The sequence below is a fragment of the Gobio gobio genome (genome assembly GCF_949357685.1).
Source record: "Gobio gobio genome assembly, chromosome: 4".
NCBI lineage: Eukaryota > Metazoa > Chordata > Actinopteri > Cypriniformes > Gobionidae > Gobio > Gobio gobio.
The window spans coordinates 49,644,913-49,772,704 of NC_137100.1; the positions used below are offsets into that span (position 1 = coordinate 49,644,913).

The 127,792-nt window shown below is 38.3% G+C and overlaps 3 protein-coding genes across 5 annotated transcripts; all 3 read right to left on the reverse strand.

Annotated features, from left to right (window-relative positions):
• Window positions 1-970: 970 nt before the first annotated feature.
• npas2 (neuronal PAS domain protein 2) lies at window positions 971-74,929 on the reverse strand. Of its 3 annotated transcripts, none has more exons than XM_079813747.1 (22): window positions 74,698-74,929; window positions 29,861-30,275; window positions 29,672-29,728; window positions 26,010-26,164; window positions 23,359-23,450; window positions 22,223-22,312; window positions 19,993-20,116; window positions 19,295-19,408; window positions 18,181-18,299; window positions 17,971-18,053; window positions 15,338-15,444; window positions 14,998-15,145; window positions 13,570-13,651; window positions 13,368-13,494; window positions 13,163-13,269; window positions 11,390-11,473; window positions 10,627-10,785; window positions 9,004-9,168; window positions 8,726-8,916; window positions 6,513-6,605; window positions 6,138-6,348; window positions 971-6,016 (listed from the first exon to the last, which is right to left on the reverse strand). In XM_079813747.1, exons 2-22 carry the CDS (start codon window positions 29,932-29,934, stop codon window positions 5,831-5,833), a joined length of 2,568 nt encoding a protein of 855 aa, XP_079669873.1. In that variant the 5' UTR covers window positions 29,935-30,275; window positions 74,698-74,929; the 3' UTR covers window positions 971-5,830. The 3 variants fall into 3 exon arrangements, with proteins under 3 accessions (XP_079669873.1, XP_079669874.1, XP_079669872.1); XM_079813748.1 differs by having other exon boundaries at window positions 30,055-30,275; window positions 74,698-74,838; XM_079813746.1 differs by lacking the exon at window positions 74,698-74,929 and adding an exon at window positions 51,050-51,322.
• An 8,884-nt stretch (window positions 74,930-83,813) lies between these two features.
• vma21 (vacuolar ATPase assembly factor VMA21) lies at window positions 83,814-85,526 on the reverse strand. Its single transcript, XM_079813775.1, has 3 exons — window positions 85,347-85,526; window positions 85,011-85,120; window positions 83,814-84,788 (listed from the first exon to the last, which is right to left on the reverse strand). Exons 1-3 carry the CDS (start codon window positions 85,406-85,408, stop codon window positions 84,646-84,648), a joined length of 315 nt encoding a protein of 104 aa, XP_079669901.1. The 5' UTR covers window positions 85,409-85,526; the 3' UTR covers window positions 83,814-84,645.
• Window positions 85,527-90,857: 5,331 nt separating this feature from the next.
• On the reverse strand, window positions 90,858-127,491 carry mtnr1c (melatonin receptor 1C; the record flags this gene model as incomplete). Its single annotated transcript, XM_079813768.1, has 2 exons — window positions 90,858-91,747; window positions 127,296-127,491. The coding sequence occupies 2 exons, from the start codon at window positions 127,489-127,491 to the stop codon at window positions 90,858-90,860; spliced, it is 1,086 nt and encodes a 361-aa protein (XP_079669894.1).
• Between the last annotated feature and the right edge of the window lie 301 nt (window positions 127,492-127,792).

Here is a 127,792-nt window from a genome sequence, read left to right on the forward strand (position 1 = left end):
AGATTTTGATTAAAGATTACAAAGCCAAATAATTTTTTGATGCGGATTGACTTGCACGGATGGATTGTTCACCACAAAACTAGCAATTTGCGCTAACAAAGTAAATATGATCAATTTTGATTTCACGAGGACTTTAAAGTGTTAGTTCACACAAAAATGAAAATTCTGTCATTAATTACTAACCCTCATGTCGTTCCAAACCTGTGACCTTCGTTCGTCTTCAGAACACAAATGAAGATATTTTTGATGAAATCCGAGAGTTCTCTGACCCCTCCATAGACAGCAATTTAATGACCACTTCCAAGGTCCAGAAAGGTAGTAAAAACATTGTTAAAATGGTTCATGTGACAACAGTGGTTCAACCTGAATTTTATGAAGCGACGAAAATACTTTTGTGTCTCCTACGCTGTTGACGTAGTAAATACAGTGCAGCGCTTTCAAAGTGCTACGTCAGAACACCGGCTTACCATTGGCCGATGCTGTTGACGTGAGCACCACGACACATGCGTGTGATGCTGATGCAGGAGCTAGCCAATGGTGAGCCGCAGAACTCGGAAGCCCTGCACTGTTTACACTATGTCAACAGCGTAGGAGACTGGCACAGACGAGAAGAAATAGTTGAATAAAGTTGTTATTTTTGTTTGGTTTTTGCGCACAAAAAGTATTCTCGTCGCTTCATAAAATTGAACCACTGTAGTCACATGGACTATTTTAACAATGTATTTACTACCTTTCTGGACCTTATAAGTGGTCATTAAATTGCTGTCTATGGAGGGGTCAGAGAGCTCTTGGATTTAAATTCAAAAATTAAGATAAAAAAAATATTAGGTCTTACAGGTTTGGAACGACACCAGTAATGACAGAATTTAAATTTTTGGGTGAACTAACCCTTTAAGCAAGTGGTTCTGTTTATAATTATACATTTTGTTTCAAAATAATGCAGGGTCACTATAACATATCCAAGCTGTTTCAGAATGTAAACTTTTTTTTATTAATAATTTCTTTTAAAACAATATTAACAATATGTTAAAGCTTGTTGTGATGGTATATGTACACAGAAGAATAAAAGGGGGAAAAACAAGCCATACATCATTGACTGTGCAACATCAACTCGCTGAACTGACAAACAGAAAGCTTTACGTCCCCCAAAGTAAGACACTTCAATAATTAATCTGTTACAAAATACCTCTGTTTTTTTACTTTCAAATCATACAATGTATATAAATTTATTTCAATCTATTTGACATATTATAAAATAAACAACTATATTTTTCTAAACCTTTTTGTATGTCTTATATTACAATATCTTCCATGTATTATCTGCAGAGTATCAGCAGAGATGGCTGTTTATACCAGGTTTTCCGTTTCTTCCCCACACCTGGTAGAATATAAATGCATTGACGCTCTCATACCCACAGCGAGAGTTATGTCACCTGGCTAACACACATAACACATACGCTCACAGCACACACTCGCACAAATCCATGAGGCCTAAAACCTCATCAGAACAGACACTTTTGGGGAGAAATCCAGGCCAGAGAGTAAAAAGCTAAGAAGGGTGAAAGAATAAAGTGCAATCTCCACAACCATAGTTTCACAGGATGAAAAGAGAAAGAAGAAGACAGTCAGAACAGGTATCATCCACCACTCACAACCCAGTCAATGAACATAAAGAGCATACACAAAAAACATCTGCATGTGCAAACGACACCGCAAAATACACAAACATCTGCAAAACAATCAAACAACATTCGAGACTAAATGTTTGAGCCTGGCTGACAAAAAATTTCATGAAAACACCACAAGTGGGCATTAAGTGAAGGACGAAGCAGCTGGTTTTGTTCGGGGATGATGCGCAATCTAAAATGGCGGCACACATGAAGACTGAATCAGAACGCAAACTTTGGATTTATTCGTCCGGCTCATTTTGAAATCAGTGTTCCAAGATGGATCCTTAAGTTGGGTTACGAAAACATGTAAAAGGAAAATCTGACTCAAAGTGTAGTTTCTCTCTTGTCTACAGACACAAAGAGCATTTGTGAGACCCAAAGATAATCTCAGAGCAGCAGAAGATGATAAACGGGAGGCACTGATGCTGAACACCCTAAAACGTTGTGCTAGACACCATCTGAAACACAAACACGGCAAACATCTTCCTCGTCTTTTCTAGTGCCACTCCAGGAAGGCAGAACGAAACACAGAGATGAACCAGTTACACAATTCAGACTCTACACAAACTTTTGAAAAACATTTGCGAAATGGTTCAGATGGGCAGGTTGGGGACACTTTGGGGCCGTAAATGGAAATGGGGCTCTTGGAAATGTAAAAATCTCTGGAGTGCTTCCATTGAGTGTAAGAATCTGTAAGAAACATCTGATTTGAAGCTAAAGTTTAACAAGCTACAGAAGATGTCACACCGGAGAGTGTGACATCAAGGACTTTCACACTTCTGTACATGACTGAAGGAATGTCGAGGATCCTTGCATACAAAAATACTTGCCGCTTCCATTCAAACGGCACTAATATGAAGTGTTTCTTGCTAATGCAAGAAAAGATACCTGACTAAAAACTCAAATCTAAGTATAAATTACACACATTCTTGTTTTTCGATTCACATCTCACAACAGGCAGAAGGGCACATGATCATCTTAGGCTTTCTTGAACAGAATATTCTCAAGTTTGAAAAAAATAAAAGAATCAGCACCAGTCTTTAATGAGCAACGGGTGACAGGACAGAAGAAAGCGCAGCTTGAAGACCCCGCAAAGAAGAAATGAATTGAGATTTTTACAATTGTCTGATCCCCCCCTCCCCTGTTTGTGTGTCTGTGAGTGTTCACAACATTCCAGAACGTCTGAAATAATTTTGCCCTTTGCCCGACACGTATGTGTCTATACCAGAGATGCCCAAACCAAAGCCGGCCCGTGATGACCTTTGACTTGCCATGAGGGGAAAAATGTAGCCTAGGAAAAAAAAACATGGCTTTGAAGTAGACGTGTGCCAGTACTCGGTAATACTGTTCATCGCGGCAATTATAATGCACAATGTCAAAATACTGGGAATAATTCTAGATAGCATATTAGCATAACGGATTCCTTTTCTCTGAATTTACAGCGGCTTAATTTCCATCAATGAGTCAAGATTCCGAAGGCTCTAACGCAGCCCTTATGGGCTGTTTGGCACAACCATTCTGTGCCCCATCTGTCTACAATGAGAGGACCGCTTACGACTATAGGGGTGAAAAAAATGATCGACCTGATAATGAAAGTGCATTACGGAATTGAATAATCGTTTGTGTGAATTATTATTACAGAAGCCGTCTCGGATTATAATCACGTGTGCTGCCACAACAAACGCAGAACATGCGAGATTGAGGAAATTCTGCATTATTATTCATAAATGTGTGCGTCAATTTAAAAAAAAAAAATAATTCCGTCCCTATGCAGTTGCGATATACTTTGCATATGTGGTAATATTTGGAGAATATACTCCGTGCTGTATCTTGCCTTTCCTTTATTATGTGTTATGCAATAGATAATGTGCAATCGGCAACAAAAACTCAACAGTCATATTAATACTGAACTGTAGTTCTCTGATATCTTTTTTCAATGCAATCAATAAATGAAGAGGCGCAAGATTGCGGCAGTTGATACAGCGTTGCCATGGACAGCATTGAATATGTCTGACTACTAAATGCCATTGACCAATCAGAATCACATATTATTGGGGGACATGACAAGGTTTTCAACTAAAAACAGAAAACTTTGTATGCCTTTTGGGTGTTCATTTACACGACAACGGCATTTTGGGGCCCTGAAAATGCAAACTTTCAAAGTGGTTTCAAAGTGCAAGTTTTTGTTTTTTGTTAATTAAATAGTTTCATTCAATCATAAAATACCTTGAAATAAATACAATTTCCAGGAGTCATTTTCTTATATACAGTAACAAAAAGAACAAAAAAAACAAAACAACCCCCCCAAAGTGCAAGTTTTTGAATATGATGATATCGTTACCGTCTCTGTATAAACTACAAAAACGTAGAATCTGTGAAAACTGTGACGCCATGCATATGCATCTTACGTGTTCAGTCTATAGATGTGTAGTGTCTCTTTACAAAGTGACATCGCCAACTACTGGCCTGGCAGCATAATACAACGGGTTTAGTCGTTTTCACGGATCCGTGTGAACGGGGATTGTCGCCTGTACATGAAAAACGCAAAGGAAAATCTTTTCCGTGTTTAGTACATCGTTGATGGTTAGGCTAGTATTCCCTTATAAATAATAGACTTCATTTATATTTTAATAGTCATCAATGTTCTGTCATCTGAAATACACATCTGCTTTGCATATTATTTCTCATTTATTTGTAGATTAATTCAAATGTCATAAATGAGGGGAACCAAGGTTAAACACGTAACAGTTTGATATAATGCAACTTTTACTTTCGGCCCTCAATCAAATTGGATTTTTGGCCCTTCGTTGTAAAAAGTTTGGGCACCTCTGGTCTACACCATCTCCCAGAAAAAAAAGAAGAAAATAAGTGCATGGGTTTTTTTTGTTTTACAAATATTGCAGCCGTATTTGTGAAACACCGAGCACAAGTGACACACAGGCAGATGAGAACATTTCCAGTTTTGCAGGCCTGACAATTATGATTGTCTTCAATCATTCAGTCTGCAGTATTGTCTTATTTTATCTTCATTTGTTCATCACAGTTAAACTGCTGCTGCACTTCCGCCCACCACCGTAAAACAATCACAAAGTCCCTCTTCTACGAAGCATAAATTAGACAGAGCTTCATCCCTGTGTAATACTGAAACAAAATATTAGCTCATCTGTTTATATTGACATCAAATCAGTGGAATTTTACTGTGTGGACAAAAAAATAATAATCAAAGAACCGTTCGATCAGGGAAGCGAACATGCTTCTCTTGAGGAGTTGTCTAGATGTTAGCCTAAATATGAAAACCGAAATAAACGTACCGAAATATGACCATCCAGAACACATTATGTGGAGGAACTATATGTACAATAAAGTGGATCCAGAAAAAAAAAAAGTAAACGAAAATAGTAGTGCGAAAATTGTTCTTAAATATTTGAAATAAACAATGTGATTCAAGTTTCTACATAAGGGGACCGAACCTGCTCTGCACATGATAACAGGAAACCAAATGTATGCATTTTTGAAACATTAGGTTTTCACTGAACAGTGTCCAGCTCCTCTCATCAGCATACACATATGAAATATGATGTGTGAAAAGCAGTTCATGACCATGTATTCTTCTTCTTTTTGGTGGGGCGTTTTCTCTTTTAGTTAGTACTTTAGTATGCGTTTGAGAACGGAACATGTGACAACACACTCAGCGGACTCTGCATTGAGTTTAAGCTCTGTCAAGGCATCACTTGATTAGTTGATTTTGTCTTGTTTGTGTGTTTTTGTTTGTTAAAAAGTCCAGATAATGTCAACTGCTGTAACATTACAGTGCCAAAACCCTTTCGGCTTTCTGTCCTTTTTCTATCAACGGAGCATCTGCTAGACTGCTCTGTGACCCCTGGCTCCATGAATAACAGATGGGTCACACCCCTATGGGCTCCTCCTACATCTCCCAGCATCCTCTGCGTGCAGTCCGGGCCAGGCAGAGCCTTTGGGCCTCGTGACATTATCACCATCATTTGCTGTCATGGGAAGTTTAAGGGACTTTGGCTTTCTCGATTTGGTTTGGCTCGGGACCGAGCCTTCCTCTAAGCCGAGAGAGTCCCTTCCCATCATGCCTTTCAGAGCTAAATGCTCAACGCGCTGGCAACCTCTTGTCTTCTCCCGGGGGGGCGGGGCTACCGTGGGAGCATGTTTCTGTAGTCCGACAAGTTGCCGGAATGATGATGCTGCTGTTGCTGCTGCTGCTGTTGTTGTTGTTGCTGTTGTGGCTGTACGTATCCCACAATGCTTTGCTGTGGAACGCTAGGGGTGTGGAATAAGGCCTGAGTGGGAGTGCTGTGAATCAGACCCTGAGGCTGCATCTTCAAGAAAGACAGAATTTTACCAGAATGTTTATGAATCACAAAACATGATTCAAGATGATATGATTCAGTTGATGACTGAAAGAACTGTAAATCAGAATCACAAATTGTGTTTGTTTACCTGAAAGAACTGCTGAGGGTGCTGTAGTGGTATGCTGTGCGGGGCAGCCGACGGGTGAGGTGTGTAGGTGGGTGTGGTCTGATGGGTGATGAAACTATTATGGGGGATCATGATTGGTGAGGTGAAGACGGGGGACGGGACAAGCACAGCGTTACAGTTCACCTGCTGCACAGGGAAGGAAGGAGCCATCATCTGCTGGTCCAGCGGATATCTGTAACACAAACAGACAAACAATATTGGTGAATTCACAATAGTATATTATTGTACTATGTTATGGCAGAAATAGTAAAGTAGTATGCTAGCATGTTCTTCTGAATTCAGCTCAACAAGTCTTTACATTGGCTTTACATTCATTTGGATCTCACACACACTTACTTGGTTTGTTGAATAGTTGAGCTGCACTGGGAAGACTGAGCCCCCCCATTGCTGTCTGGTACAAGCGTCTGCATTGGCTGGTTTAGCAGCATCCTACCAATCCAAAAACACCCTGTATTATATTACTATTCAGATCAGGGAACATATCGTGTTACAATCTGTGATATAACTCAAATCAGCCAATCAGGAAGCTCCCTCACTCTACCAATCAGAAATCACCTCTCATTCTGTTGTACCCTGGGGCACGTTCAAGTTCAAACCGGTGCGCAACGTTTTGCTACGGTTTCCGGGTAGAACGACATGTTTGCTGGAAACGGTGTGCAACGGGGTTTGAGATATGTTTTCTCTTGTTTGGTGTCAAATATGTCAGCCCAATCAGCAGCAACATGTATATAAACCACGCGGTATTAAAGAGACAGTTCGCACAATGGGTCCAAGTAAAGTTGTTTACAAATGTGTCCGCTGCAGCTCGGTATACCCAACAATTGAAGATATTAGAAGACATGATTGTCGTAAGAGTTTTATAGTAAAAATATAGCATATAAACATGATGATGTATATTTTTAGCTTCATTGCAAGGCAAGTTTATTTATATACCAAATTTCATACGCAATAGTAATTCATTGCTTTACATGAAAATGAGAAAGAAAATACAAGCTTTTAAAAAAGTAAGAACTACAAATAAAAATGATTTAAATTAGAATTGATTACCAGGAGATAAAAAAGTTAATTAAATGGGATGGGGATGTTCTCTTTTATTCTGGACGGCAAGGGCAGTGACTGTAACATCGAGTGTATTTTGCAGTATTAAACACGTACTTATATCAATTTCATCAGGCTCCGAAAATTCCTCAAAAAGAACACAAAGATGGCCTTCTCAGCTGCCATAGTTGCAACTCTTGCGTCATCAGCAGGGTGTTCAACGCAGCACCGTTTCCATATAAAAAACTTTTTGCAACGTTTTGTCGGGGCTGAACGCAACCCTGTTGTACAGACATCACTAAATTAGATTTTTCTACTATATTATTTATTAAGAAACGGCTTATTAATGGTTGTTAAACTGGTCATAAAATATCATTAAAGGGGCCGTGACATGAGAAATCAAGTTTGCCTTGGTCTCTTGACATATGTGATAGAACCCATTATAAATTACTGATGCCCTCTACAGTGGATAGAGTAAAGGGAAGCATAAAGGAATATTCGCTTTGACCCATCCTGTTTAAACAGCTCATTTGCTCATTTCTGTAGCGACTTCAGCAGGATACCAGCATTGGGAACAAGTGGATGGTTTTTTTTTAATGGCGTCCCGAATCACGCTGGAGGATTGTATGTTTATTCGGAGCATTTTGTTTTGTAATTGAGGCAGAGTGTAATGGAGAGTTCGCAAAGAAACTTTTGTTGAAAGATGAGGCAGCCAACTGTATTGGATCAAAAACCGCAAGTGAATTATTTCATAATGCTTTGTCTGTAAATTACGGTTTTATATAGATAATGTTTTCAACACACATCAACCATATCAACGCAAGTAGGCGTTGATACAGTTTCTTATGCATGGAATGGTGTTAGCCAATCATAACAGTGGCTGTTTACTGACCTTAAAGGAGCTGCCCCTTAGAAACAGATCATTACAGACAGAGGGTCAGAATGAAGGTGAAAAATTGTTTCCGCATATATTTTTGTTTTTTGTGCAACTTTATAAGTGATCTCAAGAAACATCCATGACATGACTCCTTTAAAACTGCTATTCCAAGCAGAGATACTGTTTTAGCCCCAAAGTTTTTCTTCTGATCTCTAAAACATAATTTCCAGAATATAAATGTCTACCTAATTTGATAATATTGAATAGAGAGGTTTTACAGCTGGAATATTATAAAAGGCGAAGCACATGTTCACACACAAATTTGGTCCGATTTTCATACGAGATTTGTCCGTTTAGACCAATGCATCAAAAAATGGCAGATGGTTTAAATCGAAGTTTAAGAGTTCCAGATTCTTCCTCTGCTATTCACTGTCCCTTAAATGTGAAAAACTTTAGTTTTATGTAACAGCAGCCACTACGGGCAAGAGACCAAAAGCACAGTTTTATTTGCGGTGCAATGGAAAAGAGATTATTTAGAACAAATCTCTGTAAAAACAACTGTTGCATTGACAACATGCAAATGTTTGTGTCAGTCTGAATATTCAAATTTATGTGTGTTAAGGTGTGTTGTTACCGTAGTTGTCCATCCTGGCTGTAGTCGGTGTGTGTATGTCTTTGGCAGTGTGTGTCGAGTTGGGGTCTGTGTCCGTGGTTGGGTGAGAACATCATTGGGTTGCTGTAAAAGGGTGTGGTGAGACTGGTATGTGTCTGCATTGGAACACTGACGGCCTGAATGTGTCCAGTCTGAACCAGTCTCTGCTGCCCCTAAACACACATAAACACAAGACAACCATCAGTGTGTAAGTCCATGGGTGAGTAATGTGTGTGTGTTGTGTGATATGTGTTGCGTACCTGAGCAGATGAGCTACTGGGCTGTTCTCTGATCAGTGTGTGTGATGAATGTGAAACACAGTGTTGAGGTTTAGGGTGTGTGCTGTGCTGGGCCGGCCTGCCTGGACCCTGCTGTTGCGAAACAGAACCGGCAAACTCTCCCTGTATCGGCTGCTGGAGAAACATCTGCAAAACAGCGATCCAAACATACTGTTCAGAATCAAACCACTTTAGTCCTAAAAATAAATTAAGTAAGACTTCCAATAAAATAACTTCCTCTGTAAATACAGTAGCATTTTTTCTAAAGAGAAGGGAAATTGTATATCTACACTACTTTTCAAAAGTTGTGTAGATCAGCAAGTAGTGTTTTTTTTTTTTTTAAAGAAATGAATTAATACATTTCAGCAAGGATGCATTAAAATGATCAAAAGTGACAGTGAAGAAACGTATAAAGTTACAAAGATATACATTTCAAAATAAATTGTTCTTTTGAACTGTCTATTCATTAAAGAATCCTAGGAAAAAAAATTCCCCCACAGTTTCCACAAAAATATTAAGCAGCACACTGTTTTCAACATGATAATAACAACAAGGAATGTTTCTTGAGCACAAAATCAACATATTAAAATGATTTCTGAAGGATCATGTGACTGAAAACATAAAAGTTATAAAACACTGAAAAGTTATGATGCTGAAAATTCAGCTTTGCTATCTCAGGAATAAATTACATTTTAAAATATATTAAAATAGAGAAGAGTTATCATAATAAATAATAATAATACATTTATCATAATGATAAAAAAAAATGAAAATTAGCCCATAATTTACTCACCCTCAAGTCATCCTAGGTGTATATGACATTCTTCTTTCAGACGAATAAAATCTGAGTTATATTGCAAAAGTCCAGGCCAATCCAAGCATTAGAATTGGATTCATAGTTGCTCTATTTTTGAAGTCCATAAAAAGTGCATCTGTCCGTGAAATAACGTGCTCCACGCGGCTCTGGGGTGTTAATAAAGGCCTTCTGAAGCGAATCGATGCGTTTGTGTAAGAAAAATATCCATATTTTAAAACTTTATCAAGTAAACTTCCGCCTTCCCTGTTCAATTTATGGAGAAATTGTTGAAAGTTCCCCTGCCGATCGAAAGACTAACGCGACCAGGTACGCTCGTCATGACGTCGCGTACGCATCTTGAGTTTCACTTTCAACATTCAACACTTTTCCACGGAAAGCGATCGGCTGGAACTGATAAAGTTTTAAATATGAATATTTTTCTCACACAAACGCGTCGATTTGCTTCAGAAGGCCTTTATTAACACCCCGGAGCTGCGTGGAGCACGTTATTTGACGGACAGATGCACTTTTTATGGACTTCAAAAACAGAGCAACTATCCATTTCTAATGTTTGGATTAGCCTGGACTTTTGTAATATAACAAGAAATGTCATATTGATGGTGAGTAAATTATGGGCTAATTTTCATTTCTGGGTGAACTATCCCTTTAACAAAGATAAATAAATACAGTAACAAATGAACTATTTCTTCCTCTTTTTACGTCAAATTGTCCATTTATGATGTATTTTATCTGACCCAAATTTTCACAAATAAAAAGAATACTGCAAGTTTATGATTAAATGTGCGTACCTGTAGGTTAGCGAGCTGTAGTTTCTCTTTAATGTCGTGCAGCTCTTGCTGTTGTGTTTTGATGTCGGCCTGTAGGATGCGTGTCCGCTCCTCTAGCTGCTCTTTCAGCTGATGCATGACGCCTAACTGAGGCTGCTGGAATCCATACAGAGATTGTGTCTGTAGCCCGCATGCACACAGAACATTGAGAACACACACTTAAATATACAAAAAAGAGTCAAGAGCAGCCACACATACCCCTTTTCCACCTTTTAGAAACTTTGAACTTCTTTCAAAACCACCTGTGGTTTCCACTAAGCTGAATGAAGACATAACTGACTACAACATTCCATAACATTTTGAAAAGCTAGTTATTTTTATGCCACTGTGAGCTGCAACGGGCAAATAAAATGTATAGCGGTACATTCACAAAACTTTATTTCACATCATTTTATTTAAGATGTACAAGGAAAGTAAAGTTGCAGAATTTTTTAAGTTTACATATTGAGGACACCATCCCAGCATGGCCTCCGATATTAGGGTCCCTGGTTTGAGACCAGGAAGGTTTATGGGCCAGTGCAAAACAATTTTTACGGCCCCAAACTGCCATTTCTGTTAGGAAACAAGGTTCTAAATTGGGCACCGTTACCCTGTCGGTGGTAAAATATTGACAATATTTCTATTCTAAGATTACAACAAACACTAAACTGTAGCTATAGTTAGACATGTGGGGAAAGACAGACAGAGAGGATGGAATAGAGGGGAAGAGAGAGGGAGTACTGACCATGGTGGAATGCTGACTGCAGGACGTGGAGAGGGACGTGGAGAGGGACGTGGCCTCAGAAGAGCTCTGCCTCTGAATCAGGGTCTAAAACAAACAGAGACACAAAGCATTCAGATACGCACCGACTGATAATACCAACACATAAAATACTGTAGAAAAAAGATTTAAAAAAAAAAAAATAAATAAATAGTTTAATTTTAAAAAACAATTTAAATTGTAACAACATTTAACAACATTACAGTTTTACTGTATTTTAGATTCAATGAATGATGAGCATTAGAGACTTTTTTCAAAAAAAATTACCAACCCTAAACTTTTAATAAGTAGTGTACAGAGCCATAAAAGTATTCAAAGTGGTTTTAGGGAGACACTAGTGGTGGATTTAGGAAGAATGATGCAAAATTGTACTGTTGACTATTAGAAATGTGACCACGTTGAATGACACTATCATGATAGGAAATTAAAACTATAAATATGTTACTGCCAGAAGTAGTGTTATGATACATTTCAGAGTATGAGCTGCAGTTATATGCATTGGTTATAACTTATTGGTTATATAATATTGGTTTTTACCAATATTTAGTAATGTGTAATTATTAATTAAGTATTAAGTTATTAATTAATTATTAACGTGTAAGTATTATTTAATCGTTACATTTTTGCTACAGTTGGTCACTTTTCTCATGTCTGAGTCCTTCATAACTCACCTGGATATTGGTGGGGACTTTTATGTTTTATTAAACATCTGATGAGACAAACTAATGACCTACAGATCTGAGGTCATCATCCATCTGCCTGTCTAATCTACACACCCTCACCTGTTGAATTCTATCTGCAAACACCTGTCTGTTGAGTTAATTAAAAAATAAAACACAAAAAAACTAAAATAAATGTTTTATCAAATCACAACATTATAATGTACAGTAAGAAATACTTAACATTTATTTTGAGAACTGCTTAAGATTGCATTTAACTGTCTTATTAAATTACTAAATTAGTGTTTTTATAGACTTTGGGCCCTATTTTAACAATCTGAGCACACGGTCTGAAGCGCATGGCGCAGGTACAGTTTTGCTAGTTTAACAAAAGGGAAAAAAAAATTGCCGTGCCAGGCGAATGGTCCAAAAGGGTTGTAGCTAGTCTCTTAATGAGTCAAGGGTGTGTTTTGCGCATAACGTGCTATAAACCCTTTAGCGGATTCGCTATTTGCATGGCGGGATTTGCGAGTGGAAAGACAGAACGCTTCTCAAGAGAGGAATACTTTTATTTTTAATATTTAAAAATGTTTGTGTGCGTCCCTGTGTGTGTAATAAGCAGAGTGTATGCGCGTTGTGCACGCCACTAAGCGCATATTATTAACGTGCCCTTTAAATAACAGAAAAATTACGCAGTCGTTTTCAGCTGCCTCAAAATAGCAATGCACCAACAGTGAGCTGTTGAGACCAGCATGGCCATGAGCGAACAGATGGGCGCGACTGCATTTGCTATTTAAACAACGTGGCGCTGGACGTGAAAATGATAACCACGTCAGGATGAAACTAGCAAAAAACACTTGCGTCGGGGCCTGGCGTCGTATTGCGCCGGGTGTATGATAGGGCCCAATAAATGAAAGTAAGTCTGTAAGTCATACCCTATTGATTTATGAAATTGTAAACTGTAGCTGAGACTCTTCGAAGAAGTCAAGAAGATTTATATAAATCCAAAAATTAATCAACGGAGCAGTGACTACGACTATGAAGATGATGATGATGATGATGAGGTGCATGTTCGTACCTTCGTTCCACTATGTGGCATCCTGCTGGAACTCTTCTCAGGACCAATGGAAGCAGACTGCCGTGACGACGTGCATGCTTCTGTGTACCTCACCGAGTTCGCTGTGGCTAAAGAAACAAACAGGCTTACATTCACATTACCCTCTTATGCACATTGACACCTCATAAGTGGAGAAGAGTTAGCAGAGGTGCGTGTTTGTACTTACATGCAGAGTCGGACAGTGCTGTGTGTGATGACTTTATCGAGCTTTGTGATGACACTGATCGAGCGCTGTTGATTCTGTCCCGTTTTTTTTCCAAAGGAGGACACATGTCCAAAAACACCTCCTGCCCCTACACACACAAAACTCATTAGTATAACTATTCACAAAACTCAGAAAGCCGAACTATATCATGTGTGTGTAGCACCTTGACTGAGGATGTGGCCATATCAGATGAGCTTTCCTCCAATCCAAACTCTCTCCTTCTCTCCGCTCGGACTTCAGCATAACTTTAGAGAGAGACAAAGTGTTTTGTTTTTACTTTTCATTCTCTTTCATCTTGTACATCCACCGTGAAAAGCTGTAGACCAGTGGTTCTCAACCTTTTTGGACTCCAACACTGTCTATATCTGCGCCACAACAGCTTGAGGCGGTCTACGATGGACACGGACAAATCTACCGTTGCAAATCCATTTGTTCTTCGTGTCAGATGTAGCGTGAGCACTTGAAGTATGTCAGAAATAGAACAGGGCTTAAGTTTACTGTCTGGAATTTGTTGTGTCACATCGAGCTGCATCCAGTATATACAATACTGATTATAATTGGTTCTATCTGCTTTTTTTCTGTTGCGCCGCTTGCGTTTCTTGTGAACTTTTTCAGTTGTTTGTGGTTTAATGGATAAAGATTTTTTTTTAAATACACAAAATATATTTACAATTACCACCCAATAAAATATTCTAGAACGTGTCATTACTAGATAAAGGTTTATTCTATAGAAAAATGCCCATAGAGTGGTACGTTTACATTTGAGTTAGTTTAATAATCAATTTACAGGACTTTTCCAGGTGTAGAAATCACACTTTTAAAATGACTCTTCCTCATGTATCCAGGGATTTCCAAGACTGTAGGAATACTGGTTCTTTCTTGACAACCTCTGGAAGTTTGCTGATGCCCCCTAGTGGGCCCCAGCTCCCTGGTTGAGAACCACTGCTGTAGACTTATTCTGTCATGTGGTGCATTTCTGAGAATATGGGCTGAATCCGAAATCGCCCCCATAAACCCTCATTCACTATTCCCTACGTTAGTCCACTAATATATATCACTTGAAGGAGTGAATGAAAACGAGTGTGTGAAGTCAGACAGCCGTGGTGTGTACATCGTCTGTACACTCGTTATTGCGGTGGATTGTGAGATTGAATGAGTGCACTCAATAACGTCCACTATGGTTTCGGACACCACTACAAATGGCTGTGCCCTCAAATAATGCCCTATTTAAGGGTATAGGGGGCGATTTCGGATTCAGCCATGGTCTATTTTGAAGGCCAAATCTGTAGTAACACAAACTAACCACTAGATGGAAACAGAGGCTAAAAAATAATAGACATTGTAAAACAGACTCAATTAATTGAGCTGACAAGCATATTGACTACTTTGAAGTTATGAACAGGCATTTGAACATATCTATGAGTTACAAATACTGTTAATCATAAAATATTTTAAACTTGTTTAATGTTCTTGTGTGAGCAAAGTGTTTTTGTTTAAAAGCATATCAAATTGAGTGTGTATACTTTCCAGTGTGTGTGTGGCATGCTTTCCAGTATAGTACATGTATGAATTATGGTTGTGTGTGTTTTACCTGACCACGTTGTGTGTACAGACTATAAATTCTGGTTTGGAATTCCACTGGTGGTATGTGATGTAATAGTGTGTCTGTAGCCAGATCCACTGCTGCCCTTTGGTCAGGAACCGATAGTAACAGGATTTTCCTTTCCCAAATTGCATCACTGCAATACACACATGTATGCACACAAACACTCAAGATCAGTAGTCTCTATAAAAGATTTGAGAGCTTCTTACAAGGTCTTTCATCTTTCCTGGCTCCTCTGTGATTTGCACAAACAGCACAAAATTTCCAAGCCAGTACACTGACCTAGTTTTAAAAGAGAGCGAGCGCGAGACTTTGAGATAACACTCACATTGTTTATGACACTGAGCAATCAGCTCCAGGTCGTCCACATGGTAGTAGTCGTAACCTGAGGTCCCCAAAACCTCAAACGGAAGGTATCCAATGATAGGAGAGGCCCTGTGAACACACACACACGTTCAGTACATAATATCTGCTACCAGCACATGCACAATTCCAAGCATTGGCCCAATTTACAAAACAAGAACTCAAATTTTGTCTTTTCAGACCCCTTAAAAACGGCTGTGCATTTTCTCTTTAGACTAAAGAAACATGGGGGCTCAGATTAACCTGCAAACACTCATCACCATGGAAACCACTGAAATAAGCAAGAGCGTGGTGTCCATAGCCTGCCTGAGTCATGTATATGTTTGTAAATAGAGAGGCATGTAAGCTTATTAAAAATAGTACAATTGAATATAAAAGGTTTCTATTTTTATATGGGCTATTGACAAATAGAATAAAATATTTTTTTAAAATCTTTTCACAACTGAAAGTCATGATCAGTGTTTAAACAAGTTTCAGTTGTTAAATAACATTTCAAAGTGTTTAAATTCCTTTTTTGACGATTGTATGTCAGGCGGTACAACCCAATAGTTGTATGTATATATACTGTAGTAGTTGTACCGATTGACAGAAAGTTTACCAACCTACTCGTACTTGAAATTAGCAATTTTTACCAGTATTTGAGAGAGGAGAGATCTATAAACATTTTCACTCTGCCACAAGGATGAGTCGGGCTCCTCTGGATGATGCATTATCATGTATCCTGTTATTACCTTGTCAATTCATAATAAAACAGCCATGTTTGCAGTTGTGCCACCCTGACATTTGAGAACATACAAATTGCTTGACAAAAGTTTTTCAGTTATCTCAACAGCTTTAAAACTACTGAAATTTATAAAATGTATTCAGTTTTACATTTTTTTATTATTAACAGACCATTTTAAATAGTTTTATTAGTCTGCTCATTTGTTCGGACAGTTGCACCACCTGACATTTTGGGGGTTTAAGATAACAAAGCATAAAATAATAGGCATTACTTAAATGTACTAAAAATGAATTCAAACTAAGTCATACGTTTATCAAATAATTTGAAAAGGAAATAATGCACCTAGACACAATAATATGCAAAGTCATGTCACTGACCCATATCTTAAAAATGTAATTTATTCCTGTGATAAAGCGGAAGTTTCGTCTTTTCATCTTGTCTTCAGGGTCAAATTTTCCTTCAGAAATCATTCTAATCTGCTGGTTTCATATCGGTTTATATCGATAATTATTGATATTTTTATGACCTATTTAAAATAAGGACCAGGAGAAAAACATATTACATTTAAAAACACATTTTTAAACTTAACTTCCTCTGATTATAATCCCCCTCAGTTATAAAGGCAGAAATGTCAACACAACCATGACTATGGAAAATTAAAATGTAAACATAAGTCTAAAATCACAATGAACACTTAACAATTAAACAAATAATATCTCTTAACATTAGGTGCAGTGCCTCCGTTATTTCTTTGTACCGTTTAGATGCTTTGTCATGAGGCACTGATGCAGAGTACCTCTCCATGTCGTTTCAAAGAATAGCACAGCGGCGAGCGCGTCGAGTATAAACACGTCCCCAAACGGACGAGGAGTGCACGCAGTCAGCAGAGGCTCGCGCTGCAGAGCCAGACGAAAGTATAAACAAGGCTTAAACAAGCTCTGACTACGGTCAGACTTATAAAATCCTAAAAACTGCCATACTGGCGAGCTGACTTGTTTTCCTGTTTTATCAACAATTTCCTCGCTCACTGCGGCACTCATTTTCCACTTATCACTCCACCCCGGTTCTGTTACTGAAGAATCCAACACGAGACAACGATATGGCGCAACCAAAATGATACTGTTACATGATTGGCTGATAGCGTGTCAGTCCCTACGTTGCTAGGTTACCAGAGAGTGAGTGCCTTTGTTCATGCAACCAAACTTGCTTCGCAACCTCTGGTTTCTTCCGATGAAGAAAAAAACAAAAATGATCGAACATTTTATCGAACGCATTTTTTATTGATATCGATTACGTGTCTATCGCGATACATATCGTTATCGTTTTATCGCCCAGCCCTGACCAATGGAAAATGCAGGAAGTGTTTAGGAAACCTGTTTGAAAACCACATTATTTTTGTTGATGCTGAAATTACACACTTCCCCTTTAAAGAGAGAGTTTGACGAGACAGCTCGAATGTCCAATTATAGCTCTGTGGGGAACAGGACATCCAGTACTCACACACACACACACACACACGGTTATGTAACTCTCTGGGGGTCAGAAAAGCCTCCTGAGTAAATAATCTCTATCCTGAATTTTATGAATGGCCACAGCAGAATAAAAACATCACAATATGGGAGTGTGAGAATTGATTCAAGCACACGCACATCTGATGACATCCCTGGGCCTCGCAGCCATGCGTGGGACAGCGGAAAGTCTGCATTAGCAGATGTAAGTGGGTCAGTGACTGATGAATGAATTAAGCAAATTACATAATCAGAAGAGTCACAAATGAACCTACTAAATGGACCTAGCGGAGTGTAGTACAACAGACCATGCAGAGCCACAACATCAGAGGAGTCGTTTGCATAATGGAGCGGCATTTGACTCACCTGTGATCTAAGAAGAGAAATTTCCATTCCAGACTGTGTCTTGATGTGAATTCATCACACACATCCTCCAGGTTGCACATGTCCTTTAACACACACACACACACACACACACACACACAATAAGTTCGTTCTTCCTTTGACGCAAGGATGAATGCACGTAGTATGTGTGTAATATTGATTTTGTGCATATGTGCTTCTGTGCATTGTTACCTTCAGGAACTGAGGGGTCACAAGTCTCACTGTAGCTATAAGACAGATCTGCTCCTCTAGTGAGGACTGCAGCGTGCGCGGGAACGCCAGCTCATAACCGTTACATGAAGACAGAGGCACTAAGAAAACAGAAAAACATCTTGTTCTGTTTAAAAAAACACCCTCAATGACCCCATTTCAGAGATTAGGTATTAAACTTAGCACAAGGTATATTTCATGCATGTTCCACAAACTTTTAGTGAATGGCACAAATGAATTTAAAATGTATTTTTTACTTCTATTTTTATACTTATTTTATTATACAATTTTGTATTATTATTATTATTTCATTATTCATTTGTATTATGTATATCTTAGTTTTATCTGCCTATTTATATACTATTTATAGACCGTTGCATAAACAGTCACTATGTGTATGTGTATATACACGTTATAATTTTATATCCTATATATATATATATATATATATATATATATATATATATATATATATATATATATATATATATATATATATATATATATATATATATATATATATATATATATATATATATATATATATATATATATATATATATATATATATATATATATATATATATATATATATATATATAAGATGATTTTAAGATGAAAAAAACGATAAAAACAAAAAACAAAAGTAAATAACTTTATTATTCTTAAAAGTTATGTTTCAACTAGTAGTTATAATATTGTACTTAAACTTTATACTTATTAAATAAGAAAGTTGAAAGTTGAAAGTGTTTATAGAGAGAACTAGCATTGTTCTGGTGGTGGCTTGAATGTTTCCTTTCCATTTCAATTCCAAAAAAAAAAAGAAAAAGTGACCTCACAATGACATTCTACATGCAAATGAGGAGATGGACCAATAATTCCAACATAAGCAAATCATCCTCCTCATTAAATCTCTTCCTCAACCAAATGCACAGGAAGAAACAAATGCATGATCACTCCAAATGCTTGCTATCACAGCAAAAGTCTACTTCACGAATCAAGTCATAAACAGAAATATAACTATATCCATAATTTATTAGTGTCTCTGTTTGTGTTGCATGTGGCTCTGGGTGATGTAAAAAAGAATAAAACTCACCATTATTATGAAACTTGAAATCTCCAACAAATTTGACATATTCGTATGTGGGCGGTTCTTTCGGGTCAATGTTCCCCCTCGCTAAATGACAGCAGAACTCGACATGTGTCTCACCTGAAAGAAAGAAAAAAAGAAAGGTACAGGGAGAGGAAATAGATTGTTAGCAGCTAATGTAACAGCAATTCAGTTTGTCAGACGAATCCATGAGGTTGAGGTTAATGTTCTATTATGGCTATGGCCCCAGTGTGACTTTGATGATTATCCTAAAATAGAGTACAATGACCTGACCGATCATTCAACAGTGTGTGAGTGTTTGTTCATTTGTTCACAAGCGAGTGTGACCAGTGAAACAGAGGAGGTTCTGGTGATTGAATGAGATCAATAAGTCAACAGTGACTTTTTTCTTCCAGTATCTCTCAGTGTGTGTGTGTGTCTCTCTCAGGGATTGGGGTCAGGGTAAGAGCTGTATGTGGGATTATCAGGGTGTTGTAACAGATAATCTGTGTTACACAGCACACACAGAGCCTCTATAATTAGCCTTGAGTGTAATCATAGCACACACTACATCCAGGCAATAAGGCGGCACACTCTCACAGCATATTGCATCTGTGTTTTCAGGTGTGTGATGGTCTGTGTTTGTGTGTGTGTGTGTGTGTGTGTGTGTGTGTGTGTGTGTGTGTGAATATATATACACTCACTGCTGTTGAGTAGGTCCACAGAAGAAGGCTCCGTCAAGAGCATGTGTGATGACAGAAGTTTATACACCTCTCCGTGCTCTCGCTCCGGCAGGAAGTTCAAAATGTTCTGATCCACCATATCTGACTGAGACAGCAGTATCCATAGGAACGTCACTCCCTGCTCGCTTTCATCATTGCTACACAATGCACTACATTTCCCACAATACTAAGCACTTATGTATAACATGATTTCACAAGAAATTTAATCTTTAATTATTTATTAATTATTATTATTATTATTATTAATAAAATATCAAAATAATATAATAATAATCTGCTATCCATAAAAAAAAAAAATCAAAAGATAGGTCCTACAGCATCATCAACTTGTGGCAGCGTTGTTATTGAAAAAGTTATACAAATAAATAATAATAATGATAATAATAATAATAATAATAATAATAATTTGCAGATGGCGATGGGAGACAAAGGTTCAGCGCGTGATCGACTGAAAATGCGCAAATTAAGGAACATAGATGCAGCCGGATAATTTCCATAACGACCAACGCAATCTACCAAGAGCAGTGCAAATTAGCGCCTGGTTTAAGAAATGCCTTTTTTTGCACAAACACCATTAAATTGACAAGCGCAAACCTAAGTAAATCTCCTTGCATGATTCATTTTCGTGTTTCCCATAAATTTTGCATCTGAAAAGGAAACTCCTACAAATGCATATGCAATAAGGTCAGCCGCATGTCCATGCCTTTTCAGTGCTAATTTTTCACTGCTTGTCTTTAGTCAAATTCTGACAGTAGTTTTTCAACGCCAAACGAGGGTTTGCGCTGGCGCATGCTGTTAGTAAATCAGGCCCTAAACCTATTAATAAACATTTATGGTAATAAAGTTGCAATAAAACAAATATTGGATGCAAAACTTACATTTTTAAAAAACTTTAAAGAAAATTTGAAAATGTTGACTTGGCAACTAATTGAAATAAATAAGTTTAAGTGTAAGTAAAATTACTGAAATAAAAAAAAGTAAAGCTATATAGAAATATAAAAAGAAAAGCCAACAAAAGCACATCAAATTATGGAAAACTACATTCAAAATAATAATAATAAATACTACAATAATATATAAATAATACTAAAGCTGCCTTGTGGCTTGAACCAGCATTCTGCTGTTACAGGAACTGGGTTGGCATCCAAGCACCATCTCAACAAATTATTAGCACAATCTGTGTAGGTCCATGAGTTCAGCTCGTTCGGTTCCTCAATAACAAGAGTCTGCTAAGCCCTCCTTTCTTCTTAACCCTTAAAGACCTAGAACATTTTTGGGGTTTTTCACTTCCAGATGAAATTGTGTCTACATGTAACAATCCCTCAGCAAGTTATAGGCATTTATTATAATATTATAATTATTATAATATTATTCTGGGGCTGGAGGATGGGAGGGGGGAATAATGATCAACAATCGTTTCTGTTTGTCTCAGGGGAACAACCCACAAGCGTTTCCTTGACGAATCAATGCTGAAGATTTTGATGACGCATCCACGCTCACCACGGAGCCTTTAAATGATCAATAAATGTGATACTTCTGAAAAGCTGAGATTCTCCTCTTTACGGTGCATTTTACAGCATACAGATTGGATTAGCGGTTTAAAAGTTATTAAACATTTTAGAACGATAGTTATTTTAAGCCGTGGGTGGCTGTCTCTGTCTTTAAGGGTTCATAAGGCCAAAGGTTATGGCTTTGACAGTGATGGAAATAACCATCACTATTATCAAACCGCATTCGTGACCCACACACAGCAGGAACCGAACTAACAGTAAAGTTTGGAAGCAAATCTCATTAGACTGGCAGCATGTGATCACATGTTGAATGGATTTTGACGCATTTGCAGCGTTAAGAAGAGAGGTGCATTGATTCAGGTTTATGAATTGTTTTTTTTTCTTCTATAAGTTAAACCACTTAACTGGCAATAAGCCAAAGCACTTGACATTTCATGATTTTCAGATACTATACAAATACATTTCAGAACCTCTAATAAAAATCTGCAGCGTTTCCTGAGGACTGTTGTCAACAGCCTACAGAAAACCTGCTGTGTGTGGGCTGTCTTAACTATGTTTAGAAAAACATATTACTAATAGCATGAGTTTGCCAAACTAGTCATAATAAAATAAGGTAATGAGTTCATCCAAATCTAGTTCTCTTTAAAATCGCATTGGACCACCCCACCCCCCTCACTTACCGGCAGATGGCCAATGAGAGACGAGACACTGTCAGATACATATATGATGTTCCCATCTGTGGTAAGAGCTACTAGGAAACCATCCAAAGCCTGCCATCACACACACACACACACACAAAAAAATGACATTATGAATCAGCAGAAATTCTCATAATATAATGATGACAGTTTTCCCCGTTATTTAAGAAATAGTTCATCCAAAAATGAAAATTCTGTCATTATAGAGTCATCATTCAGTCATTATTCAGTGAATGACTGAACTGAACTTTGAATATTGGTCTTGTCCCCACATGAAAATCGAATTAATGTGGAATATAATTTATTAATCTAGAAATTCTTTCCTCTGAGAACGCTGGTTATGAAAAACCTTGGTAGCTGCAGAATTTTGACTATAAGGCTCTTGAGGTAGCACAATATTTTTTCATTGTTTTCTTTATTTAATGAAAAAAAAATGAAGGATTCCCCAACTCATAACGTCTTCCCGTGTCACTGCTGTTATAGGCCTGATTCACTGTACTTGTACCTTGGAAAGTCTGAGACTGAGAAGAGCCCGAGATTGTTTTTAAAGGGAAGTGTTCATGTGTGAATGTTTCCTTAATGCTGGAAACTCTGGGGATAAGTCAAAAATGCCCCATACAAAAGCGCAACATCCGGTTTTCAGGCTATAGGAATGCTGTGCGCAGCTCAGGCTGACTCTGTATATTCACTACATGTATTTCTGCTACATGATTAAAGTTAAAGCTTTCCTGTAGCTCAAACAGTAGAGCATGGCGCTAGCAATGCCAAGGTCATGGGTTCGATTCCCAGGGAAAGCAAGAATTGACAAAATGTAAAATGTGTACCTTGAATGCAATGTAAGCCGCTTTGGATAAAAGCGTCTGCCAAATGCATAAATGTAAATGTAAATGTAAATGTTAAACATTTTCCTTTATTTGTAATGCGTGTTTCCTTCTAGTTGAGCCTGAAGCAGTGCTATAAGGCATCTCATAGTCTCGCAAAATACATGATGTGTTGACAGCATGGTGCTTAAGAAATACAGCTGAAGTATGGAATATTCCCACTGGGACAATACAACTGGAGTATGGAATATTCAGGGCTACAGAAAAACAGTGGATGAGGCAGATATGATGCTTTACCTCCAGCATTAACTGGGTGAATTCCTCGTTGCTGAGGAAAGAAGGCTTCCAGTCCTGCCGCACCTCACAAGATTCTGTTTGTGCTGTGATCTCTGAAAAACATCAAACAAAACAAAGTTTAGGAATGCTGTATGAACTTGAAATTCTGAGAAAGAGATTGTGTGGACTAAAAATATAAAGAAATATAAATTGAGAAGTAAGGAAGTCTGAGATTGGGGGAAGTTGGAAATAGCACTAGAACTGTTTATAGGAGCAGTGAAATCTGCTGCCAGAAAACATTCTGCCGACAGCCTGACAGCTGTGCCCTGGATTCAGACAGGAAATGGGACTGGGCCCATCACAGAGCAGCTCCTGGCACTGAAAGGTGTTGGTAGTGACATTCCCAAGAGCTTGCAGCAGTTTGCTCCTCAAACCAAATGCAAACATAAAGTAAAAAAGTATTCTGTTTTTCTAATCAGGGTCCAAAATTAATACTGGCTAAATGTGCGTAAACCTCTGCATTAGCGAGTTAATAAAATTGGGTCATGGTTTAAATCAATTGTGGCAATGATAATATGACCATCACTGATGTGAGGCGGAGAGATTCAAAACAAATCCAACCGTCAACCAAAACAAACATCTGTGCTCGTTTATTTTCTTATGAGGTTTACCTCTCTGGAAAATCAAGTTTACCTAAATGCCTAAAGGTTTTTTACTCCAGAACTCCATGCAGCCACACATATGAGGAATATTCCTTCCATACACAAATAGGAGGGACAAAATCATGTTTTTGTGACAGGTGCAGTTTCACTTAAATATTCTGTATGACACAATGAGTTACAGCTAAATAAACACATTTTTCAAATATATGCAATATGTGTCCTGGTTGATATTATTTATACATTTACAATAGAATACATGTATTTAATACACACACAGATACATACATACATACATACATACACACACACACGATGCTTTATTAAATATAAAATATTCTTTGCAGAATGCAATTTTTTTTTATAAAAATAAAGTATGGTTTGAGCTGGGTATCATTCTTCTGTTTGAACTACATTTTCTATCCAAAATAAATAAATTAAATAATTAAAGGCAGGTTAGGTGATTTGTTCCAGAAAAATGTTGAGCTATGCTGATTGAAAGTCTCTTTACATCTTGATAGCAAGCACTAAAGTTAAGTGGTCTAAATGTATTTGGGTTGTTGACGTGACATGGCATTTTTACTGTCACGCAAGATAAATATTTAGATAATTAGTATTGGCATTATTTAAAATGCAGTAAATTGTTGAACATTTCTTTGTCTTACATGGAACTGTTGATAAAAAATTGAGCCAAATCTCAAAATTGACCTATGGGTGTGACTCTCTCAAGCATGGTTCAATAAATTACAACTTTTATAAATGAAAAAGAAAAGCATACAAATGTTAATAAATACCATCATTTTACAAGTGTCTATTTTAGTAAATGACAATAATTTCTTTTCATCCATATATTTCTAAAAGCGTAGGAACTTGATACATTTTGTCACTGAAAACCATGTCTTCCGGTGTGACACCATATCCTGATTTTAAATCGGGCAATTCCACTGACAAGTTTAATTAGTTGAAGGACTCCATTCAAGGTCATGTTACTGTGAAGCTCATGACATGTGCACATGGAAAGATTTTGTCTCAGAAATTTCACTTTTTTGGAACCACTATAAAAGTGTTATTTTCTGTTTTTCTTGTGTGCGACACCCCTATGTTCTTAAAAGATTAGTTCACTTTTAAATAAACTTTTGCTGATAATTTACTCACACCCATGTCATCCAAGATGTCCATGTCTTTCCTTCTTCAGTCGAAAAGAAATTAAGGTTTTTGATGAAAACATTCCAGGATATTTCTCCATTTAATAGACTTCAATGGGCTCTAAACGGTTCAAGGTCCAAATGACAGTTTCAGTACAGCTTCAAAGGGCTTTAAACGATACCAGACGATGAATAAGGGTCTTATCAAGCGAAACAATCCGTTTCTGCGAGAAACCGAGCAGTATTTATGCTATTAATTTACCTCTTATCAGATGAACGTGATAATCTCTGAGCTTCGCCATCACTTCCGCTAAGTGCGGTCAAAATACAAGCGTGGTCATAGATGTATACGTAGATGCCTCATTAGCGCCTGCATGGATCAGTAGAATGAGGCATCTACGATCGATATATCTATGACCACACTCATATTTTGACCGCACTTAGCAGAAGTTATGGCGGAGCTCACGTTCGTCTGATAAGAGGTAAAATAATAGCATAAATACTGCTCTGTTTCTCACAGAAACTGATCGTTTCGCTAGATAAGACCCTTATTCATCGTCTGGTATCGTTTGGTATCGTTTAAAGCCCTTTGAAGCTTATTTAAAAGTGAACACACCATAGGACACCTTTTGTTTGCTCAATGCTGTATGCGAACTCGCTATTGGCCAGCCTCTTCGAAAATCGCCTACCCTAGCCTTTAATATTACAAATCAAGGTGAGAATGAGAATGAAATTCAAGGTTGGGAGAAGAAATTGGGTAAGTAATGCATGTTAGCCACCAACATAAATTTCCAACAAATCCATTTTTCCCCCATCTGGTTAGAGACTAGGGGCAACTTTGAATATTTTAACGTGATTTTTCCCTGACCTTTCTGTTTCTGCAGGAAGTCAATGGTCCTCTGCAGGATGGTGGATTTGTCCATCTTGCGGGGGTGACCTTGACCCTGCATCATAGTACACAGCTCTTTAATGAGAACATTGAACTGGTCTCTCCTCTTCTTCTCTGATTTATTACGGGACGCCCTGCAGAGAGATAGAGAGACAGATGGACGGAAAGTGATGACACTCATATTACTTCAGACAATGAGAGATGGAAGAATGAATGTTTGTGTATGTCTGTGTGAATTGGTTTGCAATGTAAGAAAATAGATGAAAACAAGATAAATGCATAAATATAAAATTCAATGTACACATGCTACATGACTACGCACAAATATATAAAATGGAATAAAAGACTTCTTAATGGCGTAACTTTACTGACAGTTCTATTCTGTATCTACCAGTCAAGTCTGTATGTGGTGATGAGGGTGTTTGTGCATGATTTCTCATTAGGATCTCAGATATTTGTAGAGAATTTCAAACACTTTTGTTATTTGCATCCATATTTCTTAAATGCATCTTCAACAATTTTACAAATTTTTTTAATTACAACTGAAGATAATTATTTTAGGCTTCCAGCTAATGGTTTATATAGTAAATTTAATTATTACGGTTTCTTATCTCAGACATTCCCAATACTTCAACATGACTAAAATGCACACTCTCATTCAAACTGACAAATACCCTGTACACACACACACACACACACACACACACACACACACGTCTCTTCTGCTCACCAAAGCTACATTTATGTTATTAAAAATACAAAAAAAGCTGTAATATTGTAATATTGTCAGTGGTGCAAAGCTGAATTTTTAGCATCACTATTCCAGTCTTCAGTGTCACATGATCCTTCAGAAATCATTCTAATATGATGATTTGCTGCTCAAGAAACATTTATGATTATTATGTTTTTGATTATTATTAGAATACACATATGATTACAATGTTTTTCAATATTCTTTGATGAATAGAAAGTTCAAAAGAACAGTATTAATCTGAAATAGAAAACTGTTGTAACATTATACTACCATTCAAAAGTTTTGGGTCGGTAAGAATTTTCTTTTTTTGTTTTTGTTTTTTTGGGAAAGAACTTAAAGAAATGAATACAGTCAGCAAGGGTGCATTAAATTGATCAAGTGACAGTATAGACATTTATAATGTTGCAAAAGCTTTATATTTCAGATAAATGCTGTTCTTTTTAACTTTCTTTTCATTAACTAATCCTGGAAAAAATTGTATACAACTGTTTTCAACATTGATAATAATAATTGTTTCTTGAGCAGCAAATCGGCATATTAGAATGATTTCTTAAGAATCATGCATGTGACTCTAAAGACTGGAGTAATGATGCTGAAAATTCAGCTTTGAATCACAGAAATAAATTGCATTTTAAAATACATTCAAATAGAAAAAAGTTATTTTAAATTGTAAAAATATTTCACAATATAACTGTTTTTGCTGTATTTTTGATCAAATAAATGCAGCCTTGTGAGCAGAAGAGACTTCTTTCAAAACCATTAAAAAACAGACACACACACACACACATATATATACACATATACATATATATATATATATATATATATATATATATATATATATATATATACACATATATACATATACATATACACATACATTATATATACATACATACATACATACATACATACATATATATATACATACATATACACATATATATACATATACATATACATATACATATACATATACATATATATATATATACATATATATATATATATATATATATATATATATATATATATATATATATATATGTATAGTGAGGAAAATAAGTATTTGAACACCCTGCTATTTTGCTAGTTCTCCCACTTAGAAATCATGGAGGGGTCTGAAATTGTCATCGTAGGTGCATGTCCACTGTGAGAGACATAATCTAAAAAAAAGATATCACAATGTGTGATTTTTTTAACTATCTATTTGTATGATACAGCTGCAAATAAGTATTTGAACACCTGAGAAAATCAAATGGTAATTTGGTACAGTAGCCTTTGTTTGCAATTACAGAGGTCAAACGTTTCCTGTAGTTTTTCACCAGGTTTGCACACACTGCAGGAGGGATTTTGGCCCACTCCTCCACACAGATCTTCTCTAGATCAGTCATGTTTCTGGCCTGTCGCTGAGAAACACGGAGTTTGAGCTCCCTCCAAAGATTCTCTATTGGGTTTAGGTCTGGAGACTGGCTAGGCCACGCCAGAACCTTGATATGCTTCTTACAGAGCCACTCCTTGGTTATCCTGGCTGTGTGCTTCGGGTCATTGTCATGTTGGAAGACCCAGCCTCGACCCATCTTCAATGCTCTAACTGAGGGAAGGAGGTTGTTCCCCAAAATCTCGCAATACATGGCCCCGGTCATCCTCTCCTTAATACAGTGCAGTCGCCCTGTCCCATGTGCAGAAAAACACCCCCATGTTTCACAGTAGGGATGGTGTTCTTGGGATGGTACTCATCATTCTTCTTCCTCCAAACACGTTTAGTGGAATTATGACCAAAAAGTTATATTTCGGTCTCATCTGACCACATGACTTTCTCCCATGACTCCTCTGGATCATCCAAATGGTCATTGGCAAACTTAAGACGGGCCTGGACATGTGCTGGTTATATCAGCAGGGGAACCTTCCGTGACATGCATGATTTCAAACAATGACGTCTTAGTGTATTACCAACAGTAACCTTGGAAATGGTGGTCCCAGCTCTTTTCAGGTCATTGACCAGCTCCTCCCGTGTAGTTCTGGGCTGATTTCTCAACTTTCTTAGGATCATTGAGACCCCACGAGGTGAGATCTTGCATGGAGCCCCAGTCCGAGGAAGATTGACAGTCATGTTTAGCTTCTTCCATTTTCTAATGATTTCTCCAACAGTGGACGTTTTTTCACCAAGCTGCTTGGCAATTTCCCCGTAGCCCTTTCCAGCCTTGTGGAGGTGTACAATTTTGTCTCTAGAGTCTTTGGACAGCTCTTTGGTCTTGGCCATGTTAGTAGTTGGATTCTTACTGATTGTATGGGGTGGACAGGTGTCTTTATGCAGCTAACGACCTCAAACAGGTGCATCTAATTTAGGATAATAAATGGAGTGGAGGTGGACATTTTAAAGGCAGACTAACAGGTCTTTGAGGGTCAGAATTCTAGCTGATAGACAGGTGTTCAAATACTTATTTGCAGCTGTATCATACAAATAAATAGTTAAAAAATCATACATTGTGATTTGTGGATTATTATTTTTTAGATTATGTCTCTCACAGTGGACATGCACCTACGATGACAATTTCAGACCCCTCCATGATTTCTAAGTGGGAGAACTTGCAAAATAGCAGGGTGTTCAAATACTTATTTTCCTCACTGTATATACACACACATGCATACATTATTTCTTTCTTTCCATTTCTCTCTCTATATATCCGCCCTAGACACTCTTTCAAAAGGAAAATCTATTGTAAGAGTGAAAGTGTGAAAAGCTTTTAAATGTGTGATTTCTTAACTTTCTCAGGGCACAATTAAAGTTCACAGGTTTACAGCCTAATGTGGGATTTTATTATTCAAAATATCCCACAATAATGTGTAGTGTACTATGACTATACAGCGCTAAACACACACAGACCTTTTTGCTCTGTCCTTCTCATCTTCGTCCATTAAATCATCCACACAGCTGCTTGAGCTGCAATCAGAGGAAAATCTATTTAAAATTCATATTTGGCATCATCAAAATCTCACAGAACAATATTACATGGCAAATTAATTATAAAGGGACAAAAAGGACAAGCATATCAAGACATTAGTGTAGACTCACTCCCATTCCCTCCGGCTGGACGGACAAAGGCCTCCAAACTCTGAAAGGTTGTCCATGCTCACTCCTTCTCCCATTCAGGCCGTCTGTGAAGGCTGGTGTGTCCCATTCGCGTTTTCTACACTTAAACCACCCACAGCAATTCTAATAGACGCCACACGCTAACCACCTAATGCTAGTGATTAGCCACTACTCACAAATCTCAGATGGCTTGCTGCCGGTGTTACCCCACTGATGATTGGCAGCTGATAGATGCTGAGGTTATGTCCTTATGGCTAGCCAGTCCTTAAATGCCAAAAACTAGCTTATCATCAAGATATTGTTAACCGGGACTCTTGACTTGCAGCCAAAACTTGCTAGTGTACATTTGCAAAACCTTGTTCTCTCTCCATGAAGCTAGTGGTGGAAACAGCAGACCCTGTGGAGGGAAAAAAAAAAGGTTTTAATTTTCAGTTTTTGACTATATTTATGATATTTTTTTTATCCTGATTAAATTATTCTGCAGCCAAAATTGTCTGGTATTGCTAAGTAGTACCATGCAGGTTGATCATGTGATCTCAACATGCCAACTAAAATGCTTTTTTATAGGCCGAGGCCTTGTGTAAGTAATACATCATTTGAAATATATTCTTATTTTTCTTGAATAAAGTTTTGCGCCATCCACCGGACTTTAGCTGACAAATAAACCAGCAGATCTCGGTGTAGGTAGTAACGTGGAGAATATACTACTGACATTGAAGCTGCTGGTTGAAAATCATCACCCCGGCTTTAAAAGGTACAGTAAGCGATATGATAACAAACATGAAGCTGCAAACTGTATTGTACATAATCAACAAAAAGAGTGTTAAATTAAACAGCATTTACAAATTCTGTTTAAAAGCATGAATTGGAAAAAAAAGGCCACCAACATTAATTAGATACTCTCTCTCCCTCTCTGTCAAATGAATAAAACATTGGCACCTCTCCAGATACATTACAGTTCAGCAAAGCCTGCAGAGACACCACATGCTGTGTGCTTCATGATCAAAAATCACCCAAAAATCAACGTACACCGCTGAAAACTATTATGTTAAAATGATTATATTCATATAAAATATATAGTTCAGATAATTACAACTGAAAAGTCCCACCCAGACCTTTTCTTTAAACATATTCCTGACAGCTAAAATAATTTGTATAAAAGTGCACACTAATCAGTAATATTAATAAATATTAAATACCTTGATAGTATATACCTTGGCTTGAAGTGATGTCTTACTGGAGGCACAGAGTGATTAATTTTTCAAGTGCTACAATTTGCCCCAGCCTCTGTTACACTGATTGTAACACTCTGTCTTCTTGAATTAAATTATGTAATATGATATAATCTGTAAGTCTATTCACAGTATAGTTACTTTTGGCACAAATAGAAGTTTCTAAAACAAGACTAGATTTGTTTAAAAAAAAAAGTAAAAGTAAAAGGTTACAATTGCCCCGGATCTCCCTTACATTCACTGTGAAAATGTGTGAAACCAGAATATGGAATATCAAAAATATGGAATGTGCTTCCAAAACTGATACATTTTCATCGTTCTCTCATCCAACTTGTCCCCAGCTGCTTGCTTAATGAATCTGTTGAAGCACAACATAACTTGTTCATCATCTAGACCTACACACTCATGTCTCATTCAATAACTGCCAATACTTGTTTCTTATGACAACCTCTGCAATGATGAGGATTTTGGGTGTATCAGAGCGATTTTAGCTCAAGTCTAATTATATACAAATCAGCTGTAGATCTCCACCTTTGTCTAGTCAATAATCCCTCAGCTTCAGACTGCATCATAAACAGTTCAAAATGACTTACTCACTTTATCAATTTCTGCATTAAACATGCAATATTCAATGACAAAGTAATGAAAAGTGCAAGAGAAGTATCATGTTGATACCTAGGCTTAAAGCGTTAATGCAACATTGGCACAACCCTTAGGAAATGTTGCATCGGGAAGGAGTGCCATGACCTAGAAACATCTTTTATGCCAAGCTCATAAACCAACACAACAGACAAGAGGAACGAGAGAGAGAGAGAGGGGGGGGGGGGGGGGTAGTTATAAGAGTGTATGAGAGAGTTCATATGCATGAGGCCTTGTATTCCTGTGACCCTATAGAGGATAAGTGGTTTGGAGGGATATATAGTTTTATGGGAAAATTATGCAAAAATATTCAACACATCCTTAAAACAAGATGAATTAACTTTTGATAAAATTATATAGTTTTCAAAGAATATAGCCTTGATTAAAAAAATATTTCTTACCCTATTGACATGCAAAATAAACTTAAATTCAACAGATCTTATGGGTCTTATTTTATACTGCATTTTTGCTTCTCAATTCCTTCTTGTTTTAGCTAAGGATATTTAGATAGTTTAACTCTAAAACAAGACAAGACAGAGATATTAGGAGGATTACAACACAGGTTTGTCATACATTTAAGTTAGAATATGATTTTTTTAATTTTTGTTAGGAGGTGCTCTGCAAATAAAGGCCTAGCTAAGCAAGCTCTGTCTATATTGTACTGCTTGTTTTGACATTTTCCTGTAATGCAAGTCAATTTGGTAAGCGCCGCCGAAGAATATACAGTAGGTAGACTATACATCCTTGTCAACTAGTTGTTCAGGCAGACTGTTTTGGGTACACCGCCCCTATATATATACATACACACACATATACATACACACACATCCACACACACATATCAACTGTGGTTTGTGGATATAATTCCATAAATCTGACAGTTCTTGCTTATCAGCTGAGAAGAGGTGTGTGTCTGTGAGAGAATGACTGACCTATATTCTCTCACACACACACTTCTTAAAACGACCACAGACCTGCGAGATCAGCCACACAAACACAGCATTGCCAAATTTCTTATTTCAGGACAAAATGAAAAGAATATTCAGTGTTTTTAGAAATTTTAGGTTGTAATGTTTCAACCAAAAACTGTTAGTAAGAGAAAAGTGTTTCACCCATAGCTTACTATCCATAGCTTGCTATCAGCCAAAATGTATTAAAAATGGGAGTGTTTGCAATTTACTTAATATATTTCACAACAATTTCATACCATCAAGCTGCCTCAGGGAACAACGTGTGTGTGTGTGTGTGTGTGTGTGTGTGTGTGTGTGTGTGTGTGTGTGTGTGTGTGTGTGTGTGTGTGTGTGTGTGTGTGTGTGTGTGTGTGTGTGTGTGTGTCTGTGTGTGAGTGTGTGTGTGTACGTGTGTGAGTGTGTGTGTACGTGTGTGAGTGTGTGTGTACGTGTGTGTGTACGTGTGTGAGTGTGTAAGTATGTGTGTGTGTGTGTGTGTGTGTGTGTGTGTGTGTGTGTGTGTGTGTGTGTGTGTGTGTGTGTGTGTGTGTGTGTGTGTGTGTGTGTGTGTGTGTGTGTGTGTGTGAGAGAGTGTGTGAGTGAGTGAGTGAGTGAGTGAGTGAGTGAGTGAGTGAGTGAGTGAGTGAGTGAGTGAGTGAGTGAGTGAGAGAGAGATTCTTTATTAATTTTACCATACATGAGTTGGTTAAGAATAGTTGCAGAAAAACTGTGATGATGACCAGACAAGCAGAAGTGAGAAACTGTAAGATTTAGTACAACTGGATGGAATTAGAATACAGCCCCTCCACAACTCTTATAAATACAACACAGAGGTGTGCACAAACACACACACGACACACACAAACACAAGCATCCACCCTCACCCACATTGTGTTCTGTCCATTTTTTCAGACTAATCCACAGTAAGTGTGTCTGACAAATAGTTTGTTCAAAACCTTTGAACTACAATTTCTTATTTAATTCACACAATAAAAATGAAATTGAAAAAGATGATGAAAGAGAAGAGACACAAAGACGGAGCGAAATGCAGCAAACTCTCGGCTAATGATGACTAGAGCAGACTCTCAGCGAATAATAAACAGCAAATTCTCAGCATATTATATGATAGGATTCATTCTTATGTCTAAAACATCTGGATGGAGCACAACAGAAACATTTTCTTAAAAATGCAATTCTCATGACGCAAGAAATAGGGTTTTGAATAGTCATTTTTGAAGCCTAAAAGCCGGCCGTTGCCATCTTGGCAGCGCGTCACTCCCAGATAAGTAAAAATGGGTAAAGAGGCGGGACGTGGGTGGAGCTGAGGTGCCTGGTTGCTGGAACCACGCCCCGCCTAGCTTGACCATAGCGGAAATCCACCTGTCACTCAACTGACCATGCACTTAATTATGCAGAACTTTAAGGCTTAAAGGTTTCATGAACTGGCTTTTTTTATTTTTTAATACTGTTGTCTGAGGTCAACTTATGACGTATGCATGGTTTTTACATTCAAAAACATCATGAAGAATAACTAATAGGCTATGTTCTACCCTGGTTTTGAGGCTCTCTCCTGGAACACTCGGTTTTTATGGGCGTGCCGCACACAAGACTTGGAAGTAAACGCCCACAGCTAGGATTGGATAAGATTTGCATATTTAATTAGCTTCAGCTCCCCTGTCAGTACATGTGGGAATTGTTTTGAAAGCGTGAGGGGAAAAAAGCAACCAGAATGATGATTTGCCCACAGGACTTGAAAACGAGATGTCACATCTCAAGGGGTTTTTCCTCTTAACAAATAAATTCTAAATAAATAAATGTGTTTAACAAACAAACACAATGATTCATCTCTCATCCACCTGCGATTGACTGGAATGTTATTTTTTATTACTTGGTCTGCCCTATCGGTGGATATAACCGCGAACCGTGCATCCCTAACACACACATGCACACACACACACACACACACACACACACACACACACACGCACACGCACACACGCACACGCCTCACTGCAGAGTCAGACAAATCAGCATGTTCAAAACTTCCGCGATTGTATTCTTCCTTCAAATATCAAGTCAAGAGAGTGAACAAAGCACATCAAGAAAGGAATGTTATTTCACTTTATTTAAAGGGTAGTTCACCCAAAAATTAAAATTAGCCCATGATTTACTCACCCTCAAGTCATCCTAGGTGTATATGACATTCTTCTTTCAGACGAACACAATCAGAGTTATATTACAAAAGTCCAGGCTAATCCAAGCATTATAATTGCAATAATAGTTGCTCTGTTTTTGAAGTCCAGAAAAAATGCACCTGTCCATCGAATAACGTGCTCCACGCGGCTCCGGGGTGTTAATAAAGTCCTTCTGAAACTAATCGATGCGTTTGTGTAAGAAAAATATCCATATTTAAAACTTTATCAAGTAAAGTTCCAGCCGATCGCCTTCCATGGATTTTCATTTTTGGGTGAACTATCCCTTTAAGATAGCCCTTCGACAGGATAGACTTACGTTTTGGTAGCCCGTCTGGAAAACCCATAGCCCCGGGACATTGGGCTTTGTGAGCCCTGGCCCATACATGTCCGATTCTGATCCCGAATCGCAATGAACCAACAAATAAAGGATTCTTCAGCTTTTGACAGCGTGCTAAGGCATGTTCAGTTAGACACATACACATAATCAATAGATATCAAACGATCTGTAACAATGCAATACTATCACATATAAAAGATATGTTTTACTCACATTAGTGTGTTGCTTCATTCATTCTTGTAATCTCATCCTGTCTGCAAATCCAGCCTCTTGTTTACAAACGAATCCGTGGTGAAATGAAGGAACAAACGCGCAATGTCTTACAAAAATAAAGTTCATCCATGCATTCATAATATTGGAATCCAAATGAAGCTTATGCCGTGTTTATTGCTTAGAAGTTCGATCCGGTTTAGCTCTATGTAGGCCTATGTCATATCAGACACGAGTTGGTGGGCGGGGCTACAGAATCAGGCGTTGTTCTTCTTCTGTTGAGGCGGTGTTTCACCACACAATGACATCAAGGTGTGGCACATTCTGAGATCGATCGTTTGCTGGGCCTGGTGTCAATAAAAGCTTTTCTTTGACTAACAAGGAAGTTTTCAGCTCTGAAACTTGTAGGATATTCTTATATTACCATGACCTTTTATATATCAAAAGCTCAAGGGAAAGTTAATTTCTCAACGCAGGACCCTAAACGGATGAGTAATAAAAAAAATTCACTGGTTGTCACAGTTGTCATGAAGGGCAAAATTAGCTAGGCTATTTAGACCAAAACTACTTTTTGAACCAGGCTGTAAAAAAAAAAATCTGCAGTAAAGTTGGGCATTTTAACATGGGGGAGATACAGATTGGACTCCCTTTTTGGAGCCTGTCTCTAGCGGCCAGTCGATGAATTGCAGTTTAAGTCACTTCCGTGCTGGTTTCAAGAGAGACCGCAGGAGGTTGCCGCATCCTTCGAGGACTGCACACTGTGCACAGTACTGTGTGTATTGCTACCTAGCGGACTCTGTTGTATGTGCACCGTACGCCGACGAGTTGTGCGGACGTCTGAAAGGCAGTCAAAATGCGGCACAACACCGGCACACGTAACGAGTGTGTGTCGTGAAAAAACAGAAGGAGACTGTCTGAACATTTTATGAATTTATTGATAATGTTTTCTTTGTTTTCGGCTGCAAAGATTAAGTCGACGATGCTGACTCGCCTATATGCAGGTTTCAAATGAATTACATAGTCAGAGAATATTTAGTTTCTGTTTGAATTGGTTCGTTTAAAAGTAGACTGCTTTCTATAGCCTAGATATATCCATCATGACTGTGAGGCAAGCATACGTTGAGTTTCAGTTCATTTTTGTGACGAGTTCAAGTTCACCGAGACCGAGACGGCAGAAAGCACATCCTGACTGTTTTCATTATTTTACAAAAGCACAACGTTTGTTGTTATTGTGAGTTTACAGAATTAAAAGTAGATCCTTTACAGTTTGCATTACTCTCATCTGTATGACCAAAATGGCGGAGTATTTTAAGTTGAATGCAAGTGATCATGCCAGCGCTTGTAAGTCATGCAGTAAGCACTCTCCACACAAACACATATTTATCTAGTTTAACATTAGGAGCGAGCGGACTTGTAAAGTTGGTACTAATTACATGTTTCAAGTGATAAGTCATATTTGAGATGAATGTTTGGATTTCCTACCGTTATCAATCTGTTCATCAAAGCCTGCGTGATTTCGCTAGTTCCTGTGGAGTTTTTTTTCTGCGACTAACTGACTAATAGACCAAGCCTCTTCTAGTCGACTAACGGTTAGTCAACTATTAGGGGGCACCCCTAGTTGACAATTTTAATTTTTTTATCGTATTTATCATAAATTATTTATCTGTGAATGGTGAACATCTTTTTTTTTTATGTGCCCTCAATTTATCATCAAAATAACTTCCTCTCCCTCTTGCAATGACATCTCTTCTCTGATGATGGGTTTACTGGTGCAAGGGCGGGACAACCTGTCACTCACATGAGGTCAAAGCAATAGCAAACCACAATGATCCAAGATTTTCGAGAAACGGTTTTACTCAGTATTTTCTTCTCTGTTGTGATTTATATCTAACTTCACATCCATTTCATGACATCTGAAAGGTATTATAAACATTAACAATAAGAATTTCTGTAAAGCAATGTGTATTGTGAAATGTGATATACCAATAAAATTGACGAGCTGCACTATTAATTATTAAAAGTTTGCGATCACGATTCAAAACCAATCGCGATCTCATTCCTAAATAACAACGATTCGTTTGTGTCTATGGACCCTCATTTCACTGACTGTGATCAAACGTTTTAACGGTCATCTGCACTGTAAATCCTGCAAAGGTTTTCATGTTTTCATTTTTTTTAAATGCAGTTATCATGTATGAAACAGCTTCACAAACAGACTTTTCAACCACACAGTATCGTTATTTCTGTGTTACAACTATTCATATTAAATCACAGAAGTACTGGGATAAAAGTTTATAGTTACAACACTGACGTCTACGAAAGCGTTAAAAATAGAGCAAATCTAAATCACCTTTTGATAGTAACTTGGTGCTTTAAATTACGATTGTATTGATTACATTGTTACACCAGGTGGCAGCAATTCACTGTAAAAAAAATAATTTTCATTGAATCATTCATTCAAGAGATTCGGTTAAAAATGCTGATTTATCCTAGCCTAGAAATCTAGACGCACCCTAGCGGCAGAAAATTTATTTTGCAGCGAGTGTAGTCTAGCAACTCTCGGTAGACCTGAGAGCTGGAAAAACCAAACTCTGGTCAGGCCAATCACAGCGTGTGTAGAGTCGGTGGGCGGGCTTAACAATGATGGCACGTCACGGCAGAGTTGCGTAGGTTCTGCGTGCTACTCGTAAACAAAGAAGCTGACGAACAACGGTCTTTTGAATCTTGAAAGGCTTGGAGTTCAGCTTTTCTTTGAGAAAAGAACAGCACTGAAGTCATTCTTAAGAAAAGAAGATATGTTCGAAGTTTTGCCTACCGGATACGGCGAAAATCTATCAACTAACGTTAGCTCGGCTTCACCTTCTTCTTTGCTCTGGTTGGTTGTGGCGCTCATGGCGCGATCCAATTGCGTGCCGAGGGAATTTGAAAGACAACCGTTTATCCCGCCCCTCGGATTGAGCCCTGTCAATGGTGAGTTTCCAGACCCAACATCTTGATGTGGGTCTGGCTTGTCAGGCTAGATTTATCCAGTATAGAGCAAGTGAAGTATTGGAGTGATTCATTGAATCATTCCTTCAAACACTTAAAAAAAAATAATGAATTCAGATTAATTAAACAATATAAAATCAACTGCAGCGATTAACATTGATCAGAACCTCTAGTAAATGACATGTTATTTTGTTTAGTTGGATGTTCAGAGTCATGAGAATCATGATCTCTACTTGAAACCAAAAAATCTGATTCTAAATGTATCCAGGATTGTGCAGCTCTACTTGACATGTATGACTGTAGGTTTTTAATAACAACACTAAAACAAAAAATGTCAACATCCCTAATTGACAAGACAGTTGGACAATTTGTCAGCTAGTTTAACACTTTCCTAATAATAAACAACTCTGTTGAGAAGAACACAACAAATCCCCTGCTAATAGGGGGAAGCCAAGTCTGATGATAACGAATCAAATTCTATGGCAATAATCATTCAACACCGCAATCATTCAGATGAACATAAAAAAGAAAAATTTCTGCTGATAATGAATCAGCAAACTCTCCAGTGGTAATAAGCAAACTCATGATAAACACAGCAAGCTCTCTGCTATAATGAACACAGCTATCTCTTTGCTAATAGCCTAATAAAACTCTCAGTTACAATTAACAAACCGAACCATAATATTTATTCAGAAATATTTGACAACTGCACAAAGCGATTAATCAATCAAAATCAGGTCTTCCAAAACAACTGTGTAAAATTTACACACACGAAAAAATCTGCTAATAATAAACACACAGCAAACTCTGCTGGAAAATGAATACAACAAATTGTACTAATAGCAAACACTGCAATCAGTCTGAAAAAAAGTTCAGAATGAATCAGATCTCTGCTAAACAAAGTCTTTGCCGATAAAATGAACACAGCAGAGTTAAACACATACATCACTCTGAGCAAACTGCTAATAATAATAGATCGAAACTCTGCTAATAATTAAATCTTTCACCACCCAGGGCTATAAAAAATTGCATTAACTCATGAAACATTTGAACTGAACTGAGTTTATCTAAACCCAAGTCAGCAGCATACTTCAAGATCAATTATGAAAAATATACAACTGCTAGAGAAAAGACAACTGGCTTCTCATTTTAATGAAATGACAACACATCAGTGCCATTATGACATTATTAATTATATACTGTAAATAAAGTTCCTCAGTTTGAGATGCTGCATCTCACTCCAACACATGGCTCTTCTCAGTGTGAATTTGCTACTCTTTTATCCACACAGCAAACAGCACTGTAAAACACAAATAAATTGTTTATGAAATGTTTATAGACATAAAAGAGGACAGAACAGAAAAAGTGAACCACGTGAAGTAAACCACAGAGGAAATAAGAAAAACACTTTATTCCATGCAGAAAGACCTAAATATCTATCTTTTTGTCTCTGTCAGGAACACAAACAAAAGACACTTAGAAAAAAAAATAATAATAATTGTCAACTGGCCACCCCTCCTTACCCAAACACATACACACACTTATTCTTAATATACTCAGTTTATCCCCTTCAACAGGACATAGATAAATATTTTAGAAAACTGTATGTGTGCGCAATGTTTCTACCTGACTGGCCTCACAAAATCGGCCTTCAGCCACACAGAAACGTGTTTATAACCTACAGAGTTGCCTTAAATTACACTCACACACAGACACACACCAAGCAATGAGTTCAAATCAAAAATCAAATTCATAATCACTTCTTGAGACAGCATGAACAACTTTCAAACACTCCTAATAAATATTCACAACTTAATATGCATATAAAAAACCCTAAAAATGGACAAACACAAATTTTTACATAAATTAACTGGGGCTTGGGGCAAAAATGCCACCAAAATTTACTTAAAAATGCCCCTCAAATTCAAGATAAGGGGCGAAAAAAATGCCCCTGCACAATTAAAGTGCCCAAATTATGCTATTTTAAAGTTTCCTAATTTTGTTTTAGAGGTCTCCTACAATAGTTTTGCATGCATCCAAGGTCAAAAACACTTTAAATGTACATTGCACATCAAAGAGTTTCTCAAAGATTTCTCAAGAGTTTGTTCTAAGATTCAGTTTCTCAAAACCCCTCCTTTTCAAGAGCCTACTGTGCTCTGATTGGTCAGATGGCCCAGACAGTTGTGACTGGTCTACCGCTTACAGCGCGTGTCAGAATCTAAGCGCCCGATACTACCATTTCTGGATTTCAGCTCTGGAGATGTGAAAAAAAAAAAAAAAGAATGAAGAAGTTCAACTATTACAACCTAAGCAGAATTAAGTGGTACAAAAGTGAATGAAAAGTGTAGATAGAGGCATGACATTTAGATTTACTCACGATCAGTGATTTTTTCTAGCATTGAACATTATAACCACTCACACACATTTCTGTTGACCTTTTGAATGCAATGGCGTTTCAATTACTAGACACCACTGAGTTTTGTTCAGTGCGCATGTTCACAAATTCTCTCATTATAAATAAAGTTCAGCTACGACGCAAGAGATTCATTTTCAGTGTAGACAGCTTCAGACTGATTGAAGTAATTGGTTACATTTAAGTATTTGACATAAAAGGCAACACAAATACATGCAATAAGATAATTATAAAAATTGCGATTGCAAAGGTAAAAAGAAAATAATTCAATTCCAGGGAGCAAATATTCCCCCAAATTTCTAGTCATTTTTACATCCAAGGTCTTCTTCTTTTTTTCTTATGCCATTCATTTTTATTTAATCTTTACTTCCCTTCAAACACCTTTAAAATTTAAACATTTTTAACGTTGTCCCAATCCCATACATTTTCACACCATAAATACTGACATTGTTTCTGTCCTTAGGCTGTGGCACAATTTTGCCACCAATCATTTTTATTTCCTTTAAACGTTTGTGTACTTGGTTACCAAGTAGACAACAATTCCGGCAAAGAGCTTGAGATTAAATATGATACGTGATTTGTTAAGAAAACAAACTAACTAACAAAACGTGAACAGGATTGTTAATTGTCAAACCACATATTAAAGTTACTAATATTAATAAACAAATATGCGTGAAAAGTGTTGTTTACAACAAATAATTTTCATAGTTGGAGACATCCATTCGTGTGTCTGCTATAGAAACCAACACAGCACATATAATAAAAGAGTACAAATGCAGAGTACAGAGGTCAGTGTAAGAAAGGAGATTATTCTTTTATCAGTATCATAAGAGTTTCCCAATTGTCTCTCATTTATCTCACTAATATGAATGTACTCTACTCTAACACCAACCTAAACATTGATAAATGAACACAATGCATTCAAGCTTACAAACACCTGAACTCGCTCATATAAACACCACGGACCGGACATGAGAGTGTGTAAAAGTAGCTGTTGGGTTCAGAAAGAGGCCAAGGATCACACTCACGGTGAGAGCTGATAGGGGCCCCAGGAGCATTCCGGAAAGGCTGGAATCACTCGAGAATGTTACAGCAGCAACAGGAAAACACACACAGCTTTAGCAAAATGTTGGACAGTGTTACAGGAGTGTTAATGCGATGTTAGCCGAGAGATATGTACGGGCCTCATTCATGAAACACGAGCAGAACAAATCTCTCACACGGAATTGAGTGCAACAATGTATGCATGGTTTTACAAATGACACAGACAGAAATTCGTTCTGCTTGTGCTTCATAAATGAGGTCCATTATATATACACACACACAAGCATAGACTTTATAGCTTACCATTAAAAATTTGGGGATTAGAGAGATTTTTTTAAAGGTCCCGTTCTTTGTGTTTTTTTGAAGCTTTGATTGTGTTTACAGTGTGCAATATAACATGTGTTCATGTTTCGCGTGTAAAAAAACACAGTATTTTTCACACAATTTACTTATCTGTATACCGCTGTTTCCACTGTCCTAAAAACGGCTGGTGATTTCCTTGTGCTATGAAGTCCCTCCTTCAGAAACACGTACCGAGTTCTGATTGTGCCAGCGGTTCCTGTGCTGTGATTCGACCACAGCTTAGCGCACGTGAAAGCGGTTCCTGTGTTGTAATTTGACAGCAGCTTAGCTCACGTTGGAAAGGTCACGCCTCTTAACGGAGAGATGTATGCGTTCAATAATCTCTACAGCGTCCCTGGGAAAGCCAAACAAAGGTGATTTGACTCCTGGATGAAAATAGCAGCGTCTCGATGACATGGCGATAAACACACTCAACGCAACAGTTCCTTTTCTCCATGCGACTGTCCGCTTCTCCACGTGGGACAGCAACAAGACCGCGCCCCCTTTTTCGCGTTTCTTTGTGGGCGGAGGTTAGTCTGTTCTACTGCTCTACTGACGTAATTAAAGAAGGAAGTACCAGGATGTAGTCCAAGCCAGCCGTTCGCTGTAGGCTTTGAAAGGGAACTTCTGTTAAATAAAATATCTCGCTTGGCATTGAACTTTGAGCTTTATAATTTTACAGGTATTATTTATGCTCTAACAGCAACATTACACACTAACTAAAGTTTGAACAATGGAATCGCGAAGAAGGGGACCTTTAAATCTAAAGATTTTCATTTCAAATAAATGCTTGTCTTTTAATCAAAGAATCCTGAAAAAAAAATGTATCACGGTTTCCACAAAACATTAAAATCATCCGTGCAAATCAATAATAATACATTTTAAAACTTACCAATGGTTTACTGTGTCTGAATATTAAGTCATTAATATTTAAAGGTGTCCTAGAATGAGTTGAAACAATATTTTAAATTGTTCTCTGATATCTAGAGGGTATGCGAGTTATTTATGGGTAAAAATTGTCCAGATACGGTTTTACAGGTCCATTTACAACCCCAGAAATTGTCCCTAGAATGAAATGGTCTGTTTTTGCCTTATTTGGAAGGGTAATGAATATTAATGTGGAGTTCTGCTCTGATTGGCTGTTTCACTGTGGCTCATTTAAGTAGCTTCAGTGACAACAAACAGATCTACACTGTCCGTCATGACAATGGAGAGATTATGCATTCAACCTTATATATGTTTGATCCTGTTTCTGACGAAGATGCAGTTTTTGAGGAACAACCAATTGTTTTGAGATTGGAAATGGACGCTTCTGAGTGGTAAGTTTAGTATTTATTTTCAGTAAGACCTGCAAAACGTAACGTCAGTACTATAACTTCAGCCTACATGTGAACTAGCATATAATAACATTAACTTTACACATTATAACTCATAACGTCAGCAGTCACAAGCAGTTTTTAACATTGTGAAAATCTTTTAATTATTGTAATGCGTGACTATGATTTTACAATGATAGCTTCTTCCATTTGATTCACGAACTGTAAACAGCGAACTGGGTAGCGTGTAAATATGTTGTTTGTACAGTACAGTACAGTAAAGGTTTTTTATTTATTTAACAAACTGACTAGATGCCTTGTCAAATGACTACCGTTTCAACTTAAGTGGTGGAGAAGGTGACGTTAGCTAGAAGGATCGAGTGAGCTGCATCTAAACTAACATAGTTAGCTCCTGAGTTATGTGTTGTTGATGAAATATAGGCTCAATTATAATTCTATCAGACAAAAGGGATTGCCATATGTATCTACGGTTGTATTTTGTAGATTTATATGACAACACTGGCTGGAAATAATATTAACCTTTGACATTTGTCATACTGTTATGTATGCTACTTGGAGTTTCCTACTTTACTAGCATCTTGCGTTGGATCTAGACAACACGGGGATATTATTGTTAATGTTGTCTCACTAAGACACTTTCAATTTAATCAGAAATAGTTTAAACAGTCAATAAGTGAATAAAATCACTACTGCTAGCGGGAATATAGTTTGAATTGCCGCTTCTCCAGTATCAGACGCTGAGTGAAGCCTGTTTGATATTGTCCCAGGTTAGAAAAACTGTCTGTTGTGAAATGGGCCGAGAAAACGAACAACTTTGAATTAAATTGTAGCGGTTATAGATAAACATAAACAATGCCTGTTGACTGTTTTGTTCTGTGGGAAGGGTATGCAAAGTCCTCATGTCCCCTGCACAGCCTGGAACATAACATTTATTTCCCTGATCTGCCATTTTCGCTATCCTTGTGTGACGCTTGTTTCTTCACAATACCTGCAGATACGCAACTCCCGATGATTCGGCTGTGCCTTTCCACCTGGCCTAGAACATGTGCTGGCATATGCAAATGTTGGGGGCGTACATATTAATGATCCCGACGGTTGCGTCACACTCGGTGTTATGTTGAGATTCGCCTTTTTTTCCGTGGTGTTTTTCACAAACGAGATTTACATATGAAGGAGGAAGCAATGGTGTTTGAGACTCACTGTATGTTATGTCCATGTACTGAACTCTTGTTATTCAACTATGCCAAGGTTTATTCAATGTTTCATTCTAGGGCACCTTTAATATTTTAATTTAACAACCACACAACTGTTTTACACTTTGATAATAAATGTAAAAATGTTTCTTGAGTAACAAATCAGCATTATAATGATTTCTGAATGATGCTGAAAATTCAGTTATGCCATCACAGAAATAAGTGACATTTTAAAATATCTTTAAATTGAAATAAATTGTTTAATTGCAATAATATTTTCACAATATTACTGTTTTTACAGATTTTATATTATATTATATTATATTATTTTATTATGTTATATTATATTACAGCATTGATTGGCATAATATACTTTTTTCAAAAATATCAAAAATCTTTTGTAGTCAAAAGCATATTAGCATACCCTAAAATAATACCCTAAAAAGAGAAAAAACATAATATGAGGGACGGTGAGTGCCCTTTGTGTCTCCATCAATGTATAAGTGCACTTGTATATTCAAGTTGCCTATTAATTAAAAATATATAGTCTGCACTTTCTGCGTGCATCAATGTTAAGGGGTGGCACTAATCTACACATGCTCCAAACAGGGTGCATATACAGTTGGGTGTCATGCCAATAAAGCACACTTAAATTTAATATTAACAAGGGGAAATGCGACAATGGTAACGCAAATGCTGATATATTTCATTAACACATCAGCATTGAGCACAAAAATCTGAAAAGGTTTAGGTGCGCACTTGTTTGCTAATATGGAGGCCAAAATGCCCTGACTATACTGAGAACTATAGCAATTGACCATCATGTCTTGCTTTACATCCACTAATATCAACAGGTTTCTGTGAGGGTTAGGTTTAGGGGTATAGATAGGGTTATAGCAAAATATAATTCATTACCTAACTATATGAAAACAATTTAGTCTATGACACTTCTTCACTAGTATAGCCTCAAAGATCTGAAGAGCAACAGTATAAAAAGCTTTTCAAAATGTACCAAATATTCTAAAGACACAAACACAAAGTAAATACCTACACAATTGTTGCATTTAAATCTACTGTAGTGTCCTAAAACTCTACGTTAGATCTAAATGAATCAATGGCGTAAGTATTTCTAGTGCATTTAGACTATACAGTAATGCAGAGACAATAGCATGTGGATCTTGTTAAGTACTGATCATTGTTGGGATGATTCAGTGTTGGCCCTGCACTAACTGTAGATGCTGCCTTCATCAGCCAGGTGAATATTTCAAGTGCACTTCATTCATCTATAAATCACACACACTCAAACAAAACCACACCAACATAAATAAGAGAGGTCAGGAAATAGCAGTGAGGATCAAGTACCTTCTGCGCTTCTAAAAACACAGATTCATTTGTCTCTCAGGGCAATATGTGCAGTACACACAGAAAGGACAAGCGGTATCTCTGCAACTGATCCAGAATGTTGTAGCAAGAGTGCTCTTTAACTAACCGAATAGAGCGCATGTCAAACCTCTCCTCATAAAATTGCACTGGTTGTCAATTGATGCTCGCATCAAATTCAAGGCATTGATGTTTGCCTACAGAACAACCACTGGCTCTGCATCCCTATACCTAAACTCAATATACTTCAAACCGGAGTGCCCTCCAGAAGCTTGCGTTCTGCAAGTGAATTGTGCCTTGTGGTGCCATCCCAAAGAGGCACAAAATCCCTTTCCCGCATGGGCGACGGAGCCATTGTATGTGGGTGAGACAAGACCCACCCACTTTTTAAGACCAATGATATTGGACCCACTCACTTTTACTGTCTCTAATTCAGCGCATGTCTTTTCACCTACCCCTAACCGAAAACACTTAATTATTAAACACGTTAGATGCATTATTTCCATTAATTTTGATTGAAAATAAATTCCTTTCCGATCTGATTGTGATCGGAAAAGGGAGTAGAGCGAGTTCGGCAATAGGCGGATTCGAACCTCAGGTCGATTTGCGTCAAAACTTCCTGCTACGTGCCTTACCCCTATACTATTGTCGCTGTCTTCCGTAATTTTGTCTGGCCCAAGCAGACGTTTAGTTAACAAGGCAGGCTATTTGCACTTAATGTAGGTGGCATTCACTCCAGTAAAAATGTTCTGTGGGAGGACCCAGCCACTTTTTTTGCATCCGATTGCCATGCTTTCACGAACCTTTACCTTGAATGTTCCAAGCTAGTGTCATGAACCCGAGCATCTTCTTATTAACACTTACTATTCTATATATCTATTTAAGAAAAAGCCTTGCTAAGTAAGTGTAGGCTACTGTGCTAGACTAACTGGGACTAGTCACAGCCTTTGCATATTGTTGCCCTAATGTTGGCTTGATTGCTTCTTTTGCTCTCCTCATTTGTAAACCGTTTTTGATAAAATCGTCTGCCAAAGGATTAAATGTAATGTAAATGTAAATCTATATTAGTAACAATACGCTCCTGACCAGAGCAAGAGAGAGAGGAAAACAGATAAAGACAGAGAGTGAGAACAACAAAGTGTTTTCTAGGAGGTGAACAGCCTGACCCCCATGTGAGAGGTGAGGGAATTATTGCATCACTCTAACAAACTGCACTGTTAACAGTATTGCCATGAAGCCTAGAGCCCATCTTTAACCATGCAGGGCCCCATGCACCACACAGCAGCCCAGCCCAGGTATAGGCTCCAATACACAAAAACATTCACATAGGTCTCCCAATCACATGACCATGCAATGTGTGACATTACAAGAACTCACAGATTCATGCATGCTCGCACTTGCCTCTAAACATTTGAGGTTAGTTGACATGAAATATTTTTGTGAAGGGTTAAGGCTAGGGCTAAATTTACTTAACCCACAACCATCACTTAAAGGGATAGTTCACCCAAAAATGAAAATTCTGTCATCATTTAGGGGAGCGTGGGGCACAACCTAATGCAGGGTTAGTTGTAACACGCATGTTTTAACCCTTTCCACACATGCCAGAATGACGAAACTAAGTGTATTTACTAGTTGCCATATCAAAATTATTTAGAGAAAAAAATAGCGCCAAAATTAAAAGATATTAACGAACATGTATTTAACCATAGCAAAAGTAAATTTCCTACTTAAGTTTAGTTTTCATCTCTGTTTTTTGTGTTTATTTAAAATAAGACAAATCCAATATAATTTTAATCTTATATCTGTTATTTATATGCTGATCTAACCAGTAGAAGACATGAGCCGCGATTTTAATCCCAGTTGCGCAGGTGGGGTGTGTTGTAACACATATGCCATATGAAATATGCCATTATATTCTATACTTTTATGAATTCTTTTGAGAAACCATGAGAAAAGGGTGAATAATGACTGAGAGTTAATGTTCAGAAATTATTAATTATTATTATGTTTTGAACTATGCTGTATAGCTGTATTTAGCGATGTGTTTGTTGTCAAACTCAAAAATGTGTATATTTTTAATGATTAAAAAATGCCATTATTTTATTTTAAAAAGTTAAAGGTCCCGTTTTTCGTGTTTTTTTGAAGCTTTGATTGTGTTTACAGTGTGCAATATAACATGTGTTCATGTTTCATGTGTAAAAAAACACAGTATTTTTCACACAATTTACTTATCTGTATACTGCTGTTTTCTCTGTCCTCAAAACGGCCTGAGAATTTCCTCGTTCTAGGAAATCCCTCCTTCAGAAATACGTAACGAGTTCTGATTGTGCCAGCGGTTCCCGTGTTGTTATTCGACAGCAGCGTAGCTCACGTTGCCCGGGAAGGTCACGCCTCTTACCATAACGGGGAGATGAACGCACTCAAACTACAGCCCCTGAAGGCCAAACAAAGGTGATTTGACTCCGGGATGAAAATAACAGCGTCTGAACGACATGGCGACAAACGCAACCGAACCGAACCGAACCGAACCGAACCGAACGCAACACTTCCTCTTCTCCACGAGGGAGCAACAAGACCACGCCCCCTTTTTTGCGTATTCTTGTGGGTGGAGGTTAGTCGACAAACTGCTCTACTGACATAATTAAAGCAGGATGTACCAGGATGTAGTCCAAACCGGTGTTCTGTCGATTTGTCCTACCTTGTCAGATTTTGCTACCTCCCATTAAAACAGTAGGTAGCACGATTCGACAGCAAAAAATGCTGCCTATCAGATTGTGCTACCAGCATCATATTCATCTGATTTGAGGCTTTATTAAAATCCATACCTACTCCTACCCTACACCTACCCTTAAAACTATGTAAATATTTTAAATAAATAAATATTAAATATGGATGTAAAATGCTACCTATCAGATTGTGCTACCAGAATCATATTAATGTGATTTGCTTTATTAATATCCATTATTATCCATACCTACCCCTATCCCTACCCTAAACCTACCCTTAAAATGTAAACATAAAAAATAAAAATAAAAAATATTGATGTGGGCATGCGCAGTAAGCCTTGGTAGGACAATCTGACGGGTAGGATGAAATGTCAGGACACCGGCCGTTCGCTGTAGGCTTTGAAAGGGAACTTCTGTCAGATAAAATATCTCGCTTGGCATTGAACTTTGAGCTTTATAATTTTACAGGTATTATTTATGCTCTAACAGCAACATTACACACTAACTAAAGTTTGAAAAATGGGATCACGAAGAACAGGACCTTTAATAATTGTATTTTGTTGACAAAATATTTTAGTTATTTTTTTATTATATCAGGTAACATTTTAAACTGTCATTTGGTCATATTACATTGTGCCCCACCACATGTTACAATGTACCCCACCTACGGGGCATGTTGTCACATTTCACTTCCATTCTTTCGGGATAAATCAAGAAAAAAAAGTATACACTGTATTAATGAAACAAAACCACATAATTGAACTAGACATGTGTAAAATTAATGTGGGAAAAACTAAATACTCTGAACCCCAAGTGGATTTACACAAACTGAGAAAGTCAAAAAACGTTAGGTTGTGCCCCGCTCTCCCCTACTCATCCTCATGTCGTTCTAAACCTAGGTGACTTTCTTTCTTCTGTGGAGCAAAATATTTTAAAGATTGTTGGCAACCAAGCAAGGACAAGAATTTTGTCCCCATAAAGTATGGTATACCTGAACACACACACACACACACGCACTATTTGTATGTTCCACAGAAGAAAGCCATACAGGTTTGAAATGACATAAGGGTCATTAAATGATGACAGAATTTGTTCATCCCTTTAACTAATCCACTACCAACAACAAAGACACTACATCCTATTCAATAACTCATAATCAATAATAATTTCATCAAAACAATTTTAAGCAGCGTTTTGTTTAAAATCCTCAGTCTTTAATTATTCTACAATTATTATGCATGGAGTTTTTAGCTTCATATTAATAAACGTGTTGCATCTGCTTATGCATACATTTCAAATAAAATCTCAATTTAAAAGTCCATGGACACATTATGCGTCCGCTACCCTTAAACGGACACTGGCAAAGTCCAAATCATTTCCTGAACCACAAAAAAATAGAACCCAAACAGCAGGAGTCAAAGGCCATGGAACTAGTAATAATAAAACCACTCTTATTTAACCACTTATTTCCTTAAATGATATAATAAAATGTAGTGCGGAATTGCATTCACCGTTTCAACCACTTTGAATAAAACAAAAAACAAAAAAAACGGATGAAGAAACAAGTGGATGGAAAATATGCTGTCACAACATAACGATGAAAGCATTTGTACAGTCAGTGTAATTAAACCAGACAGGAGCTCTTACGCATTTCTCACACAAGTGCAAATGGATTCAAGTCATTTATTCAAAGTTTCAATAGCCCAACATTAAACGACATTGTCTTGGTTGACAGGTTAAGTGCTCCTGGAGATAATGGTTTCAGCGCATTAAACAATGACCCACTTTGACCGCATTCCAAGATTTCAGATCAATCCGGAACCGCGACAGTCAAACCAGCAAACTTCCTAGACAAAATATTAGAAAGTTTTCAGTAACATAATTCCATTGTCCAAAAACTGGACGTGTTTGGTGGTCGTGCGCTCATTCAGTCCATCGCGCCTGGGATAAAAAGATTAAGGCAAGAAAACGCTCGAGGTAACATCAGAGAGCCCGGCGGTTGCGTTTCCATGCCACTCTCTCACATCAATTTCTCAATATGGCTTAGCCTTATAGTTTCTTCATAGCCTATACTTAGAAAAGCACAGAATCCAAATGGAAGCTAACAAGCTATAAACGCGTTAGAAACCGCTCCGCAGACAGCTTTACCTTCTCATTTGGTTTATAACTTATAGGAATATCTTACCGTGCGTTAAGGACTACAGGTCTATCCACACTTCACTTTTGCCCTCCTCGTCCGCGCCTCTCAAGCCACGAGTGAGCGCGCCTTCATCATAAACAACCCACGAAACAGCCACTGTGAAGTCGGACACGGGGCAAAATATGTATAAAACACGCAAACCGAAAAAATCCCAAGATAAAGCAGTACAGGAGAGCACGCGTATTTTCGTTACCGGGTCCACATCCTCCGCTCACGAGCGCCTGTAAACAGCGCTGAGCTGATGCGAAGTACGAAAGTAGGTCAGACGGGAGCTCAATACTCAACCAACGACATCACTAACCGCCCGCAGCCTCACACACACACACACACACACACACACTCCAGAGAAAAGACGGCCTCGAACATAAACACTCGGCAACAATCGTTTTAAAATCATTTTCACAGACGATCTGCTCTTTTGGCCCTAGGTTTGGTGAATGTCATGCTGTTGTCAGCCCGTGTGGAGCTGAGGGCCCCTTTTTGCATATGCACATTTGCCTCAATATGCTTTCAGTCAATTAGATTCAACAATTTCCTGCAAGTTCTGCGTGAGTTAATCAAATAAATTATTATGATTATTTTATTATTATGATTCATGAATTAATTAATTAATTAATAATAATGTTTTATTTATATGGTGCCTTTCTAAAACGTCAAGGTTGCTTTACAAGACCATGAAGAGCTTTGAAAGTTAAGAGAAGTATTTTAAACAGAATATGTAATGAAACGGATAACTATGCATATTAAGCAGGATATATGCGGAGCACTTGATGTAGAAAAAAATAACTATTTTCGGTAGTTCAAAGAAAACAGAATCACAATTGAGACAGGAAGAAAATATATATGGTGCAGTTTGTAGGCTATATGTGGAGGCTTCAGCAAATTGCAACCTGTCTATATCAAAAAAGTCAACATGGCGGTTGGTGGAATTGACTGCAATGTCCAGACTTCATAGACAGGGTGCTCAAATTTATGTGTAACTATTCTGCACTATTTTGGAGGCAGTTTCCTCACATATTCCATTGATGCAGCAAAAGGTGAAACTGGGTCTGTTGCAGAAGATTCGGTGGAGCTGAAATAATGATGACAAAATTAACTGATGTGTATAATAAAATGAAGTGACTCTTTAGAAATTTGCACTGAAACTACACTGACAGCAAAGCACTGCACTGAATTTAGTTCTAGTTTTTTTTTTATAGGATAAAACATGCCTAAAACTGTCAGCATACACAGATCTTTTATACAGGACATCTTTTAAATCCACTCAAACAGCTAAAGCAGAAATAATGTGTGATGTTGGAAAGCACAGTCTCAGTACCAGTATCGGTTGCCATGGCAAACACAGAATCCTCCATCAGACCCTCTTGTCCAACATGGCTGCTGGGCAGAAGAGCAGATAAGCCCATCAAACACATCAGCTGTGTGCATATTTACCGGCTCTGAGCATTTTTACTGAAACACACCAAATAGATTGAATTGCTCCGCATTATTCTTAACACTTTAATGGCTTTGGTTGCGATGGTGTTCATGCAAAAATAGTTGCACAACTCTGCTAATTATAATAAAACCAAAGGTAATAAAGTCTAATTTAAGTCTGATGATAACTCTTAAAGGAGGGAGTCTTAGATTGATCATGTAATGAATGAGTCATTAAGTGTTCAACAAAAACAATGTCTTTCTTTCTTTCTTTCCTTCTCTCTTTCTCTCTTGTTTTTTCTCTCTGTAATTTATTTTATGTTTGGCTTTGTCACTGTCTTTTTTTATGTTGGTGCTACTTTGGTTTGGGAGGCAGACTGCGGCTCTGTAGCTTTAAAGAACTTCCAGAGGAATATGGGTCAGTGGAACACCAGCACGAGTGTGAGGGAGGAGAGAGAGAGAGAAAGGGAGAGGTTGAGAATTTAAACAACATAAACAACATTCACAACTTCAGGAAATAATAACAAGAACTTCAAGAACAGCAGATATGAGTCAAGTGAGTGAGTGCGTGCGGGCGGGCGGGCGGGCGTGTGCGGGCTTCAGGTATACCATACTTTATGGGGAAAGTCACTCAGGTTTAGAACGACAAGAGGATAAGTAAATGATGACAGAATTTTCATTTTTGGGTCAACTATCCCTTTACGTGATGGTTGTGGGTTAAGTAAATTTAGCCCTACACTCTAAAAAAAAAAGGTTCTATATTGCACCAAAAATGGTTCTTGGCTCGTAATCATAGGGGAACCTTTTTTAGTGCTATATAGCACCAATTTTGGTGCTTCAGTGGTTCTTCAGCGGTTCTTCAGAGGTTCTTCAGCGGTTCTTCAGAGGTTCTTCACCGGTTCTTTGACTAAGGTGCTATATAGCACCTCTGAAGAACCGCTGAAGAACCACTGAAGCACCAAAATTGGTGCTATATAGCACTAAAAAAGGTTCCCCTATGATTACGAGCCTTTTTTTTTAGAGTGTATAGCCTTATCCCTTCACAAAAATATTTCAAGTCAACTAACCTAACCTGGTGTGAGGTTTGGGGGGGGGGGGGAGTGTAACGAAGGCCAGGTTGTAGTTGCTGTGCAAGTAAACCTCACTCCTCTGATCTCAAGAGACGCTCTAGCGGCTAACACTAGAGGTTGCAGCCTTTAGCTTCATTGCTAAAGCGTCCGACTCTCATGCTGGCGGACCTGGGTTCAAGTCCCGCTTGGAGCGAGCGGTTTGAACAGGAGGGGTTACACAAGTTGTTAAAACAGCTCTAGATACTTCAGTAAATGCTAACACAATGCTTAGACAGCATTAGCATAGCATAGCATAGCAATTACTGAGTAAGATTAGAACATTCAACATACCTGTTCTCAGACTAAGGTCATATTCCACTCGACACCATGATGGTAACCCCCAAAAAACACAACAGACACTCTTCTAAATTAGCATAGCTAAACATTAAATAAATCTCCCACTGAACATTAATCTTGCACAAAAAAACTTTAAAATTTTTAGCATTTATTCGCCCTTTTGAGTGTCATGGCAAAGCATGCTGGGAAATAGAAATCCCAGTCCAGATTTAGTTAAATTTAAGTTTGTCTAAATGAAAAGAAACAAGTTCTTACAACTCAAACCAATGAAAAAAATTCAGATTACTTAAAAGTGTCAGTTTTGTGAACTCAAAATATTTTTTTTCCTAAATACTCATAAAAGCTCATTTGATTGAACTAATTTCTTTCATTTAAGTGTACCCTACTCAAACCAATTCATTATTTTGAGCATTATAGGGTTTACAGTGCAGTGTGACATGGCTTTACAGGGATCGTGTTCTTACAATCTGACAAGTAACAATCGTAAAGGACTATTATAAATCATACAGTGTGCGCCCGGCTTTAAACCTTCAATATGCATTTCTTTGCATTATCATTATAACGATTGATTGCATGCAATTCATAACATGCAGAAGATTTGTATTCCCGTTGTTTCAGTCAGTAAGGATGAGTGTAACCTCTCTGCTTCTATTGTTGAGATTATGTAGGTCAGCTGGAGTAAAGCAGCAGTTTTCTTCAATCTCAGAGGACAGGAAAGTCTTGTAGACGTTTAAAACCCCCCAGCCAGAAATACACCTCTAAAGTGTATGGTCATTTTACAGGAGGCCATCTTACTCTTTGAGCTGAGATAATTGCTGCTCTCTCTTCCTCCATCATGTACCAAAGCTCCATCCATCAGTCTAACCATCTTTCTATTTATTCCCTGAGCACTGTCATCATAACATATGGGCTGTTCTGGGCTTCGGCCCTTTATACTTGTGTCATTGTGTGTTGCAATTATCCACATATGCATCTCCTTTGCTGCTGTAATAAACCTACATTGTTCTTTTATAATTGTAATTATCTTAATGTGATCTGACCCAGCTAAATGAAAGAGCTAATCATCACACATTAGATCAAGTAAAAGGGGCTGTTCATAAGTGTGTGTGTGTGTGTGTGTGTGTGTGTGTGTGTGTGTGTGTGTGTGTGTGTGTGTGTGTGTGTGTGTGTGTGTGTGTGTGTGTGTGTGTGTGTGTGTGTGTGTGTGTGTGTGTGTGTGTGTGTGTGTGTGTGTGTGCGCAAGCGCATTTTCTTCTCAATACTGTCAAGAGTCATTAAAATGATGCAGTTTTTCACCTCTCCCTTTTGGTGTTTATGTGTGGAAAAGAGAATAATGAGAGGCAGAAAGAAAAAAAGAGTGAGAGTGAGGAGTCTATTATACAGAGTTAAGAAGGAAAAACACAAACTAATTAAGGGAAAAGAGACTATAATTAAAATGGCCTGTTTTTAATTTAACAGTGAGCTACTTATATCAAACAGAACAGTGATCACTTAATTATACAGGCAACATCAGAGAGGGAGAAAATGGGAGGTTGGGTCTATAGTCTATATTCATATCTTATGTCAGTGTTTTGTCTCAATATGCACACCAGGTATGTTTATAAAAGCTACTTAAATGCCCTAGTTGAACTAAGGCTTAATCCTGGCTTAATCTAAGCCGTCGTCTGTGAAACCGGGTCTAGTATTTGGAAGCCGCACTGGAAAACATGAACCATGGGTCTTGTAATTTTCACTAAATAAATTAAGGTGATAATTAAAAATAGTGTGTATATTTTCTTAAGAAAACCGTGGTTCAGTGTTGTGTGAAAAAAAATAGAGAACATTTCACTTATAAAACCAAGAGATACATTTTCCAAATTTAAAAAAAGGAAATTTAAAAAAATGTTGAGGGTTGAATTGAGGAACCGATTAAGCTGATAAAATTAAGGGAAAAAAAGACTACTTATTTATTTCAAGAGAATGAGCTCAATTGTGCAGTTTTATTTAGAGACATTTTAGATTCACAAATGTGAATTAGTTTCACAAATGTTATTATTTGATTAGTGACTTTGATCTTAATAATCTGTCATGATTTTTCGTTATTTTTTCAAAATCCTAAATGGAAAACATCCTACACTGTAAAACATGATACAAAATGCAACAGTAAAAACCTGTTAATTGGTTAACAGTAAGTTCCTGCACCATACAGAGAACAACTTTAATAGATATAGGCCTAACTACATTTCGTGTAATTTTAGTAAAATACAGTTAAATGTACTGTTTAATACAGTAAAAAAACAACAATAACAGCCTCTGAGTTTAAATTCGCTCTCTTGCAAACTATATCAAACTCTAACTGTCACCGTCCCGCTGGCGGGACACCTGGCACTCTTTTTTGATCGCCTTTTTTTCGTATCATATATTTGAGTAATTATCATAAATTAGGCATCATTCGAAATCTTACGAACTCAAAATTCATCCTGTGAAAACCGTTTTAAAATTGGACGTTGCTTTACCATGGAAATGGTACTTTAAATTATTCTAGCAGGCTCCTCCCCTAGTGGGCGTCGTCATGTTTTATATTGCAACATTTATTTTAACTACTTTATAATCAAAATCTTTTCTTATCTTGACAAAACGCATATCGTCGGAAAGGTCTGAGTCTCAAGGTTCCATATTTGATGACCGTTTTGTGATGGAAGTGATATTTGGACAGAAATGTACAGAAAAATGCATTAAAAAAAAAACAATCAATATGTGTGACACCCGGTGGCTATTTGTGGTACAGCGCCTAAACAAAATCTCATGGGAACTTTTGTGATATCAAATTTGGAACACAACTTGGTTAGACATATGGCTTTGATTTTATAGTAATTTTAGATTACATTTTTTTTGTAAAATTTATATTTTATATAAAATAAAAAATATTTAGTACAGTATTTTTTATTTACAGTAAATTAATTTCCATAACTTTTCCATACTTTCATATTTTGAATTGTGTTCACTTCAGCAATAATCTGCCAAGTGTCTGCTTTAAAACAAGACCAAACTTAGGTCTATATTCCAAAGCATTCCTGAATTACAGCCCTTTAAGTTTGGATAGTGAATTTTCATGTGTATTCTCAAAAAGGGGGGTGACAGTTAAGGGGTTAAGGGAAAATGTTTTTAAACAAAGACTGAAAGAGTTGTCGAAAGCTTAGTGATGTGACGTTGCAGTCATGCGACTATGGTGTAGTTTGTTTATAGCCTACGTTTAGCTTTTGACATCTTTCAATTGCATTGCGCTTCAAAAATTATAAAAGTTTTGTTCATTTGTGAAGATTATCAAGATGAACAAAACGTGCAACAATCATAAGCTTTGGTTAAATCACAGACCTTCTTTTCTGCAATAATCCAAAAGCCAATGAAAAAATCCTATTAGGTTTTCGTCAAGGGAAACAGGGCGATGTTAACTTCCGAGTTGGAATATGTCATCCCTGCACCACTTTGATTCATCACATGGCTTTCTTTATACCACCAGTGTTGTTATTATGGTGGATGTCAGTATATGCTAAAAGTACAAAACTGAACATGGCCTTGCTAATTCAGCAGAAAAGGGCTGTTGAATTAATGTAATTCTTTACAAAGAAGAATTACATTCATTCAACTATCCTTTTCTGCTAAATGAGCAAAGCCATGTTGCTACTTAAATTTCAGTTTTAAACTGCACATTTTACTGTACTGAATTATTCTGGCGACCACAGCTGTAAAAAAACGACAAAACCTTTTTACAGTATAGTTTTTTAATATGGTCTCAGACTTTTGGTTACAGGTTTGCAGCTTGACTTTTTTCCAGGAATTAGTTTCTTTCAACCTGTTCCACGTCCAAAAGCAAACACTGCTTGTTCTAATTGTCCATTTAAAGGTGCCCTAGAATGAAAAATTGAATTAACCTTGGCATAGTTGAATAACAAGAGTTCAGTACATGGACATAACATACAGTGAGTCTCAAACACCATTGCTTCCTCCTTCATATGTAAATCTCGTTTGTGAAAAACACCACGGAAAAAAGGCGAATCTCAACATAACAGAGTGTGACGCAACCGTCGGGATCATTAATATGTACGCCCCCTACATTTGCATATGCCAGCACATGTTCTAGGCCAGGTGGAAAGGCACAGCCGAATCATCGGGAGTTGCGTATCTGCAGGTATTGTGAAGAAACAAGCGTCACGCAAGGACAGCGAAAAATGGCAAATCAGGGAAATAAATGTTATGTTCCAGGCTGTGCAGGGGACATGAGGACTTTGCATACCCTTCCCACAGAACAAAACAGTCAACAGGTATTTTATGTTTATCTATAACCGCCACAATTTAATTCAAAGTTGTTCGTTTGCTCGGCCCATTTCACCACAGACAGTTTTTCTAACCTGGGACAATATCAAACAGGCTTCACTCAGCGTCTGATACTGGAGAAGCGGCAATTCAAACTATATTCCCGCTAGCAGTAGTGATTTTATCCACTTATTGACTGCCTTAACAATTTCTGATTAAAATGAAAATTTATTAGTGAGACAACATTAACAATAATATCCCCGTGTTGTCTAGATCCAACGCAAGATGCTAGTAAAGTAGGAAACTCCAAGTAGCATACATAACAGTATGACAAATGTCAAAGGTTAATATTATTTCCAGCCAGTGTTGTCATATAAATCTACAAAATACAACCGTAGATACATATGGCAATCCCTTTTGTCTGATAGAATTATAATTGAGCCTATATTTCATCAACAACACATAACTCAGGAGCTAACTATGTTAGTTTAGATGCAGCTCACTCGATCCTTCTAGCTAACGTCACCTTCTCCACCACTTAAGTTGAAACGATAGTCATTTGACAAGGCATCTAGTCAGTTTGTTAAATAAATAAAAAACCTTTACTGTACTGTACTGTACTGTACTGTACAAACAACATTTACGCGCTACCCAGTTCGCTGTTTACAGTTCGTGAATCAAATGGAAGAAGCTATCATTGTAAAATCATACAGTGACGCATTACAATGATAAAAATATTTTCACAATGCTAAAAACTTCTTGTGACTGCTGACGTTATGAGTTATAACGTGTAAAGTTAATGTTATATGCTAGTTCACATGTAGGCTGAAGTTATAGTACTGACGTTACGTTTTGCAGGTCTTACTGAAAATAAATACTAAACTTACCACTCAGAAGCGTCCATTTCCAATCTAAAAACAATTGGTTGTTCCTCAAAATCTGCATCTTTGTCAGAAACAGGATCAAACACATAAGGTTGAATGCATAATCTCTCCATTGTCATGACGGACAGTGTAGATCTGTTTGTTGTCACTGAAGCTACTTAAATGAGCCGCAGTGAAACAGCTAATCAGAGCAGAACTCTACATTAATATTCATGACCCTTCCAAATAAGGCAAAAACAGACCATTTCATTCTAGGGACAATTTCTGGGGTTGTAAATGGACCTGTAAAACCGTATCTGGACAATTTTTACCCATAAATAAATCACATACCTTCTATGTAGATATCAGAGAACAATTAAAAGTTTTGTTTCAACTCATTCTAGGGCACCTTTAATAACCTTCCAAACCATCTTAATATTTGATATGATACAGGCTGAATTAATTTATCAAACTTGTATTTAAAAGGCCCTTTGGCAAATGCTCTGATGTTTTTAGTGTAATGACTGTTGTGGTCTCCTCTCATTAATTAAAGAACCATCAATCTCTCCTGTGAGCACCAACATAGCATAAATAATTTACTTGTGTATTCAAAACTTTCATTAGATTTCATTAATATTAACCACTCAAACAATCCCCACAGTCCTGCAAAACAGAATGAGAAAGCCAGAGGGATACAGTGAGAGAGAGGCACAGAGAGAAAGATTGTAACTGCATGTAACAAGAGCGAAAAACTGATTTATGCTGGCACACATACAAAATCAGAAAAAAAGAAAGTCACACACACGCACGCACGCACACACACACACGCACAAAGGCTATTGGATAATCATAGTTTTGCATAACAGCAACAAAGACTTGTATTGAGAACATTATCTATGACATCAGCATGACATCACTGTATTGCCGAGGTGATGTTTGTTTATGCGTTTAATTTTTGGGATATCTGTAATCAGAGACCAAGGGCCTACGGCTATTCCTGGCCTTTAAGCAAACAGGAAAAAAAACAAGACAATACAGTCAAACTGAGTCATGAGCTGACATCATTGGTTATGAGCTGCACAAGACAAACTTAAAATGAAAAGAAAAAAAAAATAATTATAATATATATATATATATATATATATATATATATATATATATATATATATATATATATATATATATATATATATATATATATATATATATATATATATATATATATATATATATATATATATATATATATATAAAATTAATAATAATAAATTACACCCACACCAACAAATCCCCACTATGTTTTTGTGTAGGCAAACATTTGCATAAGGCTGCTTGGAAATAGTAATGCTGGAAAACTTCATAATCATATCGTAAAAATTAATATATGCCAGCAAATATTAGCTAATAGTCAGTTCAACAAACCACAAAACCGAAGTTCAGATCTGAATCTCTAGCACTAGAGCCACACCTAAGCTGGCTGAACACAGACTGAGAGAGCAAACTGTCAGATATCCCATAATGCATCGCTGTATCCAAACCAAGCCCTAACACACAAGGCTAGCGTTAAACACAAACATGAAATATTACTGTAAAAGCTAGTAAGTGTTACTTTAAATTGGCCCCCATTCATTTAAATAAATTATTTGACATTTTAATAATTATCTAAAATAATCATCACCACAGTGTAAATTAATTCATATTTTATGAATTAATGTTCTACATAAGTTGTTCTGTGTAAATTCTAAAGTTTATAAAAACATGTTCTACTTAAATTCTGCTGTTTTGTCACCAAGATTATGTCATCTGTCAGTACTGTTTTGCAGCAGTTGCCATCTTTTTTCAGCAATTAAATCTTTTTTAATTAATAATACACATAATATATGTAATATGTATAAACATTGTTTATAAAAATAAAAAAAACATACATTAAAATGTATAAAAAAAGAATGCATTTAATTATTCTTACAGTGTGTGGTGAGGTCAGTATAACTGTTGCCAGGTCAAGACAAATTTTCCAGCAGACAAAAATCCTGCCAGGCTGCAGGTTTTCCAGGTCAGGACGACACTTTTCAAACCGCTTTTTGTATCCAACTGAAACAGATTCTTCTGCATTTCAATTTATTTTGCACCATCCATTTTCTTTCTATTTTCAGATGGCCAGTTTACCAGCCACAATACTAGCATTCACAATGGGTATATGCCATATGTTAGTATTAGGCTCTTTGAAAAATGTGAACTTATATCTGACCATAAAATCTTTTCCAGGACCCTGTCATGGTACCAACCTGACAAACCAAACAAATATTTACAAAGAAATATTTGCAATATATTCAAGTAGCACATTGAATTAAACATGACATTTTGAAGAAAGAAAGACTAAAATAGCATTGTATTGTAAAACATTCTCCAATAATATGCACTTTATATCCAACTTTAGAAATCATTTTTACAGTGTTATTTATTGAAGCTTGTTTCCCCCACGAAAAAAAAGGTAATTGCGACTTTTTAATCTCATAATTCTATCAAATATTTCCTCGCTATTGCAGTTTACGGCGCACAATTCTGACTTGATAACACACAATTGCAAGTTTGTCACGCAAACGTTGACTTTATAACTCACAATTCTGAGCGAAAATTATAAATTAAATAAATTAGATTTGAAACTTTTTTGTTTTGTTTTTGATTATATACATGTTGAATTTTGTTAAAATATAATAAATTACATACTTTTTTAACTATCACATATTCGAAATATTTGTTTTTATATATATCAAATCAAACATTTTGAATATCTTTGTATAGTAAAAAAAAAAGTAGGTCAACTGAATTTAGTGTGATTTAAAAGAAAATTATGAAATTAGAAGACAGCTTATGGTGATTCATCAAACAATAAAAGCAATCAACAGAAAACAGATGCTATTTAGCATCATACATTTGTTTTGCGTTATTATATATTGGAATTCTCTACTCTTCCTCTGTAAAGCAAACCAATTCATAAGTTTTTTGTTTTTGTTTTGAAGAAATTATTTTATTGAGCAAAGATGATTTAAATTGTGACAGTAAAGACCTAATGTTCTTTTAAATAGATGTCCATTTCAAATAAATGCTGTTCTTTTTAAATTTCTATTATTTATTTTGGTTCAAGAATCCTGAAAAAATGTATCATGGTTTATAAAAACACAGCTGTTAAGAAATGTAGCACATTACAATTATATCTGAAGGCTCATGTGACACTAAAGACTTGAGTACTGATGAACATTCTAAAAATAAATAAATAATACAATTATATTTCATATATTTTAAAAATAAATTATACTTTAAAATATATTAAAATAGAAAACGGTTAGATTAAGAAATCTTACAGAACATACTGTACATTTAGGTAGAAAGTGCAACTGAAAAATAGAACCAAAAAAATAAATCCTGCATAGAGTTACACAGTAATTCACACAATGAATCTACAATAGTGCATAAGATTCACTTAATGAACATGAAAACACAATAGTTCTCACACAATGCTGCAGAATTTTAATGAGTAAGACTTACAATTGAACATACAAAAAAAAAGCCAAATGCTATACAACCAACACCCCACTAAAACAGATGAACTGTAATGGAATTAAGCCCGGCATGGACAGGAATAGTTTTAACCTGAACAGACTCTGATGTTCTAAGCAGTGGTAAGAATAGGACTAACCTAGAAACCTGGATAAATAAACACCCATGCTTACAAAACAAGACCCCACTCAAGCCCAAAAGAGGAAAATGCATGGATTAAAAGAGGTCTTAACCTGAAAAACTCATCCATCCACGAACGTACACACACACACACACACACACACACACACACACACACACACAAATGTTGGGTTTCCATGTTTTATTGGGACATTCCATTGGTGTAATAGTTTTCATACTTTACAAACTACTAACCCTAAACCACAGAAAACTTGCTGCTATATTAGATTTTGCATTCTTACAAGATTTATAAGCTTGTTTCCTCATGGGAAGCAATGTCAAAATTGACTGGTATTACTATAATTGTGGTAAACACACACACACACACACACACACACACACACACACTCAAGGGACTCTCCATTGGCGTAATGGTAACAAAAAGGTCTCATTTGTTAACATTAGTTAATGTATTAACTATGAACTAACAAATGTAGTGCTCATTGTTACAGAATTGATTAATCTTTGTTAGAGTTAATAAAACTCCAGCTGTTAATTTTTCTTCACACTCACATTGCATTAACTAATATTAACAAATACATCATTTGATTTCCATAATGTATTAGAAAAATGTTGAAAATAACAAACTCACATGAACAACACACACACACACACACACACACTCAAAGCTCAGTCTGATCAGTCTGCTGAAATGGGCCATATTTTTATCATTACAGTATTTTTCCACTTAGAATTTTTTTTAGTTTTTCATGACATCATCCACCCCGTCTCAAAGTCATTTTTTGTCAGTTTAATTTAGTAAATGGTGCTTTTAATGTGAGATGGAACTTAAAATAGCTTTATGTGCTTTATCTATCTCAGAACATCAAAAGGACCATTTGATTTCTCATGATATGATCCCCTTAAGGCTTCCTGTGTGCCTCCATTCGGCCTCACACTGCATCACTCTGACGATTTCTCATAAGACAATGTTTTATACCAAGGTTTACCAAAAGTATCTCTAAGGCAACATCCTCAAACAAACCCAAATATGCACAAACACACAGACACGCTTGTATCTAAAGAAGGGAGATGAACCAAAATAAAGCACAAGGCTTTTGAATATGCACCTTAATCATGCACCCATAGGCAAATTACGTAGAAAGCAGAAAAAATTAAGCTGGGGGAATTGGGTAGGGGATGAGAAAGAGACTTAGGGGGAAAGAGAAACAGAGAGAGAGAGCGTATAAAGGAGAGAGGAGGAGGGATGTGGGGAGAGAGGCATTTGAGCAGTGAATGACGTCTATACGAGAGGTTATATAATCATGCGCTGAACATTGCGTATGTCACCATTAGAAGGTTACAGAGAGCAACATGAATACCAGACATTCTCTCTACAGTCATGTGAAGCACACTTCCACTCGCTTAACGTACTCATGAAGCCAGTGTACAGCTGCTCCTGCCCCGCGAGACCTTCTACGGCTATTAAATTCGTACTCAGAGAAACGTATCTGCCCCGACACCATCTACAGCTGCTCACATCCCCAAAGTGCTCTGACTGGGAGTCTCTATCAGTGCTGAGATCTGGAGGTGGACTTGTTTTTTTTGTCATCATTTACTCCCCTCAAACCTGTATAGCATGGTTTTCTCCAATCAAACTCAAAAAGAGGACATGTTAGAATGTTTACGCTGCTCTTTTACATACAAAGAAAGGACAAAAAACAACAACAACCATGCACTAGTTTTCCAAAGTGTGGGGTCAGTTAAATTTACACTTTTATTCATAAAGAGCGCACGAAATTGATCAAAAGTACAAAATATTTATATTTCAAATAAATGGTGTTCTTTTGAACTTAAAGGTATAATGAAAAATATTCCACAGAAATATAAAGCAGTAACATTGATAATAATATAAATGTTTAAAGTTTTTAATCAAATACAATTCAGCCTTTGTGAGCATGAGACTTTTTTCAAAAACATAAAATAAATCTTACCAACCCCACACTTTTGAACAGTGTTTAAGTAGTTCATATGACTTATTCACTATATTCACCATATGATAGCTTTAATTTAGAAACTGAGTGATGTCATCGTTTACTTGTTACTGTAAATCATTCTCTAGAAAATGATAGGCAAATTCTATGCTTCAGATAGAATAAAACAATCCCAACCGTTTCTGCATAACTGCATTACAAGAATGTATATACTAAACGTCTTCGATTTGAAACAGGACATTTGAAAATTTGCCATAATTTGTGTTTATAGTTTGCTTAAAGACCTGCACGAGTTGGCAGCGATTTTTGCAAATGGCCCTTGAATGACTTTCCAAAGGAGTTCTCTGGCACGTACCACTCATGGCTAAATAAAATTGCTGGATGCAATTCTCACATGATAATCACAATAAACATTTCCATTGAGTGTGTCACCTTGACCCCTTTTCCCTACAACACTGACATTTGCAGAGCTACAAACTCATAGTACAAGCATACATGCACACAAAATACAATAAAATGATGGTTTCAAAGTCAAACACAGTAAAGCAACATGAAGTCACATTTTTAAGGAGTTAGCAATTTCAGCAATACACAAGTAAGCAGCCACTGGAATAAAAGGGTTGGATTTACATGATTTAATCATGTACATCGGTTCCACATGAATCAATTAAGTTAAACAAACATAATTTGTTCACATAGGTTTCAACATCATGGAATGAAGTCATTTTTAAGTAAACCCAATTGAGTAGTCAAAAATGATATTAATATGGCTCCGTAACAACAGCGGTGTGCACAGGGGGGGCTTGAGACCCTGCCTCTTTAATCAAATCACAAAACACAAGTTTATTTTACTTTTGTGGATTTTTGTTGTAACTTGACTGATTTATAATCCTGTACTAACTAGCTTTCATTCTATTAGCCAGCAATAGCACAAAATGAACATGCCAAGTGCGCTAAGTATGAAATGCTCCAAGCTAATGACGTACTGAATTAGTCCACAGCCTAAGCAATTGCTCCGCTCTTCTCCACTATGGTAACAAAGTATAATTTAAATGGTTCTAATAATTCCAACATAATATTACACATTAAACAATATAAAGTCTCCCCCTTTTCTCAAAAACACATAACATAACACTTAAAGTCCCTGTAAAGGCAATTCTGAGATTTGTTTCGAAGCACATTATAAATGTATCGCTGAAACATGTTACAAAGACTGAGACCTGTGTAGTAATGAATTGTGGAGTTAGACCGTTACAAACTGTTTTTCACCATTGTTGTGTTCAGGATTTCAGGCCCAAGCAAAGCATGCTGGGAACTACAGTTTCAGCAAAAATCTTTTTCGAGTACTTAATTGGTTCACATTCACCACAAATAATTGAATCTAGTAGATTTCATATTTTAGAGAATTACATTAATCGAAAGCAAATAAATCACGTTTAGAAGAGAAACACAGTTTTGATGCGCAAATCGCAAATAATATGATTAAGTAAATTGAACAATATGTGTTTTCCTGTTTTTTTCAGTGCATAAACACCCATAATTGTTTTACAGAATGCTACCAACAGTAAATGTAACTTAACATTGTCAGCGAACGGAAAAGCACGCATGTCCAACGGTAAGTGAGTAATGCAAAATATTAACGTGGCTGATGGTGGTAGTAGTGTCCTAATCCCAAATCCGTGACACATCCTGCTGGCTCTGCACTTTGATATGATCACTGTAAATAACAAATGTGGGTCAAACACACAAGCATACTGAAACTAATAAGGCACAACGGATATAGTCTGAGCATGATTCTGGACTTAAAGAAGAGCATTTATCAATGAGTTTTCTCATCAGAGAATTTATAATCATGGCTGGAGGTGGTTGTGTAAATCAGCTTTTTCAAAGTAGATTCAGCAACAGGTTTTAACCTTCATGTCTCATTTATTACGCCAATAGAAAGAGGAGATCATGTCTAAGTAATGACTACGTTCAAAATAAGGGTTTTAGACTAAGGGTATATCACTCAGCAGTGTCCTGTGCGTTCAGCTATTTGAATCCAAATTGTAGGGAGTGTACACTATCATTCCAAAGATTTGGGTGGATAAGATTTATTTTAATTAATACTTTTATTCAGCAAGGATGCATTAAATTGCTCAAAAGCGACAGTAAAGACATTTATGATGTTGCAAAAGATATCCATTTCAGATAAATGCGGTTCTTTTGAACTTTCTATTCATCCAAGAATCCTGAAATAAGGTTTTTGAGCACCAAATATATTAGAATGATTTCTGGAGTAATGACAGTTGAAAATTCAGCTTTGCTATTACAGGAATAAAATTACATTTTAAGATAAATAATAGACAACGGTTATTTTAAAGTGATAAATATTCACAATATTCCTGTTTTTGCTATTCTTTTTGTTCAAATGCAGCCTTGGTGAGCATAGGAGCAAAAACCTTACCAATCCTAAACTGTTCAATGGTAGCATATTCACTCCCCTAAAGGATTATTAGGAACACCTGTTCAATTTCTCATTAAATGCAATTATCTAATCAACCAATCACATGGCAGTTGCTTCAATGCATCCAAACTGAATGTCAGAATGGGAAAGAAAAGTGATTCAAGCAAATTTTGAGCGTGGCATGGTTGTTGGTTCCAGACGGGCCGGTCTGAGTATTTCACAATCTGCTCCGTTACTGGGATTTTCACGCACCACCATTTCTAGGGTTTCCAAAGAAAAGGGAAAGGGAAAGGGAAAAACATCCAGTATGCGGCAGTCCTGTGGGCGAAAATGCCTTGTTGATGCTAGAGGTCAGAGGAGAATGGGCCGACTGATTCAAGCTGATAGAAAAGCAACTTTGACTGAAATAACCACTCGTTACAACCAAGGTATGCAGCAAAGCATTTGTGAAGCCACAACACGCACAACCTTGAGGCGGATGGGCTACAACAGCAGAAGACCCCACCGGGTACCACTCATCTCCACTACAAATAGGAAAATGAGGCTACAATTTGCACAAGCTCATCAAAATTGGACAGTTGAAGACTGGAAAAATGTTGCCTGGTCTGATGAGTCTCGATTTCTGTTAAGACATTCAGATGGTAGAGTCAGAATTTGACGTAAACAGAATGAGAACATGGATCCATCATGCCGTGTTACCACTGTGCAGGCTGGTGGTGGTGGTGTAATGGTGTGGGGGATGTTTTCTTGGCACACTTTAGGCCCCTTAGTGCCAATTGGGCATCGTTTAAATGCCACGGCCTACCTGAGCATTGTTTCTGACCATGTCTATCCCTTTATGACCACCATGTACCCATCCTCTGATGGCTACTTCCAGCAGGAAAATGCACCATGTCACAAAGCTCGAATCATTTCAAATTGGTTTCTTGAACATGAAAATGAGTTCACTGTACTAAAATGGCCACCACAGTCACCAGATCTCAACCCAATAGAGCATCTTTTGGATGTGGTGGAACGGAAGCTTCCCACAAATCTCCATCAACTGCAAGATGCCATCCTATCAATATGGGCCAACATTTCTAACGAATACTTTCAGCACCTTGTTGAATCAATGCCACGTAGAATTAAGGCAGTTCTGAAGGCGAAAGGGGGTCAAGCACAGTATTAGTATGGGGTTTCTAATAGTCCTTTAGGTGAGTGTATGTTCAGTGTACCAATATATAATGTATCGGAAGTGTGGAACGAAATGTTGTTATTTAGCTTTGTTTACTTTTATTGGATATGTAGTGTTAAATTGCTGTTTTTAATTCACTTAAATGTACCAACAATATATAAAATATAAAAATAATTGCTATAAACTGTTTTTCGAGATGATACGGGGCAAATGACGACATACTGTATGTACATACAGTCAACCTAACGACCAAGTTACACACACTCCATCTTTTGCATATTTTAATTAAATATCCTAAATTTGCTAACAATATTAGTGTAGTCTCATTATACCATGTTTAATTCTGCAGTATTCAGCAGATATTTCCTCCACAACAGCACACAAATCTGGCGTGCTCAGGTCCTTGTGCCTGCCTCTTGACAAAGGTTCTAGCATTTACTGATAGGAAAGAGTGAGTTAGAGGATGTAAATGAAAGTGAGATCAAAGAAAGAGAGGAAATGTAAGTGATGCCCCAAAGTGTTTCTAATTGAAGCATGAATGAAGGAATTGATTAGTTTGACTAACTGATTAGAGTGAAAGGAAAGACAGAGCACTCAAGAAACGACTAAGTAAAAATAAATGAGAAGGGAAAAGGCACATGACATTTCTTTGGATTAAAAGGAGTAAGAGAAAGAATATTTGAGTACAATATAGCAATATGCAATAAAAGAAATGAAAGGGACAGATTAAAGAAGAGCCCAGTGTTTATGTGTTGTGGTCACATTTAAGTCTTTCATAATAAGACAGTAGTAAAATGCCTCGCATGACAAACAAATCCACCCAAGAACATTACTGCCCTCAAACTATGTTTCACAACCTTAAACAGAAATAATTTACACTGCATTCATCTGCCAAACTTACACAACCACCTGGGCGACCTTAGGGCACAGAGAGACACTGGGGATGAGTTCAAGAAACATACATTTTATATAATAAATCTATGCTTCTAATTCTTTACTGCTATTTTGCTATTACTAAAAACCTACATAACATGTTGAAGATAGTGGTTTTCAAGGCTTTATGTCAAATGTCCCAACTCATCACATTTGCTTGTCAGAGAAAGTGTTAACAGCAGTATGAACTGACGGCCATATCTATGGACTTTTAAGGTAATTCACTAGCTAGGCCTAGTTATTTTTTATTGTTGGCGTGTGATGGAGAGACTGAAAAGTAGTCTTCCATCACTGTTTTTACTGTGTTCTTACTGTTCCTATGCATTTTATAATATTTATGTTGGGTTTGCCATTTTAGTAGCTGAGTGGCGTACATTTATGTGGCCTTAAAATGTAGCCATTTATGGAAATTTTTGTGCAAATGTATGTCTTGGTTTATCCGTTCTATTTATTGACTTGTTTTAACTCGTTCTTAATCATCTTGTGTATTCATTAATTAATCATGGTGAAGCAAAAGTTATTTAAAAAATAAAAAAAAAATGATATGCATGCTCCCATTAGTAAGAGGGTAAATAGTTCAATAGTTCTTCTATTTAAGAAAGCAAGTAGCGCTGCTCGAGCACACTGAAACTCAATGGCCTCAATAATTGAAGAGGAGAGTTGGTACTGTTTTAGTACCTAACAGTTCTAGTTTGATATCCTGCTTTATTTAGGCTCTTAAACATTTTTATTTGCACATTTTCCACATCTGCTTGTAATAAACACCTTTTTGGATGCTGACATTGCCCGACTCTCCTTGTGACCGCTCAGGTCTCTCACACAGGCGTTTTATTCAATTTTAATATCTGAATGTTAGTGAGGAGAAGAAGAAAAATAAAACAAACTTTTAGATATCAATCTGCATATACAATAGACATCGGTTATGCTAGTCTTTGGTAGATCCTTTGAAGGGGCATCTTAAGGTAACACGTTTTACAAAATACAGAAGTTTGTTGCGCATAACTCCCATGTCAGTACAAACAATCTTACACTCTGTAACCCAGACCAAAGGCCTATCTCACTTCACCAGTCATCTAGGCATGTTTTACAGGGTAAAGTTTATAGGTTTACAGTCTAACTATAAATCCACTTTCCCAAAATTGGCAGCAGACCATAGATGCAAATAGGCTTCCCAAATGTATTAGTACGTATGTATATATTATTAAATATTGAAATTAACAATTACTAAGAATGAACAGTACTTCTACTGCATTTATTTATCTTAGTTAATGTTAACTAAAGTTGTGTTATCGATCATGTGTTATACAAGCTCAAGGCTTCTATCTATTTCTGCATTTATACAGGCGTTTTTACCCATCGTTTTTTCTCTTGTTTACCTTACTTTCATTGTACCTATTCTCTGCCTATCTTGCGGAGTCCTTTTCATTTTTATCTAGTTTTTCCAGTTTCATGCTCTGCTCTCAAGGCTGTAGATCTGACACAGGATTTGAACATTCACCATTGCTCTGAGAGCTCTTAAAGGGCCGGCGCTTCTCTTAAGTGCTCAGGCACAGCAGCAGCGGCTCACTGCCATTTCTGCCTGCCGAGTCACAATGACATGCTTGCCTGCGTGCTGGGGCGAAGCTTGCAGGCCGTGTCCCAGTAACCCAGTTTCCCCAGTGCGAAAGCTCCGTAACAGCCCAGCAGTGGCCACTGTGTCATCTGTTACCTAACACACACACACACACACACCGGAAGGGATGTACCTGTCATATGCCCTCAGCACCCACCACACCAAGTTTCCGCTGAGGTTTTCATTTTGGTCTATTTGTGAGTCACTATACAAGGTTTTCTACTAATGAGAACCTTTATTCAGACCCATTTAACATTTAAAGCAGATAATGGCACTTCTAACTGCCCACACATCACAACAGATATAAAAGACGGAACAAAGAAAAAGATTGAACCACATTCATAGAACATGAAAGAGATACAGCGAGCCATATAAGACACTGAAGATTAGATCCAAAAGTCACCTGTATTATTGTGATGAGATATAATGATGGCCTAGTTAGTGAATGGCAACCCCAAGATGAGCCACTCAAGAGGCAGGAAAGTACTAACAATTAGAAGTTTTGGAAAAAAGGAGAATCACAGAGGCTTTATTCGAAATTGCCCCTTATACCCTTATTCACTATTCCCTATAAATTACTCCACTAATAAAAAAAAAATCCATTAAATGAATGAATGAAAATAATATTTGTACACTCATTATTGAGGTGCATTATTGAATGACTGCACTCAATAATGCCTCTATGTTTAGGACAACACTATAAATGGCTGTCCTGTCAAATAGTGCACTATATGCGGTTAGAGGACTGCAATTGACCAATTAAAAATGTACTAGCATCACAGTCTAATTTAATATGCGCCACAGCAAAGTTACAAAATGTTTGTAGCTAAATTAGCATATCGATCAGCTCATTACTAACATGTCTAATTAATTGCTAACTTAATTAGCAATGACAGACTGATTCACAATCTTTCAATCTCCCATCTCTACACTGTCACTACAGACAGATCAAACAAGGTCCTGACGCTCTAAAATAAATCATGTAGGCTATATTTATTCTCATTTACAAAAAAAAATTTTTTTACACTTTGTACGCGTAATCAGAATTCCTGTTATTCTCTTTGAACAAGGCAATATAAATGGAAAAAAAGTCAAATATTTAACTCATGTGACAATAAGACCCTACCGGAATATGTGTTCTACAACAATGTAGGAATATGGAATATTGCATGGAATATTTGAATATGGAGATTTATTATTTAAAAAAATTCTCACAATATTTAAATCAAAATAGCTTCCCCTCCCTCTCGCAGTGACATCTCTTCTCTTCTCTGATGACGTGTTTGCAAGGGCGAGACACGCAGCAATAGCAAACCACAACAATACAACGATTCAATCAATTCCCGATGTACAAAATCAAGTCCCACCCTACATTTTTTCTTGTTCAAGAAGCCGTTTCACTCGGATATACTTTGCAATAGGGAAGCAAAGACTATTCTGACTTTAAGTGAAACATACAGCATCTCTTGCTCTTTGTGGGCTTGGTAGACACTAGACAGTAAACAAAGAGCAGTCAAGCAGGTAAACTATAGGAGGACCAGGATTGAGAGAAATTACTGAAAGGGAAAGAATGAGGTGTGAAAGTTCAGAGTTTTGAAACCAGCTGCACAGGTTTTAATCAAATGTGACATCTGATGGATCTGATACTCTTGTTCAAGGGAGATCTGAATCGGTTATAAGTGTTGCCTAAAAAGCATGAACTACATGCTTGTTTTATTCTGTCACCTATTTCCAAAAAAACATTGCTCAAAAAGCTCTTGGATCAATGGGCACATCATTTGTCAAATAAGGCTATGTTCACACCGCAAGCCTTAGTGCTCAATTTCGTTTTATTGCTCAGATCCTCAGATTGTTTTTTTGTTGCACAGCTGTTCACATTGTTGTTTTAAATGGGGCCAATATCAGATTCCAGTGTGAACAGATCATGGTCGTGAACTGACCCTTATGTGACCCACATGTACCTGCAGTCTGAATGTAGCCTAAGTGCTCTGTGTGCAGAAAGACAAACAGGTCTAAATTTGACCCATGTTGTGACCATATTTCCCCCTTCATTTATAGCACCTTTTCACTCCCAAATCACTTTACAGAGCAGCAGTGTGCAATATGCACAAGGGGTGCGTTTCCCAAAAGCATCGTTTGCCAACCACGGTCACAAGTTCCATTGAAATCTATTGCAACCATAGTTGGCTTTGGGAAATGCACCCTGGCCTTGATGATGTGCCAGCATGGTTAGCCAAATGGGCAAATCTGGCCAGCATACAGGGTTTTTACCCCTTCTCTTTTTCAAGAAACTCCCTGGGAATTTAAGACCGCAGATAATCATAACTTTATTTTAACATTTAATCTGAAGAATGGTGCCTTTTTACAGTATAGTGCCGCTATCACTAAATTAGGGTATTATGACAGAGTGCAGGGTGAGCACCATCTGCTGGCCTCACTAATACCCATTCCAACAGCAGCCTTAGTTTCCCCATAAATCTCCCATCCAGGTACTGACGACCAGGCTCAGGGAGATGAAGGGTTGATGGGTGGGCGATGAAACTTTAGCTATAACAAAAAGGCCTTCAAATCCTTCAGCCTTATATTGTTTTGCAATGCTGTACAACTGAGGGGAATGCTAAGCACAACTTTTAGGGATTTTTTTTTAAATGATTTTCAATGGAACAGCTGTTCAAATGTAAACAAAGTACAACAAAATAAACCCTTTTGTTCGTGTTTTGATGACTTGTCACTTTGGTTTCACTTAGGCAACCACAGAACAAAAAATTAAAACAATTAGATTGAGGACTGACGGCTGCTCTCGCGCTCTGCCAAGACATCTGTGGCTCATGCGCGTCACGGAGAGGCCGCGCGCGATGTAGGCCTATATATAAAACTCTCGTCGTATCAAACTACAGACAGTAAAGCCTTCATAGCACAGTCTAACAAGTCATCGATATTTCAAATAATTTATAACTTGTGTCTATTTGTTAACTTTCTCCAGAACAAGCAACACCAACAATTGAACAAACACATGAAATTAGCAAATTGGATAGATCAAAAGTTATTTAAGGGTACAAAATATTCATAAATCACCAAATACTAGTGAGTTCAAATGGAAAAAGGTAACAGCGCGCACATCGTCAGCAGTTATAACTTTTTATTCCTCTCAACGAAATCCAGGGCATGACGTCACTGCCACCGGCTCATGATTCTCAAGTCATGTGTGTTACATAACTTGCAGTTTTTTCATAAGTGCTCTTATTTTGAGGGTTAATGCGTTCAAACTTTCAATTGGCATATAGGCATCGGTTAATCAAAGCTTTGTGTGACTTCGGTCCGTCAGAGACTGTAAAAGACAGACTAGACAAGATTTTACCCCGCGGTTCCTCTTGACCTCCATTAAAAACACAGAGACGTCACTTCTGTCAATGAATGAATATGTATATGCAGACTCACGGAGAGACTAATCTGCCCTCCATCTGACACACTTATATCACAGCAACTATCTTGATTCTTGCAATATGTCATTTCAAATGTAGCCTACAGGAACAAAGTGCAGAGACTGTCCTTATCAATTAAGAAACAAAATCATTAACATCTCAGAGAGAGAGAAAGAAATTGAATGTAGGCTATTACAAGAAAGACCAATTTACTTACAGTTCTCGCTAACGAAACACTGACGTTCTATCTGTTGCAACTTTAACCGAATACTCGAAATGTCCATAGCACCGTAAACCCGTTATGGGCGCTTGCACCGGGCGCCTTTAACACAATGACACACTTCTTGTGTGCTCTAATTTCACAAACTAAACCAAGCAACAACCAGCTGTACTCACCTAATCAGAGGAAGCAAAGAGAACCCGACTTTAACAGAAAAGTTGTTAGGAATCTCCAGCGACGAGACACTTTTGCCTTCCTTGCCGTACATATGAAATAGAGTTACATAACCGGCACCGTTTCTGTGGGCAATGAGTGACTTCCAGAGCGCTTTTTTCATTCACTGATGTTCATTTTCCAACGCACACACCTCACGCTTTACGTCATCAGCCATCGTCACACCTTAAAAGGAGCGAAGGGGCGTGATCGGACCGGATTCGCCAGAGTCGGCGGAGGGGAGCGCGCACACCCGCAGCGCGTGCTCGCCAGCCCGCCAGCCAGTCTCTCTCTCTCTCTCTCTCTCTCTCTCTCTCTCTCTCTCTCTCTCTCTCTCTCAAACAGCTTGAGAGGCGGCCAGAGAATGTCATCGGCGGAGAATTAAGGAGGCCGTGTCTCAGTGAGGCAAGCTCTTCGTGTGGAAATAAAGGGGGAGCCTGGGTTACAGATGAGAGGAAAGCAAGATTTAGTAGAATATTACAAATGCCACATATTAGAGTGAACGATGTTTTAAAAAAATAAAGTTGCGTTCGAGTTTCTAAAATGACATGGGAGTTCTGTGTTCAGTTATGTTACGCAAGGACTATTGTTTCATAAGGTTTATTTTGCCAGTTTATTTAGCTGAGGCTGGGTTGCTTACGCGAAATGACTTGAAATATTGCGTCACCCGTAAGTAACCCCCATCTGGACCAACGAGTTTACGCGCGCATGTAGATGGGGTTAGGCTGTAATGGTTTTGTAATCATTATTCCACATTGTTTTCAAACGTTTCGGCGTCGATAAAATGAAGATTACAAGTTAGTCACTCAGAGTGCATATTTTCAACTCTCTCCAAAAAAAGATTCCAGCAAACACAAGTCGAGTTTGTCTGAGGAGGTAACCATGGAAACAGTACGCCACTCACGCCCTTTCCGAGCGCGACCCGTAACTGGCACATTTAAAAAGAAAAGAAAAAAGCCTACTGTAATTATTCAGCACTTTATTGCATATAACAAAACAGGCAGATTGCGTCCCAATTTCATTTCCCATAGAACTTTGAAAAACTCGACAGCCAGAAAGCCACAGCATTCATACGCTGACCCCCATTCGTTTTACTTTAAGAAATCATTTTTCTCACACAAACCGTTAAAATTCACAATTGTTTGAGTTCGATAAAGAAACATAATTCTTCGAAGTGGAAAGATTTCTTTCAAACTGTACATCAGCGGGCGGGCGGGTGCTTAATTGGATCGTGCTGCTGTGGTCTGTAACTAGGTCATGTTAGACAATGATTGCCATCAGCCGCCGGTTCGCTCAGTGGTGCTTGGTCAATGAAACGCTCAGCTGTGGACTAGAGGCAGAAAGCACAGCTGATCCATACTGAGTCACTGTTGTGCAGCCTGTAAATGTCTCACTAATCTGGACGCATGCAAACAATTCATTATCATTCGAAATATTTGAGGAGAAGAATAGAAACTAGCAGACGCGGTTGCCAGAAATACAATGCCATTAAATGACAAATGTAGGCAAGTCTAATTGTAAAATATACATAAATGTAGAATTGGACTTTAAAAGTAGCCTATACTAAATTGTTCGTTTATGACATTGATAATAATGAGGGAGGAAAATGCCACATAATGACTTACATTCATCATTGACCTCTTTAGCAAATAAAGACAGATCAGTGTTATCCATGAGCATAAATACAAAACCAACAGGGTAACACACAGGACATTTAAAGGATGCAGTAAACATTAACATAAAAAAAAATCAACATACTAATGTACAAAGAAATCAATATAATCCAAATAAATGTATGGTTTGTGCAGGGACTTCTGGAAATTTCCCTTTCCCCATAAATTATTAATCCTACATGGATTGCCTGATTTAATAGGCTACTACGCTTAGTTTCGCTAAATTATTAAGGTAATTCATATATATAATCCCTATACCCCTACAACATTTTAAAACTATTCTGTATACCGGTCAAAAGTTTGGAAACATTACTATTTTTAATGTTGTTGAAAGAGTGTGCTCTTGTGCTCCTCAAGCCTGCATTTATTTGATCAAAATACAGGGGGCGGGGGGGGGGGTGTGGGGGGGCAGTAATATTGTGAAATATTATTACAATTTATAACAATTGTTTTCTATTTTAATATAAAATATAATTTATTTGGAAACAGTTATGCTGCTTAATATTTTTTTGGAACCTGTGATACTTTTTTCAGGATTTATTGATTAATAAAAAGTAAAAAAAAAAGAACACCCTTTTTTTCTAGGCTATATATATATATATATATATATATATATATATATATATATATATATATATATATATATATATATATATATATATATATATATATATATATATATATATATATTCAGACACCTTCAACAATTTCTCACATTATCAAAGTTTATTTGCTATTTAGAAAATGGTAATAAAATATGACAATAACTCAAATTTAAACTGTGTCAGAACAAATTCATCTTGATAATGAAGGTATGTAATGGATTACAACCAACCAATCAGTTTAGGTTAACCAATGACCAAATAATGCTTCATTTTGTTCAGTCTGTGGTGTAAAAGGTCGCATTAGCAATTAAAGAAAAAAAACACTTAAGCAAAACATGATGGTTTTGGGGTATAATATGTCAGTTTACTTTATTATTCTTCACTTACATAAATGAATGCAGAAAAATATATCTGAACATATAGGTGTCTGAATAATTTTTGGTTTGACTGTATATATAAATAAAAATATTTACCTAAATCAGTGTTAAAAATTCTATGTGGAAAAAGATGGGGTGGCTGGTTCTAGGTGGTTTTTACCATTAGTAACAGCAATTACTGATCATCAGAAATGACAATGCATAAATCAAAATAAAACAGTTTGTCATGGAGTTACCACTGAATGCTGAGCACAAACATTTTTTTGCAGTCAGTTTAGACCATGCGTTTACAAGCCTCAAATAGCATCTGTGTATTACACTAAGTTTAGAATTATTCTTTCTTTCCATCTCTCATTTTTTTCTCTCTCAGACTAAACTTGAAGTGATCGCTCTGAAAATTCCAAGATAATGTGAGAGAGAAGCCAGTCTCCATGGCAATGGTCGCTAGTCGGTGATTCACCCTTAGTTACTATTGCACAATCAAAATACAGGATGAGAGCCCAAATTGTGTCCATGGCAACTTAGCGAATGTGTTCTACTTAGGGAACAGGATTCTGGTTCTGCAGGTTGAGACGGGACTCATACTTTTACAAAAATATTCTGCAATGTCTGAACCACTTTCTAGCCTTTCATTTCGCTTCAGATCCCACTACAGCACTAGATCTGCGCCAAGAGTCACTTGGCTGACTACCAATGTTTCTCATATTCAGCATGAATTCCATCTCTAAATATGAGCAAAATTAAATGAATGAATATATTAAATGTAGTTCAACCATTATGTAACTGTACTGACGTAACGACAACTGACCAGCAGCCAAAGAATGAAATCCCATCACACTAACCATGCACTTCTACTTTATTCAGCTTATATATATATATATATATATACATTCTAAAAAAAAAGGCTCGTAATCATAGGGGAACCTTTTTTAGTGCTATATAGCACCAATTTTGGTGCTTCAGTGGTTCTTCAGCGGTTCTTCAGAGGTGCTATATAGCACCTTAGTCAAAGAACCGGTGAAGAACCTCTGAAGAACCGCTGAAGAACCTCTGAAGAACGCTGAAGAACCACTGAAGCACCAAAATTGGTGCTATATAGCACTAAAAAAGGTTCCCCTATGATTACGAGCCAAGAACCATTTTTGGAGCAATATAGAACCTTTTTTTTTTTTAGAGTGTATATATATATATATATATATATATATATATATATATATATATATATATATATATATATATATATATATATATATATATATATATATATATATATATATATATATATATATATATATATATATATATATAAAATGTATTTATACATTATATATATGTACATTTTAGCCATTTAAAATTATCATATATTAAATATATAATTTATTTTAGATTGGGTTATTTTATTATTATTATTATCAAACTGTAAATTATATATTAGATTTAATATTTATTTTAGATGAGATTAGTAAGTGTTATTTAGATTAAGCTAACAGAAAATGATCAGTTGACTTAACATAAAACAAGTGAGGATACCAGTTGTCTTAAAATTAAGTAAATAAACTTCAAATGCGTAATTAAAAAAATTAAGTTATGTGGAATTGTCAAGTTCACATAGCTTATTTTGTTCAATTATGCATGGTTTATTTACTTAATAATATTTGCTCACTTTTTCAACTGACCTTTTTACAGTGAACTGATGGGTGTCTGTTTCCATTCGTTTATATGATTTATGTACAGTGCAATGCGTCTAAATGTGTCGGTTGTATGTGTGTAAGTCTGTACTGGCCAAGACTTTCTTGACCTCAATGAGGCCATGTATTGTCTGAATGTAGAAAGCCACACAGGAAATGGGGAGGATTATACAACATCCTCTCACCTCTCTGCATGTGTGTTTACATGACGGGAGTGAGTCACAGAGAATAATAGGGGAAGATTGGTGCACACACACATACCCACCCATAAACTCAAGTACGTGTGCACACTCACAGATACATATACACATCGACCTGGATTAATAATTATAATGATGACGCATAAATGGGTGAAATATCTCCGTCATCTCTTTGTGTCTGGGGAGGTGGCGGTGAGGAGAAAGAATGAGCGAAGCAGAAATAGACTAGTGCTTCTATCATGTGCTGTGTTGATTTCAGGTCAGGACTGCATTGTCGGAGGAACAGTTGGATAACAGCTATCTTGCCCTATTTATCTGTAATTGCCCCCCATTGTGGAGCGGGAGCTGCTGTTGCTTTCGATGAGACCTTTTTTTCATTCATTCCTCTTCTCCAGTTTCCCCTCAGTTCTTCTCTCTTGTATGCCATCGTATTATTGCATTGATATTAACAAACTTGTGACCTCTGCTCTCCATATCCACTGTTATCAAGGGCGTGTAGACCGTGCATAAGTCCTTTTTTAGAAACATCTAAACATCTATGCAGCAATGCAACAAGAAATCATAGTTGTATGATTTCAAAAGAAGGGAAGTAATAAAATAAATATATATATATATAAATATATAAATAAATAAATAAATAAATAAATAAATATATATATATATATATATATATATATATATATATATATATATATATATATATATATATATATATATATATATATATATATATATATATATATATATATAATATTTGTCAATTAATGATGTATAACATAACTATATTTAGTGTCAAATAATGATCTTTTAACATTATTTATGCTAATATTAATGGCATAACCTTTTAATTGAGTTGATATGATCCCTCTATATTTGTCACAATATGATTTGACCATGCTTGAGTGTGTCACACACAGACTTCAACATTCAGCATGCAAAACACAACAATGGTAACAAGGAATTTTTTTTAAATTTTTTATTACTATTAATACGACCTTTACTATTTTACTTGCTGTCATTATTCGGGTTATACTGACAAAAGACAAATAGTAAAATAAAGCTAAAAATAGTCAAACGAAGCAATTAATTTATTCATGCCACAATGCACTCTGGGAGTACACTTCCTCAGATCCCAGATAGAATTAAGTTGACAAAACTTAAACGGTTTAAGTAAGAACAGCTTAATGCAATTAAGTAATGCTTACTTAATTGTTTTTAGTACCTGTAGACTATTGATAAGTAATAAATAAGTGTTGAATGGAGTTCAGTTGTTGCTTTTTGTCTTCACTTATTTTTTTAAGTTCAACTTACTTGAGAATTTTAAGGCAATCGGTTTCCTAATATTTTCCTAGTAATGTGAGCACTAATAACAAGTTAACATAACTAATAATTTTGAGTTAAGTAAACTTCATTAACAAATTTTCTGTACAAATTTTGTTAAGTTTAGCCGACAAAAAAATAATACGCTGCTTTACTTGAAAATTTTAAGGCAATCGGTTTCCTCACTTTTTCTAAGTAAAGTCAATTTATTATGTTTTACAGTGTAGGTGTATATGACATTCTTCTATCAGACAAATAAAATCTGAGTTATATTAAAAAAGTCCTGGCTAATCCAAGCATTATAATGGCAGTGAATTGTTGCCTCATTTATGAAGGCCATAAAAGTGCATCTATCCATCATATAACTGCTCCACACAACTCCGGGGGGTTAATAAAGGATATATAACAAAGGAATAAATAAGAAAAATATCCATATTTAAAACTTTAAAGACTAAAATAACTAACTTCCGGCGGGAAGCCGTACGCATTTGACTTCCAATTCAACTCCGAATATAACTCTGATTGTATTCGTCTGAAAGAATAATGCCATATAGGATGACTTGAGGGTGAGAAAATCATGGACTAATTCTCATTTTTGGGTGAACTAGCCCTTTAAAGACCCCCTGTGGTGAAAATCGTTTTTAATGTTATTTATGTCTATGTGGTGTTTTTAATATACTGTAAGATAAACCATGTGCAAATTCATAAGTCAACACCATTGTTGAGTATTTTCTCTTTAAAACTACAGTGAACCAAAGACTGGTGAAATCACTGGTGTTCTCTACGTCACAAACTGTCTCATAACCAATCACGTCAACGTACGTGCGGGTTTTAGGATATCATTAACTATGTTGCGAAGCAGGGGAGTCTCAAGAGAAGGTTATTCTGGTATATTTTTCTGTTGATATGAAAAATCAGGTACATTTAGCACATAGCGGGTGAAATATATAATGTATATTACAATGTGATGAGGAACTATGCCTTTCTCCACTGCCGTTCTGAGTACATGGTTTGTGAAACATTAGCCATTACATTATTAGCTTTTTAATAAGGTAATCAAGCAAAAAGCGAATCATATCAATTACCGTTATGTGTCTGACCCTGTTGAGAGCGATACATAAAACGCATTACCATTCTGATACATCGGCTGAAACGCTGAATACGAAATCTCCCAATAAACCCTCAATCACTATTCCCTATACGTTAGTCCACTACAGTTCACTTGAAAGAGTGAATATAAATGAGTGAGCGAATTCAGACAGCCATTGAGTGTACATCAGCTGTACACTCGTTATTGCGGTGCAATGTGGGATAGAATGAGAGCACTCGATAACGTCCACTATGGTTTCGGACACAACTACAAATGGATGTCCCCTCAAATAATGCCCTATTTAAGGGTATAGGGGGTGATTTCGGATTCAGCCATTGACTTGTACAAGCCTGTGTGAGTGAGTGGAGGCGGGCCCATTTACATATTCATGGAACCTATGAAGCAAGGGTGTAGAGTTACATTCAAACTATTTTAAGGCATGAATATTTTTTTCACAAAAAAAACCCCATTAAATGTCATTTTGGTGATCAAAAATTAGCTTTAAAGGGGTGATGAACTGAGAAATTAACTCATTAATTATGCAAATCTTATCCAATCCTAGCCGTGGGCGTTTACTTCCCAGTCTTCAGTGCGACACGCCCATCAAACCAAGGCAGAAAATAGCCTATTACTTATTCATTATGATGTTTTTGAATGTAAAAACCACGTGAACGTCATAAGTTGTCCTCAGACAACAGTATAACTTAATAAAAAAAGGCAGTTCATGACACCTTTAAGGGTTACAATTATTGACTACAGGGGGACTACAGGTCCACACTGGTTACTGGTTTGCTCCTTCCACGTAGTCGTCATCAACAGAAAATAAGTTTATAATTGTGTCCAAAAACGCTCTTTAGCCATGACTATAAGCATAGCGTATCATGTTATATTGCTTAAACATGAACTTCTCTTCTTATGTTCTATTATCTAGAGTTCAGTATTGTAGTGTTCTGCTGTCAGCAGTTCTATAGTGTAGATTTACTCACTTGGGCTGCACAGCTCGCAGAGTGGGTGGAATGGAGAAAAAAAGTGTGGCCAGAGAAAACGGCAGAGCTGGAGGGGAAACCAGGATATTCTACTAATTCTCCTTTTCCACTCTTCCTCTGTCACTCAGACATGCTCTCAATATTTCCGCCTGGATGTTTCTCTTCTTTCCTTGTGCCCCTCCCAGCTTCACCCCCCTCCCCCCCAAGACATTTAACTCAGTTTTTTCCCTTCCTCTGTTTATCAGTCTCTTATTTTCTGGCTCAGTCTGCATTAGCAGATGGTGTGTTAAAGCCTTCATTCCTTCCACTACCGGCTGTACCGATGAAAAATAACACTGAGAATCTATCCAAACCAGAGCCCATTCATGAACTCATTAAAAACCAAAGCCTCCCTTGGGGTTAGTGATTTGATGTAACTTGACACAGGCTGTCTCAAAGGGGCCTTTTTGTTTGTATAATATGAAAAATATTAAATATACATCCCACTTTATTCTGAAGTGTCTTTTCTTAGAATTGCTCCAATTGTTAAATTTCTTTACTTCTTTCATTGCACAGTGTAGAGTCGCTGGTTCTTCGATCTTGATTTGAAACAGTGACACTACATTCTCTGGAGATTAATCTCTTTATCTATATAGCCAAAATTAATGGCAGGCTAGTTTTTTTTATCAGAATTTCCTCTTATTTTTGTTACCTATTCACTGCTTTAGGAATAACATGCTTGAATGAGTTTAAAATCACCGTAAATGTAGTAGATCTCAAGGCTGATCTCTTATAAACATGGCTATGAGTTTTTTTGTTTTTAAATTAAAACACACACACATGCCATTTCTTTGCATGTATGCAGCTTCCTGTGTCGACTTGACCTGTGTTGCTCACGCTTGTCTAAACTGGGTTGAGAAGTGCAGAAACTTCTCAATGAACATTTACTAACCTCCTCCATCACTGTCCCCAGCTTAGGCTGCTTCGCTTGTCAAACATGATCACAGCGAATTTCCACTTGATAAATGTGCAGAGCTGTAGCTACAACTTCTTGTATTCAAGACAGAAAAGGACATGTGTTAAGTCATGAGAAATGTCTATTTTAAGTATATAATAATGTAAGTGTCAGCGTGTTAGTTTCACAGATAACCATTCAGGAGAAAGGGTTCAGGATTCAGTTTATTCAACGCTGATTCCATGTTATCATCAAATATTTGTGATTCATTAAAAGATATTACAAGCATGGATCAATCCAAATTCAATCCAATTTTCTGACTAATGCGGTGATAAAATTAATTCATCCCTTTCAATCATATTCTAAAAGGGGCACAAAGAATAAAATGTGTTCGGAGGGCTACACTGATCCAAAATAGAGCACAGAACATATGAACTCATATCCCACTCAGCATGTCATATCAAACTATATTTATAAATTATAAAATGTTAAATAGTACTCTTTGAAATGAGAGTTCCAAAGAACAGCTTTAATTGATAAATAAAACATGAAATGACCTTGGATTTTTTTTTTTACTTAATCACACAGACACACACTAGTTTTAACTCACTGACTGTCAATGAAGTTTGTGTAAAAATACAAGGGAAGACATTGAAATCATACAGAACAACAGCTTGAATTCAGTTCTGAATCAACTGATTTCATTTATTGGCTTGGCTGATAATGACACTGCAGGAACAACGAACCTTCATGAGAAAAGCTTGTTTTCTCAACTGCCTTGTATAGCCCTGCACAAAAACACAAATTAACATCTAAAACCTTCTGACACAACCTTCAGCCAGCCCTAAAGATATCCTCGACCATAGCATGAGATGAAGAAGAAATCAGGCATCTTCTCTCTGATAGGCTGAGACATTCAGGAGAAAAGTAAACACACACACACAGATGGTGTCACTCCATTATGATATTTTGGTTCAAGAGGGAATGAGACAGAGTGGCATGTGTGTTTCCATCTCTCCCAGCTGCTTCCAGTTTGGGTTAATCCTGTTTTCCCTCTCTCCATTGGCGTGATCCTTCATTCCATGCAACGTAAACAAAGAGTGCCAGAACCACGTGGACTGCAAGCACAGCAACGATGGCAGCATAGAAATAGCTGTCATTGCTGGAGTAACCCAGAGAGGCTGTGAAGAAAAGAATAGGATTAAGGAGAAATTATGGTAAAAGCAACCCAGCAACTAAAGACTTAATAAAATTACTTGTAGAGTAACATATAGCCGAGATATTTAGCACTAGGATTATTGTATGGACTGTCCAACAATATCCAGTACAATGGCAGTCTTATTTAGATGATAATAATAAGTATTATTTAAATAAATGAATAAATATAGTTGGAAGCAAAATACCTTCAAAGAAAAAAGACTTTGATGCAAAATACAGTCCGATGGGGAGAGTTATCATCAGAATAGTGAAAAACAATAGTGTCTTGAGCACAGAAACAAGAGAACCGTCATTCCTGAATGGATTAAAGAGGAAGAAAGAGACACGTAGAGATTAGACAAATTAAAATAGTCGAAATGTGGATTTTTAATTATTTGTCATCGTCAAGTGCACCAATGACATTAACAATATTATATGTAAATGTTTATTTAATTTTAATCTGTTAGTTTCGTGCCCTTAGTGATTTTGGTGAGGTCACGTGCAGTCTGAGCAGAATAAGCACATTATATATAATATCTTACCCTCTGAAATCAGGCGCGGTCTCGGGAATGGACCCAACATCTGTCTTGTCGTAATTTTGCATTGTGTATTTTTATTCATGGACAAAAAGAAGAAAACACATGAGAGGAACTCAATCGCTGATAATTCCGTGCTGCGACATCTTGAATTATTTGCGCTTCCGGGTCTTTGTCACATGATCTGGAGGATCATGATCATCACAACAGTTGTGTGCGCGTTTGCACATGTCCACTAAGGGGCGCCGCAGTACTGCACTGCGTTTCCAGTAGTAAAGTATCCCTGCAAACTATCTAGGTTTCAATCACGCACATTTTGTATGGCTTCTTTTAACACACCTTTTTCCAAAACAAAAGCTCGTTAGCATTAATGAAACTGAGCATTTGCAATTGCAAATGTGCATTTGCTGTGTGTCCACAGGACCAGCACTGAAACCACTGATGACCTCAACCTCTAGAAAGTAGCCTAGGCTACGAGATGTATTATTTTGTTGCCTTTTTTCATTTTCTTTCTTTTTGAAAAACGAACTAACATCTAACGTCTAAGAGGAAACCGGGGCTAGTTTTCAAACATTTTACCACATTTATATAGTCTATGATTATGTCGGTCGCAGGATGAAATTATTCTAATTTATTTATTTTTGAACTCGAAAACAACATTAAAACTATTCTGGAGAAAACCAGCATTTGTGGGCATTTGACTCAAAACCTTATAGCTACTGAGTGTTTGTGACAACCTCCCTAGCCTAATCACAAACAACCCCTATAGAATTTATATAAAAAAGGCAAATAAAATCCTATCATGTACGTGAATATATATTAATAATACAATTAATAATAGTAATAAATATAATAATCTCTCTGAGCAAAATTAAGAACTTGAGTCATTTTACTCCACTGAGCTTAAAAAACATTTTTGTCTATGCCTTTTTATACACTGTAAAATCCAACAGTAATTCTAACTAACACTTTTGAGTTAACTTTACTTAATGTCTTAACTCAATTGTAAAAATCTATTCAATCAACTATTCACATATACTTTTTTTACTCAGAAAACCCAAGTTAACAGTAATAGATCGGTTTGAGTGCCATTTACCCAGGTGAATAGTCAAGCCCACAAAAAAAGTTTTTGAGGCGAGGCAATTCTTTATAGACTTTTCACTCATTTCCTCCAATTCTGCAGTTTTTTTCCTGTTTGCATTCACTCATTTCCCAAAGTCATCTTAAATGTTCACTTGTCAATACAACTGAAACATTTGAGAGAACATCATATAAGCTGCTATATATATATATATATATATATATATATATATATATATATATATATATATATATATATATATATATATATATATATATATATATATATATATATATATATATATATATATATATATATATATATATATATATATATGAATGATATAACACAACTATTCATGTTCAACAATGATCTTTTAATTTTTTGTTGCTAACACTTAAACTTTTAATTGGATTAATATAATCCCTCTAATTTAAATAGACAAAACCAGGGCTGGCTGTCAAACATTTTACTGCATTGTGGGCTTTTAGTTTAGTTTAGGTTGGGCTTGGCCCCTTAGTTCCAGTAAAAGGAACTCTTAATGCTTCAGCATACCAAGATATTTTGGACAATTTCATGCTCCCAACTTTGTAGGAACAGTTTGGGGATGGCCCCTTCCTGTTCCAACATGACTGCGCACCAGTGCACAAAGCAAGGTCCATAAAGACATAGATGAGCGAGTTTGGTGTGGAGAAACTTGACTGGTCTGCACACAGTCCTGACCTCAACCCGATAGAACACCTTTGGGATGAATTAGAGCAGAGACTGCGAGCCAAGCCTTCTCGTCCAACATCAGTGCCTGACCTCACAAAAGCGCTTCTGGAAGAATGTCAAAAATTCCCATAAACACACTCCTAAACCTTGTGGAAAGCCTTCCCAGAAGCAGGGACGGATTGGTAATCTGTCACAAAACAATACATACTCCGTCATTTTGTTCATACAGGACATCATTCAAACTGCAAAGTGTTTGCTTATATTTGTGTACACTCGCAATAACACAAAACATCGTGCTTTTGTCAAACTGTAACCTACTGTCATCTAACCAAACACACACACACACACACACACACACACACACACACACACACACACACACACACACACACACACACACACACACACACACACACACACACACACACACACACACACACACACACACACACACACACACAGTTTAAAAGCAAAAAATATGTATCCAACCCCATTTAAAAACAGTCTGTAGGTGTCATCTTTTGGACATTCATCATCGTAGTGCATTGGTTTTCATTTCTTTCATTAACTTTGTTGTATATGAGAGGTTGCAGTGATGAGCTCAGATTTTTCTGCTAGAATGAAGACTAAGGTATTGAATTAAACGGGAAAACATCAGGCATGCATTGCTACCACTCTAAACGTGCTAACATACAAGGAAGGGGGATAGATATTTGACAAAATTTTTGTTTAACCAAAAAATCCTAGCTTGCACTTTTTGTCTGTCTGCCATCAGAGTGCAGTTTTTCCTTGCCTTTGGAATTGGCACAATGTGGTGATTGTTTGTGAAAGCTTCACAGACAAAATTAATAGGGCCTAGCCATTTTTATCATTTCAGAGTCTTAATATAAATCAAAGTTTATTATCATCATTGGTTTTGAGATGTTACTTGTTGTGAATACCTTGTCTGATAGTCTGACAGTATTGTGGCATAGTACATCCTGACTAGTGTCTGTTGCGCACGGCTAAGGGCGAATGGGCGGATGATGGGCCTATTTGGGAGAAAGTCCAGGGCTGTTTTTTTAGCCCCAGTCCGTCCCTGCCCAGAAGTGTTGAAGCTGTTATAGCTGCAAATGGCGGGCCAACTCCGTATTAAACCTTACGAATTAAGAAAGAGATGTCATTAAAGTTCATGTGCATGTAAAGGCATGCGTCCCAAAACTTTTGACAATATAGTGTATAGTAACAACTTATACATAAACATGTAAATAAAATCATGTCCTATAAAATAAACAAATAAAAGCTGCTCAAAATTAAGACCTGTGGGTCTCCAAAACCCTCAGTGTATGCTTTTATTCCACTGAGCTTGAAAACACATTTATGCCTCTTTATGTTTGTGGTATATGGCACTGCTAGAGCATCAGGGTGAACAATTCCAACCATTCTTAGAAAATTACTGCTCTGGAGAATCTTGTGTCAGGTCATCATCAGCTGCCCCTTTTAGTCAGCGCTATCTCTCAAGGATAGGAGCAAGAGTGTGGCATATGCAGAGTAAATGAAGGCAATCAGGGAAATGAATCGGAGTTGAGAAAGAGTATGGATGCCATATTATGTTCAGATAAATGGAGGCAAGATACAGCAAGATAAGAATGACAGGACTAAAAAGAAAGACAAAGATGTAGTTTAGTTCTTAGCACCATTACATGCAGACTACTCAGATTGGAAATGCCCACTCCGATTGTAGGGAAATACAGAATATGATGAAGATATCTATCAAAAAGATTTCACTAAAAAAACATACAACATTTTGCAAAAGTAAAAACATACAACTCCATATACATTAATTAAGAACGTATCATTGTGTGTTACTCTAATGAGCATCAGTCTTATTTTCCTTTTTCATTACTGCAAAAAAAATCTTTCCAGTCTGTAACTTGGAGACACACTACCTGATATGCAAAGCATCCATATACAAAGAATTTACAAAGGACACAGAGCATCAAACATATTTTTCAATGTTGGTTGCCATGGTATCAGCCATCTCTGTAGGAATTCAAGAGCAGACAGACTCAACAGTCTGCAGTAGTCTTATTTTTTTTCTTCTGGTTTTTAAGTTCAAGTCACAAAAACAAAAAGGCTGACAACCACACCGTGTGTTAAGGAATGTTCATTCTATACCAGTCGTATAGACCCCCCACAGACTACAATAGAGTACATAGGATACGACGGTGCTAAAGGCACACCTAATAGGGAAAAATATCGTTTAAAAAAAAGTTTTTTTTAACTCAATTGACACTATTACCTTCTGTAGAGTTGCTTATAGCTAAATTGAACTTGTTTTATAATTGATAAACTTTGCAACACCGACACAGTTAAAAAAATACTGAATTGAACAGTTGAATTGAAACTGAGCAGTATAATTACACTATTATCTTTCTAGAGCAACTTTACAGCTGAAATTGGATTTGTTTCATGATGAATTTCATAACATCAACACTGTTATTTTCTTGTTTAATACTGTGAAGATGTTTTGGAACAATCTGCATTATATGAAGCACTATATAAACAAATATGACTTGACTTTTAATATCATATAAATGTGTGTGGTGGCTCACCAAATGGCCCCAGTACTGATACGATCCAATTAAATCTGACAAGATTCCGAAGCATGGTGCTAATATTCACGTTGTGCTATACGCTTTCAGGAATAAAAGGTACAAAAGCTGTCACTGAGGCAGAACCCTTTCAAAAGGTACACCTACCTACAGAGTGCATATTAGTACCTTAAAGGTACATATTGGTAAAAGTGTACATACTTTATTAGTACCTGTAAATGGTACATATTAGAACCATATTAGAAAGGGACCATCCCAGTGACAGCTTTTGTACCATTATTTCTAAATGTGTACCAAATCATGATCCCAACCTTTATCTCCATAGTGAAATTACAGATGGTCAGACAGTGATTCGTTTTTGAAAACTGTTACATTTTGGTGTCTGGGGAAAAAAAAAAAGGTTTAGATTTAAGATTGTTAATAGTGCTCATAAATGGCTGAGATAATATTCTCATTTGAAATGTAGAGACTTAGACCCAGAAACAGTATTCGATACATCACAACTTTACAAGCGGGTCATCATTACGCAAAATATATTAATACTCAATAAGTAATCAAAATCGCTTAAGCAACGTTTGTACCATATTCTGTATTTAAAAAACATAAATTAATGCAATAACTATACTGTCATTAGCATTAGTTCATTTTAAAAATACAGAAAATGGAATTTATAAGATTCTGAAAGCTTCTACTACACAGGAGATATAATATAATATGGCTTTACAGTAACAATAATAAATAATATTTTATATGAATAATATAACAATTTTAAATATTATAGTTTTATTTTTAATATAGTGGTTATCTCTAAGGTGGACACCCACTATAATAAATAATGTTAATCTAATTCTAACTTTAAATCTTAAGTCTCAATCTAAATCTAATCTAAATAGTCAGCCAGCTATTTATTATTAGTTCAATGAATGTGCCTGTAGCCCCAGCAATAAGGGCGCTTTTCACCCCAAATACCATACTTTTATATATTCTTCAGTTGAAAAACCATTAGTTGAATTACTTTGAACAAAACTGAAAATCATTAACAAAAACAAATGCTCATTTTACCCTGGTGCACCTTTAGGCCTGTTGTACCCTTATATTGTGGTTGTTAGGTAAATGGGGAGTGATCTACTAGAAAAGAGTGTGTGTTACTCCGCCCTTATACATGTTGGTCTCTTTCACATTGTTATTGGTTCCCGCCGGTGACTGTTTACTCTTTATGGCTTCTGTGTTGTACCTGGAGCTTTCAGTGAACAGCGCTCTTGGGGTGCAGAGAGAACGAAGAATCTGTTTGTACTCTTGCCTAAAGTTCTGGTTGAGCAACCCGTAGACAACAGCATTCAGACAGCTGTTGAAATATGCCATAAAGTAGCTGGTAACAAACAGCCACTCCGGGATATTCGGCCCAACTCTTGCAGGGTTAACCGCCACGGCGAGCCCAATGAAGTTCAGGGGCGCCCAGCACACGGCGAACAGCACGAACACCACAAACATGGTCAGGAAATTCCTCAGGTCAGCTGCTCTGACCTTTGGATTGGGCCGGACACGACTTTTGACCCTAATCACTAATGTCCATATGCGCAGGTAGCAGAAAGAAACCACACCCAGCGGGACAAGGAAGTGGATCAGAACAACGCAGACCGTATAAGAGGAGCTTGCTGTCTGGGCGAACGTGCAGGAGAAGATGCGTGGGTCATATTTTAGGGAGCCCACAAGGAAGTTGGGCACGGTGGCCAGAGCGGTTAGCATCCAGGTGAGCAGCAGGTAGAGGCAGGTGTTCCGGCGCGAATACAGTCGGTCGTAGCGGAGACTGTGGCAGATGTAGCAGTAACGGTTGATGGCGATAGCCGTGATGTTGAAGACCGAACCGATCACACTCAGCCCCATTACAAACCCACTCAGCTGGCAGTGCAGGGAGCCCATTGTCCAGCCATTATGGAAGATGGCGGCCAGGGCCAAGGGGTAGGGGTACAGCGCCACCACCAGGTCAGCAACAGAAAGACTCACCACAAAGATGTTACCTATGAGAGAGAGAAAAAGAGAGTGAAATATTTAAAGGTGTGGTATGTAGGATTATGGTTAAAATGTATGTTGCTTGTGGTTGAAATGGGTACTGCAGTCCAAATTCAAAATATTGTTTTCCCCGCCCCCTTCCTCCTCAGACTCAATGGCTTGCCTGCTTGAGGACACAACAGGAGTGAGCACAATTGACAATGAAAGCCACACTGTAAGTTGATGAGTTGACTCTTTTTTTAAATTGCCTTTTTGGTATCAAATATTTTAGTAATCATCATAAATTAGGTATCATTCGAAAGCTTATGAACCGGTTTGAAATTGGATGTTGCATTACCATGGAAACGGTACACTAAATTCTTCTAGCGTGCTCCTCTCCTAGTGGGCAGTGTCAGGTTTCATATTACAAAATTGATTTTAAATACTTAAAAACTGTCACAGACACGTCAGGTTCCAACCTCCACCAATCACAACGCACGCCATCTCCTGAGTACTGATCACCATCACCTGCACCTCATCACGGCACTCATCACCAGCACTATATAACACACACTCACACAGCACTCCATGTCCGGTCTCGTTCGCATATACTCTGTGCTATGCTTACCTCAAGGACTTCTCTTCGCATACTTACCTGTCTCCAGCGTGTCTCCTTCCCTTTGTTTTCCTCGTCTGCTGTGTGGGTGTGTTCCAGTCAGCTCCTCAGTTCTCCAGCGATCTCCAAGCTCCAACGTTCATCTATCTGCAAAGCAAAGGACAGTAACTATCTCTATCATATCCATTCAAGTCCATCTACAACCAGTTTACTCACCTGTGTTACTTCATCTGCTCTACTGTGGTCAAATAAACAACCATTACCTGTTACGTCTGTGTCTGCCTCCTGTGTACTGTAACAGAAGACCAGACCTCAACAGAAGACCCAGTATGAGCCAGTCGGATCCCTTTCAAGAACTGAAAGGACATTTCCTCCACCACCCACTCCAGTTACTGTCCCTTCACCTGCACCAGCGAACACCAGCAACTCTGTCAACAGTCCTCCTTCACTACTAAACTGTATGCAAGTCCCATGGCCAAACCGGCGCCCTACTCAGGATCGGCGGAGGATTGCAGCGGATTCCTACTGCAATGCACACTGGTCCTGGAGATGCAGCCACACCTGTACCCGAGCGACACTTCTAAAATTGCTTTCATCATCTCTCAGCTCAGCGGCAAAGCATTGATGTGGGCCGATTCCATCTGGTCACAACAGGGCGCAGTAACGCAATCCTACTCAGCGTTTATTTCCTACTTCCGGGAAGTGTTTGGGAAACCGATCACAGATTCTTCTGCTGGTGAGAAACTTTATAATTTAAAACAAGGATCCATGTCTATTTACGATTATGCTTTGCAATTCAGAACGCTTGCAGCAGTCAGCGGATGGAATGAACAGGCGTTGATAACGATGTATCGACAAGGATTAGAACCTCGGGTACGGCTGCATCTCGCTGCATGCTAGGACTCCATCGGCCTTGAGAAATTCATCCAGCTCTCCATTCGCTGTGCCACTCGCATGCAAGCGTGCATCCAAGAGCACCAGGACCAGTATTCCATCAACGTGCCCTTCCGCCGATCCGAACCCGTCAGCACCCCAGAACCAGCCCAAGAACCCGTGGAAATAGAAAATTCCCGTTTGTCTTCTGAAGAACGCCGCCGTCGGCTGACCCTTCGTCTTTGTCTCTATTGTGGTGAACCTGGGCATGTCATTGCTGCATGCCCCACACGACCCGCGCGACCCATGGTGAGTGCTATTATTCCTGCTACTCATAAGATGAAACCACTCACCACTGTCGTCATCCTTACTGCCGCTAATGTCTCCCTTTCAGTGGTCGCGCTCCTCGACTCGGGGTCAGCCGGCAACTTCCTCTCCGGTGCCATCTGCCGCCAACTACACCTCAAGACCACTCCGTCTCCGACCATCTACAGGATCAGTTTCATAACCGGCAGACCCCTCAGTCGCAAGCGCGTCCACACCGTGGCTGGACCAGTTACACTACAAGTGGGTTTATTACACCGTGAAGAGGCTCATATGCTGGTTCTGGAGGATTCAAATGCTGACGTGGTTCTGGGGCGCCCCTGGTTGGAGCAGCACAACCCTACCATCTCCTGGAAGACGGGCGAAATCCTGAAGTGGGGCGACACTTGCTTCTCTCGCTGTTTGACGGAACTTCCTCTTCCACCATCGTCTCCGCCTGATTTAACTCTCTGTGCCACATCCATCGAAAGTCCCGTTGAAAAACGCTCAGTTGACGTCCCCAAGTGTTACGCCCCCTTCAGAGATGTCTTCTGCCCGCAACGGGCTTCCAAGCTGCCTCCACACCGGCCATGGGACTGTGCCATCGACCTGCTTCCGGGTGAACCAGTACCAAGGGGTAAGATATACCCATTATCCATCCCGGAGGAGAAGGCCATGGAGGATTACATCAAGGAAGCCCTCGCCCAAGGTTACATCAGGCCGTCTACTTCCCCTGCTGCTTCCAGCTTCTTCTTTGTGGCAAAAAAGGACGGAGGCTTGTGGCCATGTATCGATTATCATTCTCTCAATAAAATCACCGTCAAGTTTCGATATCCCCTTCCTCTCGTCCCAGCGGCCCTGGAACATCTCCGTGGTGCCACTGTGTTTACCAAGCTGGACCTCCGCAGCGCCTACGACCTCATCCGGATACGTGAGGGGGACGAGTGGAAGACTGCCTTTATTACCCCTACAGGACACTATGAGTATCTCGTTATGCCGTATGGATTGGTAATCGCCCCCTCCGTATTCCAGGATTTCATCCATGAGGTGCTCCGGGAGTTTCTCCATCGATTCGTCCAAGTCTACATCGACGACATACTCATATACTCCCGGAGCCAGGCCGAACATCGCCAACACGTTGCGGAGGTCCTCAACCGTCTACGTCAATTCCACCTGTTCCTCAAGGCAGAAAAGTGTTCATTCCACCAAACATCAGTTTCCTTCCTGGGTTATCACATAGACCACAGTGGCATCCAGATGGACGAGAGGAAGGTGGAATCCATCACCAACTGGCCAGAACCCACAACCATCAAAGAACTCCAACGCTTCCTCGGATGCTCCAACTTCTACAGACGTTTCATTAAAGGTTACAGTTCGATCACTCATCCACTCACCAGTATGCTACGCAATAAGCCCAAGTCTCTGTCCTGGAGCCCGGCAGCCACCAACGCCTTTGAACAACTTAAGAAAGCCTTCACCACCGCTCCCTTACTCGTCCATCCAGATCCAGAAAAGCCTTTCATCGTGGAAGTGGATGCCTCCACAACTGGAGTGGGAGCGGTGTTGTCCCAGCAGCAGGGGACGCCTAGTAGACTCCATCCATGCTCCTTCTTCTCCCACAAGCTCAGCCCGGCGGAAGTCAACTACTCCATCGGTGACAGGGAACTCCTTGCTGTTAAGCTTGCCTTGGAAGAGTGGAGGCATTGGCTGGAGGGAGCCAAACATGTGTTCCTGGTGCTAACGGATCACAAGAACTTAGAATATCTTCGATCAGCCAAAAGACTAAACCCAAGACAAGCCCGTTGGGCTATGTTTTTCTCCCGCTTCAATTATACCATCTCTTATCGCCCAGGTACAAAAAATATTAAGGCTGATGCTCTCTCCCGTCTTCATGCTCCTGATGAACAAACCGAAGAACCAGAAACCATTATTCCAAGTTCCCTCATCGTAAGTCCTATTACCTGGTCTGAAGAAACTATCCCCTCCTCCAATGCCTCCACGAATCCTCCGCCGGGCTGTCCACCAGGCTTGTTGTACATCCCACGGACACGACGCACTCCCACTATTCACTCGGCTCACACGTCACTTGGTACTGGTCACCCGGGGGTCAATGAAACCCTCTCGTTGCTTAAAGAACGCTTCTGGTGGCCAGGGATGGCTTCGGATGTCAGAAGGTACGTGCAGGGCTGTAGGGAGTGTGCCATTTCCAAATCTCCTCGTCATCTGCCAGCTGGGAAACTCCTTCCTCTGCCCGTTCCAGAACGCCCATGGTCACACCTAGGAGTGGACTTCATCACTGACCTTCCGGCCTCAGACGGTAATACCCCCATCCTAGTAGTTGTTGATCGTTTTTCCAGGATTGCCTACCAAGGTTATTATAGTTTTGCATTTTTAAATTAGTTTTTATTTTATTTTCGTTTTCGATTTTGCAACAAATTTCAGTTTAGTTTTAGTTCGTTTTATAAATTATTTTGCTAGTTTTAGTTTAGTTTTTATTTTGTAAACACATTTCTATTTAGTTTTTATATATTTCGTTTCAGTTTTAGTTTTAGTAATTATAGTTTAGCAGAGTTACCAGAACGAAGTGTAGAGACCAAATCAAGATTTTTAATTTCAGCAAAGTTTAATGTTTGCACCGATTAGAGTTTACTCTTATGCAAAACCTTTTCATGCATAATCTTACTAAATAAGTTCTTAAGTGAAATAACTTGATAAAAGAGCATTCTTGTTTTAAGCCAAGGACAGTCCAACAAAATATGTTTAACGGAGAGGGGAATCTACAAAACATGCATAAAGTTGGGGCTTTACCTTTAAGCAAAAAAGCTTGAGTCAAACTATGACCTATACGACAAAAAATGGTCTGAGATTGAACAAAGAACCAAATAAATGCAACGTAAAAATATGAAAGTAAAAATGATAAATTCCAGACAAACTCATTCATATTAAAGATGAAATATTGTTAAACAATTAAAAGATTATTTATTTAAAAATTATTTCTTCAGTAGTACAATGCAGTGTGACCACAGCTAAAGTCATCTGACTACAGCCAACACAAACTGTTGTGAAGACAGTGATTAAATAATGAAGTGTATGCTGTCTGCGTGCGTGCGTGCGTGCGTGCGCGTGTGTGCTTGTGTCCTGGTATTCCCTACTTTGTGGGGAAATGTCTCCACACGGATGATGATATTATTATTAGTAAATTATTTGTAAAAACAATGATAACACCTTTGAGCCTGTCAATATTATGAAATATGAACATGAAATCTCAAACACACAGTAGCACTTGCTACTATAGGCTAGTTGCTGTTGCACCTGCGTCTCTCGTCGCGTATGTAACGGCGTTCTAAAAGCAGTGAGCTTAAGTTCAACGTGCATCTCATTATTACCTTGTGTCATGTCCCATTTCACTGCCACGAACGCATTCTTTGTGAACAGCCGTTGAACAGGACTAGCGATGTGTTCACAGCACGCGTCGCGTCACAGAACAGCGGTTAATCTCCTCAACTCACTTCACGCGCCGCGCTGTAGCTCCATATACAGACACTCCCTCAACCGCTGCAGGTCAGATTTTGCGCCACAGTAAAGAGAGCTTATTAAATACGAAAACGAATATTTATTTTTGCTAATTATTATTTTATTTCAGGTAGTTTTTCAGTAAGAGTTCTTAATTTCGTTTAGTTTTAGTTTTTCATTTATTATGATTTTTTAATTTTATTTTAGTTTACGAAAATGTTTTTTGACCAATAGTTTTAGTCTTAGTTTCAGTTTTCGTTTACGAAAATAACCTTGTTGCCTACTGCCATGGAGACAGCCGAAACACTCTTCAACCAAGTTTTCAGATACTTCGGAGTACCAGAAGACATTGTCTCAGACCGAGGTCCCCAGTTCATATCCAGAGTATGGAAATCGTTCTTCTCCCTCCTAGGTGTGGCCGTTAGCCTGACGTCGGGATATCATCCACAATCGAACGGGCAGATGGAAAGGAAGGTACAGGAAATTGGCCGCTTCCTACGTACCTTCTGTCATGACCACCAGGACTCTTGGAACCAGTTCCTGGGTTGGGCCGAGTACGCCCAAAACTCGCTGAAACAGTCAACCACAGGACTTCCAACCTCCACTGTTGCCCTGGGATGGGGAACCCTCCAACGTTCCAGCAGTGGACTACTAGTTCCGAGAGAGCGAGAGGGTCTGGGACTCAGCACACCATCAATTGCAACGGGCCCTGCGCAGACGCAGGATGGTAGCCGACCTCCGACGGTCTGACACTCCTGTCTTCCAGCCTGGTCAGATGGTTTGGCTATCAACCAGAGACATCAGAATACGTCTGCCTTGCAAAAAGCTGAGTCCCAGGTTCATTGGCCCATTCCCCATCATCAAGCAGGTCAATCCAGTCACCTACCAACTCCGTCTTCCACAAGGGTATCGTATACACCCCACTTTCCATTTGTCACTACTTAAAGCTCACCATCCCTCTGTTTCACCCACAGGACCTGACGTGGTTCCCGCCGAACCCCCCCTTCCACTCATCCTGGAGGACGGAACTGCCTACAAGGTTCATGAGATCTTGAACTCCCGACGTCGTGGTGGTCAGCTGGAATACTTGGTGGATTGGGAAGGATATGGCCCCGAGGAACGCTCCTGGGTCCCGAGGAACGACATCTTAGACCCCAGTTTACTCCAGACCTTTCACAACAGTCACCCTGAGAAACCGGCACCGCGAGGTAGAGGACGTCCACCACGGCGTCGGGGTTCTCGGCCCTCTGGAGCGGGCCGTGGAGGGGGGGGGGGGGGGGTACTGTCACAGACACGTCAGGTTCCAACCTCCACCAATCACAACGCACGCCATCTCCTGAGTACTGATCACCATCACCTGCACCTCATCACGGCACTCATCACCAGCACTATATAACACACACTCACACAGCACTCCATATCCGGTCTCGTTCGCATATACTCTGTGTTATGCTTACCTCAAGGACTTCTCTTAGCATACTTACCTGTCTCCAGCATGTCTCCTTCCCTTTGTGTTCCTCGTCTGCTGTGTGGGTGTGTTCCAGTCAGCTCCTCAGTTCTCCAGCGATCTCCAAGCTCCAACGTTCATCTATCTACAAAGCAAAGAACAGTAACTATCTCTATCATATCCATTCAAGTCCATCTTCAACCAGTTTACTCACCTGTGTTAGTTCATCTGCTCTACTGTGGTCAAATAAACAACCATTACCTGTTACGTCTGTGTCTGCCTCCTGTATACTGTAACAAAAACAAAATGTATTTAAAAAAAAAATCTAAACATTTTCTAATCTTGACAAAACTCATATCATCAGAAAGGTCAGAGTCTCAAGATTCCATATTTGGTGTTTTGTGATAGAAGATATTTGGACAGAAATTTAGTCATTTGTTACAGGAGAATGCATCGAAAAAAAATCAATGGAATGTGGGTGACACCCATGGCTATTTTTGGTACAACGCCTAAACAAAATCTCATGGGAACTTACATATTTGTGATATCAACTTCAAATTTGGACTTGGTTAGACATATGGCTTTGATTTTATATAAATTTTAGAGTAAAATATATATTTTATATAAAAGAAAATAATTTTAGTACAGTATGTTTAATTTACAGTCAATTTAAACTTTCTTCTTTTTTTTATACTTTAATTTTTTTGAAGTGCTTCACTGCTTCAGCAATAATCTGCCAAGTGTCTTCTTTAAAACAAGACCAAACTTAGGTTTATATTCCAAATCATTATTGCATTACAGCCATTTAAGTTTCAATTGTGCATTTTCACGTCTTTTCTCACACATTTCAAAGCAGAATAAATGGCTGTAGCATTGCTTTTCTGAGAAACAAGTAGGTCAATTTAGCATGTTCCCTACATATCTGCAAGCATATTATGGTATTTTTATGCTTTAAAATGAAAAACTTACATACAGCACCTTTAAATGTTTATTTATATATAGAGTGGCAAGAAAAATTATATGAACCCCTCGCAGAATCTGTGAAAATATGAATCATTTTAACAAAATAAGAGAGATCATACAAAATGCATGTTATTTTTTATTTAGTACTGTCCTGAATAAGATATTTTACATAACAGATGTTTACATATAGACCATAAGACAAACAAAATGCTGAATTTATAAAAATGACTTAAAAAAGTTTCAAACATTCAAATTTAAAATTAAAACATTCAAAATTAAATTGTACTTAATCTGTCTTCCGGGAAACATGTAAGTATATTCTGTTGCTTCTGAAGGCCAGTACTAAATTGAATTTAAAAAAAAAAACTAAATAAGAAAAAATGTCGACATCTTCATCCTGTTAAAAAGTTTCCACCCCTTGGCTCTTGAGGCATCATGTTTCCTTCTGGAGCATCAGTGAATGTTTCAACCTTTTTAATAGTTGTGTTTGAGTGCCTCAATTGTCCTCAGTGTGAAAAGATGCATCTCAAAATCATACAGTACATTTTTTGTCTTGTTGACTATATGTAAGCATCTTTTATGTCAAATATCTTGGACAGTACTAAATAAAAAATAACAAGCATTTTGTATGCAAGGGGTTCACATCATTTTTTCTTGCCTCTGTATATTCAATTATCTAATTTAATTAAAAAACTTAAAATTCTAATTTAATTGACAACTGGGCAACCCAAACAAAAATAAATTATTAGTTAAAGGGAAAGGTCAAAAAAATAAAAATGATGTCATTATTTACTCACCCAGGAGGTATTGGAGTCCAAACAACAACTTTTCTTTGTTCATACTTTTTTTTTTGTATGGACAAAAAAAATTGGACAATGGCATGCTGAGACATGAGGTAACAACATGAGGGTGACCCCCCCGGATTTGATCCATTTGTATCATGAGGTGGATCACATGAGCTCCACTCTCTGCACTGTCATATTATGTCATTGTACATTTGCATGGAGTTGAACTCTGCCCAACTTTGTTGCATCGCCAACGGTCTCTGTATGTCACCTCAAATCACCAACTCTCATTGAAAATGAATGACTTCCGGTTGCTTTGTCGCTGCAAATCGCTGTCAGTGTGAACGCCCTTCAGGGGACCACAAGGACTGCTGTGTACAGGATGCCTTTGCCTGTTACCATATCAGGGACAATGAGTAAATGTGTCTCTTTGTCTCTATCACTAAACCATTACTAAACATTATTACTATTACCTTTTTTTTTCTTCTTCAACTTATGTGTCCTTTTAAATTGTATTTATTCTGTTACTTGCATATCCACCTTTTATTATTTCATTTTACTTTGCATTTAAATTTATTTTAGACAGATACTTTACTAAGGGAAATTAAGGTGAAAGAGCAGTCAGACAAAAATATACAGTGCCCCTAAAGGGACATGGTGAAGGAAAAATAAATGAGATGGGATGAAAAATTATATGTCAATGCTTTTGCGTTCTCTCGGGGAATGCAGATAATTTTTTCCTCCCGTCTTTTTTTCATCAACATGTCCCTTTAAGGGCGCCGTAAAAATACACAACTGTACCACATATAATACAGTAAAACAATATTAAGAAAAAAGGTATTTGAATTGGAGGAAAAAAAAGTTAAAAAGCCTCTTGCACTGTGTTTTCTTGCGCTGTGAAATCAGCAAATAGAGATTATTGCATCTCTTGAAAAGTGTGTGTGATAGCTAGACAGAGAGCATCACAACTGTGTCTGTGTCAGAACTGTGTGTGGACTGACAGAATACAGACACCGATATGTAGTTTATAACTCGATTAGGGAGGTGCTATTATCCCTGCAGACAAACATAAAGTCACCTCACAGGAGACTATTGTCTTTGAGTGTCTTTTTTGTTTGTTTGTTTGTATTTTTTTAAATCTTGTATTCTTGTGTTTTTAATTGTATTACTGTTTCTATTATTATTATTACCCTGTGTTGTAGACCTTTGAGAAAAACACAATATAAATAAAATGTTGGCTTACACTTTATTTTAAGGTGTCGTTACAGTGTAATTATATATTAAAGTACTGAGTAATATTAATTAACAAGATAGGGTTAGGGTAGGATTAGGATTTGGTTGAAGGTCAGTTGCATGTAATTATGCCTAATTTACAGTTATTACTATTGTAAGTACATGTAACATATGTAACAAGGACACTGTAAAATAAAGTGTTACCAAATGTTGTTATTATTATTATTTTTTACAACACTAGATAAAGAGGAAAAAATTGTCTTTGGTTGTCTTTAAAAGCTGAGCAATTCAGCCTCATGTTCCATCTCAAAAACAAAATGGTCAGACACATCCATCTTCTCTAAAAATGACCTCATTGTGTCTTTGCAAAAATACATTACTGAGTTGCCCCCCGTAAACCCATTTACAAATCTTTCGCTGAATTCAAATGGGGCTCATTTCCACAATTTCAATTATTCTTTGGCTCTTCGCAACACTGATCAGGTCACACGTGTTTTCCATTCATGAACTCCTATTGACTGTTTCCCTCCATCACACTCCGTCTCCATCTTGAACCAAAGGAGCTGAAACGATTACGTGCCAGGAAAACTGAACATGTTTGACAACTCATGAAGGTTGCATTCATGAGTGAAACAGATTCAAACAGACTGATATAACCTATGATGTCTACTTATGCAAAGTATTATGAAGTGATCAGACTGGGCCACAGCCGATAAAACAAAATTCACATTTTTAGGTCTCTGGCATTCTGTCAAAAGTCAAAAATGGAGTGAAACATTTCCTACCCATTTGACCTACCTCCTTGGAGGCCAGTGATACCATTAGTGTGTCAAAACCAAGCCCTGCTTGTCATATGATAATTTTCTACTTGAGATCGAAGAACACTTTCATAGCCTATTCTGTCTGCAACAAATGCAGATTGTCATGTAAAACTTCCTTTTTCCCAACCAAGACAAAAACAAGATTTAGTTACAGATTATGTCTGCCTGGTGAGCACAATCACACACAAACACAAAATCGAATTTTAGACAGCCCTAGATCTCCCTCTTTCTCACCATGTCACCTTTAGCATCAGAAATGATTTATCCAAGCATCTCTTTAAATCTATAGTGGCATTTTGACTAGTGTCTCAGCCTGCCAAACATTTGTCAACTCAAAGCCACAGCTGAAAGGAAGTGTGCTTTGACAAGATCAGCATCTCCTGCCATCAGTCTAGCACGAGTCCAATAACCCGAAGCATCACACACAGGGCGACAAACAGGGCTACTTCAGCTCCTGTGCTGAAATTATCCGAACTATTCATGGGAAAGTGTGCAGAATTCATAATCATAAAATATCTGTACTTCTGATATGCATGTTGTTATGAAGATTGATCCTTGCATAATAGCCTAAAGCCGCGTTTCCACCGAAATTACCCGGAACAATTTGTACCAGGAACTTTTTTTACAGGAACTTTTTTCCCCCCAGACCTGCTACTGTCTGCGTTTCCACTGCAGTCTAAAGTACCGTGAAGATTAGGCAAATTAGTCCGGTGATGTAGGACTGCGCGCGGCTGCTCCTCCAAGTCAGCGACGGACAGCAAGCATTTTGCGCAACACTGTCTGCAACATTAACAAGTATGGAGGAGATGCAAGCAGCGCTGCTTTTGCTGGTTATGTATTGGTTTACTAAAGAGGTCATTAACAAAACTGCGGAAAAGAGACAAGCACTGATACTAAAGCGTATTCTGAAAGCTCCTAAAGCTAGATTTAAAATAAGACAACGTAGGTCATTATCAGCTATTACGGACATTGACCGTGCGATTGCTGAGACGATCGCACGCCATCGGACAGAAAGAGCAAGACTGATATTTACTGAACACAGAACGAACCTCGCAAGACTTTTAAAAATGCCGGTTGAAATAAAATGCCGCGTGAACTCAACCAATCAGCATGTTCAGCGCCCAAGTCCGTGTTCAGCGTGGAGGCACACACGGAAGTCGAGAACAAGTTGGATAAAGGTGTTATTTTGATTTTTTTTTGCGCACAAAAACTATTGTCGTCGCATTGTATGATTATTGTAGAGCCACTGTGGTGAGATAGACTTTGTAACAACGTTTTAAGTGCCTTTCATGGATCTTGGAAGTGTCAATGTACTGAATGCCAATGGAGGCCTGTGTGAAGCCTTTCTCAGCATCAGCTTTCAACTAAAATATCTTCATTTGTGTTCCGAATATGAACGGAGGTCTTACGGGTGTCCAACGACATGAGGGTGAGTAATTAATGACAGAATTTTCATTTTTGGGTGAACTAACCCTTTAAAAACTATTTTTTTTTTACATGGATCAAATCAAGGTTATTTCAGATCAACACATGCAAGTGACCACTAGGTGTCTCCGTAGAGACGGGTGTCGGATTACAATATGGCACATTTGCTTCAACTGTTTCAGTGCTTCACAAAGCCTCGGTCTGCTCATCACTACCTAAAACGCTGATACTAGGGATGCAACAATACAGTTAGTCCACGGTTAAATACATACCTCGGTTTTTAACTACGGTTTTCGGTTCGGTTCGGTTCGGTTCTGATGGCTTGTCACATCAGTTTTTTGCTATTCTATTCTTAAGCGACAGGAACAGCAAAAGGTTAAGGAGAAAAAAGACTATTTTTTAATTGCAATACTCTTTTTTTATTTTACTTAAAAGAATTGAAAAACCTTACTTAAACTTAAAACTTTACTTAAAAAAAATCCTTGTACACATTCCTAGTGTATTGTATAATATTATATATATATATATATATATATATATATATATATATATATATATATATATATATATATATATATATATATATATATATATATATATATATATATATATATATATATATATAAAGATTTACACTGGCAGCTCAGAGCTGTACTGCAGCATTTAAGTATGAAATTGAATTAATAAATGTAAAAATAAAACACTACATAGACTTCACTATAAAATATACACTGATTCTTATTAAAGATACTGTAATAAAGTTCTTCAGTCAAGAGCGGTGAGTGATTTTCTCTGTCTTTTGTTGTTGTATTAACATTAAATGGATAGTTCACTCAAAAATGAGAAATGAATACAGGTTTTGGAACAATATTAGAGTGAGTAAATAATTACATAATTTAGAGGTGAACTGTCCCTTTAAGGACGGCGTGTTCAATAGGCTGCCTGCTGTCAATGTAAGACCTGCTTGCATCTAATAAAGACAAGCGCCGATTTTACTTTCACTTTAGACATCACCGACTGTGTTTATGTAAACCTTGTGTGTATTTGACAGTATTAGCGCGCTAAGACGACTTAGTTCAGTAATCACGTGTTTGACAGGCGTTTAGTGCGCACGCTCGGGCATGTTAAAACCGCGCACACGCCGGCAAAGCTTTAAAACGCATGCAAATAATGAACTTTCGTGATTGTGAATAACTATAGTGTTCCGTGAGTATAACTCTACCACTAACGTGTGATGTGAATGTATGTCACGTTGTTCAGTATTGGGATGGAGGCAAATGATAGAATTTGTAGAAAAATACTTAATTAAATGCAAAACCGAAAAAACGCAATTCACAGGCTCGTATTGAACCGTGAATGCCGTACCGGACGGTTCAATATTATATTGAGAATTGCGGCATCCCTAGCTGATACGATACAACATTTTTACGTTTACAGCTAAACGTGTCTCTGTGTGGACGGGGCCAAAGACTGTGAACAGACAAGGAGTGACTGAAAAGGAAGAACTTATATGGAACACAAACAAGGTAACAAGCAAACAGCTGAACAGAATGAACTAATAATGAAGGTAATCAGTGGCGGGAAACTGAACCAAAGGAGCACATGAACGAATCAGAATACAAACAGAAAGTCTAAACAGACATGTGACACATGTTGTTTTTAATAAAGGCCTATAACTCTTGATTGTGTTCATCAGAAAGAAGAAAGTCATATACACCTAGGATGGCTTGAGGGTGAGTAAATCATAGGGTAATTGTCATTTTAAAGTGAACTAATCCTTTAATAGCAGCGATATAGGGCTTGATAATACTTGGTATCAGATCAAAAAGGAATTGCTAGCGCCTTTCTCTACTCCAATAGGAATCCTGATTATAGGTTAAGTTCTGCTTATTTAATTTTTCATTGTAACTCAGCAGATCAAATGTAAGCATTTTGTACAATTGGACATATTGTGAAGATACAATTCCCTCAAGGTTGTAATATCGATTCAGCTGAAACACATTTTCAATTGTGCGCTCAAATGCCTCTTTTCTCTCCAGCAGCTCAACACTGAGATCAGAGCAGAATCCTCCAACTAAGCTCAAGCCGGACCTCGGGCTCGATAAAGCAATTTTTGACTTCTTTCAAAAAGTCTCTAGAAATGGATCCTCTGGCAACAAAGTCAAAATGGTCAGGGAATTGTACACAGGTCACAGCGGGTTCTTCGCACTGACATTTACAATGACATTTATATGGAGAGTCAGTGCTGTTGGCAGCGGACAAAGACATCATTTCTGAGCAGGAAAGTATTTCGGACAAATACTAAAGAGGAATCTCTTGCTTTTACGGAGTTAAAAGGGATCTATAATGCTTTTTTTTCATGCTTGAATGTTCAAAAACACTGTTTTTCACATATTTTGCAGCACCTCTCTCCCCAGTCTGTCTCTAACTCTCGGTTTAGTTCCTGTGTCTACGAAGCACCTCCTTCCAAAAAGTGCAATACGGTCTTATTGGTCAGCTGGCCCAGAGTGTGACCAGTGATTGGTCAACCGCTTTGAGTGTCTTTTGGAAATGTCGCGCCTCTGCGAAATTCAACATACTACTAACACAATTTGTGCAGTCTTTTTTTGCGTATACCTTAGGTGGGATTTATTTAAACGAGGAATATTGTGATGTGTACGTTCTTAGAAGAAAACTAAAGACTACAATCGAGGCTTTTCAGGGAGTTCAGAAACAGTGCTTGCTGATATAGAGAATACATTTGCAAACCCTTTTCATGCTCAAACAGCAACATCACACACTAAAGAAAGTTAAAAAAAAACATAATCGGATCCCTTTAAGACACAAAAGATGTAATGCGCCATTTAAATACTAAGCATTTTTACAATGCTCTGGGTACCTTTTATAGGTGGATGTTCAGATGACAGTATATATTATACAGTATCAGCATGAACCTACACAGCTGTCAAAGAATCAAAGTCACATGGCCCACGGTCAGAGAATAAAACATTTAACAAGCTGCATTTCAACATCTAATAACACCACAGTTCATGAGAGATAAGGTGTAAATACTGAACCATTCCTTTATCACTATCGTCCAGCTTGAATGCAGATGGGTCTACTCTTGTTTTTATTCCTCATCAAGTTTGAGGGACATAAAGACAGTGTAATAATGACATGCTTATTTTACAAAGACTCGTATATCATGTTTGAGAGAGAGAGAGAGAGAGAGAGAAAGAACCAGAAAGCGAGAGAGAGGCAGAACAGGATTTATTTTGTCTGTGGTTCAGATCAGGACAGTTCCTGGGTAGGAAGGATTGCCTGAGGATCACTATAAATCCACATGATTATTCTGAATAGAACAATTTAATTGGTTTCCTCTCTCACAATTTCTCATGACAAACTCTACAAGGACATATGTTCTCCAACCCTGAGCTGCATGTTTAAATGAGTCACAAGGAGGACACATGGGAGATCTCAGCATAAAGCCTTTCACTTTCTTGTGATCCTTAAGTCAAAATATAAAAAAGGATTATCTTTCTTAATATGGTGTTACTAGGCATGATTCATCAGTGCATGTTTGTCATCTTTCATCAGAATATTATTTGCTCTACCTTTTTTTTTCTTTACATCCCTTAAGCCAGTAATCCCTAACCGGAATATAATATGTATTATTGAATTTGAAATAGCAGAGACTACTACTCTTACTATTTCTGTCATATCTTCAGGCTATTTGGTAGAAATACAGAGAGCCATGTATCAAGTGCATTCAGCCTAAATAAAAACAGTGGGTAGAGGTAAATGTCTCTTTTTACTCAGTTAAAGAAAATACTAAATTATATCCACTTTATAAGGTTACAACAGGGCTAAAGACTCCACGGGGTAAAAGGCTCCTTTGATTTTATTTTCCTCTAAATCACTAGATGGCACGAAAACTTGCAGCTGCACTTTCCAAAACATCCACTTTTCAAGATGCATGTGGAAATTTGTCTGATCCTTGACACGATCGGGCGGGCAGCTGCACAAAGCTGATTCTGCGCTAATTTGATCTAATATTTGATGTTTTTTTTAAATGTTGTAGATTTAAGTAGAAAATGAGACTTGCTAAAATGATTGAATATGTTTTTTCAGACAAAGGTCTTCTTAATGATTTTAATGTTTTGTTAAAGCTAATTAAAGCAACAGTTTTTCAATAACGAAGAATATTTAAAGGGTTAGTTCACCCAAAAATGAAAATTCTGTCATTAATTACTTTCCCCTAATGTCGTTCGACACCCGTAAGACCTTTGTTCATCTTCGGAACACAAATTAAGATATATTTGTTGAAATCCAATGGCTCAGAAAGGCCCCCATTGACAGCAATAACTTGCACTCACAAGACCCAAAAAAGGTAGTACTAAAGACGTCGTTACAAAGTCCATCTCACTACAGTGGTTCTACAATAATTTTATGAAGCGACGAGAATAGTTTTTGTGGGCAAAAAAAAAATATAAATAACTACTTTATTCAACAAGTTTCTGTCTTCCTCCTGGGCCTTTGACGTGAACTCACGAAGCACCACGGCGCATGGTGAAATAGTGTAATAACAGTAATAGTGTAATAATAGTGTAGAATAGTGAAATAACACAAAAGCTACAATGTCCTGTTCACACACAGACAGGTCAAGCAGATGGGGTCACGGACAGATGCTTTGCCAGCTCAGGAGATAAAACGGACATCACCTTCTTTCCATAATGGCACCTCCACAATGTGTGGCCAAATTATAAGACTGAGAAAGAATCCATTGAAACAAGTGCAAAAGATATCTGAGTTTTTTCTCCAGCTGGATACAATATTGACACCTAGCAGCAGACGGTGAGATGAGGCAGTCATCACAAAGCTGAGAAAGAACAACTCAACAGCACTCAACACTTTCGGCAGCGCAAAACTGGATAAAAGACCAAACAGTAAACAAGGAAAACTCGGAAGGGAGAGTGAACCTGAAGATGGATGCACATGAAAGGTTATTTTCCAGGCAAGAATCTTGTCAAAAATATCCAAATTCATTCTCGAACTTCACATTGTTGAAAACAGAAGAGAAACTAAAGTCTAGTTGGAGAAAGACTTGTTTTGAGGTGTCAGCATGTTCCATCTGTAGATGTTTGAGCTTCAGAAATGCATGCAGTGCAGTCTTCCTGCATTGCAGAGGGAGGCCAAAATAGATTTAACATCTTTGTTGTAATTTATGACTTTGTTAACTGAAAAATGTTTGTTTTCTTCCTGCATTGCAGAGGGAGGCCAAAATAGATTTAACATCTTTGTTGTAATTTATGACTTTGTTAACTGAAAAATGTTTGTTTTTTTAACTTTCAAAATTATATATATTTTGAGAGTGCTGTGGACACCATGGATTTAGAGTTGTGATGTAATGTAAGCCAACAGCAATTTGTAAGATAGCAAGAAATATGTCATTTTACAAACAATATTAACACTTTTTTTATTAATTTACAAAATAACATACTAAAATATATTGTGATCTCTCCTAGAAAATATCACAGACCGCATCAATACCTTTTTGATGAACTGAAACCATACTGAATGTGCTTATGCAACTTCACCACATACAGTACACCCCCTACACACACACACACAAACACACTCTCGCACATACATGAACATTGAACACACATGCACATGTCCTGTTGCATTATGGAACAAAATTCATATAGTTATTATAATTATGCAAAATATGAATTAAAATATCATTATGAAAGTCATGAATGGTGTCCAAAAAACAAAAACATATTAACATTATATCATATCATATCATAATATAAAAATTGTATATTATAATTTGTATATTACAAGCTGTCATAATATAAATATAAAACTATTTTATACATACATAAAATTATATTCAAATTATAAATATGACGTGTGTTATGTGTTACAAGCACGCCAGGCTCCACCCACTCCCAAGCACCACCCACAGCACCTCCCGAGTACTGATCACTCACACCTGCAGCTCATCATCACCTCATCACTGCCTGCACTTAAGCCCCACGCTCTCACACTATGGGTGCATTTCATTCGACAGGGTCCCTACACACTGTTCACTGCTCACTACTCCCTGAGCACGGTATATCATTTACATTACATTTACATTTAGTCATTTAGCAGACGCTTTTATCCAAAGCGACTTACAAATGAGAGCAAAAGAAGCAACTAGAACAGTCAAGGGCAACAGTATGCAAGTGCTGTAGCAAGTCTCAGTTAATCTAGTTTTTTTTTATTTTTATAAATCAAATATCAGTTGAAGTGGACTTCGCTGACAATAATCGCTCATTTGGAACGCCCTGCAACGTCATCAAAGAAAGGCAACGACGGGTGCAGATTATCATATAACATAAATTAATATTGTAATTTACTTTACTTTCAAATTGAAAACCATATAATAAACATATACATTTACAAAACACACAGTATAGGCTATCTAAAACATATAATCAAAACATTGTCCATTAGTTTTATCAGTTTACTTATAAGTTACCATTGACTATGAACAGATTTGAAGCTGCACCTGTCATTCAATATGAAAATACTTTGATTTGGTTAACTATATATAAATGTAGGCTATTCTTAATCAATGGTCTTTGTAGCGGTCTCATCTCGTGCGCTTTTTTCCCCAAGTGCAGCTGCACAGTAAACATTCCTGAGGTAAATAAAGTAAAATATAAAAAATGACAGCCCTAAGGTGCTTCTCAACACTTTTAATTTGTTTACATATTCATAAAATATAATATACAAATGTAACAGTTATTGCCATAACCATTCATAAATACTCTAGTTTTTATAATAACTATGAATATTCAAATGCATATGTAAACTCCTCAATCGCAGAGCTGTTTAAAAACTCTTCCAACCAACGGCTCTGCACCATCATTAGTTCAGACAGGTGATGCACGCAACGCGCAAAGACATTTGGGTGATTTTCACTCTCTACTTCCTGTGAAGTGATGTATCGATGTTCCCTTCTTCCCTGCGCCGTTCGCAGTACCCTTCAGACTGAACATGTTCGCTCCCTTTGGATTGGAATTTACATTTTACATTTACATTTATGCATTTAGCAGACGCTTTTATCCAAAGCGACTTACAACTTGGGGGTACAATAAGCGATTGGTCGTGAAGAGTCGAGTGAGCGCAACAAGTGCCTGAAATACTTGGTCCGTGTACATTTCTCAGTGTAGCACAGGCTAGAGTAGGGTGGGAAAGAGGAGGAAAAGAGGAAAGGAAAGTGTTTTTTTTTTTTTTTTTTTTTTTTTTTTTTTAGGAGGTTAAGTGCTCACGGAAGAGATGAGTTTTTAGTTGACTTTTGAATGTTGTCAGTGAATCCGCATTTCGGATGGCGGTGGGCAGATCATTCCACCAGCTGGGAACGTTGAATGAAAATGTTCTGGAGAGGGATTTTTTGCCTCTCTGTGATGGTACCACAAGCCTTCGCTCCTTAGCTGAACGAAGGCTTCTGGTGGGGGTGTGACGACATAGAATCGAGTCAAAGTATGCAGGAGCTGAGTGCGTGGTGGCTCTGTAGGCAAGCGTCAGCGACTTAAACTTGATGCGAGCAGCGAGTGGTAGCCAGTGCAGAGAGATGAAGAGTGGTGTGACGTGGGTCCTTTTGGGCTCGTTGAAGACCAGACGTGCCGTTGCATTCTGGATCATTCGAAGTGTTTGGATCGCACAAGAGGGGAGTCCAGCCAGAAGCGCATTGCAGTAGTCAAGTCTAGAAATAACCAGGGCCTGGACAAGAAGCTGTGTTGCGTGTTCTGTTAGGAACGGTCTGATCTTCCTGATGTTGTAGAGCGCAAACCTGCAAGAGCGAGCTGTCTTAGCAATGTGATCTCTGAAGGACAACTGGTCATCAAATGTAACTCCAAGATTTCTGACTGATTTTGAAGGGGAGATCAGGGATGCACCTAGCTGGATGGTGAAGTCATGTTGCATAGTGGGACTGACGGGAAAGATGAGGAGCTCAGTCTTTGCCAGGTTGAGCTGTAGGTGATTTTTACTCATCCATGCAGAGATGTCAGCCAGACAGCTGGAGATTCGTGCAGCTACTGTGGGGTCGTCTGGTTGGAATGAAAGGTAGAGCTGAGTGTCATCAGCATAGCAGTGATATGAGAAGCCATGTGCCTGTATGATGGGACCTAATGAAGTAGTGTAAATGGAGAAAAGGAGAGGTCCAAGCACTGAGCCCTGAGGAACCCCCGTGGTCAGTTGATGCGCTTGGGATTCCTCTCCTCTCCAGGCAACCTTGAAGGACCTACCTGTGAGATAAGATTCAAACCAATGGAGCGGAGTCCCTGTGATGCCCAGTGATAAGAGGGTGGACAGAAGAATTTGATGATTTACCGTGTCAAAGGCAGCAGATAGATCAAGGAGGACAAGGACTGATGATTTGGACTCAGCTTTAGCTATCCGTAGGGCTTCGGTGACCGACAGTAATGCAGTCTCTGTGGAGTGGCCCCTTTTGAAACCGGATTGGTTCGAGTCCAGCTGGTTATTCTGTGAGAGGAAGGATGAAACCTGGTTGAAAACAACTCGTTCAAGAGTTTTTGCTATGAATGGCAGGAGAGAGACAGGTCTGTAGTTATCTATGAGTGATGCGTTTAAAGTGGGTTTCTTAAGCAGTGGAGTTACCCGAGCCTGCTTGAAAGTGGTAGGGAAAGTGCCAGTGCAGAGCGATGTGTTGATGATGTGTGTGAGTGCAGGAAGGAGAGTAGGAGAGATGGCTTGAAGGAGGTGTGAGGGAATGGGATCGAGAGGACAGGTGGTAGGATGGCTGGAGAGGAGAAGTTTAGATACTTCGGCCTCAGTGAGTGTGGAAAATGAGGAGAGAGTATGTTCGGTCGTGGAAGTGGCTGATCTAAAATCTACAGTGTGTGGGGGTGAGAACTGATTGCTGATAGTTGTTGTTTTGTTTGTGAAGAATTGTGCAAAGTCGTCTGGAGATAGGGAGGTGGTGGGGGGTGGAGGAGGAGGACAGAGCAGAGAGTTGAATGTTCTGAATAGTGTACGTGAGTTTGAGGTTCTGCTGGTTTTGTTTTGGAAATAAGAATATTTAGCTGCGTGTACTTCATTCGAGAAGGATGAGAGCAAAGACTGATACTTAGCTAGATCTGATGGGTGATTTGATTTATGCCATTTCCTCTCTGCTGCCCTGAGTGTCGTCCGATGTTCACAAATAACATCAGATAACCAAGGGTTAGAGGGAGTAGCTCGTGCTGGCCTAAAAGAAAGAGGGCAGATATTGTCTAGACATGAAGTTAAGGTGGAGCATTGAGTGTCAGTTGCAGTGTTAACATCCATAGAAGAGAATTGTGTGGATGAGGGAAGGGAGGAAGAGACAGCAGAGGAAAGATGAGAAGGAGAGAGTGAGCGCAGGTTTCGTCTGAAAGTAACTGGTGGAGGAACTGGAGGTATGTGAGTAGTAAATTGAAGATTAAATGTGATGAAAAAGTGATCTGAGATGTGTAGAGGTTTGACCAAGATATTGTCTGTAGAGCAGTTGCGTGTGTAAATGAGGTCCAGCTGGTTACCAGATTTGTGGGTATGTGACGTGATGAGGCGTTTGAGGTCGAATGAAGCTAGGAGGGAGTGGAAATCTGAAGCATAAGATTTGTCCAGGTGAATGTTGAAGTCGCCGAGTACTATGAGTGGGCAGCCATCCTCTGGAAATGAGGACAACAGAACATCTAGCTCATCAACAAAGGTGGTCAGTGGACCTGGGGGGCGGTAAATGACTACAATATGTATTTTAGTGGGAGTTGAAAGCGTTATAGCATGATATTCAAATGTGTTGTTTTTGCAAAGAGCTGTGTGAGATGAGTATTTCCAATTGTTAGAAATGAGAAGACCCGTGCCCCCACCCCTCCCAGTCTGGCCAGGGGTGTGGGAGAAAGAGAAGTTATTAGAGAGAGCAGCAGGTGTTGCTGAGTCTTCTGGACGGATCCAGGTCTCAGTCAAGGCCAGGATTTTGAGGGTGGATTGAGTGGCAAAGGCAGGAATGAAGTCAGCTTTATTGACAGCTGACTGACAATTCCATAGCCCCACAGAAAAAGAAAGAGACGGAGAGGCATTAGAGGAGGAGGGAACAGGAAGTAGATTAGCAGTGTTACGGTGCCGTCTACGTCTACGTGTAATAGTGGGGCGTGGTTGCGAGATAACGGGGATGGAGTGGAGTGGTTAGAGAGAGGAAGGAAAGAAAGATGAAGGGAGAAGAAGGAGATAACTCGGTGCCTTATCGGAGTCCCTGCCTCAGAGGAGTTGCGCAGAGGAAGAGTCGAATACAGATGTCTTTACCCGCGTCGGTCTTCACACGCGGAGGCTGAAACGCGCGCCAGCTATGGAACGCTCGTTAAATAGAACCGATTCGTTGCTGAGTGAGATCAGCTGCCTCTGATAATTGCAGTTCAACGCGCAGATGATAGGCCGTGAATGTCTTTAAATCAAAACCAATTTATGCCTGGATCTAGGCAACTTAAGTGCAAAGCTGTCTCGGTAATACCAACGTCAGATTATCTTATTCAAATGCAATTTTGCAATTGCCTATGGCAGTAATACAATGCTAAAAATCACACACAACGAAATAAAATATTAGTATCTGGAATCTCACTTAAGATGGAGGAATACCCTCTGAAGTCCACTTCGCAGTCCACTTACGGTCGAATGGAACGCACCCTATCACTGTCCGGTCTCGTTTGCACAACGCTAACCTGTTTGCTTACCTCAAGGACTCTCCCGTGCTACTTACCTGCTCCCTCGTCTCCAGTGTGTCTCTCCTAGTCCTCATCTCCTGTCTCCATCGTCTCCCTGGCTCCTGTGTTCCGTCCTCCTGGTTCTCCTACGAAAGACATTGAGTATTATCATCCAGTTATCTGCATTATCCTGCCCTTCATCACTCTGACTGCTCACCTGATCCACTCTGCCCTCTGGACCTCAATAAACCATTTGTATTTCATTCACCTGTTCTGTCTCTCTGTATTATAACAGAAGACCGGACCAACACAATAGAGTGCCAGCATGAGTGCCCCGGATCCATTTCAGGAGTTGGTCGACGCTCTCCGTCGAACTTTCACCACCACTCCTCCTGCATCTTCACCATCATCAGTGAGCACTTCTGACACAGACACGGTCTCTCCTTCACCTCCGGTGAATGCCAGTCCCATGGCCAAACCGGAGCCCTTCTCAGAACCTATGCCTCTACTGTGGATCACCCGGGCATTACATCACTGAATGCCCAGTCCGCCCTCCTCGTCCATTGGTGAGTGCATTCATCCCGTCTCTTAGTAAAATGAAGCCAGTCACAACCACTGAAATCCTTACTGCTGCCATTGTGTCTCTTACAGTTGTCACTCTCCTTGACTCTGGGTCAGCCGGTAATTTTATCTCGAGCTCCCTTTGCCACCAGCTCAGGATTGATCATTTGTCCGTCTACCAAATCCACTCCATAACCGGGGAACAACAACATCTGCTGGTTCTGGAGGAATCCACCGCTGACATCATCCTAGGGCGCCCATGGTTGGAGCAGCACAATCCCGTCATCTCCTGACGGCTGCTTCCCGGTCTGTTTCTCTGCACTTCCTGTCCCAGCCTCTCCACGTCCTGAGAACCTGTCCGTCTGCTCCACGTCGATCGAGAGTCCGGTAGAGAAACGCTCGGTGGACATCCCAGCCTGTTACGCCCCCTTCAGCGACGTCTTCTGCCCCACACACGCCTCCAAGCTGCCTCCACACCAGCCATCGGACTGTGCTATTGATCTGCTGCCAAGTGAGCCAGTGCCTGTGGGAAGATTTACCCACTGTCACGTCCGGAGGAGAATACATCAAGGAGGCGCTCAACCAAGGTTACATCCGTCCGTCTACTTCGCCTGCTGCATCCAGCTTTTTCTTCGTGGCTAAGAAGGACAAAGGCTTGCGGCCATGCATTGACTATCGAGCACTTAACAACATTACAAGCTATCCACTTCCTCTCGTCCCTGCAGTGCTGGAACATCTCCATGGTGCCACTGTGTTCACGAAGTTGGACCTCCACAGCGCGTACAACCTCATTCGGATACGTGAGGGGGACGAATGGAAGACCGCCTTCGTGACACCTACAGGCCACTATGAGTATCTCGTAATGCCATACGGATTGGCCAACGCCCCAACGCTCCGTATTCCAGGATTTCATCCATGAGGTGCTCCAGGAGTGACTCCACAAGTTTGACCTGGTCTATATCGATGACATCTTGATCTACTCCCGGAGCCTGGCCGACCATCGCCGTCACGTTGCGGAGGTCCTCCAACGCCTGAGGAGCTTCCATCTCTTTCTGAAAGCCGAAAAGTGCTCGTGACTGAAAAAAGTGCAAGGCGACTGAACCCGCACCAGGCTCGATGGGCGCTGTTCTTCACCCGGTTTCAATTCACCATCTCGTATCGTCCTGGGTCCAAGAATGTCAAAGCGGATGCTCTGTCCCGCACCTACAGTCCGGAAGAGAAGGTAGAAGACTCCGAGCCCATCCTCCCGGATCACTTATTCGTCAGCCCCATGGTCTGGTCTGAGGAGACCCTGCCCTCCTCCAATGCCTCCACCAACACTCTGCCGGGCTGTCCACCGGGCTTGCAGTATGTAACTCGCACTCGTCGCAATCCCCTCATCCACTCCACTCACTCATCTCTGGGCACTGGCCACCCTGGGGTCAATGAAACCCTCTCGCTGCTAAAACAGCGCTTCTGGTGGCCACACATGGCATCCGACGTCAGAAGGTACGTGCAGGGATGCAAGGAATGCACAGTGTCCAAAAGCCCCCGCCATCTTCCCTCCGGCAAACTCTATCCTCTGCCCATTCCTTACCGACCCTGGTGACACCTAGGAGTGGACTTCATCACGGATCTTCCAGTCTCTGAGAACCATACATGCGTCCTGGTAGAGGTTGATCGATTCTCAAAGTCCTGCCGTCTGATCCCCTTGAGAGGGTTACCCACCGCCATGGAGACCACAGAACTCATGTTTAACCAAGTCTTCCGATATTTCGGCATTCCTGAAGACATCGTCTTAGATCCCCAGTTCATCTCTAGAGTCTGGAAAGCTTCCCATCAGCTCCTAGGTGTGACCGTAAGCCTCTCATCAGAATACCACCCCCAGTCGAAAGGGCAGAAAAGGAGAGATCCAGGAGATCGTCCGCTTCCTCCGTACCTTCTGTCACGGCCACCAGAACTCCTGGAACCAGTTCCTCGAGTGGGCCGAGTACGCGCAAAACTCCCTGCTTCAACCATCGACTGGTCTTACTCCATTTCAGTGCGTACTCGGCTACCAACCCTTTTCCCGTGGTCTGGAGAGCCTTCTGATGTCCCGGCAGTCGACTACTGGTTCCGGGAGAGTGAGTGGGTCTGGGACTCAGCGCACCATCAACTGCAGCGCGCTCTCCGCCGACGTAGGATGACAGCCGACCTCCGCCACTCAGAAGCTCCACCCTTTCAAGTCGGGCAGGAGGTCTGGCTATCCACTCGGGACATCCGCCTACGTCTGCCATGCAAGAAGCTGGCCCGTTCATTGGCCCGTTTCCCATCATCCAGCAGATCAACCCAGTCACCTACAAGCTCCAATTACCACCTCACTATCGGGTTCATCTCACCTTCCACGTCTCCCTACTCAAACCTCACTACCCCTCTGTTTCGGTTTCCCCAGAGCCTGACGCAACCCCAGAACCCCCCCTTCCACTCATCGTGGAGGACGGCAAGCACACCAGGCTCCACCCACTCCCAAGTCTTACAGCATCTTCCGAGTACTGATCACTCACACCTGCAGCTCATCATCACCTCATCACTGCCTGCACTTAAGCCCCACGGTCTCACACTATCACTGTCCGGTCTCGTTTGCACAACGCAAACCTGTTTGCTTACCTCAAGGACTCTCCCGTGCTACTTACCTGCTTCCTCGTCTCCAGTATGTCTCCTAGTCCTCGTCTCCTGTCTCCATCGTCTCCCTGGCTCCTGTGTTCCGTCCTCCTGGTTGTCCTACGAAAGACATTGAGTATTATCATCCAGTTATCTGAATTATCCTGCCATTCATCACTCTGACTGCTCACCTGATCAACTCTGCACTCTGGACACTCAATAAACTGTTTGTATTTCATTCACCTGTTCTCCATCTCTCTGTATTATAACATTATGTCATACTATATAAAATTATATTAAAATTATAAATATGTTGTGTGTTATGTCAAACTATATATATTTTATTTCATATAAATAAATAAAATACAGGAATATTTCCCTCACAGGAAATACACACTATATATATAGTCTTAAAAATAAAAAATAAAGGTTCCAAAAGTTTTTTTTTGCAGTGATGCCATAGAAGAATGATTTTTGGTTACCCAAAGAACCCATCAGTTAACAGTTCTTAAAAGAAACATTTTTCTTAGTGTAAAGGAACATTTTAATAATTTTAAGAAAGTGTTATAGTACTATATAGAACCTTCTGTGCATTGGAAAGGTTCCATGGATGTTAAAGTTTCTTCATGGAACCATAAATAAGGAACCTATATTTTTAAGAGTGTTATATACACTCATGTTATATTTACATTTACATTTATGCATTTAGCAGACGCTTTTATCCAAAGCGACTTACAATTTGGAAGTACAGGAAGCGATTGGTCATGAAGAGTCGAGTAAGCGCAACAAGTGCCTGAAATACTAAGTCCGTGTACATTGCTCAGTGTAGCACAGGCTAGCGTAGGGAGGGAAAGAGGGAAGAAAGAGGAAAGAAAGGTGTGTGTTTTTTTTAATGAGGTTAAGTGCTCACAGAAGAGATGAGTTTTTAGTTGACTTTTGAATGTTGTCAATGATTCTGCGTTTCGGATGGCGGTGGGAAGATCGTTCCACCAGCTGGGAACGTTGAATTAAAATGTTCTGGAAAGGGATCTTTTGCCTCTCTGTGATGGTACCACAAGCCGTCGCTCCTTAGCTGAGCGAAGGCTTCTGGTGGGGGTGTGGGCTCGTAGAATCGAGTCAAAGTATGCAGGAGCTGAGCTCGTGGTGGCTCTGTAGGCAAGCGTCAGCACCTTAAACTTGATGTACTTGATGTAAACTTATATACTGAATACATATTAGTAAGTGTGGTTCAGTAGAGATTTTGTCAGAGAGAGGTGGATGATTCAGAATAATCTGGCTGTGAGGGGAAAGAGAAGAAATCTGCAGTTCACAGCTGACTTTCAGAGGAGACAATTAAAATGCAATTACCTGTTACTTTCCCACAGTACCTCTCTGAGCCAGTTTGAGGTTATCATTGAGGATGAGTGAGCTGATCTGGCTGCGTCTGTGCTGTCATAAATGTATTTAATGGATAGTCTGGCTCAGCTAGTCTGAACTGAAGCAGGAATGGTGCTGGAATTAGCTGATATTGAAATGCATTTTGCAGGCTTATTTTAATAAAAAGATCAGACAGTCTATTATAACTCTGCACACCTCATCTTTCTCTCTCGCTCAGATGCCAAGGATTATATGTGTGGAACATTAAAATCTGCCATCTATCGTCTGTTATATTATCGGATTATATAGCTCACAAGATACTGCTGAGACACACACACACACACACGCGCGCTCATGAGATACTGGTGAGATACCATCACCAGTCCCCAACACTGCTCTGAACACACACACACACACACACACACACACACACACACACACACACACACACACACACACACACACACACACACACACACACACACACACACACACACACACACACACACACACACACACACACACACACACACACACACACACACATGCTCATTAAATACTGCTGAGATACCACCACCAGCCCCCAACACTGTTCCAAACACACACACACACACACACACACACAAACAACACTGCTCCGAACACACACACACACACACACACCCACATGTTCATGGAATACTGGTGAGAGACCGCCACCAGCCACCAACACTGCTCTGAACACACATACACACACAGGGGTTTTTGTGAAATGTGGGGACATTCCATAGGCGTAATGGTTTTTATACCGTACAAACCGTATTTTCTATCCCCCTACCCCTAAACCTACCCATCACAGGAAACTGCACAGTTTACTTTCTGTGAAAAAAAACTCATTCTGTATGATTTATAAGCCTTTTGAAAAGTGAGGACATGGGTAACGTCCTTATATTTCACCCTCTCCTTGTAATACCTATGTCATACCCATGTCATTATACACATTTGTGTCCTGATATTTCACAAAAACATGCCCACACACACACACACACACACACACGGTATGTAAACAAACAGACCCATATTCCCCACTCTATCATAAAAATAACTGAGCGGAAGCACTCAGAGAGAAAGAGATTAGAGCGATGTAAAGGCGCAAAGGGTAATGCCTTACAAGTTACCTGCATGAATTCTTAGACATCTTTTTTACATAAGCATTATACCACTCTTTTCAAAAAAACTTTATTTAACTATATTTCAAATAATTTATTTGAAATAAAACTGTTTATTTAAACCACTGTATTCATTTAAAATTTCAGGAACCAGAAAAAAATTATGTAAAAGAATGTTACTTCCCAAAATATAACACTGTATGAAATTAGTTTCTTTCTATAATGTGTAAATCCGTATGAAATGCATTGCATTTTTAGAACACTTCCCAAAACTGGTAAGGAGGTTGTTTATGGCACAAATATATGTACTCGGTAAGTATTTAAAGCAGTGTGTTTATGCGTATGCACGAAAAAGAAAGAGAGGGACTATTTCCCCCTTCATTTCCATAAGTACTTAATGCTGAATTATTCCTTAATGCCAGCCAGTCATATAAAACAGCCAAGCGTCCTCTCGCGAGTTATGCCAACAGACTGATCAAACCCAGTCAAGCCATATAAACATCTTCATACTGCGATAAGCAAATGATCATGTTTACTCTTTTATTGTAAAAAATGTAGCAGTAGTGAGATATTCTACTGGCTGTTGAACTTGTCTAACAGGCAGACTGTGACGGTAAGTGCAGCAGGTCAGACGGTTGTGCCTGAGGCCGCAGCTCAAGCAAAAAACATCACCAACGCCATCAAATACTTTCAGAATCACTGTAACGCTCCATCTCAACTCTTCTCCATCTGCACACATACATTCCAGCTTAATTCAAACCCATTCATGTCAGAAATGACCATATAAGAGCATTAACATGCCTCAGTGTGAACTGGAGACACATTCAATTATGCTGACGCTCGGTGTGTGTGTGTGTGTGTGTCTGCTTATTATATTAGGGAATGGTGCAGTGAAAAACACATTCTCATTGACTGAGTGTCTGTGTTGTGTAGACTGATGTGCCATTAACAGAATTTATGGTCCATATCAAACTGGAGAAGTGCAAAGTTGCAGTCCAGATTCAGTAGTTGCCATAGGATTGCTATTCCGTTGCTAAGGTGTTCTCCTCAAGAAGCTGCACAAAATGAGGTATAAATCATGTTTATAGCAAATTAGCACATTTGAACCAGCTAATTAAGGTGTTCAGGATTACTTGAAAATTACAGACAGGTGTGGTGGAGCACGTTGGAATGGAGTCTGTGGAAGGTAGCCCTATAGGAGCAGAGTTGGCTACCCTTGAGTCAAAGAATTCATACACCGCCAATGCCGACCTTCCCTCACTGTCTGTGTGTATTGCTACAATGAGAATAGTTCATTGCCTCTCCTCTGAAAGCCATCTGTTCATCAGCAGCCCTGAGTGTGTGCCAATGCCAAACACTGCTGCGATTTCAGGTGAGGCGTAATGGACGAAATGCAGTGTGCTAGTGCCGCTAATGGAGACATTGTAATGCAGCAGTGAAAATTTTCAAACAGTGAAAATTTAGATGCCCTCCACTTCGACTGGTAGCAGTAGTGTCTGTGTGAAACATGGCGGCCAGTCAGGCTTATTTTTTGTTATTTGAAAGTAGGTATGGGCGATAAAACGATGATATGTATCGCGATAGATACGTAATCGATATTTTAAAAAAAAGCGCTCGATAAAACGTTTGATAGTTCTTCGGAAGAAACCAGAGGTTGAGAAGCAAGTTTGGTTGCGAAGCAATGGTGGTCTAGTGGGTTAAACCATAGAATTGATACGCAGAAGGTTGGTGGTTCAATCCCAGCGGTTACCACCAGTGTTTCCTTGAGCAAGGCACTTTACTCCATGTTGCTCCAGGGGGATTATCCCTGTAATAAGGGTAATAAGGATAAAAGCGTCTGCCAAATGCATAAATGTAAGTTTGGTTTCATGAACAAAGGCACTCACTCTCTGGTAACCTAGCAACGGGAGTGACACGCTAACAGCCAATCACGTAACAGTATCCTTTTTGGTTGTGCCATATCGTTGTCTCGTTGTAGTGATAAATGGAAAATTAGTGCCGAAGCGAGCAAGGAAATTGTTGATAAAACAGGAAAACAAGTCAGCTTGCCAGTATGGCAGTTTTTTTGGATTTTATAATTCTGACCGTAGTCAGACCAAATTTGTTTTACCACCTTAAACCTTGTTTATACTTTCGTCTGGTTCTGCAGCACGAGCTGCCTTATGACAAAGCATCTAAACGGTACAAAGAAATAACGGAGGCACTGCAACTTAATGTTAAGAGATAATTGTTAAGTGTTCATTGTGATTTTAGACTTATGTTTACATTTTAATTATTTGAGTGTATCCATAATTATCGATATCGACCGATATGAAACACTTATATCGTGATACAGTTTTCAGCCATATCGCCCAGCCCTATTTGAAAGAAATTAAAGCCGCAGAATAAGTTTAGCCGCTAGAGGTTGCTTATTCAAAACAAAGGCGTAGTTTGATCACGCTGTAAATGAGCGTGGAATCATGGGAGTTGTAGTCTCGACTCTTCACCTCCACAGCTGAAAGGAATCCGATGGCCTCAGGCAGAAATCATGTTCATGATTGAGTGAATGTATTGCAGTTTTATTAACGTTACGGTGGTATGAAGCAGGACGCGACAAGAGCCCTTGGGAGCGAATATACTTTTATTATGCTTTAAAATATAATTTTATTATGCTTATGCTGCAGTCAGTCATTTCTGCTCTTTTCGCTGCGTATGTTTTACATGGTTAAAACAATTATACTAAATACATTTAAGTGTGTTGAAAGTTATGTTATAACGTTACTCTGTGTCTCTGAGGCATAAAAACGTTACTCACGGTGAATCAAGAAAACAAGCGATTCAAAAAAAAAGACTAACTGTGTTGCGCTGTATATCATTGATTCGTTTTCTGTTGATAAATGTATATCCAAACAGTTGTTCGGCTGTCTAATACAATAACGCATCTTTGTTGTTTCTATGGGTTCTACTGAAATCAAGGGTAAGGCAGATATGACGTAATTGACAGGTGACGCAAGGACACAGTCCATAATTGGTTAAAACAGCTGATTTCTCTGGATTTAAACATTCTTGGAAACATTCAGGATAATGTAAGTACACAGGTCAACAAAATATATTTGTTCTAGTGGTTTTGGGATATTTTAATCTAAAACTCTTACATATTGTGCCTTTAATGCTTTTATTCAGAAAGTGTGCATTAAATTGATCAAATGTGACAGTAAAGAGTAAAGGCCTACATTGTTATAAATAAATGATAAATAAATTTCAAATAAATGATGACTTTGAAAATCACAGTTTCCACAAAAATATATCAATACAGCTGTCATTATAATAGGACATGTTTCCTGATCAGCATATTCAAATGATTTTTGAAGGATCATGTGACTCGGTAGACTGGAGTAATGATGCTGAAAATACAGCTTTGCCATTACAGGAATAAATTACATTATAAAATGCATTAAAATTGAAAACATTTATTTTAAATTGTAATAACAGTTCACAATTATTTTTGTGTATATGTATATATATACAAATAAATACAACCTTGGTGAGCATATGGACTTTTTTCAAAAACATTACATTTTACCAATCCCAAACTTTTGGCAGTGTCTTGTGTTTATATGCATACTGGTTTTATAGTGGGGTTTAAATAATTTTGACAGGTTGGGAAGCTTGACTTTGGAAGATTTAATTTGTGATACAATCTCCTGAACAGTGTGAGGGAACTGATGCTGGACATTAAGAAGAAACTATCAATCAGCCCTCTAGTCTAAAGATTGGCCAGAGGACAGGGTTAAGGGAGTATTGATTAAACCCAACTCAGGCTGCCAGAACCTGCACAGCCCCCATTACCAAACCCGACGGTTGTAGAAATGGCCTGAGCTGAGAGAAAACAAAAAAAAGAGGAATGAGGGTTTCATTTTCCTCGTGCCAAAATTCTAAGTAACATATCACATAATTTGATATTTTAGTCTGTTTCCTTTTTTCTTTTCTTTTTTGTTAGGCGTACATTCCGTCTTAGTGAAGATTTGACTACACTTGTATTTACTGGAATATAATATAAAAATATTATTTAATATAAATATAAAAATGTATGCATGACATTCTAAAAAATGCTGATGAAAATGTTTACATAGGAACGTATTGAATACTATGTGGTAATTTATGCCAAGTACGATGAGTATTTTAAACGGATTGCATTTTTTTTTCTCAGTGAATTCATTTGTAACATTAATACATCATGAATTTGCAACAAAAAAAATGGCTTTGGCCCCTTTGTCCTTGAACACAAGATACCTGTCCTGTTCAACTGCTTCTTATGAGCCATTATAGTCAACATTTGAATTTTAATTGTGAACATTAAAAAAAAATGTTGTGTCGATCAAAATGCATTGGATACTATCGGGTATTTTTTGCCATTAATGAACTGCTTTTTTTCAGTGCATTTAATTGTCATTAAAAAACATAGTATATGAACAATATGTAATACTTAACATAGAATTACATGAGCACAACTGCCCATCCACCACTTAAAATGCTTACTGGCAAATTTTGTGAAATTTCCCCACCTTCGTAGTGGCACAGCGAGCAGTCAAATGCCTGTGTAATGTCCTGATCTCACTGTCCCTATCCCCAGTGGTTTCCTGTCTTTTTCCACTTGTCCTGTGCTTAAAGGGTTAGTTCACCCAAAAATGAAATTTCTTCCATTAATGACTCACCCCAATGTTGTTCCACACCCGTAAGACCTTCGTTCATCCTCGGAACACAGTTTAAGATATTTTAGATTTAGTCCGAGGGCTTTCAGTCCTTTGGTCTTACGGGTGTGGAACAACATTTGGGTGAGTCATTAATGGAAGAAATTTCATTTTTGGGTGAACTAACCCTTTAAAGGCATTATAAGACCATAAAATTAGAAATAAAACAAAAAAACAAGCACTAAAATTGGACCACCAGATCGCGTGCCTCTCTTTTATACCGCATTCCTGTCATCACACACATGATTCTGATGTTACAGAGTTCTCCAGAAACTTACATTCGAAATTCTCTAAAGCCTCATTGACACGTCCTGAACATTGAGATGTACTCAGAGCAGTAATTACGGACACTGATATATCAGCCATATCACAGCCATCAGCCATATATATCACCCTGTAGCCCAAGAATGGTTGCTAAGCAGGGTTGAGTCTGGTCAGTAGCTGGATGGGAGACCTCCTGAGGAAACTAGGTTTCTGCTGGAAAGGTGTTAGTGAGGCCAGCAGGAGGTGCTCACCCTGTGGTCTGTGTGGGTCCTAACACCCCAGTGATGGGGAGGACACTATACTGTCAAAAAACACTGTCCTTCGGATGAGACATTAAACCAAGGTCCTGACTCTCTGGTCATTAAAAATCCCAGGATGTCCTTCGAAAAAAGAGTAGCAGTGTATAACCCAGGCATCCTGGCCAAATTTGCCCATTAGCCTCTGTCCATCATGGCCTCCTAATCACCCTCATCAATCTTTCTCCTCTCCACGCAAGATGGCTGCTGTTGCATCACCCAGGTGGTTGTTGAGGGGATTCCCCCTTCCATATTTAAAGCGCTACATAAATGTAATGAATTATAATTATTGTTGATCATGTGTGTAGTGTGTGCATGTGTGTTTGGAGCTAAGCGTCTTTTGTTCTACCATCCAGCAATGGATGTTCACTGGATCTCCATTCTTTATGCAAACATGCAGTGCTGCACTTCTATTCAAGCAGCTCATTGCTCAGGGCAGGCTGGGAAAGCACCGCATGATCTGAGGCAGTGAGATTTCGACATGCTGCCTAAACAGTTAGGAGCAGCTGCAGAGAACGGAACGGTCTGATGAAAGGAATATGCAACACCATCCACACTGGAGCATGCTTCTCTTATTATGATTGACGTGCATCTCATAATTCCCATTTTGTGGACCCCAACATGGATAACTAACCACTGTTTTCAAATCATGATTAATTCTCAAACTACAGAGCTCTTTAAATACATTAAACACCACACTGTGTCTGATGACAGCCCTTCAGTTCTGACGGAATGGATCACAGAAGATCTCTTCTGTTTCTATCTGCTCTGCTGAGATTATGGTCATTCTCCAACAGCCTAATTATGTGAAATAACTCTGAACGTATCGCAGTGAAATCGATAGACGTATATACCCCTAGCAGGCAGAGCTCTGTTCTCTCGCTCCCACCTGTATAAGATTACATGCAAAGAAAAAACAAACAGATAATGTAGCAAGCAATATGTCCTTTCACAGATGTACAAAGAGATCCGAAAGTCTGAGAACTCATTGGTAATCTGGTATACAAAATCTAATTGGCAAAAAGTAAAAGGAATTCTGAACTACGTTAAGTCAAATAATCAAATTTGGGACATTGATCATGTGAACAAAAGTCTGATTTTCTACCACTGAAGCACAAGACGCTCTCTGGAATACCGGTATTTTCAAATCATGCTGGTTAACATGGATCATCAGGTTTTTCAAATTCATTACACCTTTCATTTCAACTTTTAACTTGAATTGTTAGTATAATGCCGAACATATAATTCGCAATTAAACAATCTCCGACTTTTGGACACTGCTGTATGTGTAAGTGGTTTTAAGACTATGTGTGCACTTTATATTCTTGCAGCCCTATAAAAGTCTCACATATCTATTGTTTATTCAACGCACAGCCTGCAGTATAAAATGAAGCCCTGTAAAATGAGTTGTTTGCTGACGTGCTTCTGTTGAAGTGTTCATGCCTTGGGTTACATTTTCCTGACACTTCTTTGCACATCAAAAACGTAAAAAGTTATTATGCCATTTAACATCTTTTGTTGCACAACACAAAAAGACAGCCATGTTTTGCTGGTGTCTCTTATGTAAGTCTGAGGTGCATCAAAACAGGGCACACAGAGTAAATAATGTTAACTATGTTATAATGTGCAGACTATGACCAATGTGTTCACAGTTTACAATAGTGCAATTAACAACCTCTATCAACTGAAAAAAGATATGATCCATGTCAAACTGACACCAAAACAACTTGAGCTAACACGAAAAGCCAATGCTGCTTTAACTTACATAAGTGTATTTAGATGCAGCATGCTACAAACAATTACAAATACATACGCTGTAAATTCTATCATTTAATAAAATAAATAAATAAATAAATAAAAAATTGCCACACATATGGTGTGTGATTGCCTGACATTACAGAGGTCTTCACACCTGCATTCCTCAGTTTCTTGTTCCTGTACACGGACAGGATGACCAGTAGATTTCCAACGATATCAGCCACGGTGGTGAAGATCAGCACGCCGGCGAGGGTGGTCGCTACCCCGGGAGACGTGTTCCTGGCGGGGAGGCAGTTGTTTCCCCGGGATAAACTATCCAGACAGCTCAAGTTCGCCTTCATCATAGCCATACTAGCTACCGGTGTAATGCCACATTAAAGTTTCTCCTTTGAGCCACTCATCAAAGGGGGGAAAAAAACAAAGTTGGCACGAACAGGTATTCTCGTACGTTCCCAAAAATATAGCCAATCCATGCCACTTATAAAATGTCACTGAGCTCTTAAGAATCTAATGCAATGAAAACGCCGTTTTCAACTTCCATCGCACAGAAGAATCCCTGTGAATTTCCCAGTAGCTCCCATTAAATTCAAGTGCATGTTTGGTCGTCGGTGCATTGTCAGCCCCACAGTTATTTGGATTGTCACCTCGGAT

What these genes read in the sequence shown, in the direction of transcription:
- npas2 (XM_079813747.1), bottom strand. Translation starts at nt 29,934, where the DNA reads ATGGGAGAAGGAGTGAGCATGGACAACCTTTCAGAGTTTGGAGGCCTT. An exon ending in CTCTCATTGGCCATCTGCCG is followed by an intron (nt 20,117 to 22,222) that starts GTAAGTGAGGGG and finishes CTGCTGTCTCAG; the next exon opens with TCAGATATGGTGGATCAGAA. An exon ending in TGGCCACATCCTCAGTCAAG is followed by an intron (nt 13,495 to 13,569) that starts GTGCTACACACA and finishes TTGTGTGTGTAG; the next exon opens with GGGCAGGAGGTGTTTTTGGA.
- vma21 (XM_079813775.1), bottom strand. Translation starts at nt 85,408, where the DNA reads ATGCAAAATTACGACAAGACAGATGTTGGGTCCATTCCCGAGACCGCG. An exon ending in ACCGCGCCTGATTTCAGAGG is followed by an intron (nt 85,121 to 85,346) that starts GTAAGATATTAT and finishes TAATCCATTCAG; the next exon opens with GAATGACGGTTCTCTTGTTT. An exon ending in AAAGTCTTTTTTCTTTGAAG is followed by an intron (nt 84,789 to 85,010) that starts GTATTTTGCTTC and finishes TTTTCTTCACAG; the next exon opens with CCTCTCTGGGTTACTCCAGC.